Source organism: Mauremys mutica, chromosome 10 (genome assembly GCF_020497125.1).
Source record: "Mauremys mutica isolate MM-2020 ecotype Southern chromosome 10, ASM2049712v1, whole genome shotgun sequence".
NCBI lineage: Eukaryota > Metazoa > Chordata > Testudines > Geoemydidae > Mauremys > Mauremys mutica.
This window is the reverse complement of record NC_059081.1, coordinates 75701044-75845222: the sequence shown is the minus strand read 5'-3', so window position 1 is coordinate 75845222 and position 144179 is coordinate 75701044. Positions and strand designations below refer to the sequence as shown.

General features: G+C 44.4%; 3 protein-coding genes, 1 long non-coding RNA gene and 1 other non-coding gene across 10 annotated transcripts in view; 2 read left to right on the top strand and 3 right to left on the bottom strand.

Moving 5' to 3' along the window:
- Positions 1-15684: 15684 nt before the first annotated feature.
- TRNAS-CGA lies at positions 15685-15766 on the bottom strand. Its single transcript has one exon. It is a non-coding gene; the product is annotated as a tRNA-Ser (tRNA).
- Positions 15767-34598: 18832 nt separating this feature from the next.
- Positions 34599-42372, bottom strand: LOC123378279. Its single transcript, XR_006582539.1, has 7 exons — positions 42352-42372; positions 40736-40756; positions 38644-38664; positions 38382-38402; positions 36631-36651; positions 35664-35684; positions 34599-34619 (listed from the first exon to the last, which is right to left on the bottom strand). It is a non-coding gene; the product is annotated as an uncharacterized LOC123378279 (long non-coding RNA).
- A 605-nt stretch (positions 42373-42977) lies between these two features.
- On the top strand, positions 42978-63353 carry LOC123378806 (anterior gradient protein 3-like). Of its 3 annotated transcripts, XM_045032995.1 has the most exons (9): positions 42978-43017; positions 52015-52076; positions 52864-53010; positions 54744-54807; positions 55733-55785; positions 58652-58728; positions 59261-59324; positions 61601-61684; positions 62861-63353. In XM_045032995.1, exons 3-9 carry the CDS (start codon positions 52869-52871, stop codon positions 62908-62910), a joined length of 534 nt encoding a protein of 177 aa, XP_044888930.1. In that variant the 5' UTR covers positions 42978-43017; positions 52015-52076; positions 52864-52868; the 3' UTR covers positions 62911-63353. The 3 variants fall into 3 exon arrangements, with proteins under 3 accessions (XP_044888930.1, XP_044888931.1, XP_044888932.1); XM_045032996.1 differs by lacking the exon at positions 42978-43017 and having other exon boundaries at positions 51986-52076; positions 52841-53010; XM_045032997.1 differs by lacking the exons at positions 42978-43017; positions 52015-52076 and having other exon boundaries at positions 52548-53010.
- A 3848-nt stretch (positions 63354-67201) lies between these two features.
- USP40 (ubiquitin specific peptidase 40) lies at positions 67202-128129 on the bottom strand. 4 transcript variants are annotated; one of them, XM_045032169.1, is made up of 33 exons: positions 128034-128129; positions 126842-127060; positions 125694-125761; positions 124621-124734; positions 123611-123775; positions 122724-122870; positions 116852-116995; positions 115494-115622; positions 114367-114471; positions 113911-114018; positions 110269-110593; positions 109642-109723; positions 107026-107197; positions 106105-106189; positions 103967-104037; positions 102481-102800; positions 99644-99770; positions 98338-98395; positions 97510-97563; positions 95420-95508; positions 92647-92733; positions 90601-90637; positions 85891-85955; positions 84959-85033; positions 84029-84146; positions 79592-79708; positions 78961-79055; positions 77612-77730; positions 77086-77151; positions 76603-76813; positions 73798-73893; positions 73259-73353; positions 67202-70410 (listed from the first exon to the last, which is right to left on the bottom strand). In XM_045032169.1, exons 2-33 carry the CDS (start codon positions 127038-127040, stop codon positions 70302-70304), a joined length of 3852 nt encoding a protein of 1283 aa, XP_044888104.1. In that variant the 5' UTR covers positions 127041-127060; positions 128034-128129; the 3' UTR covers positions 67202-70301. The 4 variants fall into 4 exon arrangements, with proteins under 4 accessions (XP_044888104.1, XP_044888105.1, XP_044888106.1 ...); XM_045032170.1 differs by lacking the exon at positions 79592-79708; XM_045032171.1 differs by lacking the exons at positions 115494-115622; positions 116852-116995; positions 122724-122870; ... (3 more) ...; positions 126842-127060; positions 128034-128129 and having other exon boundaries at positions 114362-114471.
- Positions 128130-133905: 5776 nt separating this feature from the next.
- The window catches only part of LOC123378363 (UDP-glucuronosyltransferase 1-6-like), a 113954-nt gene continuing 103680 nt past the window's right edge, over positions 133906-144179 (top strand). Inside the window, exon 1 of the mRNA XM_045032036.1 lies at positions 133906-134811. Within this exon, the coding sequence (XP_044887971.1) occupies positions 133951-134811 (861 nt within the window). The 5' untranslated portion in view covers positions 133906-133950. The remainder of the gene's footprint in view (positions 134812-144179) is intronic.

The following is a 144179-nucleotide window of genomic DNA, read 5'->3' as shown; positions in this document are numbered from 1 at the left end:
GTCCCTTTTGTCTGGCTGGTTTGGTTTGCCTTAGAGGTGGAAAAACCCCAGCCTAGGGCTGTGACTGCCCTGTTTAAGCAATTGGTCCTGATTTGGCACTCTCAGTTGGGTCCCGCCAGAACCGCTCCGTCACAGTGGCGTAGTCGTGCTTGGATCCACAGAACCAGGTCAGTTAAGCTTTGGGTCAGAACCCCACGCTATCCAAAATTTAAATTTGGGTTTGAGAGTTTGGTTGGTTAAAGATCAGTGACCATGAGACAGAAAGCATCGGGAAAAGCAAGGAAACTGCAAGCCTTGAGAGACAGCCTGCAGTTTGAATATGAGCAAAAACTGGCAGAAATTCGAATGGAAGAGAAGCAAGTCTTGGTCCAGCTGGAGAAAGAGGCGGCCGAGAGAAAGAAAGAGGCTGCTAAGAGAGAAGAAAAAGCCCGTGAGAGGCGTCTGGAGCTGCTGGCTGCTGAGGAGGAGACTCACAAGATGCAACAGGAGACTCACAAGATGCAACAAGAAACTGCTAGACTCCAGCTCCAAGTCAAAAAAGCAATGGAAGAACGGCAGAGACTGTATCCTCTGGAAAATTCAGTTTATAACTGTGTTAATATGTGGTATTACTCTGGGCAGTTTTCTGTGTTTAACCCGTTTTGCTATGGCTATGGAGAGGGGGATTCTAATCTGGTGGGAAATAGCTGTTTGTCTGTGCAAGAAAGCAGTGTGTCTGTAAATGAAGTTTCTAAATGTCTGTCTGATGTCTCAGAAGGAAGTCTGAAATTAGATCGAGAGCAGAAAGATCTCATTGGTGAGGAAAATGTTTCTCAGGAGCAGATTAAAGTAAATGGTCAGGTGGAAGCCCTAACTGAGGAAGGAGAAGGTAGATTTGTGATGGGTGATGGATTGTTGGCTAGTGCAGCTTGTAAAAGTGAACCTGAAATGGGTAACTGTGATTTGCTGGAAGTAGCTCAGTGTAGTGAAAAAAGCAGCAGATTATCTGTTGGGAGTGGCAATGTGCCTGGCAGGGAAAGTTTGGAGGAGCCTAGGCAGCCTTGTGAGCTGATGGCTTTGTCTAGTCAGCAGTTTGGGAAGACAGGGATAGTGGAAAATGAGTGTCCATATCCCTTACCCGTTTCCTGTGTGGAGAAATGTGACAGTAAAGGAAATGTGCCTGTGTCCAGGGGTATTGACTTGCCTATGGAGGAAGCTACCCCAGTCTCCAAGCAGTTGTCTGTGAACAGCCCTGTGTGCTGGGACAAGGGAAATGAGATCCCACGCTGTGTGCCTGGTGAAGGAGAATGTGTCTCTGGCTCTTCTGTGTCTGTGGAGCAGACAGAAGGTGCCTTTCAGCCTGTGATGGTTGAGGGTGATTCAGTTGTCTCGGAGTTGGTTGTAAATACAGCTAAAGCCCAGGAGGGGAATGGTCCTAAGTTTGTGTCTGCTGGGGAGAATGGCACTGTAACTAGGTTGCATCCAGTTAGTGTCTTAGCAAGATCCCAAAGACCAGACTATTCTGGTGCTTGTAGTTTGCCAGTTGCTAATGTGTGGTTGGAAAAGGGTGTAGCAACTCTGTCTGATCAGGGTGATACCCTAGCCAGGGCACAAGGGGAGCAAAAAGGTGATTTAATTGTGTTACCTACTGACGGTTTGACAATTTGTAGCAAGAAGGAAAAGATTCCTGAACTTGTTCCAGGCCAGGGAAAGGAAATTGTTTCTAACCTGTTATCGAGAGAGTCTATAAGTTTGCCTGAAAGGGGATTGTGTAGAGATCTGCCTGATGGGCCTGAGGTGATTCTGAATGCAAGTAAGACCCAGAAAGAATCTGTGGTGGCTCAGGAAAGTGTTCCTTTAGAGCAAGCCCTGGGTGAAGCAGGAAAGGGCAGAATTTCTGTGAGGGGTGAAATGCTGCCCAGAAAAACTCCTGGGGAAAGGAATCCTCATGGTAGCCTGTGCAAGCAGTTTACTGCAACTGAAGGGTGTAAAAGTGATTTAATCAAGGAAGTTTCAGTTCCTAACAGCCAGAAATTTTCTGTGAATGGATCCACTGACTTTCCTTTTGAGAGCTCCAGTGTGGGCAGCTTTGAAAAGGTCTCAGGTGGAGTAGAAGTTGTTAATAAAGTTGAACAGCCCTATAACCACGAGGCTGTGTGTGGCCAGCTTGTTGGAAAGACCATGGTGTTGGGACAGGAATGTCTCCATGCTGATTCTGTGAGGGAGCAGTCTGTGCTTCAGGATCTGAGGACAGATTCAGTTACTGGTGTTTCAGAGCAGAACAGTTTTATGGCTGAACGCTTAAGGATGCAGGGTAGAGCAAGCCAGCTCTCACCCTCAGACTATTTGGATTTGTGTGATATCTCTGTAAAACAAAGTCCAGCCTTGGAATGGGTAGCAGCTGAAAATCTAAAAGCTAGTGTCTGTGTTGATGCGAATTAGGCTTTGGCTACACTTGCACTTCAAAGCGCTGCCGCGGCAGCGCTTTGAAGCGCTAAGTGTAGTCAAAGCGCCAGCGCTGGGAGAAAGCTCTCCCAGCGCTGTCCGTACTCCACCTCCCTGTGGGGAATAACGTACAGCGCTGGGAGCCGCGCTCCCAGAGCTGGGGCTTTGACTACACTGGCGCTTTGCAGCGCCGCAATTTGCAGCGCTGGAGAGGGTGTGTTTTCACACCCTGCTGCAGCGCTGCAAATTTGTAAGTGTAGCCAAGGCCTTACTTGGCTGGCAGGGAGAAGAAAGACTTGCTAATAGCTGTTAGCAAAGAGAGCCCACCCCATCAGCCCGTAAATCCTGTTAAGCAAGAGAAATCAGGGTTTAATCCTGAAGAACAAGAAGGAAAGAGAAGACTGGATTTTCCAAAGGGAAGCCACAGGTTAACCCTAAAGTGCCCAAACCCCAATGGTATTGAGCCAAGGGTGTGGCATGACAAACATGATTGTAAATGGACACTTGCAATGCATTTGTTGTTATTGCTAATGCTAATTTTTGTAACTAATGTGTTGCTATTGCCAAGAACTGTAAAAATGTACAATGTGCCTAATCTTTTGGAAAATCCCTTGAACATGTTAAAAGGAATACATGAAAACACACTTTATGTTACAGGGCCTTGCAATACTGATGTTTCACAGTTAATGCCTGTAAACAGTATTGGAACTTTTCACAGGGGAAAATACATTCCAGACCTGATGTGCTGTATGAAAGGGAAAACTGAGGCACACGACCATATTGCTTTCCTGGCTAAATGCCAAGATTCCTGTACTATGAACAACATCAATATCTACATGGGTTTAAGGTTAATTGGGTTCCAAACATTGGCCAGAGCTGGTATGGATAAAGTAGCTGTTTTCTTTAGCTCGTGGCAAGGTCCCATGAAACATACAGGAACCATGCTGCAAAAGCTAACCAAGTTATACCTTGAGTTTGTAAAGAGATTCATTCATGTTACTGAACATGACTTTGATAAACCATTTCTGTTATTCACTGGGACGGCCTCTAGCCCAACACTAGCTGTAGTGAGACAGACCCAAGGAAAGGGGGCTCTTGGGATGCAGTCAGCGATGTTTTGTCATCCCTTCCTGCATCAATTTTGCGTTGGGGGTGTGACGTTTTTTATATAAATTGGGACCATATAGAACATGGGTTGCAACCAAGGTCCTGCAGTGGCACCAAATCTTAGATAAAGGGGGTCATCTAAGGTGTCTAAGACCAGATTATGGGTTGCTGGTTATAATTATGCTGTCTGTATGTCTGTATCATTTTTAGTTGAAGTTATGTATATTGGCTCTATACTGTCTGTATTTCAAGTTGGTGATGTGATTCTGGGTGATATCCCAGACAAGCTGGTGTTAGCTCTGCTTAGCCTGCTTGATGGCCCATTAAGGACCATCAGCTACACAATTGACCCATGGAGAGAAGGCAAACACGCCTTGTGACTCAGCAAGGTCTGCAGAGACTTGTCCATGTGACTGCTGACTCCATTTTGCTGTGATTTTCCACAGTGAGAACAAAGAGATTCTTACACCTGGAAAAGCCTATATAAGGCTCATGCTTCATCTCCATCTTGTCTTCAATCCTGCTTCTTACCTCTGGAGGGACTTTGCTGCAAGCTGAAGCTCTACACAAGGGACTGAATGACCCATCCCAGCGGGGGATGTTCTCCAGAGACTTGATTTGAACCTGCAGTTTATGCCATCGCTGCTGCAAGCCTGAACTAAGAACTTTGCCATTATTGTATGTAATCGATTCCATTTAACCAATTCTACCTCTCATCTCTACCCAGGGCCGGCTCCAGGCACCAGCCTACCAAGCAGGTGCTTGGGGCGGCGCCTTGGGAGGGGGCGGCGATCTCGGCGGGGGTTAGGGCCGCCGGCCGCGCCGCTCGGGGGGGTGGGGGGACCGGAGACTGGGGCAGGCCGCGCCGTTCGGGGGGGTGCGGGGGCTCGGGCGGCGGGCTGCGCCGCTTGGGGGGAGGGGGGCTCGGGCCGGGCCGATCGGCAGGGGGCCGGGGGCTAGGCCCGCGCTACGAGCCGCTCGGGGGGCCGGGGGTTAGGGCCGCGCGGGTGGGGGGGGGGGGCTAAGGCCGCTCGGGGGCTCGGGCCGGGCCGGGCCGCTCGGGAGGGGGGCGGGGGCTAGGGCGGCGCTTTGCGCCGCTCGGGGGGGACGGGGGCTCGGGCCGCGCTGCGCCGCTCGGGGGGTGGGGGCTCGGGCCGCGGGCCGCGCTGCTGGGGGGGGCTCGGGCCGCGGGCCGGGGCTTGGGGGGGGGCTAGGGCGGTGCTGCGCCGCTCAGGGGGCGGGGGCTGGGGGCCGCGGGCCGCGCCCCTGGGGGGGGCGGGGGCTCGGGCTGCACTCCGCGCCGCTGGGGGGCGGCGCTCTTCTTTTCTGCCTGGTGCGGCAGAAATCCTACCTTTTTCCCTTTGTAAATAAACCTTTAGATTTTAGATTCTAAAGGACTGGCAACAGCGTGATTTGTGGGTAAGATCTGATGTGTATATTGACCTGGGTCTGGGGCTTGGTCCTTTGGGATCGAGAGAACCTTTTCCTTTTATTGGGGTGTTGGTTTTCATAACCATTTATCCCCAGGACGAGTGCACTGGTGGTGATACTGGGAGACTGGAGTGTCTAAGGAAATTGCTTGTGTGACTTGTGGTTAGCCAGTGGGGTGAGACCAAAGTCCTTTTTGTCTGGCTGGTTTGGTTTGCCTTAGAGGTGGAAAAACCCCAGCCTAGGGCTGTGACTGCCCTGTTTAAGCAATTGGTCCTGATTTGGCACTCTCAGTTGGGTCCCGCCAGTACTGCATCGTCACACCGCTCCGTCACACAAGTACAGTCCCATAGTTGTCCTGCAGGACGTCCCTGTAGAGGGCTCTCTGAGCGGGGTCCAGCAGAGCCCCCTGCCCCATGGGGAAATACACAGCCACCTCCTCGAAGCTCACTGGCCCCTGAAATAACAGGTGCCCCCCCACTCAGTGCCTGGTGCTTCCGCCACAGCCCCACCATTCATGGGGGAAGCAGCACAGTAGGACGGGTCTGGGAGGGCCAGAGGAGCAGAATCCCACCCCACCCTGGCCAGGAGGCTGCAGGGAACAGAGAGAAGGGGAGAGCTCCTTGTCCCTCCCAGCAGGCGGAGGAGGGCAGGGTCTTCCCATTTCCCACCCACCTGCTAGGCACAGGCTGAGGTGGGAGGCAAAGCTCAGTGCAGGGAACAGGGACAGGAATCCCAGCACCTCCCCTTTGTATTTCATCGCAGTCTCTGCCTGGGGGGTTCAGGCTCCAGTGCTCTGCTCTGTTTTCCCAGCCCCGCCCAAGGGGGTGTTTCCAGCTTCAGAAATGGGGGGGATGTTCACACACTCCCAATGGGTCTGTTCAAAACCAGGCCCTAGGCTGAGCATGTCCCAGCAGGTTTATCAGTCTCTGTCCCCCCCACCTCACCCTGAGTGTTTCCTGACCCTCCCCCTCAACAACAACCCTCCCCAGCAGCTCCCCCCACATCCCCTACCTCAGCTGGATCCACCACAGCCATTTCCCTGGCCCGGCCCCTGGGAAGATGGGACGCTCTGGAGAAAAACGGGGTTGTTATTCTGCAGCCTGTCAGGGTGAGAAGGAAAATTCGGGAGGTTTCTGAATTAGTGTTAGTCCATTTCACACCCCGACCCCCCAGGCTCTGTCCCTCTAGACTCTGCCATGCTGGGAGAAGCCTCAGTGACGCTATTACAACACAGACCCGACCTCTCCCACCGGGACGAAACCCACCAGACGCTATTACACTCTCTGTGATGGAGCAAGGCCGGATGGCTACAGGAAAGTATTGAGGAGCAGGTATGTTAGCTCCAGGCTAAGCAAATCCCTAGTACCATGGGAACCAAAATGGAAGTTGCTCCAGGCTAATCAAGGCACCTGGGGCCAATTAAGAACTTTCTAGAAGGCACCGGAGAGAGCTACATTGATTGGAGCACCTGCAGCCAATCAGAACAGGCTAATCAAGGCACCTGGGACCAATTAAGAACTTTCTAGAAGGTACCGGAGAGAGCTACATTGATTGGAGCACCTGCAGCCAATCAGGACAGGCTAATCAAGGCACCTGGTATAAAAAGGGGAGCTCACTCCAGTCTAGGGGGGAGGAGCCAGAGGAAAGAAGTGTGCATGAGGAGCTGGGAGCAAGAGACACAAGGAACTAGGAACTGAGAGGGGGTACTACTGGAGGATTGAGGAAAACACCATACAATCTAGCAGTATCAGACACCAGGAGGATCCTGTGGTGAGGATAAAGAAGGTGTTTGAAGGAGGCTATGGGGAAGTAGCCCAGGGAGCTGTAGCGGTCAAGCAGTGGTTAGAAGTAGCACTATAGAGACTGCTGCAATTCACAGGGCCCTGGGCTGGAACCCGGAGTAGAGGGCGGGCCCGGGTTCCCCCCTAGCCCCGCTACTCCTAATCAGACATAGGAGGAGTTGATCCAGACTATGGGTTTCATCGAAGGGGAAAACCACTGAGGGGAAGAAATCCGCCAATAAGCGCAGGACCTACTAGAGGAGAGGAGGAACTTTGCCACATCTCCCAGGAACAGAGTTTCTGAGCCAAACGCCAGAAAAGAGCAGAATCAAAGGAGCCACTTTGGGGGATCCCCCGACACTGTCCCCCCAGCAGCACATTTCCCCAGCAGTGCTGGCACCAGGCAGAGGCAGGACCTGGCTTTTCCTCTCCCTGCCCCTCCCCTCTCCCAGGCAAGTCAGTCTGCCCCCGGGGCGGGGGGGGGGATGGCGCTGCAGGGAATGGAGCTGGGCAAGGCTGGGTGCCCGGCACCTCCCTCCCCACTGATTGCTCCAGCTGCCCCTTCCAGGCTCCCCCTCTCCCTCCTGCATGAAGAGCCGCTCACTGTCCTGCAGTCCCGTGGGCGTGTCCTCCCCAGTAGCTACAGCCACTGCTAATGGGGGGGGGGAGCCTGGGGGCGCTGGGGCAGCAGCTCTGGGCCGCGCAGACACTCAGGGGCAGAGCAGGAGCCATTGCTGCAGAGTCACTTTCCAGCCTGGCCCCAGCACTTGTTGAACTGGAGCGAGACTCTAGGCCAGGGGTGAGCCAATTTTTGATGGCCCCTTGCCGCCACTCTGGGGTTCCCGCTGCTGGCCCCTGCCGCAGCCCCACTCAGCACCCGCTGCTGGCCTGGGGGAAGGAACCTCAGGCTGGCAGGGGGCTGAGACCCCAGCTGGCAGGAGCCGGCGGCTGAAACCCCAGAGCGGGGGCGAGCTGAACCCATCTCTGCCAGAACGGTTGAGAGACGCATAAGTGAGATGGCAGAAAACATTAAGGAAAAGCAGACGACTGCATTGAAAGACACAGCAGTGTTTAGTGTGGCAGTTGATGAGAGCGTGGATATAAACGACGCTCCACGTTTGGCAGTTGTGCTTCCTTTGAAATCCAAGAGGAACTTTGTTGCCTAAAACCTCTGTGTGGCACAACAAAGGGGGAAGATATACTGGAAAGTTTTGAAAGAACGAGGAGTTGACATCAGAAAAATATTTTGTGTGACAACAGATGGTGCCCCTGCCATGGTCGGAAAACAGAAGGGATTTGTAAAGTTACTTGAAGATCAAATTGGCCGTCGGACAGTCAAATTTCACTGTATCATCCATCAAGAAAACTGTGTGCTAAAATTTCTAATTCAGAACTTAATAATGTGACAAATACAGTGGTGCGAATTGTGAATTTCTTGTTGCTCGATCTGCTTTGACTCACAGACAATTTCAAGCACTGCTAGAAGAGATGGACAGTGCTTATAACAAAGTCCCACTTCCCAGCAACATTCGGTGGCTAAGTCGTGGCAAGGTTTTGGTGGGCTGTGTAAACTGTTTTGATGCAATCAAGGCCTTTTTGTCGGAAAAAGAACAAAACTACCCCGAACTGGATGACAAATGGTTGTGTAAGCTCATGTTTCTAACTGATATCACCGCTCACCTAAACGAAGCCAACCTCTGTCTCCAGGGTGCAGGGCAAACAATTCTGGATCTTTATGAAGCCTGGAAAGCATTTGTTGTGAAACTAGCAGTTTTTTCCAGGGATATTCAAACTTCTACTTTCCGCTACTTCCAACTCATAAAAGAGCTATTGACACGTTGCACTGTCAGTGTCAATGAGATTGGAAAGTACATGCAAGAATTGGAATCAGAATTTTCTGACCGATTTCAAGATTTCCAGCGATTTGGCCCAATGCTTTCTTTTCTAATTAAATCTGAAAAGTTCAACGAAAGCGACTTGGATTTGTCTGTATTTCAGTGGATGGGTGTTGAAGATTTCAAAATGCAGCTCATTCAGTTAAAAAGCTCAGAATTGTGGACATCAAAGTTTGTGGATCTGGGGAGTGCACTTGAAGCTACCGAGAGAGATGACGGGGCCTCTATTCTGACCTGCTGGACGTCACGGCCTGTGAAATTTAACTGTTTGAAGAAAATTGCGTTTGCAATGCTTTCAGCATTTGGATCCACGTACCTGTGTGAACAGGTATTTTCACACATGAAATCTGTCCTCTGGCCCCCTCAGAGCCGGTTAACAAGTGATCACTCAGAAGCCTGTGCGCAGCTTAAAGTATCCAAATCCGTGCCAGACATTGGAAAACTCAGCAAGGAAAAGCAAGGGCAAGGGTCACACTAAACTAATAAGAGCTGCATTTTAATTTAATTTTAAATAAAGCTTCTGAAACATTTTGAAAACCTTGTTTACTTTACATATAACAGTAGTTTGGTTCTATATTACAGACTTACAGAGAGACCTTCTAAAACGTTAACATGTATTACCGGCACGCGAAGCCTTGAATTCGAGTGTAGACATGAAGACTCAGCACACCACTGCTGAAAGGTTGCCGACCCCTGTCCTAGGCAGTGAGGCAGCTCCTGGCAGCTGGGGTGAAACTCACCCACCCCAGCTACGGAGTAAAAGAACTAAGGCCTGGATCCACAAAGGAACCTCACAGCACCAAACTTTTAGGCAGCTAAAAGTCACTAGAATCCAGAAAGCCTGAGTTAGGCACCCAGGCTCCTGTACAATCAATGGGAAGAAGGAGGTGCCTGAAAGTAGGACCCACAAAACCCAGCATGCTGGGCATCTCCACCCCAATGGGAAATGCTGATGAGGGGTGTGTCCTGAGCCCCACCCCTCTCTAGAGCTTAGGCACCCAGGTCTGGCTTGGAGAGAGGGACCTTGGTCTGCTTGGGAGCCCCTCACCTGGAGTTAGATGCTTAGGCCATTTGGTACAAAACAATCCACCAGAGCAGGAAGCGGTCACGGTGCTGCTGGCTCTCTTACAGGATTTAAAGTATTTGACCAGGATGTGGGAGACCAGGGTTCAAATCCCCCTTTGCCACCCCCACTCTCCCCCCCCCCACAAAAAAAATTCTGGTAAACTGCATAGCTCCCTCTTTAGCACCACACAGGCAGTGGCCAGGGAGGGGCTCCTGCCTGTGCAGTTTTTCCCCCCATCTCCGGCCTTACCTGGTTCCAGTCTGGCCCTGCCACGGGGGTGGGCCTGATATTGCCACCAGGGCCATCCCTAGTGGGGTGCGGCCCAGGTCCTATCCCACCGTCCCCCCAGGTCCTGCCTCCTTCTGCCCATGCCCCACCCCTGAGCGATGCCAGGAGTCCGCAGAGCAGGGCTGGTAGTGCTGCCGCTGTCCTGGGCTGCGCCACCATGGTCCTCTGCTGGGGCCTGGAGCCGGCAGCAGCGTTGCCACACACCATCCTGTGACGTTATTGATATAAATTGGGACCATATAGAACATGGGTTGCAACCAAGGTCCTGTAGTGGCACCAAATCTTAGGTAAAAGGGGTAATATAAGGTGTCTAAGACTAGGTTATGGGTTATGATTATGCTGTCTGTATGTCTGTATCATTTTTAGTTGAAGTTATAAATGTTGGCTCTATGCTGTCTGTATTTCAAGTTGGTGAGGTGCTTCTGGGTGATATCCCAGACAAGCTGGTGTTAGCTCTGCTTAGCCTGGTTGATGGCCCATTAAGGACCATCAGCTACACAATTGACCCATGGAGAGAAGGCAGACACACCTTATGACTCAGCGAAGTATGCAGGGACTGGCCCATGTGACTCCAGACTCCATTTTGCTGTAATTTTCCACAGTAAGGACAAAGAGGTTCTTACACCTGGAAAAGCCTATATAAGGCCAGCGATGAGCTGCTAAAATCTTAACAACCGGTTCTCTATAAAGTTCTGATTTAAGGGATGTGCCAGAGCATGTATTTTTTTTACCAATAGGGTTACCATATGTCCGTATTTTCCCGGGAGGAATTTTTAAATTTTAAAAATTCCGCCCAGACAGCGATTTAAGAACCGAAAAGCCTGACATGTCCAGGAAAATACTGATGTATGTTAACCCGACCTAAAGTTCTTTTTTAAAAAGATGGGCCTGAACTAGCAGTGAGCTCCTTTTCACATGTGTGGGTCCCCGCCACTCCCTTGGGGTTGCTAGGGTGACCAGATGTCCCTATTTTATAGGGACAGTCTCAATTTTTGGATCTTTTTCTTATATGGGCTCCTATTACTCCTCACCCTCTGTCCCGACTTTTCACACTTGCTGTCTGGTCACCCTAGGGTGTGCACATGTGCGGGTCCCAGCTGCTCCCTGCCCCCCTCATTAAAGCAGGTGTGCAGGGTTACTGCCCTGGGAACTGCAGGGCACCAGTGGGCATGGGGCTGGCTGCAGGCAGGGGCGTGGGGCTGGGCTAGCTGGAGGCAGGGAGTGTGACACGGGCTGGCTGCAACAGGGGCTGGCTGTGGGCAGGTGATGCAGACAGGGGCTAGCAGGGGGGGCTGTGGGCGGCTGCAGGCAGAGGGGGCTGTGGGCAGGGGGGGGCGGGGCGGGAGACACAGACACTCACACACGGGGGGACCGGCTGGGAGCAGCCCCCCCTCCCCCCCCCCGGGGACTCACCCACCAGGCAGCAGCAGCAGCAGGAGCCCCAGGGCCAGAGGTCCGAGGAGCAGCAGCAGCAACCGGGTCAGGAGGCAGCTCACATGGCTCCCGCAGCCCAGCACAGCGCCCCCCGGCGGCCGGGAGGAGGAATTACACCCTTCTCAGCCAGAGCCCATCAAAGCTTCCCTCGCAGGGAAGCCAGTTAACAAGCGGTTCTAAAACCGCTTCTAAATTTAACAGCCGGTTCGTGCGAACCGGTGCGAACCGGCTCCAGCTCACCCCCAATAAGGCTGATGCATCATCTCCATCTTGTCTTCAATCCTGCTTCTTACCTCTGGAGGGACTTTGCTACAACCTGAAGCTCTGCACAAAGGACTGAATGACCCATCCCAGCGGGGGATGTTCCAGAGACTTGATTTGAACCTGCAGTTTACGCTATCGCTGCTGCAAGCATGAACTAAGAACTTTGCCATTGCTGTATGTAATTGATTCCATTTAACCAATTCTAGCTCTCGTCTCTACCTTTTTCCCTTTACAAATAAACCTTTAGATTTTAGATTCTAAAGGATTGGCAACAGTGTGATTTGTGGGTAAGATCTGATGTGTATATTGACCTGGGTCTGGGGCTTGGTCCTTTGGGATCGAGAGAACCTTTTTCTTTTATTGGGGTGTTGGTTTTCATAACCATTCATCCCCAGGACGAGTGCACTGGTGGTGATCCTGGGAGACTGGAGTGTCTAAGGAAATTGCTCATGTGACTTGTGGTTAGCCAGTGGGGTGAGACCAAAGTCCTCTTTGTCTGGCTGGTTTGGTTTGGTTTGCCTTAGAGGTGGAAAAACCCCAGCCTAGGGCTGTGACTGCCCTGTTTCAGCAATTGGTCCTGATTTGGCACTCTCAGTTGAGTCCCGCCAGAACCGCCTCGTCACACATCCATGTGCAGAATGAATTTTGTAACGTGCACCAATATACAGGTGATATGTCACACCTCACCTCCATATTGGTGCGCACAACACAATTCATTCCGCACACAGACAACAAATTAGAGGAAACACTACTCCTGACTTTCAATCTACCTGTCACATCTTGAATTTCATACATTGACTGATCAGAATAAAGTGCTCTCAAGTGAGCTACAGACCAACATTGGATTGGTTGTGACTTCTTTGCCTGATCTGAAAACAGACCAAAAGGACCTGAGTCTCCTCACTGTCGATAGCCCCCTGCTCGGCCAATCAGCACTGAGACTCTGAGGGGCGGGAGGCTGAGGGGTCTCACCAGATGTGCCAAAGGACGGCCCAGGTCACCATCAGAGGAGATCACTCTCAGATCCAGCCCCACCTCTTGGTGAGGACCTCCCGCAATGAGAGCAACCCCCTCCCCTGCCCGCACTCCACACACCCCTCCTTGGTAGAGGGAGGGAAGCAGGGGAAAGGGGGAAAAGAAGCAGGAGAAGAGGCGAAAGGAGGGAGGAAAGAGGAAAAGGGAAACCAAAAAGGACAAACCCCAATGTCCCCAGGGATTCCAACCATCAAATCCTAGGTAGGAAATCAAATTCTGGCACCTGAAGCCAGTGTTTCCTGGGCCTAGAATGCTGCCTGCGCCAGGTGGATCAGACTGAACAGGTTCCAAACCTCTCTCAGCCTCTTACCTTGTCAAAGGGAAGTTTGTTTTCGGCACAGTCAGTGGCAGGAAAGGAGAAAACTCCACAGAGGTTCCTCTTCATGCTCACAGCTGTGAATCCTAATTCTCTCTCAGCCCCCGAGGAGAGACCTCATGAAGGAGACTTGCAGCAGCAAAGACAGGGGCGGGTCTCAGAGACTGGCCTGGCCCTGCACCTCGGTCCTGCCCGGCTGATGTCGGGGTCTCTCTGTGAGGTCACCCCCTCCCCACCACCTTTGCCCAATAGGCCGAGTTCCTGCAAAAGGCCTTTGTGATGTCACTGCCACACCCACCCCTCCCCTCAAAGCTGATGTCCTGCCCCTGGCCAGCCTCGTTGGGTGTTTGACTTGTTTCCCCTGGATCACCGCATTCAATGACTGTTCAGTCTGTGGATGGAGCCGCTACACAATAAAACATCAGTTTTTCATAAATTAGTAGCCTTAAGGCCAGAAGGGACCATTAGAGCATCTAATCTGACTCCCTGCATATCCCAGCCCATCTGTGTATCACAATAGCTTCTTTTTGACTAAAGCACCTTCCCAAAGGCCTCTAGTCTTCATTGGAAGACATCAAGAGATGCAGAATCCATCACTTCTCTTGGCAGCTTGTTCCAGTGATGAATCACCCTCCCTCTTACAAATCTCTGCCTTGTTCCAATGAGAATTTTTCTGATTTCTGCTTCCAGCCATTGGTTCTTGTTATGCCTTTCTTTGCAAGACTAAAGAGCCCTTTAAATACTTGGTGTTTTCTCTCGCGAAGGCACTTGCACACTGCAATCAGCTCTCCTCTAAACAGATTGAGCTTTTCAATGCCTCCTTATAAGACATCTTCTCCATCCCTCAAATATGGCTCTTTTCTGCACCCTCTCCAGTTTTTAAAACGTTATTTTTGAAATGTGGACACCAGAACGGGATGCAGTGTTCCAGTATCAGTCTCACTACAGCTGAATCACTTCCCTTTCCAGCCTCTGTTTATCTAGCCATGGATGGTGTCACTGCCTCCCAGGACTTGTGCAGTCTCTCAGCCCCGTACAGTCCTTGGAAAGAACCCCCTTCAGTGTGACAGCCCTTCTTGGAGAGTCACTCTCTCTCGAGGATCAGAGGGGTAGCCGTGTTAGTCTGGTTCTGTAGAAGCAGCAAAGAATCCTGTGGCACCTTATAGACTAACAGACGTTTTGCAGCATGAGCTTTCGTGGGTGAATACCCACTTCTTCAGATGCAAGAAGGGTAAAGGCCCCTCTGCCTCCGTGAAAGGCACTTCTCTGAGACCTGAGCATGCCTGTCTGCCATGGGCCCCTCAGGGAGTCCCCTCCCTCTGGACCCTGGGGCCTCTACTCCCAGAGGAAGAATGCAACCCCGATCTCTAGACTGCAGTGATGCTCAGCCAGTGTAAGAGAGGGGTTTATTGAGCATCTGAACATAGCACAGGAAACTCTCAGGGCCTCAGGACTAACCTCCCTCTGCACAGTCCAGTTAGGTCTCTCCTGCATCCATGTGGGCTCTGGCTGTTTTCTCTCCCCAGTCCAGACGCCCCCTCTTTCCAGCCAAGCATCCGATCTCATCTTCCCACAAGCCTCTGTCCTTTGTCTTCTGTCCCAGAGAAACTGGCTGCCTGGGTCTCCTCTCTCTCTTTAGCGCGAGGGGCAGGGGAGAGCTGAGATTTCAGGCTGCTGTGTTATGGCGGGATTGCTGCTATTATTTGACAGAACCTGAGAATTCAGTGGCACAAACAGGGGAACGGGGCAGAGATACAGCGTCAGGGAGTGAACTGGAGAAAATACAGGAAGGATTTCTAGCAAGGGTGACGTGTAACTAACCAGAATGAAGAATATTCTCTGCCCCCCTCGTCTAACTCTGGGCCTGACGCTCTCCCGTGCTGAGGCCCCTCGCCCTGTCTCTGGCCGTGTCTGGGGGCTTCATGCCCCGGTAGAGCCCCGAAGGTAAAGGTGTGATGTAGCCTCAGCCCCAACAAGACTCAGGCCCATGTCACTTTCATCCTGGGTTTCAGATGAGTGACCCCTAGAAGTTGGGGGGCCACCGGTGCCTAGACCATGGCCCGGCCACAGAGGCCCCGCCCCTGCTCATCCTCTTCCCCCGAGGCCCCGCCCACTTGCTGTTCACTGCCCTCCGCCCCCTCCCCCAGACCTCCTACCTGCCCCTCACTCTTCCCCCAAGACGCCACTCACCTGCTGCTTTCTCCTCTCTGCCCCTTTCCCCTAAGGGGGGCTACCAGGGGGCCCTGGGGCCCATCACCCATCACTGTTTCCTGCCTTAGGTGAGCGGGGGGTGGGGAGGGTCCTTGGGGAAGGAGGCGGAGCAGGGGCAGGAAGAGGCAGAGAGAGGGAGGGGGCTCGGGGGAAAAGGCCCAGCGGGGGTGGGGCGCAGGCCTTGGGGGAAGAGGCGGAGGGGGGATGGGAGGAGGCAGAGCAGGCCATCGGGTTAAGAGGCAGAGCGGAAAGGGGTGCAGGCTGGGCCCCCACTTCTCTGGAGCTTCGCTTCCAGCACTCGAAAGATGACAATGGGCCCACGGAGGGGTGACTCGCTCCACATCCCCAGTGTTCCCCCCTGCATGGGCGGCCGTTTGGGGGAGGCTCAGCCACCCCGGCCTCTTAGACGGGCTGTGGCTAAAACACTGGCCTTGCTGTGAGCAGGATTTGAACCTGCGCAGGGAAACCCTCTTGGATTTCGAGTTCAACACCTTAGCCACTCGGCCATCACAGCTGTGAGCAAAGCAGGCCCCTAAGGCCAGAGAAACGCCCAGGCCTGACGTCATCTGAACTGCAGAATTCAAACAGCAAACCTGGCTCCCAAAGCACCAGGGGGAATTTGGGGCTCTCGTTCCTTCGCCGTGTGGTTAAGCACCAAACCAGCACCCGCCTGTGGGGTCTGTCATTGTTCCTCTCCACACTGTAACGATCGAGACAGGGAGAGGTCAGACAGTGAGGTAGAATCCAGCTCTGCCCCCCACCAGCTCCCGGCTCTATCCGCCAATGGACTGACTTTCTCGCTGGATTAAACTGTTTGTATTGGACTCTTTTCTCTATGTATAATCAGGACTAAGCCACGACTGGACTGTCCGACAGGAGAATGGGCCATGGCTCCCTTCCCCTGGACCCTGGATTTCTCACCACTTCAGAGAAACTTGTTAGTGGAAAAATGAATCACATTCAAATTACTACAGATTATGAACCGTTTGCTGTTGCCTTGGCACATGGCCCCACCCAGCCTTTTCCCCTGAGTCAGGAATGATAATTTATTGGTTCACTCTGATTTGTTTCAGTTTTATGTTAGCATCTATTGCCACTAATTGGTCGGAGCCCGTCACTTCCGGAAGTCCGAAACGTTTCCCCCCTAGCTCCCTTCTCGGTACCTTTGATTTTCCTCAGTCTCCTTCAGAGCACTGGCTTTCTTGGCACCAATAACCAAGACTGATTTCCAGATCAGGAGACGTGTCCTCCAGCTGCTGGAACTTCCCTGTTTCACACCTAGAAAGAAACAGGTTTTTCCCCATTAATCATTATCATATTTTATTGTCGTATTTTACTCTGAATTTCTTGCCCGTGTGAAATGCTGAATTGAGGGACTGGAGAATGAGTCTCTGTGTATCCAGCCACAGAATAGCTGCAGCCCCAGCAATGGCTGTGCAAGCTTCCCCGAGGTGTCCCGTCAATGTGCTTCACACCGATTTACCGAGACCAGCTCTGGGGACAGGATGAGTTCGGTCCCGTGGGCAATTCACTCCTCGGCCTCCATGCTTTGATGATCAATAGATTCCAGTGTTCCTGCTGGTCATTGCTCTGTGGCCATCTGCCCACCTGCCACTGGACTGAGATCAGCTCCCCTCACACCAGCTCATTCCTCACCTGTCTGTGAATGGTCACCACGTCATACAGACGTTTGTTCACTCCTGCCGGGGGCAGAAGAGAACCCAGTGCCCTGGAGGTGACAGGCCCATACTGTGTCCCCAGTCAGGGCCATTGTCGCTGCCCTGAGGTGGTGGCTGCTCTGGGGAGCTCACGCTGGCACCGGTGCAGTGGCCCCGCCGTTAGCTCTTGAGTGTAGCCGCTGAGACTCCCCACCCCCAGCAAGAGCCGTAGCCATGTTGGCAGGAGAAGCTCTCCCAGCACCATAGCCCTGCCCACACCGGCGCTTGGGTCAGTGTAACTGTGTCGCTCGGGGGGTGGCTCATTCACACCCCTGAGCGACATACGTTCTACCGACACAAAGGGGCGTAGACGCAGCCTGAGCAGAGAAGCGATTTAGAAAACAGATTTAGTTTTGTAGGAAATGCAGAAACCCGGGTTTGTAATAAACCAAAGGAGATTCCGACCCAGGTGTCACCTTCACCACTTTGCAGTTGTGCCCTGGGACAGTTGTGTTGTCTCAGCCTGTGGCCAGACTAATGGCGTGTGCAGGGGGAGGAGCTACACCCCATCTATGGGGCTTCTGACATCCTAGAGGGGAGAAAGGAGAAAAGACGCTCAGTCCCCCGTGCCACTCACACAGGGGGCGGGAACTTCTGTGGTCATTTAAACAGGCTCAAGGGCCCCGAAAGAGTGAAAGGTGTTAACGTGCCCCTGTCACCGTCCAACACTGAACGGGTGAAACAAGGCTTGCGGTTTGGTAGAGAGAGACTTCAGCCCGCTTAGTCCCATGGCAAACACACCTCTCACATCCCTGCTAGTGTGTTACTGAGACACAGAGAGAAAAAGAGACAGAGTTAAAGCAATGGAAATGTAAAGTAGTCAGTAAGGCTTGTCGTTAACAGCATCCCCTGTGCCCTTTCTCTTTAGCTGGGAGAGTTTTTAGAAGGAAAGTTCCTTATGTGACAGTCTCTTGGATGGTTTTGAAGAAGGTAACAGCTGTCCTGGGGAAATCAGAGAGATCAGCTGAGATGGGCTGGAGCTGTCATTGTTGTGGTGTCTCTTGTTAAAGTCCAATCCCATTTCCTAGGTGGCAAGATAAGGCAAACACACACAAACGGGGAAAGAAGAGAACAGCAAAGATAGAAGATGTAGCTTCTGGCTCTGGCTCTGCTGTTGACTTTGTCTTGCGGCTTCACTGTCATTAGCAGTAGGCAGAGGAGCAAAAGCCATCTCTCACTGTGCCTTAGTGGGTCACAACTGAGAATACCAAATTCAGGCCAAAGTGCTGAGAAATGGGGCAGACATACCCCCAAAATGGTGATTTTGCTCCCATAAGATAAATCAAACCAGCAACAAAAGTTAACTTCTGTTTCACCACACTGGCTAACGAGAAGTCAGAAAAGCAGCCTCCTTAGTCATTCCAGGCTTTATATCGCCACCAAAACCACTGAAATTACTGATGAGTGGTTATTGGAACCCAATTTCCTCAACCGAAAGGGTTCTTCTGATCTTAAAGGACCAGCCACATACCCAGGTCAATAATATACAACTCAGATCTGAGCCCAGTAATCATGCTGTTGCCAGCCCATTAGTATCTAAAATATAAAGGTTTATTTCTGGAAAGGAAGGAAGGTGAGAGTTAAAATTGGTTGAAGGAATCAAATACATACAAGAATTGCAAAGTTCTTGAATCACGCGTGTAGCAGTGATGGAATAAACTGTTGGCTTTTTAAGTGTCTGGTTGCTTCTGAATCATTGGAAGGTCCTCAGTCCTTTGGTTAGAACGCTCCCATTAGTATCAGGTCATCATCAAGAGGTCTGAGCAGGAAAGAGGCCAAATGGAGATGTGTCCTGGGCCTTTTATAGCTTGTGGATGGAACCCCCCATTGTTTCAAACAAAGCCCTCAGTGGAGAGAGTGGAAAATGACAGGTAACAAGATGGTGTTTAGAGTCACATGGGCAAGTCCCACGTCCATGCCTGATTTCGCTTAGTCACAGCAGAAGCCATGACCTAGACTCCAGATGGAACGTTCCCAGGCAAGTCCATTGAGAGCAGATAGGGGTGTGACCTTATCTAATTGAACTATGACCATATAGACCATTATTGCAACCACTGTCATATACTTGCAACAAATCTTGTACAAAGATGGTGAAGTGAGGTGTCTATGAAAAGGTTGTCATTTGCTGGTTATGCTTATGCTGTGTGTATCATTCTTGTATTTGAAGTTATGAATATTGGCTCTGTACTTGTATTTCACTGTTTGCTTCTGAGTTGTATCAGTGAAGCATTTGGCCAGCTTATTGAGAAAGGATTAAGCTTTTCACTTCAGAGGAAAAAAATGCATGAAGACAGGTTTATAAACGAGTAGGTAAAGACACAAACCAAACCAACACCGACTGTGACACCCCCCACCCGCCCAAGAAATAGAAACACAAACACTAAATGCTGAGAACCTGCACTGATGGGTTCAGCGTGCAGCTTCCCCCTGGGTTTATATCTGGTGCCTCCCTCCTCTCCCTCCCCTCTGCACAACGTCAGGTTCCTCCTCGCTCACCCTCCGAGGAGCAGCCCCAGCAGGGGAGGGGGGAGAGAGGCAGTTTCTGCAGCCCTCACAGCAGGTCCCAGCAGGGGGAGAGGAGCTGCCAGGGCATCTCTGCTGGGTCCCAGGCACTCAGGGCAGAGGAGCAGCTCCCCAGGCTGGCGTTGTAAATCAGAGACCAGGTGCTCTCATCTCTGTGACCCTTTTCCTCTCCAGACCATAGGCGCCAACTTCCCCCAGTGCCGGTGGGTGCTCGCGCCCCCGGGCCCCACCCCGACTTCACCCTTTCCCCACCCTCACCCCAACCCCATTTCAACCCCTTCCCCAATTCTCAGCCCCTCCCTGCCCCTATTGGACCCCTTCTCCAAATCCCCGTCCCAGCCCCACCCCTTCCCCGAGCGTGCTGCCTTCCCCCTCCTGCCCCCTCCCTCCTGGCCGAGCGAAACAGGTGCAAGTGCTGGGAGCTGGGGGGGAAGCGGGCACGCGGTGCGCTCAGGGGAGGAGGCGGAGCGGAGGTGGAGGTGAGCTGGGGGGGGCCGGGGAGCTGCCCAATTTTTCGGAGCACCCACGGAGTCGGCACCTATGCTCCAGCCTCTGCCATCTGAGCTACAGCCAGCTGGGGAACAGGGGGCTGCAGCCTCTGTAACCAAATGCCAATGTACAAAGGTGGGTCCCATTGCCCAGGCTGAGAACTGCAGTGACGTCTCTGCTCAGGGTCAGGCGCCCAGGACAGAGGCAGCTCCCTGGGATCCAGGCCTGTCCCAGCCAGACCAGGGCTGCTGGGGAGTGTGAGAAATTGTCCCAGCCTCCCCCAGGGCTGAGCTCTGCCCCTAACGCTCTGATTCTCTCTGTCCCCGGTGACTGTGACTCTGGATCCAGACACGGCTCATCCCCAGCTCACCCTGTCTGAGGATCGGAAACATGTGAGATGGGGACACGCCCGGCAGGATCTGCCCGACAACTCTGAGCGATTTGACACTGAGCTCTGTGTGCTGGGCTGTGAGGGATTCACCCTGGGGAGACATTCCTGGGGGATGGAGGTGGGGGATGGGGAACGCTGGGCTGTGGGGGTGGACAGAGAGTCTGTGAGGGGGAAAGGCTGGATCAGTCATAACCCTGAGGCGGGGCAGGTTTGTAGAAATTTTGGTGGTGCCCAGAACCCGTTCCGCCCATGTCATAAATAAACAGATCAGGGTTAAGGTCTCTTTTCCCTGGAAAGGGTTAACAAGCTCAGTAACCTGAGAAACACCTGACCAGAGGACCAATCAAGGGACAGGGGAATTTCAAATCTCTGTGGAGGGAAGCCTTTGTCTGTGTTCCCGGTTTTGCTCAGAGAACTCTTTTTGGATCTAAGAGAGGACAGTCATGTCTCCAAGTTCTCCTGGAGTAGTTTCTACTAATTAATAGTGAGTATTAATTAGAAAGGCGAATTAATCTTATGATTTGATCTCTATATTTGCAATTGTGTGTTTGCCAAAGGAAATGCTTTATTCCTGTTTGCTGATATTGCTTTTACTGAGAAACGGGGAGGGGGATTCTCTCCAGAGATTGATAAGGTTATCCCCTATGAGTGTCCAGCTTAGGCTCATAGAGATTCTGTATTTTCTTTTTGTTCTCTTAATAAATTCTTTTCTTTTCTTTGGACTTGATTAATTCCTTCTCTTGTGGAAATTCAGGGGAAGGGGAGGGGGGAAGAGACAGTCCTCCTGGGTTTGATTCAAGCAGTTTGAATCAGGTATCTCTTTCCAGGACTAGGGAAGGGGAGGGGGGAAGTGAGTCCCTCTTTGTGTTGAGTCAAGGATTTGACTCAGTGTATATCTCTCCGGAGCAGGCTGGAGAGAAGGAAGAGGGGGAGGAGGGGAACTGGCTGTTTCTCTCTCTCTCTGGTGAGATTCAAGGGGTTTGAATCTGGGTTCCCCAGGGGAAGCTTGGGGGACAGGCAGTGTGTCAGACACTTTAACCTGACTGGTGGCAGCGAAGGAGACCTACCCTAGGATTTTAGGGTGGGGGAATACATGCTGGTCCTCACTTTGAAACCTCCCAGTTTCAAGTGAGGGTGTAGACCATGACAGCCCAAACTCTGCCAACGGCTCTGGGAGGGAGTTTGGGTGAGGGAGGAGGTCTGGGGTGCAGGCCCTAGGTTGGGGCAGGGGAATGGGGTGCAGGCTCTGTGAGGGAGTTTGGGGATGGAAGGAGTGCAGAGGGACGGGGTGCAGGGGTGAGGACTGTGGCTGAAGGTGAGGGGTTTGGCGTGTGGGAGGGGCTCAGGGTGAGGGCTCTGGCTGGGGCTGGGAGGGGCTCAGGGCTGGGGGAGAGGGGCAGCGTGCGGGGGGAGGAGGGCTCTGGTTGGGACCGGACATGAAGGGTTTGTGGTGGGTGCGGTGGGGGGTGAAAGCTCTGGCTGGGGGGGGGGCTCTGGGGTGGGGCAAGGCTGGGGATGATTTTGGGGGGCAGGATGTTGCTCTGGGGCAGGGGCCAGAGAGGACGACTCCCCTCGGCCCTTTCCCTGCCGGCAGCAGCAAGCTCTGGGGGAGGAGCCCCCCTTTCCTGCTCCCCCCAGCAGCACACTCACCCCCACCACTGTCGCTGCTTGTGCTCCTAGGGCCACGGGTGGCAAGTTTGTAGAAATGTTGGTGGTGCCCAGAACCCGCACCCCAACTCCACCCCCACAAACTGTGCCCCCACCTGCCTAAGGCTCTGGGAGGGGGTTTGGGGCGGGGAGGTCTGGGGTGCAGATCCTGGGCTGGGGATTAGGGTGCAGGAGGGGTGCAGGGTGCAGGCTTTGGGCTGGGGCAGGGGGTGGGTGTAGGGTGCAGGCTTTGGGATGGAGTTTGGGGTTGGGAAGGGTGTGACGGAGCGATTCTAGCGGGACCCAACTGAGAGTGCCAAATCAGGACAAATCGCTCAAACAGGGCAGTTACAGCCCTAGGCCGGGGTTTTTCCACCTCTAAGGCAAACCAAACCAGCCAGACAAAAAGGACTTTGGTCTCACCCCACTGGCTAACCACAAGTCACACAAGCAATTTCCTTAGACACTCCAGTCTCCCAGCATCACCACCAGTGCACTCGTCCTGGGGATGAATGGTTATGAAAACCAACACCCCAATAAAAGAAAAAGGTTCTCTCGATCCCAAAGGACCAAGCCCCAGACCCAGGTCAATATACACATCAGATCTTACCCACAAATCACGCTGTTGCCAATCCTTTAGAATCTAAAATCTAAAGGTTTATTTACAAAGGGAAAAAGGTAGAGATGAGAGGTAGAATTGGTTAAATGGAATCAATTACATGCAGTAATGGCAAAGTTCTTAGTTCAGGCTTGCAGCAGTGCTGGAGTAAACTGCAGGTTCAGATTAAGTCTCTGGAATACATCCCCCACTGGGATGGGTCGTTCAGTCCCTTGTGTAAAGCTTCAGTTTGTAGCAAAGTCCCTCCAGAGGTCAGAAGCAGGATTGAAGACAAGATGGAGATGATGCATCAGCCTTATATAGACTTTTCCAGGTGTAAGAATCCCTTTGTCCTCACGGTGGAAACTTACAGCAAAAATGGAGTTTGCAGTCACATGGACAAGTTTCTGCATACTTTGCTGAGTCACAAGGCGTGTCTGCCTTCTCTCCATGGGTCAATTGTGTAGCTGATGGCCCTTGATGGGCCATCAAGCCAGCTATGCAGGGCTGACATCAGCTTGTCTGGGACACTTCCCAGAGGCAGAGCAAAATACAGACAGTACAGAGCCAATACTTATAACTTCAACTACAAAATGATACACAGACATACAGACAGCATAATCATAACCAGCAACCCCTAACCTGGTCTTAGACACCTTAGATGATCCCCTTTACCTAAGGTTTGGTGCCACTACAGGACCTTGGTTGCAACCCATGTTCTATATGGTCCCCATTTATATCAATAACGTCACACCCCCAACGCAAAATTGATGCAGGAAGGGATGACAAAACATCGCTGACTGCATCCCAAGAGCCCCCTTTCCTTGGGTCTGTCTCACTGCAGCTAGTGTTGGGCTAGAGGCCGTACCAGTGTATAACCGAAATGGTTTATCAAAGTCATGTTCAATAACATGAATGAATCTCTTTACAAACTCAAGGTATAACTTGGTTAGCTTTTGCAGCATGGTTCCTGTATGTTTCATGTGATCTTGCCAAGAGCTAAAGAAAACAGCTACTTTATCCATACCAGCAATGTTTTGAACCCAATTAACATTAAACCAATGTAGATATTGATGTTGTTCATAGTACAGGACTCTTGGCATTTAGCCATGAAAGCAATATGGTAGTGTGCCTCAGTTTCCCCTTTCATACAGCACATCAGGTCTGGAATGTATTTTCCCCTGTGAAAAGTTCCAACACTGTTTACAGGCATTAACTGTGAAACATCAGTATAACAAGGCCCTTTAACATAAAGTGTGTTTTCATGTATTTCTTTCAACATGTTTAAGGGACTTTCCAAAAGATTAGGCACATTGTACATTGTTACAGTTCTTGGCAATAGCAACACATTAGTTACAAAATTTAGCATTAGCAATAACAACAAATTCATTGCAAGTGTCCATTTGCAATTATGTTTGTCATGCCCCACCCTTGGCTCAATGCCATTGGAGTTTGGGCCTTTTAGGGTTAACCTGTGGCTTCCCTTTGCAAAATTCAGTCTTCTCTTTCCTTCTTGTCCTGCAGGATTAAACCCTGACTTCTCTTGCTTAACAGAATTCACTGGCTGATGGGGTGGGCCCTCTGTGCTAACAGCTATTAGCAATTCTTTCTTTTCCCTGCCAGCCAAGTAATTCGCATTAACACAGACACTAGCTTTTAACTTCTTAGCTGCTATGGATTCCAGGGCTGGACTTTGTCTTACAGAGATACCACACAAATCCAAAGAGTCTGAGGGTGAGAGCTGGCTTGCTCTCCCCTGCCTCCTCAAGCATTCAGCCATAAAACTGTTCTGCTTTGAAACACCAGTAACTGAATCTATCCTCAGATCCTGAAGCACAGACTGCTCACTTACCGATTCAGCATGGAGACATTCCTGTCCCAACACCATGGTCTCCCCAACAAGCTGGCCACACACAGCCTCGTGGTTATAGGGCTGCTTAACTTCCTTAACAGCTTCTACTCCACCTGAGACCTTTTCAAAGCTGCCCACACTGGATCTCTCAAAAGGAAAGTCAGTGGATCCATTCACAACAGAAAATTTCTGGCTGTTAGGAACTGAAACTTTCTTGATTAAATCACTTTTACACCCTTCAGTTGCAGTAAACTGCTTGCACAGGCTACCATGAGGATTCCTTTCCCCAGGAGCTTCTCTAAGCAGCAATTCACCCCTCTCAGAAATTCTGCCCTTCCCCTCTCCACCTAGGGCTTGCTCTACAGGAACACTTCCCTGAGCAACCACAGATGCTTTCTGGGTCTCACTTACATTTAGAATTACTTCAGGCCCAACAGGCGGATTTCTACACAATCCCCTTTTAGGCCCACCTACAGACTTTCTAGATAACAGGTCAAAAGCAGTCTCCTTCCCTTGGCCATGAACAAGTTTAGGAATCTTTTCCTTCTTGCTACAAGTTGTCAAACCATCAGTAGGTAACACCATTAAATCACCTTCATGCTCTCCTTGTGCCCTGGCTAGGGTATCACCCTGATCAGACAGAGCTGCTACACCCTTTCCCAACCACACATTAGCAACTGGCAAACTACAAGCACCAGAATTGTCTGTTCTCTGGGATTTTGCTAAGACACTAACTGGATGCAACCTAGTCACAGTGCCATTCTCCCCAGCAGACACAAACTCAGGACCATTCCCTTCCTGGGCTTTAGCTGTATTTACAACCAACTTCGAGACAACTGAATCACCCTCAACCATCCCAGGCTGAAAGGCACCTTCTGTCTCCTCCACAGACACAGAAGAGCCGGAGACACATTCCCCTTCACCAGAAACACAGCTTGGGATCTCATTTCCCTTGTCCCAGCACACAGGGCTGTTCACAGACAACTGCTTGGAGACCGAGGTAGCTTCCTTCATAGGCAAGTCAATACCCCTGACAGAGACAGGCACATTTCCTTCACTGTCACATTTCTCCACACAGGAAACAGGTAAGGGATAGGGACACTCATCTTCCACTATCCCTCCCTTCCCAAACTGCTGATTAGACAAAGCCATCAGCTCAAAAGGCTGCCTAGGCTCCTCCAAACTTTCCCTGCCAGGCACATTGCCCCTCCCAACAGATAAGCTGCTGCTCTTTTCACTACACTGAGCTACTTTTAGCAAATCACAGTTACCCATTTCAGGTTTACTTCTACAAGCTGCACTAGCCAACTATTCATTACCCATTACAAATTTACCCTCTCCTTCCTCAGTTAGGGCTTTAACCTGACCATCTACTTTAATCTGTTCCTGAGAAACATTTTCCTCACCAATGAGATCTTTCTGCTCTTGATCTAACCCCAGATTAACTTCTGAGACATCAGACAGACATTCAGAAACTTCATTCCCAGACAAACTGCTTTTTTGCACAGACAAACCTTTGCAGCAACCCACCTCAGGCAAATCATTGCTCACAATAGACACAGGTTTAAGATTATTCCTCTCCTGTGACTGGCTACCTGGATTGAACAAAGCTTTAACATTTTCCCCAATTAAAAGATCTTTAGGCAATAACTTCCTGACGCCAGCTATCACTTCATGCTGAGCCCCATTCCACTCAAGGTGGATTCTGGCTAAAGGCACACGGACAGTAAACTCACAGAGGATCACAACATTCACACTCTGATTTGGTAAATAATCTTCCTCTTTGATCAGATCTGCTTTCACAAGAGTGATGTTAGAAGCCATAATTTGCCCTAAACAGCTTTTACCATTGACTTTTACACACTCTATGAATTTTCCATTACCATTCCCATCCATAGCACTGGCACAATTTATGGGGCCACCCCCTACTGAACACACAGTAACAGCATTGACATAAAAGGTGGCATTGTTGGGGTACATTTGGTTACCCCCAGACAACTGCTCAGAGTTATACAACATACCAACATTGTTACAAACTGGACTTTCAAGAGGATACAGTCTCTGCTGTTCTTCCCTTGCTTTTTTGACTTGGAGTTGGAGTCTAGCCGTCTCCTGTTGCATCTGTCGAGTTTTCTCCTCAGCAGCCAGCAGCTCCAGACGCCTCTTACGAGCTTTTTCTTCTCTCTTAGCAACTTCTTTCTTTCTCTCAGCAGCCTCTTTCTCCATTCGAATTTCTGCCAGTTCTTGCTCATAATCAAACTGCAGGCTGTCTCTCAAGGCTCGCAGTTTCCTTGCTTTTCCTGATGCTCTCTGTCTCATGGTCACTGATCTTTAACCAACCAAACTCTCAATCCCAAAGTTAAAATTTGGATAGCGTGGGGTTCTGACCCAAAGCTTAATTGACCTGGTTCTGTGGATCCTGCCGACTACGCCACTGTGACGGAGCGATTCTAGCGGGACCCAACTGAGAGTGCCAAATCAGGACAAATCGCTCAAACAGGGCAGTTACAGCCCTAGGCTGGGGTTTTTCCACCTCTAAGGCAAACCAAACCAGCCAGACAAAAAGGACTTTGGTCTCACCCCACTGGCTAACCACAAGTCACACAAGCAATTTCCTTAGACACTCCAGTCTCCCAGCATCACCACCAGTGCACTCGTCCTGGGGATGAATGGTTATGAAAACCAACACCCCAATAAAAGAAAAAGGTTCTCTCGATCCCAAAGGACCAAGCCCCAGACCCAGGTCAATATACACATCAGATCTTACCCACAAATCACGCTGTTGCCAATCCTTTAGAATCTAAAATCTAAAGGTTTATTTACAAAGGGAAAAAGGTAGAGATGAGAGGTAGAATTGGTTAAATGGAATCAATTACATACAGTAATGGCAAAGTTCTTAGTTCAGGCTTGCAGCAGTGCTGGAGTAAACTGCAGGTTCAGATTAAGTCTCTGGAATACATCCCCCACTGGGATGGGTCGTTCAGTCCCTTGTGTAAAGCTTCAGTTTGTAGCAAAGTCCCTCTAGAGGTCAGAAGCAGGATTGAAGACAAGATGGAGATGATGCATCAGCCTTATATAGACTTTTCCAGGTGTAAGAATCCCTTTGTCCTCACGGTGGAAACTTACAGCAAAAATGGAGTTTGCAGTCACATGGACAAGTTTCTGCATACTTTGCTGAGTCACAAGGCGTGTCTGCCTTCTCTCCATGGGTCAATTGTGTAGCTGATGGCCCTTGATGGGCCATCAAGCCAGCTATGCAGGGCTGACATCAGCTTGTCTGGGACACTTCCCAGAGGCAGAGCAAAATACAGACAGTACAGAGCCAATACTTATAACTTCAACTACAAAATGATACACAGACATACAGACAGCATAATCATAACCAGCAACCCCTAACCTGGTCTTAGACACCTTAGATGACCCCCTTTACCTAAGGTTTGGTGCCACTACAGGACCTTGGTTGCAACCCATGTTCTATATGGTCCCCATTTATATCAATAACGTCACAAAGGGGTGTGTGAGAAGGGGGAGGGGGTGCACCTTCTGGGGAGAGAGTTTGAGGATAGGAGGGAGTACAGGGGTGAGGGCTGTAGGGCTGAGGATGAGGGATTCATGATGCAGGAGGGGGCTCAGGGCTGGGGCAGAGGATTAGGGTGCAGGGGGGATGAGGGCTCTGGCTGGGGCAGAGGGTCTTTATGCAAATAAAGCATATAAAAGTGTTTCCTTGTTTATTTCCCTTTCATTTTCCAGGTGTGATTTTTGAAGATAGTCATGGAATTTTTTTTCTCCTGAACTGGTTGTGTCACTGAACTCTAATGAGGATATGCATGTATGTCACTCTGGGTTTGTCTACACTGCAATGTAAGCCCAAGGTTTTTGGGTCTGGAGTCAGCTGGCCCATGTTGGAGAACCCTGGGCTTGAGCATCTATACTGGTTCTTAACCCTACATTAAAACATTTCTAACCTAGGCTCAAATCTGGGGCTCTGGTGTCCACACTGCAGCATGTAGACCTGAGTCCAACCAACCCTAGCCCAGATTCCCCAACACCAGCCTGAAATGTGGCCGCTGTGGCCCTTTGAGCATGTTACAGTGTAGCAAAACTTTTCTGCCCACCCTTCTTGTTACAGGAAGTTTGAACAGCCCGCCAACACAGTGCCGAGGAGTGATTTTGGTCTGTGTGTGCCAAGCTACCAGAGCCAGCAACATGGAGAAGGCACCTTTTGAAGAAATCCTCTCGCTTGCACTTTCACTCCTGCATCAGAAAAAGGACAGAGCTTCCTGGAAGTGCTGGTGAACATTTGAGAGGACTTTTCTGCCCCACCAAAGGTACCTGATGGACTGTATGATGGAGCAGGAGGAGAAGGAGGACCCTGGCATGGCAGACTCACACTGGCCTATGCTGCTCAGTAGAACTGGCAGAGCTGCTGGTATTCCCTAGGTAGACTGGCACAGGGCCACAAGCACAGACTGGTGAGATCCCATCAGCCTGCAGACCTGGGATGCCCAGCACACAGTCTGGAGCTCATGCAGGAAAAAAAGGTACTGCTCCTTTAAAAAACAAACAGTTTGAAAGAAAGAGAGAGAAAAGAAAATACCAAGCAGAAAGAACAGCCTTTCAAATACAGGCTATATTTACAGTCAGGCAATGTGAGAATTCCAACCAATTCAATGATAGTGTAATAATCAGAACACAGAGAAGAGAGTGTCCAAAGTCTGCAAGAATAATTTAAGGCCTCAAACTAGTTTTTTTCATGAACAAAGGGACTGAGTTAAGAAAACACAATCACTTCCCATAATATTGAACAGTTTTATTCCTTCTCTCTCTACTTTCCTTACCCCCTTTCCCTGTCTTTCACCCTCCATTTCCTTCCAGCATCTCCCTCCCCAGTAAAGCCTCACGTTCCCTTTCCAGTCTTCAGCTTCTCCTCTCCCTACCATAGGCACCACCTTCTACTGGCGCCAGTGGGTGCTCAACCCCCCTCGGCCCCGGCCCCACCCCAACTCCACCCCTGCCCCGAGTCCAACTCCTTCCCCAAATCTCCGCCCCCGCCCCGCCCCTGCCTCCTCCCCCCTCCCTCCCAGAGCTTGCTACAGCTGTGTGGCGGCGGGAAGCACTGGGAGGTAGGCGGAGGAGTGGGGACGCGGCGTGCTCAGGGCAGGAGGAGGAGGTGAGTTGGGCGGGGGGTGAAGGGAGCTTGGCTTCCGGTGGGTGCAGAGCACCCGCTAATTTTTCCCTGTGGGTGCTCAAGCCCTGCGGCACCCACAGAGTCGGTGCCTATGCTCCCTACAACCCCCCATGACATCTTCTCTGTCTCCCCAATCCCCCTCTCTAGAACCACAGCAGTGTGTTTTAAACCATCTGAGCTGTCCCCAGGACAACAACTAGTTCAGTCCATTTCTGGTCCACAACCAGAGTGAACCCCAGTGGGATATTGCTACCTCCCCATCTCCAGGCCTCAGGGGCAGACTCTGAGCAGGACTCCAATCCCCACCCAGAAGAAGGGAAGGATTGTCTCCCCAGTGAAAGATGCTGACATGAAAGTAAAGATCAGGGTCTCATTACCAGTATCATAAAATGCCACCCACTCCGCTTCATAGTCCAGATAAACCCCAATCTTCCTAGGTCTCTCACTCAGGGGCATGGAAGTTTCTGGGGAGGTGAGAGCCCGGTACTAATCCCCACACCACTCTACAGCCCAGATCCCCTGCTCAGGGTTAAATCTGATCCCTCCCTTCCTCCTCATAGACTCTCTGGCAACACCCACAGCCCAAAACCCTCCATCTCCCACCCACCTCCACCTCCCAGTAATGTCTCCCTGAGCTGAACCTCTCATAGCCCAGCAAACAGAAAGAATGGAGTCAAGTATCAGAGGGGTAGCCGTGTTAGTCTGGTTCTGTAGAAAACAGAGGGGTAGCCGTGTTAGTCTGGTTCTGTAGAAAACAGAAAGAATGGAATCGCTCAGGATTGTCCGGCACCTCCTGCCGTGCAATTCCACGCCTCACGCTTTTCCGATCCTCAGACACGATGAGCTGGGCATTTGCTGTGTTTGGATCCAGGGTCACATTCACTGCAGTGGAAAGAGAGAATCATGATGCTAAAGGCAGAGCCAGAGGTGCAGGAATGAGGGACTGGCCCTCCCACTCCCCACGGGCCTTGCCCCCTGCTCCTTCTCCTCCCCCAAAGGCCCAGAAGCTGGAGCCTGACCGGGGAACCTGTGCAGCTGTGGGGAGCCGTGGGGTGGGGTGCGGGGCGAGAGCAGCCCCTGGCCCATGTCCCTGCCCCCCAGATGACCCCCCATCCAGGGCTGATGGAGGGTCTGTGGCTCTCCACAGCAGCTGCCCAGGTGTCTCTTACCATGGCCTGGTTGCAGCTCTTGGATTTAGACTGTTCTCAGTGGTAGAAAATGACAGAACAAGGAGTAATGGTCTCAAGTTGCAGAGGGGGAGGTTTAGGCTGGATATTAGGAAAAACTTTTTCACTAGTAGGGTGGTGAAGCACTGGAATGGGTTACCTAGGGAGGTAGTGGAATCTCCTTCCTTAGAGGTTTTTAAGGTCAGGCTTGACAAAGCCCTGGCTGGGATGATTTAGTTGGGTTTGGTCCTGCTTTGAGCAGGGGGTTGGACTAGATGACCTCCTGAGGTCCCTTCCAACCCTGAGATTCTATGATTCTATTCTATGATTCTTTGGCCCCTGAGGCCCTGTCCCCAGGCCAGGCTGGAAGCTGGATCTGGGTCAGGGTAAGAGCCATGCGGGCAGACGTGGGGAGCTGCAGACCCTCCACCTGCCCTGGTGGGGACCCAGGGGATGAGGACATGGGCCAGGGGTAGGGTGACCAGATGTCCTGATTTTATAGCGACAGTCTCGATTTTGGGGTCTTTTTCTTATACAGGCTCCTATTACCCCCACCCCCGTCCCAATTTTTCACATTTGCTGTCTGGTCACCCTAGCCAGGGGCTGCGCTCAACCCTCCTTCTGGAGCCGGCCCAGATCCCATCATACCATCCCCTCCATAAACTTATTAAGCTTAGCCTTGAAGCCAGATATGTCTTTTGCCCCCACTACTGCCCTTGGAAGGCTGTTCCAGAACTTCACTCCTCTGATGGTTAGAAACCTTCATCTAATTTCAAGTCTAAACTTCCTAGTGTCCAGTTTATATCCATTTGTTCTTGTGTCCACATTGGTACTAAGCTTAAATAATTCTTCTCCCTCCCTGATATTTATCCCTCTGATCTATTTATAAAGAGCAATCATATCTCCCCTCAGCAGAGTGCAGGACAGAGTCACAAACCCGAGCAGGAACAGGTCAGTAACACAAGCGAAAGGTCATCTGAGCCAGGTCTGAGATGCAGAATCTTTCCTCTCCTGCAGATGCCTCTCCCCAGAGAGGGGATCAGAGACTCAGGAACGCTGGGGAGCCCCAGCAGATTTTATTCCCATTTCTTTTTCATGAACAGAACCCCTGCTGTGCTCCTCCTTCCTAATATTTAAAGTCAGGTCACACCATAGCATGGTTTGATATACCCTAATTTCAGTTCCATGGGGAATAATGAAGGCCAGGTAGAAAGGGCTACCGGCCAAGAGGCCATCTCTCTAGAGTGAGGTGAGCCACCAGGAAAGGGCGTTAGGACAGTCTGAAGAAGCAGAGAGAGATTTTAGCACAAACAGTGGTTAAAGTGGAATAAAACACAATGGGTCGCTCTCACAACTAGAGTTGGTGACATTGTTAGGCCAAAACTTTTGTTGGTGAAAAATGCAGATTCAACAACACAAACATTTTCCAAATCCATGTCAATTTTGCCAAATTATTTGTTTAAGACAAATAAAAATATTCAAAAAAATCAGAATATTTTGTTTTGACTTTTTAAAAATGAAATATTTTGATTTTTTTTGGTTGGGAACAATTTTTCATTTCAAAATTTCCCTTAATTTTATTTTTAAAAAAGCAAAAAAAAGTTTATAATGCTCAAAATAAAACATTTTGTTTAAATCATTTTTTTAACTTTCTAAAAATTTTCATTTCTGGTCTGACCCAAAACAAATTTGTCTTCATTTTTTTTGAAATTGCCAATGAACTGAAATATCCATTTTTCACCCAGGTCTCCTCACGACATTATGTAAGGAGGAAGGAGAAGATCATCTTCTGTTTTCAGCAGAGGAGAGGAAACTGCTATAGAATCAAACTTTAACAAAAACTGACAAAGTAGTCTTTTCCTCTGAAGACAAAACTCCCAGTGTAGCCTGATCACTAGGATAGCTGACAATAAAAATTCCTATCAAATCGTACATCAGGAATAAGGAGGTCTGTGTGGGGAAGGGGATGTGTTCACTGCTTAAATTTGTGCCAGGGCATGCCAGCATTGCGCCCCGGCATCTCTAGGCTTGGCAGTTTGTAGACCTGGTACCTCTGGGCTTGCTTCATCAATTATGAATGTAGGAAAAACGCTTGAGCCCCGGAACCTCTTTCATTACACATTAAGCACTGGATGTATATAAGAGCAGACCCATAGAGCAGCAGGTGAAACCGGTGTGGGAAGTTTTGTGCATCTTTGGCTTCTTCTCCCAGAACTGTGCAAATAACTGATTTTTAGGTTTACACCAAAAATAAATAAAAAATAATAATTTGGGGTCAACCAAAAATCTTAAAATGTGTTTGTTTTAGGTTGAATGGCGTGTATTGTTTGACCCAGTATCCTGTTTTCTGACAACTCCAGGTGCCCCAGAGGGAATGAACAGAACGGGCAATCGTCAAGTGACCCATCCTCTGTCACCCATTCCCAGCTTCTGGCAAAAAAGAAACTAAGTGATTTGCCCAATGTCACAGAGGAGAAGGGATCTGAACTGAAGCCTTCAGAATTCTAGGCTAACACGCTAGCCACTGGGCTGTCCTTCCCCTATGAATGTGCACAGAACAACATCAGGACAGCATCCCATTCAAGTACTACCTGAGCATGTATTATCCAGAAAAATATTAATTCACTTCTCTCCATGTTCCCAAAGGAAGATTCCCCAGCAATACAGCTCATTTGAGGAACTACCTTCACCATTCAAATTTCAGCCAGAGAAACTATTGCATTATTTCCTATTTGTGTTTTGTGTTGTTTTAAACTATTTCTACAAAGAAAGGGAGCAAGGATCTCTCCAGAAAGTGAAATTTGGACATTAGCTAAATACAAACTTTACTTACTTGGACAAACTAGGACTTTTCTCCATTCTGAAACCAAGCAACTAAAATGAAGGTGAGCACTCATGTGAATAAGTTCATTGTTAAGATGAATCTGATTAATAAAAAAGGATCCATTACAGAAAAAGGGAGGGGGAGGGAAACGCTTACTGTTGAGATGAGTTCCTGTCTGCATCCTGAAAAACTTGCCCATACCGGTATTGCCCTGGCCTCTTCTTTTGTCATTCAGTGTTGAACGCATTCTAAACCAATATGCATTTCCTCACCTTTTGGGGGCGAAGCCAGACTTTAAGGCACCTGCTCCCCTACATGGTGTTAACTTCGCTTGTGCCAATCAGAAACGAACACAAACAGGTTTTGGGCCCCGTCCCCTATGACACTTCTATGATGTCATAGTGGGTACTTTATGGCCTGCCTGCCATGTGCAGGCAGGGAGAGGAGAAAGAAAAACGAATCCTGTGTATACCCGTGTATCCTGTGTATACCCGTGTATCCTGTGTATTCCCGTAACCGAGCCTGATCACCTCGAAGCGGTTCTCTCAGCTCACGTGTTTCAAACAGAGCTTCTACGTTTGCCGGTCGTTATGCGTTGGTTTGTATTTGTAAGTATCAGTTATTACTAAATGCTGCATCTTTGTTTATAAATATTGTTTGTTAGTAGATATTTTAGTCACTGTGTGTTTTAAGTTTCATTAACTCTATTAGCTAATCATCCACTGCTCCCTTACCCCTTGTAATTATCCCCAATAAAACTTTTAAATTGATTAAGTTTAGTGTGTGTGTGTGTCTGCAGTTTGCATCGTAACCCACACTCTCCTTGCATCCCTTACCAATATACTCTGTTGCCACGTGCAGCCTGGTAAATAACAGGCCTGCATTTTCTTTCGCCCCTGCGAGTCCGTGGCAATCTACACAGAAAAAGGGAGGGGGAGGGAAACGCTTACCAAGTTCTCTTTGAAGTCCACCTAAATAATAATAATAGTAATAATAATTAAAAAATCAGAAATAAAGATGTTATGGAAGAGCTTTTCTCCCAAGATTAAATTAAGCCCAACCCCTTCATCAAAACCATCTCATGCCAAGACTTTTTAATCAGTCTTGGGGAATGATTCCCTTCCAAACCATGGATAAGGCACCTCTGAAATCTTCCAGTATCAATTATTCTAGCCCTAGGTGGGGTTAAAGGCCACATCCTATACACAACCACTACACAGGGTGGGACGGGGTTGTAGGCAGTGAATTTATGTAATGTGATGATCACTGTAGACAAACTCCTTACCAACAGATAGTCTTGTATTTTTATCTTACTGTTAAATTGTTGTCTCGTATGTTACTATATTGTTGTATCTGATCTGGGACCCTAGTACAAAGTCAAGCCCTGCGTGTGTGTCTTGGAGTTGTTATTCGCAGCGTTTCAGTACATTTCTGTGATTCCACAGGAAGTACTACAATACCCCAGACTAGAGCTTGTCAAAACTCAGACCGTCTGTCACACAGTTTCATTAGGTGGCTGAGAATGTGGACCAGCATATCTATTCAATACTCTCAGTTTTAATCACTATCTCACAATCTTTCTTGGTGACAAATCATTTGTTGTGTGTTCAGGGGCGGCTCTAGGATTTGCGCCGCCCCAAGCAGGGTGGCACGCCGCGGGGGGCGCTCTGGCGGTCGCCGGTCCCGCGGCTCCCGTGGACCTCCTGCAGATGTGCCTGCAGAGGGTCCACTGGTCCCGTGGCTCTGGTGGGCCTCCCGCAGGTATGCCTGCGGATGCTCGACTGGAGCCGTGGGACCAGCACACCTTCCGCGGGCACGTCTGCGGGAGGTCCTCCGGAGCCGCCTGCCGCCCTCCCCGCGGGACGTCGTCCCAAGCGCGCGCTTGGCGCGCTGGGGTCTGGAGCCGGCCCTGTGTGTGTTTGAATTCAGCCTGCAGTTCCTGTCTGGGGAGAACAGTAGATGGACAATGTCATGAGAAGATGCAATCCACACAGAAATGAGAAAATATAACTTACTAATTTTTTCATTCAGTTCACCTTAAATAAAAAGAAAGGGAAAAGGCAATTAAAAATTCTCTTAGCATATATGGAAATGTATAGATCACTTTTCATTATAGTCATTCAGCTCACGTACATGGGCCTTGATTTATTTCAGTGGAAGTAATCACATACTTAAAGTTAACCATTTGCAAGTGTGATGGCCGCCATCTTGGCTGATTCACCAGGGATTTAAGTGGGGACTTCCAGAGCTAAAAAAAAAGACCAAATTGCTGTAGATTTAGCAAGGGTCTGTAGCAGACTCATATTGTATGTAGAGCAGCATGCAGGCAGGCCTGTAACACATTCACCAGTGGGTTGTAAAGAGTGATGCTCGTACGCAATGTTAAGCATGCGAGTACTCCCATTGACTTCAGCAAGACCATCTGTGTGCTGAAAATGAAGCATAAGTTTAAGAATGTGTCGGCTCAGGGCTCCAATATAATTTTTTTAAGATTTGCAGTTTTGCAGCGCAAGGTGTCTTTAGGTCTGATTATTAATTGTTAGAGCTGGTGAGAAAATAGTCTGTGTTTGGGGGGGGAGGGCATGTGACAATTTGGTTGACATTTTCCCTGCCCCTTTTTGGTCATTGGAAATAAAAATGATGATGATGAAAAATCAAAATTCAGAATACTTTGATTACTGTTCCTCCCAGCCCATCACCCTTTGATTGCACTGGGAGTGGCATGTGTGCAAGGAATGAAAGGACAGACCGTAACATTATTATCAAAGTCTGTTTTTATTCTGACATACCATTTTATAGACAACGATTTGTTACAAACACCCCAATCCTGCAAATGACTGAGCTGCTGTGCCGTCTGAATAGCGGCCAAAGTTCGTGCATTTGATTTTCAAATTGACATTATTCCTTTAATTAAAAACAACAGCAATTTAACTGTGTACAACTTCAACGGAGAGGTTAGATTGGGATAGAAATTGAACTTACTAATATTTTCAAGATGTGCCCCTAAAATAAAGCAAACAGAAATAAATACAAACTATTTAAGAGTTTTTTCAATGAACAAAGATTTATATTCTCCATTTTATATTGTCTAGATAATCGTTAATTACATTTCTGTCCATATTGTGGATTTTCTGGCTACAAGTGAAAATAAAAATTCAAAGGTTTACAGGTTTGAACTGTTTCTAGAAGTGGGGCCCTGTTCTGCTTCTGGGAGTCTGAGGTGTGCAGAGATTGCAAGAGTAGGCCCTAGAATGGTAACCACTAACACCACTTGAACAGTTAATATTCATTCGGGTCTATAACTCAGTCTTTAGCCTTTCTACTTTCCTTATCCTTAATATGGATTGGTTTAACTTTCTTCTAAACTGGGACATCTCTCCATTATACCCTTTCCCCTTCTTCTGGCTCCAGTGTTGCCTCTCTCTCTTCCAAGTTGTAGCCACTTCTGCTACCACTGACAACAGCCGAGCTCCATCCTCTTTGGAACCCTGCTTCAGGTACTTGAAGGCTGCTATCAAATCCCACCTCACTCTTCTCTTCTGCAGACTAAACAAGCCCAGTTCCCTCAGCATCTCCTCATAGATCATGTGCCCCAGCCCTCGATCATTTTTGTTGCCCTCCGCTGGACTCTCTCCAATTTGTCCACATCCTTTCTATAGTGGGTCAGGGCAAAACTGGACACAGTACTCCAAATAACAATATCATAGCATCTGGAGGCTAATGCTGATATGGCTGAGGTAGGGGAGACATTTGTCATGCAATCTAGAGCCTTCATGTCATGTGAGTGGTTCAAAAGAGCCAGGAAGCAGCTGACGTCTTCCCCAGCACAGGCAAGTCTCTAGCAGGATTTGAACTAGCATGGCCAGCTTCTGCACAATCACTCTGCAGCCCACCGCAATGGGACCATGCAACAAATAAGGAGTGGGTGTGGCTAGAAAGCAGTGCCTGCTGGTAACCTCTGGCTGGTGGACAAGATTTATATTAGCTGCAGCCAGGTGGTATGGATTAGAATAGCCCATAGGCTGCTGTAATCTAAAGCTGGGTGAATAACATGTTTTTCTGATCTCAGCAATTCCAAATAATTGGCGGGGAGTGGTGCATTTCAGGTTGAACCAGAAAGATTTTTTACTGAGTTACTCTCAGTGAATAAAAAGCTCAGTAAAAAATTAGTTCCAGCTTGACCAAAATATTTTGTCTGACCTGAAATGAAATGTCTTGTTCTGATTTCAAGCATCTTCTTAAAAAAATAAAGGCATTTTCAAAACAAAAAGTCACTTTGAATCAAAAACTCAATGTTTCATTTTGAAAATGTGAAAACAAAACGTTTCAATTTCTTCAGATTTTTTACACCCAAACAATTTGGAAAATTCAAAACATTTTAATGTCACTGAATTTCCTTCCCCCCCCCCCCAAAATAAAATTGGTTGAAAAATTCCACCCCTCTACTCTACTCTACTCTTCAGTAAGACTGGGGTCTGTGTAGAACTGGCCAGGGAGCCATTACTGACTTCTCTGCCCAGGTGCTGCTGCAACTCTCAGTCAGCATTCTGAGTCAGTACCCCTGACTTCTAGTCACTTAAACATTTTCTCACATTGCTTCTTTACATCAAATGCAATTCACTGTATGTCTAATCTAAAGCTGCAGGAGTTTTGAGGGTAGAAAAATAAAATGATGTTATAATGGAAAGTAACACCCTCCAAAAAAAGTTTCGACTGGGGGAAATATAACTTACTAATTTCTTCATGGAGTTCACCTAAAAAGAGAGAGAAAGAAATCCACATAAATAATTAGACGCTTGTAATATTTTATCCGAGTGCATCCAGATTTAGGCCTGATCCTGCAAGCACTTATTCGTGTGTAGTAGTCCCACTGAATTGCGTAAAGTTACATATTGGCTTAAGTCTTTGCAATATCTGGGTTCAATTGTTATTACATGGGATTTTTCTTTACTGCCTAAAACTTAGATGTTTCATTAGAAGAAAAATAGAACTTACTGATATTGTCAAGGTGTTTCCCTAAAATAAAACAAAAACAAATACAAATTATATCATTCATTTAATATTTTCATTTAAATTATTTAAGAACTTTAAGTGAATAAAAATTTCAAGGATTTTTTTTTCATTTTTAAATTAATTCCCAGTATCAAGATCATCAGTACTAACATTTTCTTTCGTGTTGCATTACCCTTATGGATTCACTACACATACAGATCAATCCTTTCAAAGGTTGACAGCTCTGAATTATTTGTAGGATTCAGGCCAATCCTGCTTCACAGACCCTAATCTCCTCTTGGCTTCACTGGTAATCGAGAGTGCAAAGACAGCAGGATCAAATCCTAAAATGCGAATAGTTTGTTGATATGACTTGAGCCTCCAATATTTATTTGCTTTTCTAGCTAGGGAGGGTGTGAAATCTCCATTACTGGAGGTTTTTAAGAACAAGTCAGACAAACACTGTCAGGGACGGTCTAGGTATGCTTCACCTACATGTACCAAGGCAGGATGGGGGGAAATGGCAGGACTAGAAGACCTCTTGAGGTCCCTTCCAGTTCTGCATTTCTACAATTCTCTGGGTCTTTATCAGTGCTGTTGCTTTTACTATAAAGATTGATGGCAGTATTTTCCTAGCTCTGTTCCCACTGAAGTTAGTGGGAGTTTCACCACTGACTTCAGTAAGAGCAAATTTAGGCCAGTCCCAGGTGCTTTTGATAATGCCAATCTAATAGGTTTAGACTGTCCCTTGTATGCCACAACTCAATTACGTTATGGCCCAATTCAGGAAAGCACTTACATAAGAACATAAGAACGGCCGTACTGGGTCAGACCAAAGGTCCATCTAGCCCAGTATCCTGTCTACCGACAGTGGCCAATGCCAGGTGTCCCAGAGGGAGTGGAACCTAACAGGTAATGATCAAGTGATCTCTCTCCTGCCATCCATCTCCACCCTCTGACGAACAGAGGCTAGGGACACCATTCCTTACCTATCCTGGCTAATAGCCATTAATGGACTTAACCTCTATGAATTTATCCAGTTCTCTCTTACACCCTGTTATAGTCCTAGCCTCCTCAGGTAAGGAGTTCCACAGGTTGACTGTGCGCTGCGTGAAGAAGAACTTCCTTTTATTTGTTTTAAACCTGCTGCCTATTAATTTCATTTGGTGAACCCTAGTTCTTGTATTATAGGAATAAGTAAATAACTTTTCCTTATCCACTTTCTCCACATCACTCATGATTTTATATAACTCTATCATATCCCCCCTTAGTCTCCTCTTTTCCAAGCTGAAGAGTCCTAGCCTCTTTAATCTTTCCTCATATGGGACCCTCGCCAAACCCCTAATCATTTTAGTTGCCCTTTTCTGAACCTTTTCTAGCGCTAGAATATCTTTTTTGAGATGAGGTGACCACATCTGTACACAGTATTCGAGATGTGGGCGTACCATGGATTTATATAAGGGCAATAATATATTCTCAGTCCTATTCTCTATCCCCTTTTTAATGATTCCTAACATCCTGTTTGCTTTTTTGACCACCTCCGCACACTGCGTGGACATCCTCAGAGAACTATCCACGATGACTCCAAGATCTTTTTCCTGACTCGTTGTAGCTAAATTAGCCCCCATCATATTGTATGTATAGTTGGGGTTATTTTTTCCAATGTGCATTACTTTACATTTATCCACATTAAATTTCATTTGCCACTTTGTTGCCCAATCACTTAGTTTTGTGAGATCTTTTGGAAGTTCTTCACAGTCTGCTTTGGTCTTAACTGTCTTGAGCAGTTTAGTAAGCTTAAACACACTTAAGCATGTGTTTCAAGACTAAAGTTAAACACTTGCTTAGGTGCTATGCTGAATTGGGGCCTCGGCCTATAATCACTTGGATGCTACAGCGAACAATAAAACAGCATCAAAGTTTCTGTTGGAAACTTTATTTCTGTTCCCTTTCATGTTTCTTCCATTGCCTTTTGGTGACCTTAGTGCATAGTGAACCTTGGGGAGGGAGGGGGACTGCGCTGGAGAACAGAGTTAAAATCCTTAATGTGAGATGACTATTTACAGAAGGGAAAATGAGGAAAAAGCTAACTTACCCATTTCTGCCTGCAATCTCCCTACGGAAAGAAGAAAAAGCAAAACAGATACAAATAGCTATAATGCCCTGCTCCTGTCCAGGTGCCTACAGATACAGTTTTCATTATAAGCAAAAAATTATTCACGTGTATTATTGTATGTTTCCCCTAAGGTTACATGTCAGAAATGTGTTAGATATGCCCAATTTTGCAAATCTTTATGCACAGGAAGAGGATTATTCACATGTGTAATACTGTGTAGGGTCGGGCTCTTAAAATTATTTTAAAAGCATTACTCACTTGTTACTGAATTTTTTTCCATTTTTTTGTGCATTCCAAACTCCTAACAACTACTCTGGGAGTTATACATGTGGAAAGAATGAAAAACTAGACCTTAAAATCACTAATACTTTACTAACAATTTGAGGATATGGCTTGTTTTTCTATTTTTCTTGTTAACAGAATAAGAGCTGTTTGCAGCTGTGTAACTCAGTGAATTGTTGACTTTTCTGATCAGCGGCCAAACTGACCATTGCGCCCCCCCCCCCCACCCAACGTTTGTTGTTTCAGTTTGTTTTTTCCTTCACAAAATGAGGAATGAAAAAAACAAAACAGTTTGGTTGAACAAACTGTTTTGAATATCAATTTGAATTGCTATTTTGAAACAAAATATCAATTCAGATTGACACTTTTGAAATGAAACATTGATTTGAATTCACATTTTTTAAACAAACCATTTTACCATTTCTGAATTCTTAAGTGTTTTCCACTGAAATTATTCAGTGAATTCAGCCCAAATTTGCAAATAGTTTCAGGGCCCTGAAAAACATATTTCAGTGAATTTACACTCCCCCCTCAAAAAAAGAAAAGAAAAGAAAAGAAACCCCCCACCCCAGCCCAGCTGTACACCTTATGCCGAAGATTACAACTTGGGCAACACATTCTAGCATTTTTATAACAATAATTAATAATGATGTGGCTGAGGCAGAAGACTAGCAGAAAATCCACTCTGGGGGCCCCTTTGATGTCTAGACTAAAAAGCAATTGGATCTCCCAAGCTGCAGGCTTCCCTGGTGTGATGGAGTCCCTAGCAGGCCCGGACCTGGTGTACTCAACTTCTCAACATTGTGCTAGGTGCTGTGATCCGAGCTTGGATTTTCCAGGTTTGAAGGGACCCAAGTTTCATTGACATTCAGTGGCAAGTGAGTGCCTAACTGCCTTAGGTGCTTTTGAAAATCCCAGACTTTAAATGTATTCACAGATCCTGGGGTGTCCTGTCATATCCCTACAGGTGAATTAAGCCTACACAGCTCACTAGGGCTTTGTCTACACTACGCAGCTTTTAGCGACATGACTGTCGGCAAAGCCCTGTCGCTAAAAGTTGGGCAGCGTAGCTGCTGTTTGGTAGCTCTTTGGCTGACAAAATATTTCCACTCCCAATGAGCAGCGTTCGCTCTCTCCTGCCAACAATGTGCTGTTCACACTGGCACTTGTTGTGGCAAAACGTTTGTCTTTCGGGGGGGAAAGAGGGTTAACACCTCTGAACGACAACAGTTTTGTTGTTCAGTCGCCAGAGTAGACACAGCCTAGCATGCAACTCCACACAAACCATTGCATCAGAGGAAGTCATAACTTACTAATTTCTTCTTGGAGTTCACCTTGAAAACAAAGGGAAAGAACTAGATAAGTAAATGAAAGCCTATCCCGAGCTTTGTTTCATTGCATATGGCTCTCAAGCTCAGCGTTCATAAGCCCTCTAATTGATTACTTTGACCCCAATGCCTAACAGGCAGATTACTGTAACCCCGCTGAGCGCCACGACTTCAACGGGACAACACCTTGAGAAGGAAGCTCAGTGTGTGCCTAAGTCTCTGTAGCCTGGGCACCGGAATTACTGTTGATGTCCAGGGGACAATGCACAGCAGTGCAGATCGGTGTCTGCAGGGTCAGGGCCTCTGGTCATATTTTCTTTGTAGAACAGGAAGAGCAGATCTACAGAGGGGTGAGCTGGAGCCGGTTCGCACTGGTTCACACGAACCGGTTGTTAAATTTAGAAGCGGTTTTAGAACCGCTTGTTAAGTGGCTTCCCTGCGAGGGAAGCTTTGATGGGCTCTGGCTGGGAACGGTGTAATTCCTCCTCCCGGCCGCCAGGGAGCGCCATGCTGCGCTGCGGGAGGCATGTGAGCTGCCTCCTGGCCCTGTTGCTGCTGCTGCTCCTCGGACCTCTGGCCCTGGGGCTCCTGCTGCTGCTGCTGCCTGGTGGGTGCCCGGCTGCCTCCTGCTGCTCGGGCTGCTCCCCCTGTGTGAGTGTCTGCACCCCTCCCCCGCTCCCCCTGCCTGCACCCACCTGCCGCAGCCAGGCCCTGTCACCCTGCCCCCTGCCTGCAGCCCCTGCCCTGCCACCCCCCCATTGCACCCCCTGCCTGCACCCCCTGCCCTGCCACCCCCCATTGCACCCCCTGCCTGCCCCCCCTGCCCTGCCACCCTGCCATTGCACCCCCTGCCTGCACCCCCATTGCACCCCCTGCCTGCCCCCCCTGCCTCCCACCCCCCATTGCACCCCCTGCCTGCACCCCCTGCCCTGCCACCCCCCCATTGCACCCCCTGCCTGCAGCCCCTGCCCTGCCACCCCCCATAGCACCCCCTGCCCTGCCACCCCCCCTTGCACCCCCTGCCTGCACCCCCTGCCCTGCCACCCCCTGCCTGCACCCCCTGCCCTGCCACCCCTGCATTGCACCCCCTGCCTGCAACCCCCTGCCTGCACCCCCTGCCCTGCCACCCCCCCATTGCACCCCCTGCCTGCACCCCCTGCCCTGCCACCCCCCCATTGCACCCCCTCCCTGCACCTCCTGCCCTGCCACCCCCGCCTTGCACCCCCTGTCGGCACCTCCGGCCCTGCCACCCCTCATTGACCCCCCGCCTTGCCACCCCCGCATTGCACCCCCTGCCTGCACCCCCTGCCCTGCCACCCCCATTGCACCCTCTGCCTGCACCTCCTGCCCTGCCACCCCCATTGCCCCCCCGGCCGGCACCCCCCCCGTTGCCACCCCCATTGCACCCCCTGCCTGCACCCCCTGCCCTGCCACCCCCGCATTGCTCCCCCTGCCTGCACCCCCTGCCCCGCCACCCCCCATTGCACCCCCTGCCTGCACCCCCTGCCCTGCCACCCCCATTGCACCCCCTGCCCAGCCACCCCCGCATTGCACCCCCTGCCTGCACCCCCCTGCCTGCACCCCTCTGCCGCAGCCAGGGCCTGTCACCCTTCCCCCTGCCTGCACCCCCTGCCCTGCCACCCGTGCATTGCACCCCCTGCCTGCACCCCCTGCCCTGCCACCCCCGCATTGCACCCCCTGCCTGCACCCCCTGCCCTGCCACCCCCGCATTGCACCCCCTGCCTGCAGCCAGCCCCTGCCCACAGCCCCTGCCACCCCTCTGCCCCCTGCCCGCAGCCCCTGTCCACAGCCAGCCCCTGCCCACAGCCCCTGCCACCCCCCCCGACCCCTGCCACAGCCCCTTTCCCCGCCACAGCCTGTCTGCACCACCTGCCCACAGCCAGCCCGTCTGCACCACTTGCCCACAGCCAGCTCCTGTTGCAGCCAGCCCATGTCACACTCCCTGCCTCCAGCTAGCCCTGCCCCACGCCCCTGTCTGCAGCCAGCCCCATGTCCACTGGTGCCCTGCAGTTCTCAGGGCACTAACCCTGCACACCTGCTTCAAGGAGGTGGGGCAGGGAGCAGCTGGGACCCACACATGTGCACACTCTAAGGTGACCAGACAGCAAGTGTGAAAAATTGGGACGGGGTGAGGAGTAATAGGAGCCTATATAAGAAAAAGACCCAAAAATTGAGACTGTCCCTATAAAATTGGGACATCTGGTTACCCTAGCACACACCCAGGGAGTGGCGGGGACCCACACACGTGAAAAGGAGCTCATTTCTAGTTCAGGCCCATCTTTTTAAAAAAGAACTTAGGTCAGGTTAACATACATCCGTATTTTCCCAGAGATGTCAGGCATTTAGATTCTTAAATCACTGTCTGGGTGGTAAATTTTAAAAATTCCTCCCGGGAGAATACGGACGTATGGTAACCCTATTGGTACAATAAATACATACTGTGGCACATCCCTTAAATCAGAACTTTTTATAGAGAACCGGTTGTTAAGATTTTAGCAGCTCATCACTGGATCTACACCACAGGCGCCTGTTGGCATAGCTAGGTCAGCCAGGAGCGGGGGAGACGGAGGCGCCGACTTCCCAAATTCCCTGGGTTGCTGGACCCCTGCTCTGCCCCAGGCTCCCCCCCCTGCCCCAAATCCCCACTCCTGCCCTGCCTCGTCCCACCCCCACCCCACCCCACCCCATCTCTTCCCACCCCATTCTGCCCCCTCCCCCGCCTCTTCCTGTCTCTGCTCCACTCCCCCCACCCCAGCACCTCCTGCATGCCACTGAACAGCTGATTGCAGCACGTGGGAGGCACTGGGGGGAAGGGGAGGAGCTGACTGGCAGAGCTGCCGGTGGGTGCTGAGCACCCACTGGTTTTTTCCACGGGTGCTCCAGCCCCGGAGCACCCATGGAGTTGGCAGCTGTGTCGGGAGGTGGGGGCGGTAAGTGACTCCTACATTTGGGGAGGCTAAGCCTGAGCACTGGAAGCTCCCTACAAGTGGGAGGGGCCACCGGTGCACAGTACACTGTGGGGTTTCAGAAAACCCTACAGTGTGGAATTTTAAAAGCTTACATTAAAAATCATTTGCCTTTGAAACAACCACACAATGCCAGGCAAGTCAAAATCAAGAGAAGTAACCAGAAAACTTAGAACTAGGAAAGAATTGTCATGTGCTAGGGAACAGGCTTTCTTGGAACATTCTTTTGAAATTTCCACTCCTTATATTCAATATTTTAAAAATAATTATTAGTCTTCAAGGGCCAAAATCTTCCCATAGAACATGGATGCACACAACTATTTTAAAGAAGCCTTACTGAGGGTTGAGGAACAAATCATCCCAATGTGCAGAAATAGTAGCAAATATGGCAGGCGACCAGCTTGGCTTACCAGAGAAATCTTCAGTGAGCTTAAACACAAAAAAGAAGCTTACAAGAAGTGGAAACTTGGACAGATGACTAGGGAGGAGTATAAAAATATTGCTCGAGCATGCAGGGGTGTAATCAGGAAGGTCAAAGCACAGTTGGAGTGCAGCTAGCAAGGGACATGAAAGGTAACAAGAAGGGTTTCTACACATATATTAACGGCAAGAAGAAGGTAGGGGAAAGTCTGGGACCCTTACTGAATGGGGGAGGCAGCCTAGTGACAAATGATGTGAAAAGCTGAAGTACTCAATACTTTTTTTGCCTCGGTCTTCACAGACAAGGTCAGCTCCCAGATTTCTACACTGGGCAGCACAGTATGAGGAGGAGGTGAGCAGCCCTCAGTGGTGACAGAACAGGTTAAGGACTATTTAGAAAAGCTGGACGTGCACAAGTCCATGGGGCTGGATGCAATGCATCCAAGGGTGCTGAGAGAGTTGGCTGATGTGATTGCAGAGCTATTGGCCATTATCTTTGAAACTCATGGCAATCAGGGGAGATCCCAGACAACTGGAAAAAGGAAAATATAGTGCCCATCTTTTAAAAAGGGAGGAAGGAGAATCTGGGGAACTACATCTCAATCCCCACAAAAATCATGGAGCAGGTCCTCAAGGAATCCATTTTGAAGCACTTGGAGGAGAGGAAAGTGATCAGGAACAGTCAACTTGGATTCACCAAGGGCAAGTCATGCCTGACCAACCTGATTGCCTTCTATGATGAGATAACTGGCTCTGTGGAAATGGGGAAAGCAGTGGATGTGATATACCTTGATTTTAGCAAAGCTTTTGGTACGGTCTCCCACAGTATTCTTGCCAGCAAGTTAAAGAAGTATGGATTGGATGAATGGACTATAAGGTGGATAGAAAGCTGGCTAGATCATCAGGCTCAATGGGTAGTGATCAACGGCTCGATGTCTAGTTGGCAGCCAGTATCAAGCGGAGTGCCCCAGGGGTCTATCCTGGGGCCAGTTTTGTTCAACATCTTCATTAATGATCTGGATGATAGGATGGATGGCACCCTCAGCAAGTTCGCAGATGACACTAAAATGCGGGGAGAGGTAGATATGCTGGAGGATAGGTATAGGGTCCAGAGTGACCTAGACAAATTGGAGGATTGGGCCAAAAGAAACCTGATGAGGTTCAACAAGGACAAGTGCAGAGTCCTGTACTTAGGACAGAAAAATCGCATGCACTGCTACAGGCTGGGGGCCAACTGGCTAAGCAGCAGAAAAGGACCTGGGGATTACTATGGACAAGAATCCGGATATGAGTCAGCAGTGTGCCCTTGTTGCCAAGAAGGCCTGCGGCATATTGGGCTGCATTAGTAGGAGCTTTGCCAGCAGATCAAGGGAAGTGATTATTCACCTCTGCTCAGCACTGGTTAGGCCACATCTGGAGTATTGCGTCCAGTTTTGGGCCCCCCATTACAGAAAGGATGTGGACAAATTGGAGGGAGTCCAGCAGAGGGCAGCAAAACTGATTAGGGGGCTGAGGCACATGAGGAGAGGCTGAGGGAACTGGATTTATGTAATCTGCAGAAGAGAAGAGTGAGGGGGGATTTGATAGCAGCCTTCAACTACCTGAAGGGGGGTTCCAAAGAGGATGGAGCTCTGTTGTTCTCAGTGGTGGCAGCTGACAGAACAAGGAGCAATGGTCTCAAGTTGCAGTGGGGGAGGTTTAGGTTGGATATTAGGAAAAACTATTTCACTAGGAGGATGGCGAAGCACTGGAATGGGTTACCTAGGGATGCGGTGGAATCTCCGTCCTTAGAGGTTTTTAAGGCCCAGCTCGACAAAGCCCTGGCTGGGATGATTTAGTTGGAGTTGGTCCTGCTTTGAGCAGGGGGTTGGACTAGATGACCTCCTGAGGTCTCGTCCAACCCTAATCTTCTATGATTCTATGAAGTGCTACTCAGTGTGGAACTTGGACTTTAGTCAGTTATTTTAAACAACATATATTATGGCTCTGCGGACACACAATGTATTTGTTTAGCAGATCCTGCCCGAGGCTTTGCTTTATCAAACTTTCTGTCGTTGAGAGGCCAGACCCTAAATGCTTATTTTTGTTTAAGCTTTTAATTTCAAAGACAGTTTAAGGTTTCCAGGGAGAAAAATTCTATATTTCCAGTCTTCTCTACCAGTTAATTAAGGCTGCTTCTCTCCACTGCCCCTAGTCTTGAAAGCCCAGCCTGAGCCACAGTGTCCACACTGCTATTGTTAGTGTGCTAGCTCGAGCCCCGCTGGCTTGAATCTGTGTACCTGGATTTGGAGGCTCGCACCCAGCTGCAGTGTAGAAATAGCCATAAATACTAGTGGCTGTTCTGCTCCAATTTGAGCACCTCAAATGAAGTGCCCAGCAGCCTGGATGAAAACAATAAGCTGTCAAGGGCCGAGCACATTTGAAAATCTGACCCATGTGGATTAGGATAAAACACATTGCAGCAAGACAGCTAGAAAGAATCAGTGATTTAGTTGTAAGCATTTCAGTGAATGGATGCTACAAGCAGTTGTAAGTACAGTTTAAAACTAGCTTTTGTATTTAAAGAAGGGACCAGATTCAATGGAGCTGCATACACCAGCTGAGGATCTGGCCCACAAAGCTTAATTAGCATCATCAGAAGTGACCTTCCATATCTATCATGAGACCTATACAGGACTTAGAGATTTATCCACGCTGCTTTGATGCTATTTTGTTTATTTTTTGGCTACTAGCAGTTCCTGTAGGATTTCAGCTCCACAATGGCCCCATTTCTCAGCTGCTGCACCCAGCAATGATCTGGCTAGTGAAACGTGTCCCAGAACCACAACTGCTTCTTTGGCTTATTCCACTTGTAGGCAAAGCTGATTTTTCCCTCCTCTTCTCCCTCAAGCGTGATAAAAAACAAAGCTATTGTCTCTGTTTTGCTCTAGGTGGAAACCAAGAAAGAGACTGAAGTGCCTGTATGGGTTGTTTTTCAGATATGAAAACTCCTAATTAGTCACCCTGCAAACACACCTTAAAATACTATGGTAGCAAATACACTGTGTTCAGAGATAATGCTTAGAAGTGTACGGCTATTCGGTTTCCAGGATAAACACTTCCTGGTCCTTTTGATCACTTACATTCAATTTCTGTGCCAAACATTTAAAAGCATTTCATTTCTCTTTTATGTTTATCTGCTCAAGCTATTGATTAGAGGGACCAGTCTGATTTCCAGTACAAATCTAGCTGGCTTATCTGTGTTTGGTTGCTCTGAATAAGACCCAAATTATGATAACCGGCCTTCATATTGTAACAGGTATACACCATTGAATGTTAATAGAAAATCTTGTTTGTTTTATTCTATTGAATCAAATAAAATGGACTTTGTAACTAATGGGTATAGATGAAACAAACCTGCTTGCACAATCAGGAGAAGTGGTTCCCAATGTGTCTAGTCAAGGAACATGTTACAACAAGCCTCCAGCTATTGCCATTCTCTGAATCTGTTCTCTCTCCATTGAGAGACAAGGTGGGCAAGGTAATATCTTTTATTGGACCAACTTCTCTTGGTGGAAGAGACAGGCTTTTGAGTTTACACAGAGCTCTTCATCAGTTCTGGGAAATGTACTCAGAGTGACACAGCTACAGGGCCAGGGCAACCATTTAGCCAACCTAGGCGGTCGCTAGAATTTGTGGGGGCGGCATTTTCTTCAGCAGCGACCACGGCGGCCGGATCTTCGGCCACCCCGGTCGCCACCAGCATTTAGGCGGAGGGAGCTGGGGCAGGGGAGCGCGGGGAGGGTCGCCTGCAGCAAGTAAGGGGAGGGGTGCGACACGCAGGGGAAGTCCCCGCCCCAGCTCACGCCTGCTCTGCCTCCGCCCCGAGCACGCTGTCGCTACTTCACTTCTCCTGCCTCCCAGGCTTGTAGTGCCAATCAGCTTAGGCGCCGCAAGCCTGGGAGGCGGGAGAAGTGAAGCAGCCACGGCGTGCTCGGGGAGGAGGCGGGGCAGGGGTGAGCTGCCGCGGAGGGGGCGCCTCAGGGCGGAGGGGAGGAGCTGCCACAGGGGGGCCGCCTCAGAGCGGGGGCTCAGGGACGGGGGAGGGCGCAAAGTGGAAGTTTCGCCTAGGGCATGAAACATCCTTGCACCGACCCTGCACAGCTAAATACAAGGTGGAAAAGATTGTTAAGCATAAGGAGCTAACACATGTTGCAAGAGACCATTCAAGCTGACGTAAGCAGTTAATGCCTCTGCAGTCACAGGACAAAGGAGGGTTAGTGGGTTACAGATTGTTGTAATGAACCATAAATCCGGTGTCTTTACTAAGTTGATTATTTTTAGTGTCCTGCCAAGTTATAAATTCAAGTTCCTTGGCTCATCTTTTGAAGATGTTGTGCAGGTTTCCTTTGAGGAATGAGGATTAAAAAGTCAGATATGGAGTGATCGCTTTGTGAAAAGTGTTCACCCATGGGTAGTATAGTGTTTTTGTCTTTCATCATTTTTCTGTGTGAGTTCATTCGAGAGCATAGTGACTGTCTGGTTTCACCCACGTAATTGTTATTGGGGCGTTTAGTGCACTGGATGAGGTACACCACATGCCTTTTGAAACCATGAATGGTCTCTTGCAACATGTGTTAACTCTTTATGCTTTACAATCTGTCCCACCTTGTGTTTAGCTGTGACACTCTGAGTACCATCTCTAGACCTGAAGAGCTCTGTGTAGCTCAAAAGCATGTCTCTTTCACCAACAGAATTTGGTTCAATAAAAGATATTCCTTCACCCACCTTCCCATACCCTGGGACCAACACGGCTACAACAACACTGCAAACTCTCTCTCTTGAGGTGAAGTAGCTGAAATTGGACACAATAATCTACCTAAGAGTTGGCATTTGCTCTAGTGTAATTCAATTCTTTGGATTGTTTATTCCATTTTTACCATTCATCTTCTGGCTCAACTCCTCCAAGATGTTTAAAAATCCAGTGGGAATTTCACCTTCATTTTTCCTAATTGTTTTAAAGAACAAGGCTATAATCCCCTGTGGGGGGTTGGAAGACTCCCTTGGCCATGGTTTATGACAGGCATGGCCAAACTGCAGCTTGTGAGCAACATGTGGCTCTTTTACAGTTAAAATGTGCCTTGCGGACCCCCCCGCTTCTCTCCCACCAGACTGGGCCTGCAAGTGGGGGGAGAAGCTCGGGGCTTCTGCCCTGCAGCAGGGTGGTGGGATTAGGGTTTTCTGCCCTGCAGGACAGGTCTGTGTCTTGCAGCTCTCAAACTTCTGAAGATTAAAGTATGCGGTTCAGAGGGTCAGTAAGTTTAGCCACCCCTCGTTTATGACGTTACAGAGCCCCCGGTTTGTATTGTAACACTAATCTTCATGCTACCACCTAGATTATCCCATTTATTTACTGCTCTTCCCCAGGATCAGCTCTTGTATTAGACTGCTGTTTTCTATGGCTTCAACATGGTTCAGTTCACAACAGGATTTTGCCCTTTACATTGTGGTCGTTTATCTTCCTTACTATTTAATCTCTTCTAAAGCACCTTAACCTAAAGCCTTTTGTAAACGCAAGTACATTGTGGGCATGGACAGCTGGTCTAATGGGTTACACTGGATGTCAAAAGTGAGGCCAGATGCTTTCCACGCACTATCCTTACAATCTACAGTAGTTGTGAGAGTTTACTGACACAGCCAACCAGGCTGATGCAGGGAGTTAGCCATTCTACTGTAATTCAGTCCTGCGTAGCTGAAGCTATAGTAATATGCAAAAATGAAAAAAGAATTGATTACATTGTCAGGCCCCTTTGAGATGCTGCAGAATGCTAACAAACAATATCCATTGAAAAAATTCTTCAAGTGGTTTTGAACAGAAATGACACTAACTCTTTTGAAGAATTTAAGAAACAAAAAAAAATTACATATATGATTTCCTCTTAATAAACTTTTCATATGCATTTAGACCAAAATCTTAGACCAGCTCGTGGCTTAGAGACACTTAGTCCATGCTTAGGGAAGCATATATGATAGAAGAAGGTGTGTCCAGTATAAACACTATAGTGAATACTTTCATTAATCCCTATCCCATGATTAAAACCAAGCACACAGGCTGTGTCGATTAAAAGAAAGCTATTATAGGAAGGTTGTTCTGCACTTTGCCAGGATCAGGATATCCTGGAATTTCAGTTGACATTCATCCTCACTAACTAAGCAAATACAGGGGTATAAATAACTGTTAGCTTACTTATTCCTACCATAGATGAGTAACTGGAAGAGGTGCATTTTCACAGTCTGCTCAGAGACCTCAGCCTAAGGTTCCAGGTGAGAAAATCATTCTAAGAAAATGCATTTTTATAGGACTGTCTTTTTCCTGAAAAGGATACGCATTTCCTTTCCAAGATGTACGCTTGCTCCTTGCTGCAGTTCCTACAGCTCTCATTGTTATTCTGTAGGTTAAAAACTGTAACAAAGAAATTAAAATAAGTAAAAATCTGTAAAAAAATTATTTCAAGAGCTGTAAAGGATTGTTGCTGGTGTATTTGACATCACACACTGATCCATGAAGCAATGTCAAACCAACATTGTCAAACATAGCTGATTCATTTTTGGCTACAAGCATATAAATATAAAGTCTCATCTTCAGAGCTGCCGAGCAACCCCAGCTCCCACTGAAGCACACCTTTGAAAATCAAGCTACTTTGATTAAAGGGGATTTGGAAACCTATTTTTAGGCAATTAGGTTGAAAACTTTTGACCTCAGAGTTAAAGAAAAAATTCAGAGGTGCAGTTGTAATAAGATACATAGAAATGTTTGTCAATGCAGGAAAGCTCCTCTACTTTTCTTGAGGAGCGGATCACTAAAGTCCAAGATCCAGTGGCTCAGTATAGATGGAGACCCAAGATCCTGTTGGGTTATTCATAATCATTTGCTCCAACAATAAGCAGACAAGGTGCTTTGACCAGAAACAATGCTTCCTGAGTAACTTCTGCTGAAGTGAGGTGTCCATGAGACATGGCTTATAGGCATTTCACAGTTGTATCGTCTTATGCGGAAGCTGTCTAAAGATTTTCTCTCTTAACTCTAGACACGTCTGAATTTACTTTCCAGAAAACATGCACTCCTTTCAGTTACTGTGTTCTCTCCTCCTCTGCAATGCCCTGGTGGTAGCTGCCCAGAGAAAACTACAGAAGGATCCTGAGCAGGAGGAGGAGGAGAACGTCACGCGGATAAGGATGCCTCAAACTCTCTCCCGAGGTGAGATGGTGAAGTCTCTGAGCAAAGCATTTATCTGTATTAGCATTTCCATGTGAGGCCCATCCACATAACTTCTGGGCATCTTACCTTCGCAAAAATAATGTATAAACATGAATAGCACCCATGCACCCTGGTAGTCAAATGACTTCTGTTGCTTCCCAATAGTTACAGTCAGTGGCTGGGAGACCTTCCCTCACTGCCATTCAGAAATATAGTCCCAAGCCATTACTTAAAGAGGTGCACTTTGATTGGGCCCTGAAGGCCAGTAAATCCTGCCTCTGGCGCTCGGGGAGGTTGGGACATCTTCCACAGCTTTCAGCTTGTACGGGACTACAATGCTTCCAGACCCAAATTTGGATGGGCTGTGAAGGGGAGGAAGCGGAGTCTGAAGTTGCTCACCCTGTCCCAAGTTGCTGGCTGCCATTCAGCTACTTAGAGGTTAAGCAAAGTGTAAGCAGGAAGCAGCCGCAAACGTAGCCTTCTGCCAGCAGATTCAGCTGTGCCATCCCCTCCTACCCATCTTGGCAGGCAGATGTCCGCAGCTATGGCTCCTGATTGCAGCCAGCTCCATTCTTCCTTCGGAGCTGCTCCTCTGCCAAGAGTCAGGGCAGCATCTTTCCTTCCTAGGGGCCAGGCACAAGGCCAGGGACCAGGAGGAGGAGGAGAGCAATATTTGTAGAATGAAAATCATGAGTTTTAGTTCCAGCCCCCAACTGTTTATGGGTTTGATCCTCAGCTGTCCTAAACTGATGTAGCTCTATTGACTCCAGGTGGGCTAACTTGTTTTGCATTAGCTGTGGGTCTGGGCCTACATATAGAATGTGGAAAATCCCAAGTTTTGAAAAGAATTGTGTAGATTTTTGATAACCTGCTTCTGTTGTTAGATTTCCTTAAATGTTCTTCAAAGTTGGGTGTGTATCTAATCACTAAAGCACAACTGTCCTGTAAAATGTAGATGTTTGGAATATTGAAATAATGTATATATGGGTAATTGTCATATAATTGATCATAGGAATATACCTGATTAGTCTTATCAAGAAAATGAGTAAATCTAGTAAGACTACAAAGGTCCCAGTCTTCACATAGACACACATAGAGGGGGGAAAAGGATTATTACAAAAAGGGAGACAAGGATGAGATTGGAAGGCATTTATGAATTGTGGCAACTCTTGTTCCAATGCCCATTGTATGCTAAGTAAATGAGTTAATTATTGTAGTGTGGATAAAGATAGACCATAGAAGAAAAAGTTGTATGGAATGGGGCCATCCTCCATGAAAGGAGGTGTTTTAAATGAAGGGATAATGGGTAGTTTAGTGCTTGTGAAAAGGGGGTACAGATTCCTGGGGGGTATCATCTAGTAGAACAAAAGCATGTGTGTTACTGAACCGTGTGAGTGGCTGCATCTGTAGTAGAGTGCAATAATGTGACATTCCTATCCTGTAGTCTACCAGGTGTCTAGTGGAAATTGTTCAATACTTTGCAGGTGAGACATGGATTGGGCAGAGCTTAAATGCATTTTATGTGGTTCCAATTTTTTTCCCAAACTTCCTCCCCCAGAGATATTCCAAGTTCTTCATTCCCTTTTGTCCTGGATAAAAGGAGTGATGAGTAGTAGACAACATTTAACCTTTGGCAACATTGGTCAGCAAAGTCTGGACATCCACCTGCTCCAGAGATCAACTGTGCCATTTGTACACAAATGAAATTAATCAATCTATCTTCTTCTCTATAGGATGGGGTGATGAAATTGAATGGGTTCAGACATATGAAGAAGCTTTAACTAGATCAAGAAACAGGTAATCTTTAGTTATTCTTATTTTGCTGCATCATAAAAGGATTTTCATAGGGACATTGGTGGTAATTCTACAAGAAGCTATTGTTTAAATAGGCAAAATGTGCTAATATGATGCTAAAACCATGGACTATGATTGTGTTATGCTTGATTTGTATTCCAGCAGTGAGCGAGGCCCTACTCAGATCTGATACTTCATTGAAGCTAGGCACTGTACCAATATACTGTAAAAAGCAACCCCTGCCACAATGGCTTTGAAAAAACTAAAGCTCATGAACATTCTAGGAACTACAGTTCCACTTACGTCATTTGACACCCTGACAGAGACTCATCTTCGTTTTCCTTGTACAAGCCTGATTTTCCAAGATGACAAGTGCCTTTCAATCCTGTTGATTTAAAGAGCAGCTGAATAGAACTTTGGTGGGAGGTGACCGCCCAGGAGATGAGCAGCTTGTAGGATTGGGTCCACAGTATTTATCAGATTAATTTCGAATGCAGTTGCTGCTGTAACTGAAAGCTTTCACACTTCAAAAGTCTTGGACTTCTATATTATAAAATCAATCAGATTCAAGAGAGTTATAGAAATGTAGTTTCATCAAACTTCATTTGCGTGTTACGGTTTCACTAGAATCTTTGTACATGATCCTTTCTTTGTATATCACCATCTCCATATGATCAAATAGCCATAGGCTTGGAATATGAAGGGACATTCCACTTATAACAGCTAAACAATGCAGAAGACCATAGTATGGGAAGTATACTTGGAAGATCCACTGACAAACTAATCAAGCTCTTCTCATAGTTCCTGGATGTGGATTTTAGCAGCATCAGAACCCCATTGCAGTTATAACCCGGTAACAACATAGTTGCTTATATGTTAGTGTTTTCTAAAAATGACCTGACATGCCACCTTTTTCATGTCCTTTTAGCAAGAAACCTCTGATGGTCATCCACCACTTAGAAGAATGCCCTTATAGCCAAGGTGAGAAAAAAGGAAACCCTTCTAAATCAAACTGAACCCCTTCTAAGACCTCCTGAATCATGCTCCAAAACAGGAGCAATAAAGCATGCTTGGGTTATAGATAAGAGTGTGGAATAAAAGGTCCATAACATCTTTTTGCATAGCAGCCTGCTTTAGGTCAAAACTTCAGTGGCTGAGGCACTGTCTATGGAGGGTAAACCTGTTTGCTTTTTGGATCAGTGTCCAAAATAGCCTTGGCACCTAGACTTCCTCGGAGGACACTGACAAGGGACATGAAGTCATTGCATCTTCCTTCACCCAGACCCAGCCAGGGTAAAGCTCAATTTATATTAATCGGGGGTTATAATTTTATCAGAAAGAGGGCTCAGATATTCTGTTATTCTTTTATAGTTATGTAGTATATACAAAATTACAAAACAGTATGTGATCATGTCATTAAAGACTGCATCAGCAGACATATGGGACAAGGGGGCAAAAATATTAATTTGAGCATTTTCTAACTTTGGAGTGCTTGACGTTGCAACCTTGATGTTGTTAGTTGGCTTGAGTGTTTGCGTGTTCTTCCCTGGGCTTTCCCAGCTCTGCACAGATAGCTGGTCCAGCAGAGCTCTGGGCTTCACAATTCACTTCACAATGAAGTTTGAAAAAAATAAGTACAAAATAGGGTCAGAATGGCAAGTGTCACGCAACCTTAATTACGGGCATCGCTAGCTGTGCCACTGCTAATTATTTTTATTATTTATAAAGGGACCTTCATGCTTATGGTATTCTGAAAATGGGATGAGTTAGATACTGGTAAAGAAGTGACTTGCCAATGGCATGCAGCAGCCATTCTCTGATCAACGTGGTCTAAAACATCTAGAACAAAGGTTCTCAAACTGTGGTCAGTGGACCACCAGGGTTCCACAGGCTCCATTCAGGTGCTCTGCGGATAGTTCCCTCTAAGGTGCGCACCTGGACAGCTGCACACGGGAGAATGAAGGGCCATCCACCTAATTAGTGGAGTTGCGCAGGCGTGGCTCCACTAATTAGGTGCCTGGAACCTGGAGAAGATGCACATGTAAGGTGAGGTGGTGGCTTTGGGGGGAATAGCGGGTAGATAGGAGGGGGCAGTGGGGTGAGAAGAGGGGGTGGGGAATTTGGGATGTGCAGGGCTACAGCGGCCAGAGAAAGAGGTGACTTTCCCCAGCTTCAGGGCTGCGGCTGCTGGGGAGATACGGCCCTCCTTCCCAGCCTCAGCCCTGTGGCTGCTGTGGCAGGGAGAGACACCCCCCCTTCCTAGCCCCAGCTCAGGGACTGCGGCAGCGGGGGAGAGAGGGAGAGACCCCCCCCCCCGCCCCAGCCCCAGCTCGGGGGCTGCCACAGCGGGAGACAGATCCATCACATCTGAAAGGTAAAACTACTGATACGAAAATATAAGTTGTGTGCTTTTATTTGTAGAACAAAAAAAGTTAACGTTTTTTTTTAATATATGGCGCTTTTGTATAGCGCTTTTATCTAACAGTTAGCTAACGGTACAAACAACATTTGGAAAGATCATTAAGTGGTCTGCCGAGACCTTCAGCAATTTTCAAGTGGTCCGCAGAAAAAAAAAGTTTGAGAATCACTGATCTAGAATAACTTTAGATAAGACTTCTCTCCAAATGTAACATCTCATCTCCAGGATGGCATCTCTTAGAAGGGCAGTGACTTCTAATTGCTCTATAATGCCACCACGAGGCCTGAGATCTCAGTCTGGTGTGGCATTTTAAGACAGGATCTTCAAGCCTTCAAGAGCATATGCCACCATCTATATCACGGGTGGGAAAACTTTTCGGCCTGAGGGCTGCATCGGGTTTTGGAAATTGTATGGAGGGCCGGTTAGGGGAGGCTTTGCCTCCTCAAACAGCCAGGTGTGGCCCAGCCTTCCCCATCCGCCCCCCCTCCCCGCTTCTTGCCCCCTGATGCCCCCCCCAGGACTCCTGTGACGGCCCGCCCGGGACTCCCGCCCCCTAATGACCACCCTGAACTCCCCTGCTCTCTATCCAATCCTCCCCTGCTCCCTGCCCCCTTACCATGCTGCCTGGAGCACCAGGGGCTGGCGGTGCTACAGCTGCACCGCCTGGCTGGAGCCAGCCATGCCACCACGCAGCACAGAGCACTGGGTCATGCCAGGCTGTGCAGCCCTGCCGCCCCAGGAGCTCGCAGCCCCGTCGCCCAGAGCATTGCGCTGGCGGCACAGTGAGCTGAGGCTGCAGGGGAGGGGCCAGGCAGGAGGGTCCTGCGGCCTGGATGTGGCCCGCAGGCCATAGTTTGCCCACCTCTGATCTATATTTATAAGCCAGTCAATCATTCCAAGAGGGAATATTGGTACCTTTCCATTACCTAGGAAGAGTCTTTTTTGCCAAAGAAAAGCTGATAAGATATACTGCGCTATTAACTTTTCATCCCACTGTAGGTCATTCAGAACAAATTGAGGATCGCATGTAAATTCTGACCTCAGTATTTCCTGCAACATTTTAAGTACTTGTTATTATAGTGGTTTTAGTTCTATGCAGCATAAAACATGCACACCTGCATGATTCCTGTTCTGTCTTGTAATGCCAACGACTATTGGAGGAAGTCAAGTTAGATTTATGATTGAGTCCCACAAAGGGAATGAACTATTTTACATTACATCAAGCAGCAACGAGCTTCACAGGCAAACAACAGATTTTTCTACTGCTTAGTTTATTAGACCTGAATTATCCAAGCCTTATCTAACATGTGCATGTGATAGTCTGAAGATGTTAACCATAAATTTATGGTTTTAGGAACACGATAAGCTGATATGAAACAGTGAGCTGCAGATCAAATTCCCCACCTAAATTATTATTATTTTTTTTAGCTTTAAAGAAAGCTTTTGTTTCCAGCCCAGAGATCCAAAAGATGGCTCAAGAGGATTTTATTATGCTTAATCTGGTGGTAAGATCATAATTTAAAAGTCATAATTATCAAAATATATGATGGGAAGCAGAATAAAGAGTCTTAATAGCAAATCAGAAATTGACTTCTTTGGGGTTTTTTATTAATTCTTTTATTTTCATTCAAATATCTGGTTTCCAAGCTGCTGGAAACCCACAACAGGGTTTGCTAAAAATTCTGTTTTTTAGGAGGAGGAAGAGACAGAGACATTACTACGCTCAAATCCAGATATATTTATGTAATCCAGTCTCAAATAATTTTCTTGGGACCTCTATCGGCAGGCCACGGTCAGTAACAGGATACTGAATTGAGTGGGACGTTGTTCTGATCCAACACAGCAAGCCCTACATAACTAACTATTGGTGCTGTGTTAGATGCAGGGGGAGGAGAGCGACTCCATAGCACCACCCCACCAATTGTACTTGAAGCAAAATAAAGACTGATTAGTTTGTTCCAGTTCTAGTGCTTTGACTGATGTGACAGCTGTTCTGATAACGACCCATCACAAAAACGTTATTTAACTTTCTTTCAGCATTCGAGCACAGATGACAACATGGCCCCCGATGGCCACTATGTCCCTAGGATCCTCTTTGTTGGTGAGCTTCCTATTTCTTTGTGATAATCAAAGAACAGTTGCCTTGTGTGATGTGTAGCACAGATTCCTTGCTTGGGCAGCAGGGTTTGTTTTTTAAAGCTGCAGGACATTATGACCAAGCTTTTCAAAAGTGGCTAGTGATTTTTCTTGCCTAACCTGAGATATTTTAAAGAGATTTGCTTTTCAGAGATTGGCTGCTCAGCACTATCTGAAAACTGGGCTCCTTTAAGGTGTAAAGTCGAGCACCAATCAGTAGTCACCTTATTTAAATGTGGGCCACCATGGGCCAAATCCTCAGTTGGTATAAATCAGTGTAGCGCCACTGACACCAACATACCAATTTATACTAATCAAGGAGCTAGTCCTGTATATACACACACGATACAGACCCAACATGCCATCAGCTGTAGTGTGTGAAAATAGGTAAGAATTAGATTCTCTGCCTATATCTGAATATTTATTAAGGATTCATTGGGCTTCCCAGGGGCAGGGTCTAGCTCAGGGGTGGGCAAACTTTTTGGCCTGAAGGCCACATCAGGTTTTGGAAATTGCGTGGAGGCCGGTTAGGGGAGCCTGTGCCTCCTCAAACAGCCAGGTGTGGCCCAGCCCTCCCCCCATCAATCCCCCCCATTTCCTACCCCCCTGATGGCCCCCCCGGGACTCCTGCCCCATCCAACCCCCCCAATGACCCCCCCAGGATCCTGGCCACATCCACCCCCCACTCCCTGTTCCCTGATGGCCCCCCCGGGACCACCACCCCAACTGCCCCCCGCTGCCCCATCCAACCCCTCCTCTCCTTCCTGACTGCCCCATCCAACCACCCCTTCTCCCTGTCCCCTGACCACCCCCAGAACCCCTGCCCCTGACTGCCCCACCCAACCCTTCCTCTCCTTCCTGACTGCCCCCCGGGACCCCTGCCCCTATTCAACCCCATCCTATGAATGCCCCGACCCCTATCCACACCCCCACTCCCTGACTACCACCCCAAACTCCTCTGCCCCCTGCTCCCTACCCCCTTACCGCGCTGCCTGGAGCACCGGTGGCTGGCGGCACTACAGCCGCACCGCCTGGCTGGAGCCGGGCTGCGCTGCCGTCACTGCTGCACAGCTCAGAGCACCGGGTCAGGCCGGGCTCTGCCGCTGCGCTGCCCCAGGAGCTCGCAGCCCCACGGCCCAGAGCATTGCGCCGGCAGCGGAGCGAGCGAGCTGAGGCTGTGGGGGAGGGGGAACAGCAGGGGAGGGGCCAGGAGCTCAGGGGCCAGGCAGGAGGGTCCTGTGGGCCAGATGTGGCCCATGGGTTGTAGTTTGGCCCCCTCTGGTCTAGCCTCATAAGCAATAGTTCCAGGGGAAACCCAATGTAAGATTGTTGGGCATGAACGGGACAAAGACTGACCCTTTCTAATGGCCACACCTACTTGGCGCCATTACCAATTTCAGAAGGGCAGTTCAGATGCATCTAACCAGCCTATTGAACGTTCAAGAGCCACTCTAAGGCAGATACTGAGCTCTGAGATCCACAGGGCTGTGGATGCGGCTACCAGGGGCTTTACTTGCAGCCACAGCTTCCTGGGCTGTGACGGGAGGGGAGGTAGGGCAAAATACAGCCCCTCCCCCTCGCTCCTGGATGTACCACCCTGGTGTTGGTTGCTGGGGCCAGCAGCAGGGTTGGGCCCTGCCCCCCTGTGGAGTCACCTGGAGCACAAGGTTGTAGGAGCAGGCAGCCAGTGAGTTCCCCACCTTCCCTGGCTTTGGGTTTCAGCCCTTAGGTGGCAGGGCAGCAAGCTCTGGCTGGAAGGCTTCAGGCTCCAGCCCCACACTGCCTCCCCGCAACCCTCCATCCAGGGCTTAATTTGTCCCCAGGCTTGCCAGGGCTAATTAAGTCTGCTGTGAAAGGTGATACATGTATGGTTTGTTAATATCACTTTTCACAACAGACTTACTAGCTAGCAATACATAAATGACAATCATTTGGACATCAATGTGTGCATATTTTTTTGGTTTTCCTAAAGCTAATTAAGTATTTTAGGAAAAAGTGTGAGAGCGGTCACCAACAAGCGTTGGTGGTCGCAGACTGAGACCACCAAAATTTTTGTCCTGAAAACCCCTGGCATAAACACAGTGTCAGAGTGCTATGCTAATGAACACCATTTTTAAAGGCTTGAATCTCTCCCCACCCCTCCCCTCCCCCCATCCCCACTCCCACCCTCCAAAATTAAGCAGCACTGCTCCTTCCGAAAGACCTCCATTGCTAACATTTTGGACTTTTCCCCTCCTAAAGATCCCTCTATGACAGTTCGAGCCGATCTGACAGGAAAGTATAAGAACAGAATGTATGCATATGAACCAGAAGATATTTCAAACTGTGAGTGAAATAAGCAACATTTTACATAAAACAGTGTTAGTTTCATCTCAAGCTTATAACAAGACATGGTATTTATAAAGAAATAAGGATTTGAAAGTTTAATTTTTGAAAAGGGACCGATTTTAGTGGAACATCCTCTCAAACAGCTTGTTTTTGAAATGTTACATTTGCTTTGTTCATTAGAGCTCAATGGAAATAAGTGCCTTTGAGTATTGCTGGAAAGTTGAGCTTTTTATTTCTGACAACTTCCCTGACAATATCTGAACTTCTCAAAACTTCCTCAGGAAGCTGGTTGTAGAGGTGTGATAGACTGTGTGGGCCACGGCAGCTGACCTGCTTGCATTCAAGGTTTTTGCAAACTTCAGTATTAGTTTGAAATTGACTCAGTTTGAAATTTCCATCAGTTAAGTCAGTGAAGTGGATAACGATTCCCACTTGCAATATTACCAATCATGAGTGTTAATATAATGAGACTCCCCCTTAAAAAAGCCACAAGGTCTTTAAAGCTGTATTTTGGGTTCTCTCTCTCTGCCTTCTGGTTTTAGAACCTTTACGGTACCTGGCAGATCATTTTCAAGCTTTTCTCTGAAACCATGAGGGCTAGAAACTTATTTTGTAAAATTAAAGGTGAGATTGTCACAGTCACATGACTCAAGGAGCTGGGACTTTAAGAAAAAAACCAAACATTTTAAAACCTCTGATTAAAAAATCACAAGCATTGGCAACAGTGCACTTGTGCAGGTCAGTAATATGTTAACTGAATTGCTCTGTTTCAAGGTTACAAACTCTGTTACTGAAATACTGATTAAAACAGAAGTATGTGTTGCTCTAAATGTGAGTTCACACTAAATCCATAGTTAAAATACAGTCCCATCAGAAAAAGTAAAAAATCTACAACCAGTTTACAAATTGGTGTTTTCAAATATTTTCTGCAAAAAAAAATCCCTATGCAAAAAAGCTTTGCTAAGATACAGTTATGGTTGTGAACAGTTATCAATTTAAAAATTGCTGGAAATATGTAATTATTTAAAAAAACATTTAAAAAAGTCAAGAGATTCAAAGCATAGTATAGTTTTATTTCCCACATAATTTAGCTATATGGTCTGTACTGTACATTAACAAATGCACACAGCATCACCATATCAGTGCTTTCAGTAACTCAAGTGTTTTCTACAGTGATTGAAAACATGAGACGAGCAAAGACACTTCTCCATACAGAACTATGAACAATGGGCCTGACCAGATCTACACATGCCAGGGAAGTGGACGGACTGTACAGCAAAAGGGCTCGACAACCCTGATAGTGCAGAAAACATGAAAATATAAATCTGGAAGTTTAGTGGCATTAGTGCATTTTCAAAATGTTCTGTACATGGTGGCTGAGGGATTAGACTAGAATACATTCAGTCTTCTCTGAAATAACTCTATGCCAAAGTCATACTTATGTGAACCCTGTGTGCTATATGGGGAACATCTTAACAGTCCACTTCTTTCTTGTAAGTAACTGTTTATTTAGGAAGTTAGCAGGTTTACAAATCACTAGACAAGCATCAGGATTCTGTTTTTACTCATGTTTACAAGCTAATGTCTTTCAAACTTAATATTTAAAAAAGTGTCAAATGCAATGTTTTTGGGGGGCCAGTTTACTTTAATTATTGAATAAATGGTAACAACTATCTAAGTATCCATTTCTGCTCTGTATTTTGCAGGGTATATATTTCCATAATTTTTTCTCAAACAAACCTATATTTTAACCATTTATCTCTAATTATGGGCTATTGGTTTTTTCTTCCCATGACAAGCTGCTAACAAATCTTGCAAATTCTTCACTTCTTTGCACGTGACCATTTCTGCTAGAAAGGCCCAAGAGAAGATTAACCAGTGTTTTCTTTGGTAATAAACATCCAACAGTCTAATAGTTAGCTATGAATCACACCCCAGTACTCTGAGTGGACACATCCACCATGTGAGTCTTTTATAAGCTGTTAGTCTGCTTTACCTTTTTCCTGTCATCTTGTTTAAGTCCTCGACACAGAAGGCAGCCATGGTTAAATATACTCACAGTCATGTAGCAAAAATTAAGATGTGTAATTCTAAACAGATTAAAATGCACACAAGGGCAAGCTGTATACATTTTCCAAATTTTGTACTTACCCCTTACCTACTAGCCTACTGGGTGACCTTGGGCAAAATCACTTGCTGTGCCTTCGTTTCTCCCTCCATTAAATGGCAATAATGATGCTGACCTCCTCTGTAAAGTGCTTTGAGATCTACTGATGAAAAGCACGAGGTAAGAGCAAGGTATCACATTACATTGTGAATTGCCACCATGACTAATGTAGGGCTCAGAAACGTTACCTGTTTTTAAAAACACAAAGTCTTTACTATCATTCAAAGAACATAAAAGCATCTTCAATTTATTTTCTTCCAGTCCAATTTTTTTAACCCTTTACATGGTTATTTGTTTGATATAAGCATGGCTACACTCAGAAAAGTGACTTGGAATAAGTGTGTAGTGCCATGCCTGTGATTCCCATCGAAATTGCTCCATTCATAACGATTTAATTGAACTGCCAGTCCTGCAACCTGAGTTTAGGATCTGAAAATCAGAGATTATTTTTGGGTCACACATGACCAAGTTCTGATTGCTGAAACTTTAATGACTTTATTCATCATCCCGGAGGCAGAATAGATTCCAAATGTCTCAAACCATCACAGTAATGTTTACATGATCACTTTTCAGACCAAACCCACACTTGTGCTTAAGGAGAAAAACAGAACCTGATCCTGCGATAAGCATGAGAGGAAAACACAAGGCCTATGAAATCTCTTTAGAAATTAAACTTTTTCCCCCCCTTTTTTTGGCATTAAGAACCTTCTCTAAATTACATTAGCATTCCTAGGGAGCTGTGGGATGAGAATAAAGAACTAGGTTTATTCAAGTATTTTTTACAGCATCCACACAAACAGAGATGGTGCCCCTGTGCTGGAGAGTTGACAATCTACATTTAGATGCGACGTGATGAGTGAGTGTAAACTTCTAAGGAAGGTCAACATTTCAGCAGCACAATCATATGGTAACTTGCTGGCTTAGACTAGCCACATTTAGGTTTTTTTTTTTTTTTTTTTTTACTAAATGCATTTAACACACTTGGTTACACCCTGTGACCACTGACACATCCTTTGGGTATCACGGAGGATGTGAATTAAGGAGGGATTGGAAGACAAAAGGGTGGAGGCTGTGTGGGCCATGCATGGCTGCTAATGGGGGAAAACCACCTGGAGACAGTTGCAGAAGGGGACATCAAAGATGGCATAATTGCTGGAGGGGGCGGGGGGGGTCCAAAGCAATACTCAGATTATAGGTTGAATACAAAGATGGAGGTGGAGTTATAGAGGGCAAAGAGAAGATGTTACCTCCATGCAGCGGAGGATTCAAAGAGGTGGATAACAGTCAGATTGATGGGTAAGGAAGAGGATTTCAGCTGGAAGGAAGACAGGAAATGATCAGGGCATGGATGTCACATCTAGCTGCAGTTATAGAAAGGAAGGGTTGGAACTTCACAACAGCTGGGAGAAAGAATGGCCAAGATTTGGCTACTGTAGCAGAATAAAAGCAGACAGAAAATGGTTAATCAGTGGAATAACCAATGTTCACTTATTTCAAACAAACTTCTTTCTCTGTCAGTGATGAAGCAAGCATGATGGCTGGAGGCCAATTTTTATTCTCACTTGATATAAATTCTCCTAGATGATCAGAAAGGGAATTTTAGCAAAGCCAGGTATTTAACCCCTAATGATCACCAAAATCAGGTTTTTTGAGGGGGTCAGTTAAAACTTACAACAAGAGCTATATGGTGTAAAGGTTTATAGATTTGCTAGTGATGAGAGCATGAGATTGTCTTCCCAGCAACTCTTCCTTTCTGAGATGTTCAGAACTCCTTAAGAAAGGCACACAGAAAAAGATGGAACTCCTCTTGGGTAGAGCTCTGTTTGTGGGTGGAGCTCGTGAGTACCACTACTTTTTTCTGCACTGGATCCACAGATTAAGTAACATGAAATTAAAGTTACCTAATCCCTGGGTCAAATGCAGGGGGAAAAAAAAGTAGTGGTTTGCATAAGCTCCACCCACAAACAAAGCTTCACCCAAGAGATACCAGAACAAGATACCACTTTGTGTGCTGCAAATCTTCATACGAATCATTATCATTATTCCTTTTCTTTCATGTGTATTCTGATGGTGGATTGCCATCCTTCTTTCTTGCCTGCTTTGATCAGAGGGAAAGTGAATGTTATCCCGTTAGTGTTCTGGTTCAGCATCAACTTTCCACTGGAGATAAATGGGAGCAGTTTACATCTCTGAGCTTCTTTATGGTTGTCTGCAGACTCAGGACAGACATCATTACGTTAAAGAATCTTCAGATTGTGAACTGTGTATTTCATAGAATCTCAGGGTTGGAAGGGACCTCAGGAAGTCATCTAGTCCAACCCCCTGCTCAAAGCAGGACCAAACCCAACTAAATCATCCCAGCCAGAGCTTTGTCAAGCCTGACCTTAAAAAACAATTTGCTACAATAAAGACTGGAATAAATTTTAATTGAAAGCCTAGAGGCTCGGGGCGGGGGAGAGTTTGCAGGAGGGGAGTATTATGATGGCAGCCTCCAAAAATTACTGGCTCACCAAGCCCACTGGAAGCCAAACCCATTCAATCCTTGTTCTAAAATCCATTCACACCCCCTATTCAGGACTTCATTGCCACATTGTCTATAGTGTCAAGAAGTTTCTTCTGAATCAAGCCCGAATTTGTTCTCTCAATGTTGCCACACATTTGTCCCTGTGCTACCCTAGTTCCTTCTCCCCTCTTGGAGTTTACCTCCTTCAGATATGTGTAGAATCTAATGTCTTTTTAGTCATTACTTAGAAATAATTAAAGCTCAGAAAGCTAGTTATTTAACAAGCGAGTTCCACCAGCTCCCTAATCACTTAGGCAAACTGTAGGAAGTTATAAGAAAAACCAACATTTTTCCCATAATGAGGTGTCCAGAGCTGAACACAATACTCCAGAAGCAGTCTCGCCAGGGCTGCACTGAGATCAGGCAGATAAAAGATTAAAAAACTGATTCTTTAAAAAGCCTTTTTTTTTTTTTAAATTGTTCAAGGGTTCACTGACCTCTAGAAGGTTTGGGATATTTCTTTTGAGAGAGAGAGAATGAACAGATTAACATAAATATACCAGGGAAATTAGATTTATGGGGTCATAAGTTAGCAGTCTCTTTTGAAGATGGGGAAAATCTAACAGTTTCAGTTACCAGTACACACAAAGCTTCAATCATTCAATGGAATGTGCCTAGGAATACTCAGTGGAGAGAAGCCAATGGAGCTCCACCCAGATCTGCCAGTGTGGAGCAGACTGTTCTACTAGGAAGTAAGTCTGTTTGAAAATTGGGATGAATATAAAATAGCCAGGCCTAGATACTATACATCTCAGAGCATTAAGAAAACTAGCAAAATCAATAGTTCTTTTCACAGGATCTCACCTCCTGTTCAGCCAAGGTATTTATTTTACTTGTTGAAAATACATTAAAATAGGAGCTCAGTGTTTCAGACATTTTGGATAGCCATTCATTTATTCCTTCTCCATGTTCATTAGTTAGTAACCAATCTAAACTGTATGATAGTTACAAAGACAGCATGAGTGAAACATTTGTTATATACATATATAAACAATTCTTTATTCAGTTTCTGAAGCAGACTTGGATAATAAAGAGGAAAGCTTCTCCTCACATTGGAACATAACTGTGACAAATTGTGGAATCATGAAAACTCAAATTTTAAAAAGGTATTTTTCCCTTTAACAAAAATCCTCATTGTGGACTGATCCTCCATGGACTTTTCTTAAAGTCTTTCAAGCCAACATTTAAAACAATAACTCAATATTGGTTCAGTGCAGTCACTGCTACACTGCACTTCAATAAAGGCACATACTACAATACTCACTTAAGTACTTAATCTATATCTAAATTTCTCTGAGCTTCATGTCTTTGAAAAGTATACTTATTAAAGGAAGATGGAAAGAGAAGGGATAGCAGAACTTTCCAACATAGAAACAGAATAATAATAAAAAAAAGTCAGCAAATTAAATGTAATGCAATGAAATAGCTTGCAAGCACACAAATTCTTTCCTTATTTACCAAATTTGAATCTTGGTACTCATTATGTGAAGTGTCTTCTGACAAATGTGCGGCTTAACAAAATGTATGGAAAATGGAAAAAGGCTGTGCAAAACAAGGTCAGTTTGAGGGAGAGACACCTTTGCTGGCCTCTGTCAAGTTTTACAAGAGAATTCTTCCATAAATACAGCATTACATAATTCAACTGCACTTGGCTCAAATAAAGAGTAGAACCAAATAACTAGAGATTAAAATATCCCCTTACCTCCCGACTAAAGCCCCAATTCAAGAAAGGACCTAAGCACCTACTTAACTTGAAGCACATATGCAGCCGCAGTGAATTAGGACTGTTCACATGCTGAAAGTCAAACATATGCTGAAATGTTTTGCTGAATCAGATCCTGAAGGCGGGGGACTCAGTCACTCTGAAGCTCTGTCCAAAACAGTAGAATTCTGCTCACCTTAATAGCAGGGTCTTCCCACTTTTTTCCCAAAGTTTTAATAGTCACCATAATGAAGTCTTCTACTACTAAGACTACTATACTTACAAAATAAACAATACAAGATTTAGTAACGTACTCTAAATCAATACAGGTACTGTATCCAGTCACTTTGGCAGCAGCAATTTAATTATAATGAAAACATTTCACTTTCTTTTTCAGAAATTGTGTTTGAACACTTCCTTTTAACCGTTTACAGGGGTTTTTCCAGCCATGACTGCAAGGTTTTGTAGTGTATCTGATCAGATAATTAGTTTTCCCAGCCTTATAACAGAGAAAGGCAAACTTGAAGTATGTGATGAACACTTAATTGTAGTTCAGTTAAGGATATGTGGTTATTTTAAATTTATATATATCCCATTCTCATCCTATAATCTAATACATGTTTAAAAAGTACAGTTTATTACAAACGAGATATGCTCCAGTGTTTGGTTAATTCAATGTATTAACACCAATACTCTTTCTGAAGAAACCACTGAACCTGACTGCAAATGAAATTATGATCCATGTACTATAAGGGAACATATAAAAAAAAGAGTTTAGTAATTGTAAGCACTGAAAAATATTTTACAGAAAGATACTGAGAATTAAATTATTAATTGTAATGATCCCAGTTACCACACACATTGGTAGAAAGATATAGTCTCATCATTGAGCAAGAACTAGTCTTACAATAATACAGTAAATGTTTTATTTACCATAATCCATAACAGCCTTGGACAGCACAGTGTTTAGCTGGTATTAGAACCAACCCTGTATTCTGTTTCAGTTATACATACCCCTTTTATTATTGGGGATGTACAACCAGCTGTACAACACCCAAAGGAGAAACATTTTTCTGTTTTTTTTTCTTTTAACCTATTGAGGGCTATCAAGTCAGTCAAGCAAAATTACAAAGGTCCATTTAATTTGATTACCTTAAAATAAACATAACCTTTTCCTGAGTAAAAACAAAAGTTCACTATTCCATCAAACGCTCTCCTTCTCTCCTAAACTTTTTAATAACTTAGTGTATAATAAAAAAGGAACAGGCATCTAGAGAAGAAAAACAGCACAGTGACAATATATTTCTAATTTACAGACACCGCTCTCCAGACCTTTTTAGACTTTGAACACATTTGCTCCTTACTTTGGCCAGTTTAGTGTATTTGTTCCGGAGATTAAGGAAATGCTGAAATCAGTTTCTGCTCATGTTCCTGATTAACAGAGAGAGCTTCATTATATGGCGAGGAGTAGAGTTTGGACTTGCTGCACAATGGAAAGATTTAACATAACAGAGGAGGCAAGTACTGAAATGTCACATACACTGTTTAGATAAGTCACCTCTACAGGGCTCAGATGGAAAACTATTAGTTTGCTGTTGGGCTGCAAACAGTTTGCTGTTGGGCTGGAATTACTAGTGCTGCAGAAAAAAAATATATCGACAAAATGGCTGCAGAGAGAGAGAGAGGGGGGAGCATGAACCCAATTTTGATTTAAACTATTATAAAACTCAGATTTATCAACCAGGCATGTAAACAAAACCTAACATCTAATAATTTCAGAAGTCAAAAGAGTCAAACAATTCCTTTTAGAAGTTACATGCCTGCATGAAAAAAAGCTTTGTAGTAATGGTATAGGATAGCAATGTCAGATAAAAATACATATATGATTATTACAAAATAGTCACTGAAAGATTATGTACTATAGTAATCCATTTTCTCATTGATAAAGTGCATTTATCTAGCCTGAGAGTAAGTTCCACATTGATAAAGGAATGCTAAAGCACTTCACCAGTATAGATTACAGGAAATCCAGAGCTGTCCTGAATCCTATAGCCAGTTGTCTCAGCAGAGAGTCAGGAGGACATTTCTGAGAAGACCATCCCTCTGCCGGTCCAGTTGAGGTACTCCATTCTAATTCAGTACATCATTGGCAAGGGTCACTCAGCAAGTCACCTGTCCAATGCTATCTGAAGATTCCCACATTGATGGAAAGAGCCACTTCTGGTTTACGATGCTTAGTAGCCACCTTTCCCTCAGACAAAACATCGTTCTGTAAACGCTGCGCTTGTCGGCTATAAGAAAACCAGACAATGATATTTCACTACAGCTTAATGCTAAGATCAGTGTACTTCTAGGAAGCTGTAAATCAATTTGGAACCTGATTATTACTTTGGCAAAGATGACATTGCGCTTCCACACTTGCTAATTGTGTATTTAAGCATGCCCCAGGTGACCAAAGGGCTGATTTTCCACTGCTCTGTATCTTGGGAGGTCAACGTATAACATGCTACAAAATCAGAATGGTCACACAAAATGCAAGCTAGGGGAGAAGGGAAGGTTACTTACATGTAACTGGAGATTCGTCAAGCTGTGTGGTCCCTATCTGTATTCCACTGAGGGTAATGCACATGTGCCATGCACCCGGAACTGGATCTTTTCACAGTGGTAGTGTCTGTTGTTCTGTGTACGCACCCCTGCAATGCCTCGTGATTTCGCCCGAGGCGATAAAGGACAGGGTAGACCGGCCACATCTTTCATTCCTTCTCCACCTACCATATCCACAGCAGAGGGGGAGGAGGATGGATTGGAATACAGATAGGGGCCACACATCTTGAATAACCTTCAGTTACAGGTAAGAAACCTCCCCTTCAAGTGATGGCTCCTATTGTATTCCACTGAGGGTGATTAACAAGCAGTACCTAGTTTCAAGGAGGGTCCCAGGAAGACTGGTCTCTGTGAAGTGGAAGACCGCTGCACCGAACAAGGTGTCCATCGCAGAATCATGCACTAGAGCATGAGAAGAAAAGGTGTGTACCGAACTCCACCTGGTTGCCTACATAGGTCCGCAAGGGGTACATCATGAAGCGCGACTGTAGATGATGCCTGTGCTCTTCTGGAATGGGCCCAGATCCACCTGGTGGGGACCATCCTGATAGTTGATTGCAGAGTGTAATGCATCCTGAGACCCACTTCAAGGTTCTCTGGATGGAGATGGCCTGCCCTTTAGTTCTCTCTGCTCCAGCAACAAACAGTCTGGGAGACTTCCAGAATGGTTTTGTCCTTTGTTGGTAAAAGGCCAGGGCCTTACGGACATTGAGGGAATGAAGCCGCCATTCCTCTGAGGTGTGCGGTTTGGGAAAGTGGGTAGGTGTAAGGGTTGGTTGACGTGGAAGCGGGAAACCACTTTTGGCAGAAACCTGGGATGTAGGTGCATAAGGAGACCTTGTCTTTATAGAATGTGGGTCTGACACACAGTGCGTGCAGGTTGCAGAATGTCCTCATTGATCAGTAGGGCCACTCTGGACAGTATCGAAGAATGCAAAATGTCTAATAGGTAGCACGGCTTGTTCTGCATCTCTTCCCATGGTATTTTGAGGGCATGAGCTATCCTATGTAGCAGGCTCTTGAAATTGATGGTAGCTGTCTGGGGGAGAGAAGGAGATTGATAACAGTCTCATCCAGCAATACTGAGGATATTGGATACGGAGATGGGCTCCTTTTAGGAGGTGAGAGTACTGGGGCAGAGAGTGCATCTCTCCCATTGTCAACAGTTCATGAGGCCCGGGAGTGGTTGCGAGTCTCCCTGGAGTCAACAGCACCTGATCGATGGACGGAACCAAGGCCAGTAATGCATCCGACAAAGTGAGTATTCACCCACGAAAGCTCACGCTCCAATACGTCTGTTAGTCTATAAGGTGCCACAGGACTCTTTGCTGCAAGGCCAGTAAGATTCACTGGTTCCGAGACAGGCATTCACTGGACGCCGGTGGAGTTGGTGCCTGGGTGTGCTGGTCCATAACCAGGACTGGCGGATCTGACAAGCAATGCAGGCTTTTGTCACTCTTGTGTGTCTTAGAGCATGGTACCCCTCCTTGGCCAGAGCTCATGGACAGCAGGGCACCTTTGTTAGCCCTGGGCGAAGAGCTACTGCCATGTTTATGCATGTGCTTCTGTGACTCATGGCTAGGCTCTGGTGTGGGTGCATAGCACTGGTACCGGGGGAGCCGGTCTGGGGTTCCACAGCAGGAGGTGTATTCTTGGAGTGTTCAGGGCGATGTATGGGGGGGTGTTCCCCAGCTAGGGTCTGACTGTGGCCCCATAGTGACCTCCAGGAGGTACTTCTTAAAGTGGAGGGCTCTGCCTTCCCTTGTATGGGCAGAGAAGGAGAGAGATGCTATACCTGGACATAGTGTGGGCTTCCCCCAAGCACTAAAGACAGCACTGGTTTTCGGTGTTGAGGGAGAACAAACAAGGGCAAGAATCCTGGCCTATCTGTCATGCTCCAGTACCCAGAGCAGGTTGCTGGAGGCAGGGGATTTTTGGCGGGAAACCAAGGTGATGTCCAGAGTCTGGAGACTTGCAGGACTTTCAAAAAACAAGAAAACTACAACAAAATCCTGAATAAAGAAAGAATAGAAACAGTGTTGGGGGGTTTTTCGAGAAAAGTTTGGAAAATGTGTCACCAAGAATGAGAAGACAGTTGAAGCTCCGACTTGGACCATGCGGTGGGGAAAAGTAACTAAAGATGCACTCAGTTCACCCTGCCTTTTATCGCTTCGGACAAATCCACGGGGCAATGCAGGGGCGCATGCACGGACTAACAGACACTACTACTTTGAAAAGCTCTGGGCACATGCCCATTACCCTCAGTGGAATACAATAGGGACCATCACTCGAAGAAGAACTGAGACCCACAAGTTGAATGGGTTCATGGTGCAGAAATAGTATTAAAAACAAGAAGGTTTTGAATTACTTTTATTCAATGCACCTCCTTTGGTACTGTCAGGACTGAAGACTGTTACTGGGCGTTGACTATCTTTAGTTACATCTTCTGCCTCAAAGTATCACAGCACTAAAAATCTGTGAAACCTGGTAAACCCCTTTGCATATCTGAGAACACAAAAATACTGTAATAAATACCTTTTCTTTTTTTCCATTGCAAGCTGCCTCTGTGTCTCCTTTCCAATATCATCTCTCACAGTACTGAAGTCCTTACCCTCCTCAAGTAGAAGATTCTGTTGCCAGAAAGTATTGAGTGCATTAGTTTATTGTTTTTAGTTCTCATAATATATTACATCAGCCTCTTAGCAGTTTAATACATTTGGCTGCACATATTTTTAAAACTTAAAATCTTTGCACCAAACCACTTGGATTACTGAATCTGAAATAATACAGAGTGGTGGGATCCCCACAGTATCCGCAGCACTCTTCCATTAGGCTGGTAAAGAGCATCGGGAGAGGCAGCAACAGGAACAGTGCCCTGTCCCCACTCTCACGCAAAGTGATGACAGATGTTTATACGCAATCACTGTCATACCCATGCAAAGGAATACAGAAGAATGAGGCAGAAATCAGGACACAGCGGATATTATTACTGTTGAAACTACGTGCTTGTTCACGGATACGACTGGCTGTTAAATCCCAGCTATTTTCACAACTGTGTTAATTCTTAAGTTTACCTTTACACCGATAATGTCTCCATCTTTCAGGTGAAAGGGTGCTGACTGCAAACTCTCCTGTTTTTTCTTCCGTTTCCTCTTCGAAATTTGCTGGGTCTGAATAAAGCCAAAGTATTAAAGTGTTCACATGTCCTAAGCCTAGAGATTTCAGAGACTCTTAAACTGATTTTTGTTGGTTTCACCTTCTAAGGTATAAAACTCCTGTGAGCAGCTGCTCTTCAGCAACTGAAGAGTCTTATTTATTCTTAGAATTGTATATGCACCTATGTCAACCAGTTTTCCTCCACGTAGGCCCCTTACCCTCATTCACCATGAGGTTTCCCACTAATCCTTCCTCTCCTCCATACACATACTTTAAATCTCCCACATCCCTCTGACAAAGGAGGTCTAGATTATACTGCATTTATAATCAATTAACTATGGTCCTTAATCAGAGGATCTGCTTACTTCAGCAGAACTCTCAGTGTTATTTCCATAAACTCATTCCGGCACCTATGGGATTAGAAAAAACCCAAAAAGAAAAAACAAAAAAGCACACACAAAAATCTAAACCTGCATTTATGGTACATAATCACATACTAAAATGGTTTCTGGTTTTATATTTATCTCTGGCCTGCAACCTTAGCAAGCTTTTCAATCTACATAAGCAATTTCTAAAGTACAGTAAAAGAAGCTGAGTGGAGCATTTCATCATGTGATCAATGCCACTTCCATCCACCCCAGAGGGCTTTTACCTCATTAACATTGCAGAACTTTCAAGTTCTACTGCAGGGGGGCCATTTCAGATTGTGGGGGCGGGGGGAGGAGGGGAGACCAACTGTGATTCCAGGAGCTACTTAGACACTTGAAAACTCTAGGTTTTTGACAGATAACTTAGCAGTTAGCTGACAGGAGCACTGTATCTATTTCCTATCTAAAAGAAAGAAAATTAAATAATCATTAGACCCACTCAGCTCTAATACTAACATGTTCTGACATCTTCTGGCAAGTCACTTAAGGGAAACTGGTTAGGTTTAAAATTTTAATGTATATTCTTATTTTGTTACTAACTCTGCAGAGAGCGACTGACCCCACGAGGACTCCTGGGTTCTATCTCAGCTCTGGGAGGGGAGTGGGGTCTACTGGTTTACAGCAGGGGGCATATGTAAGGTTATATACAAGAACATCAGAATGGCCATACTGGGTCAGACCAAAGATCCATCTAACTCAGTATCCTGTCTTCCCACAGCGGTCAATACCAGGTACTACAGAGGGAATGAACGAACAGAACAAGCAATCATTGAGTGATCCATCCCCTGTCGCCCACTCCCAGATTCTGGCAAACAGAGGCTAGGGACACCATCCCTGCCCACTCTGGCTAATAGCCATTGATGGACCTTTCCTTCATAAATGCATCTAGTTCTTATTGGAACACTGTTATAGTTTTGGCCTTCACAACATCCCTGGCAACAAATTCCACAGTTTGACTGTGAAGGAATACTTCCTTTTCTTTCTGTTAAATCTCCTGCCTATTAATTTCATAGGGTGACCCCAGTTCTCGTGTTATGTGAAGGGGTAAATAACATTAATTTCCCCACACCAGTCATGATTTTATAGACTTCTATCATATCCCCCCTTAATCATCTCCTTTCCAAGCTGAAAAGTCTCAGTCTTATTAATCTCTCCTCATATGGAAGCCATTCCATACCCCTAATCATTTCTGTTGCCCATATCTGTACCTTTTCCAATTCCAATATATCTTTTTTGAGATGGAGTGACCAAATCTGCCTACAGTATTCAATATGTGGATGTACCATGGATTTATATAGAAGCAACGTGGTATTTTCTGCCTTATTATCTATCCCTTTCCTAATGATTCCCTACTTTGTTTGTTTTTATTGCCATTGCACATTGAGCAGATGTTTTCAGAGAACTATCCACAATGACTCCAAGATCTCTTTCTCAAGCAGCTAATTTAGACCCCATCATTTGTATGTATAAGTTGGGATTATGTTTTCCAATGTGCATTACTTTGCATTTGTTAACATGAATTTCATTTTCATTGGGTTGCCCAGTTACAAAGGGATGTCACAAAACTGGGTAACTCTTTGCAGTCAGCTTTGGACTTGAGTAACTATCTTGAGTAATTTTGTATCATCTGCAAATTTTGCCACCTCACTGTTTACCCCCTTTTCCAGATCATTTATGAATGTGTCGAACAGTACTGGTCCCTGGAGGACACCACTGTTTACTTCTCTCCATTTCATCATTTATTCATTCCTACCCTTTGTTTCCTATCTTTTAACTGGAGTGCCTGGCAATGCTTTCAGGATCATCTAACAATCCTTAATTTAATTTAATGACCAGCCTTTTGTTATCTTAATCACCCTGCCTCTGTTTATAGACAAACTTCCCGCCCCAAAAGTGGAAACTGTGAGCAGCACAGAACTCATAATATATATTACACTCAAGCTGTGTTGCAGTTCAGAGCTCTGTCTGGGGTTAGGGCATGCGCTGTGAGCAGACCTCAGGTATGAAATGGGGTGGGGGCTCCTTAATGGCGCCCCAGTTCTACTGGCTTAGGATGCAACTGAACTCTCACTGTCCTTCCACTGACTTCAGTAAGAGTTGGATCAGGCCCTTAAAGAATAACCAGCACCATTCACTTCCAAATCCACCTGATGGATAACACTGAATGAAACGTGTGTTCAAATGTATTTAAACTTTCCTACTTTACTTTTTTATTAACAGTCTCTGCACAAAGTAAAATCATTGGCATCTGTCATTCCAGTCCCAAATTAGTTCCTCTGCCATTTCAGATCTTACCCAGCTGGAGATTGTCATCCACTCAAACTTCTCTGGGAAGTATTTTGCAATTTCGATTTTCTCCACAGGGAGAGAATAGTGAGCAGCAAGTCTATGCCTCAGTGCCCATGCTGTGCATTCTTTGGAGATATCCCACACCAAATCCACAGAGTGGTAGTAATCCCTCTCCCCGGGTATGCCCATCTGCACCCGAAGCAGCAAGTCACTGGGGCTGTGATCAGAAAAAAAATAAAATAAGGGGTAACAAAGTTCTTGTGAATCAAGCTTCCAGGAGCCACACACATTCCTGATCAATTCTTCTCCTTCTAAGGAATAGTTCTGCTGGGAAATAAGAAGTAAAATAATCTGGGTTTGAAATAAAGTATCCTAGAACAAAGCACTGGCTGGAACCTTGACAGAAAGTTTTAAGTTAAGAACTGCTAGATTAAATCTCATCTAGTAATGTACGTCAATGAAATACTAATAGGTATTTGTAGTACTTACCCCAGATTCTCTTCCTTCTGTAAAGGCTCTATACAGATTTCTGTTCTGCCTCCCAGTTTATATTCACTAATAAAGAAAGATAGATGAGTTTTATTAAGATTACACCTTGGTTTTGTTTTTTTAATATTTAAAAATCATGTGTTATAATTTGACAAGTTACAGTTTAAAGTGCTGGAAAAACTATCTTATGTTGAGTTGGAAAACTAAAGTCATAGCCTGTTTGAAAGCAACAAGAGAAAAAAAATCCAGTAAGGTGCATACTGCATTTCAAAACTTCTTTAAAAAAAATAAAGTTAGCATAACCAATAAACTTAGCCTGATTAAAAAAATAAAAACAAAAACATGATATTCCAGATGAAAAACATCTAATTTATAACAGTTACTCAACTCACAACATTGAAATTACCAGGAATGGGTTTTCTGTTAATATTGACTGAACTGGTATATTTCTCCACCAATCCATCTCACAATCCAGTCATGTAGCGTTGCAACAGACTGAAGGTTGAGTGTTCAATTAGAAACCTACTTGAGTTGTTGCTGGTTGTTTCGTAAAAGCTTGCCTGGGCGCTTACTTTCCAATGTCCAGGCTCTGAGAAACTCAGGTGATGGGACACTGAGCTCCTGGAAGAATGGCAAGGTCATGGCCTGAAAAAAAACCAAACATCTCTTCAATAATTGTAGTTGCCAGTCTAGTTGCAAAGATGTAGTAATGCCACACAATGTAACCCATCTGACTGATCCTCTGCAGTATTTAAGCAATTATAAATATAGAGAATGACTTTACACAGATCTACTGCTCTATTGTCCACTTAACTACTGTCCGGTGAGGACTACAAGCGGTGGATTTCCTTTTCAGCCCCAAAACAAATCTGAGCGAACTCCCTCCCCAACATTCCTCAGTTTAACAAACAGTTTCTGAGATTCTTTGAAAACACTTACAGACTCTTGTTTATATTTTGGTTTTAAAAGTGAATGAGATGAAACATGATCATTCCAGCCAGGTGCCGAGTAAGCTTTCCCTACTCTTTTGCTGAAGGTATATCAAATGCACACTGCTGTTTTCATTCTGAGTTGGTTTCTTTGATATGCATAAAGGATGTAAATGTTCAACATGGCCTTTCATATTAGTTGGCCACAAAAAAAGAAGTGTTTGGCTGAAACCAAGCTGTTCCAGTCTAACCTAAAAGTGACATGTAATGTGGAGCATAGTTAAGAAGATAGTAACCCATGCAGTGAAAATGGAACAACCAATTGGGTGAATAATGTGCCCTTTGCAGTGGAATTTATAAAAATCAATTCAGTTAGATACGTTTCTTGTCTAAAAGCTTGCTACAATTGCTAAGGCATCAGGAATAATTACTAAAATGTATCTTAGATTCCACCCAACAGGGCCAAATCCACATCTTACAAAATGACATAACCAGGTCTTCTTAGCACCAAAAGCATTTATTGAATCATTAAATTAAACATATGAAACAAAAAAAATAATACAGGAACAATGTAGAAATGGAAAGTGGTTCTTTTGATAGTGTTTGTAGAGGTGTGTGTTTCTCTTACTTATCACTTTTACAATAACAAGACAAAAGTAGGCCTGCAAACCATAAAAGGTAAAGTTTCAGATGAAGTGCAGCATGACTCTAGCAGCTGGGAACATGTGAAAGGTAGAATGGCAATTGCAGGAAACAGATACTAGGAAAATGTCTGAGCTACATGCTCATATTGCCTGTTGGTACTTACCACTGAACATGGCATATAAGCAAATGCCATATCAGAACATACTGGAGATGAGGGGAAAAGGAAATAAAAAATATATATTAATATAGCTCACTTATGGAATCACAGTAGCATGGTGACATATAAAGGATAATATCTAACCTGAATTTTCAAATCCTCCAGAAAAGCTTCTCCAGAGATTTCCACATCGCCTGCATAACAAAGCCTGATGTCTGACTGGACATATGCTGGGGAATCTTTAAAGAGATCAGTAGATACAGTTAAAGAAAACTGACATTATATAACCACATGTATTGATCTACACTGGGGTGGGCAAACTTTTTGGCCTGAGGGCCACATCGGGGTTGTGAAACTGTATGGAGGGCCGGTTAGGGAAGGCTGTGCCTCCCCAAAGAGCCTGGCCCCCACCCCCTATCTGCCCCCTCCCATTTCCAGCCCCCGACTGCCCCCCTCAGAACCTCCAACCCATCCAATCTCCCCTGCTCCTTGTCCCCCTACCACACCCCTCCCCCAGGACCCCACTCCCTATCCAACTCCCCCTGCTTCCTATCCCCTGACTGCCCTCCGACCCCTATCCACACCCCCGCTCCCTGACAGGCCCCTTGGGACTCTCACCTATCCAACCCCCCCTGTTCCCAGTCCCCTGACCAATCCCCCCCGTTCCTTCCCCCCTTCCCCCAAGAACCTTCACTCCATCAAACTGCCCCCTGCTCCCTGTCCCCTGAGTACCCCCCAGGACTCCCTACCCCTTATCCAATCCCCGCTTCCTTACCATGCCGCTCAAAGCAGCAGGAGCTCGCAGCCCCGCCGCCTGGCCGGAGCCAGCCACGCCACCACGCTGTCTGACAGGAGCAGTGGGCCAGAGCGCTGGCAGCGCAGCAAACTGAGGCTGCAGGGGAGGGAGGACAGCAGGGGAGGGGCTGGGGGCTAGCCTCCCCGGCCGGGAGCTCAGGGGCCGGGCAGGATGGTCCGGCAGGCCGGATGTGGCCCGTGGGCCGTAGTTTGCCCACCTCTGTTCTATACAATACCTTGCTAAAAATCCTAACAGTTAATGAACAGTCAATACAGTGTTCAAGAAATGTAAGATTTCACTTTCATTTGTTTAATTAACCATCCTCTCGCTAACATTATTATATAATTTGATAAAACCTCTAATCCTTTAGATGCAAAACTGGAAAGAATTCAACCTGTCTTAATACTGCAAATTTCAGCTTATGACTGATTACTGTCAACCACAAATGAAGAAATTCTTAAAATCCCAAAGGCAATATTGAACCAATTACACTGCTACCTCGATATAACGCCACCCAACACAACACAAATTTGGATATAATGCGGTAAAGCAGTGCTCTGGGAGTGGGGGGGAGGAGAGGGCTGCACACTCCGGTGAATCAAAGCAAGTTCAATATAACATGGTTTCACCTATAACGTGGTAAGATTTTTTGGCTCCCAAGGACAGTGTTATATTGAGGTAGAGGTGTACCTCAAAATGAGTAGTGTGTCAGATTTGCCAACTAATAACTTCTTGATTAGAAAGAACGTATGTGCTTACTAAGTAGATCAGAAACCAAGGCAGAGTGTAAAATAACATGATTTTCTCCTCTGCCAATAGATGTTAAAATGGTGTTCAACACCACAGGTACCAGGAATTTGACAAGGTAGCCCCAATGAAAGCGATTATCTGAACAGCATTCCAAGACGTTTGGTACAGCTCTACATCTTACATAGCAAGAGTGGGAGATACTAATTAGTGAACAGTTATGCTAATTTGGAAGTGGGTAACAAAGTAACAAGAAAAGATAGATAATGCCGAGTTCTTCTGTAATGCAACAGAAATCTGTACTGAAGAGGAGGGTTTTTTTCTTCGCTTGGCAGCAGCAGGAGGTGAAAAGTACCTTAATTGGTTTTGTTTGATTTTATAAATTTTAAAAGAGCAAACATTTCTAGAAGAAAGCAATGTATGCATCACCCTTAGCAGCTATGCCTTATTTACTCACCCATCATTTTACAGCTTATGAAAAGTTACATATCTACACTATCCCACAGTTCAGATTACAGAGGTGTGAACAGCAACAAGCACTGAAGTGCTGTGCTGTAACTAACCAGTGTGGATGCTGTGGGTGCAAATTATAAGGTTCCTAGTTCGCATTAATGTAATTCTCTTCAAATAGGACTACATTAATGTAATGTAACATTCACATGGAGGACTTACAGCCCAGCATGTTGCTGCACACTGCTATTCACACCCCCGTAATCCAAACTGTGGGGCAGTGTACACAGCCTAAGGATTGTGGTTAGATGTTCAGCTGCATGTGTGTGTTTTTTTTGTGTGCTGCCCCAGCTGTGCGCAAACAGCCGTCACAGCAGAACTGGAGCGATCCATCCAATAACCACAAGATCCGTTGAGCTACGAAGGCACCCAGCCAGGTTTATTGTCAACAAAGCACGGTAATCGCACCTGGCAGACTCTAGGAGGATACTAAGACATGTATGCCCGTGACAATGGACGCAGCTCAGTGAATGGCAGGACTTTCCATTCCCCCCTCGGCTGGACAAAGATACTCCCTCTGAAATACATTTTTATACCCTAATACAAACAAGGTAGTAGTGTCTCTGACATAGTTAGTTACGGCACTCTGCTGTGGCTAATTATTACCCATCACCTTATCATAGAATCACAGGGTTGGAAGGGACCTCAGGAGGTCATCTAGTCCAACCCCCTGCTCAAAGCAGGACCAAACCCAACTAAATCATCCCAGCCAGGGCTTTGTCAAGCCTGACCTTAAAAACCTCTAAGGAAGGAGATTCCACCACCTCCCTAGGTAACCCATTCCAGTGCTTCACCACCCTACTAGTGAAAAAGTTTTTCCTAATGTCCAACCTAAACCTCCCCCTCTGCAACTTGAGACCATTACTCCTTGTTCTGTCATCTTCTACCACTGAGAACAGTCTAGATCCATCCTCTTTGGAACCCCCTTTCAGGTAGTTGAAAGCAGCTATCAAATCCCCCCTCATTCTTCTCTTCTGCAGGCTAAAAAGACGGTTACTCACCGTAGTAACTGGTGTTCTTCGAGATGTGTTGCTCCTATCCATTCCAATGTAGGTGTGCGCGCCGCGCGTGCACGGTTCTTCGGAACATTTTTACCCTAGCAACTCCGGTGGGCCGGCTGGGCGCCCCCTGGAGTGGCGCCGCTATGGCGCTGGATATATACCCCAGCCGGCCCGCCCGCTCCTCAGTTCCTTCTTTCCGCCCGTGACGGCTAGTAGGAACAGTGGAGTGCTCCCATTACCTCCACAGCCCTAGCGTTCTCAATAGTTTAGTGTATATAGTTGTTAATAGTTTGTTAAGTTTCTTGTTAAAATTGTATAGTTAGTTGTATAGTATAGTAGTTAGGGAATTAGAGGGGTTAGCCCTCTTCTTCCGCCCCGGTGCAGGCTTATGCCCGGAGCACCGGGATTCAAGCCCTGCGTGGCTTGCCAGCAGTGCAGGGTGCCGAGACGTGTCGGCACCGGAGCGGCTCGGTGCTGCCGGTGCGCTGCTCACGGAGGCCGGCTTCGGCGCCGACGGAGCTGGTGCCGGAGGTTGGAGAGCCGACTCCATAAGGAGTTGTTTTAAACGAGAGTCCCGCTCCTTCCTCGTACGAGGCTTGAAAGCCACACAAATGGGGCACTTATCTGACCTGTGTGACTCTCCGAGGCAGCGTAGGCAAGAGTCGTGCGGGTCACTCACCGGCATGGGCCGCTGGCAAGCCACGCAGGGCTTGAATCCCGGTGCTCCGGGCATAAGCTCGCACCGGGGCGGAAGAAGAGGGCTAACCCCTCTAATTCCCTAACTACTATACTATACAACTAACTATACAATTTTAACAAGAAACTTAACAAACTATTAACAACTATATACACTAAACTATTGAGAACGCTAGGGCTGTGGAGGTAATGGGAGCACTCCACTGTTCCTACTAGCCGTCACGGGCGGAAAGAAGGAACTGAGGAGCGGGCGGGCCGGCTGGGGTATATATCCAGCGCCATAGCGGCGCCACTCCAGGGGGCGCCCAGCCGGCCCACCGGAGTTGCTAGGGTAAAAATGTTCCGAAGAACCGTGCACGCGCGGCGCGTACACCTACATTGGAATGCATAGGAGCAATCACTCGAAGAACAATCTCAGTTCCCTCAGCCTCTCCTCGTAAGTCATGTGCTCCAGCCCCCTAATCATTTTTGTTGCCCTCTGCTGGACTCTCTCCAATTTATCCACATCCTTCTTGTAGTGTGGGGCCCAAAACTGGACACAGTACTCCAAATGAGGCCTCACCAGTGCTGAATAGAGGGGAATGATCACATCCCTCGATCTGCTGGAAATGCCCCTACTTATACAACTCAAAATGCCATTAGCTTTCTTGGCAACAAGGGCACACTGTTGACTCATATTCAGCTTTTTGTCCACCGTAACCCCTAGGTCCCTTTCTGCAGAACTGCTGCCCAGCCATTCGGTCCCTAGTCTGTAGCAGTGCATGGGATTCTTCCGTCCTAAGTGCAGGACTCTGCACTTGTCCTTGTTGAACCTCATCATATTTCTTTTGGCCCAATCCTCTAATTTGTCTAGGTTCCTCTGTATCCTATCCCTACCCTCCAGCGTATCAACCACTCCTCCCAGTTTAGTGTCATCTGCAAACTTGCTAAGGGTGCAGTCCACACCATCCTCCAGATCGTTAATGAAGATATTGAACAAAACCGGCCTTGTACATATTGGTTCAATTAAACCATTTTTATTACATACTGTCATCCTGACCTTATCTTTTAGGAGGGGTCAGTGCATTCCTGTTATTCTTGGGAAATGTTTATGTACCATCCTTAATATTGGAATGTTCTGGTACCACTTAATATCAGAATGTGTTTCCGTAAGAACTTTGTGCTTAGCACTTCTTAGGAAAGTGTATTTTTGCATTATTAGCCCTGTTCTTGCCAGATTCTGTGAAGAGGTCCTGTCTCATACCGAGCCTCTGATACAAGGGCTTATGTCTTAGGCTCTCTTCCTACTACAAGGATCAGAAGAAGATTGTACAACCCATAAAACATCAGGCCCTTCAAGAAGATATTCTACAAATATTGTTGCCTAATTGGTAAATATGGGCTGGCCATTTGGTTTCGCAAAAGGCAACTCTCTGCTCAAGAAGTTCTTGGAAACCTTTATTTCTGAACACCTACAACTCACCTCCTGCTGGAGATACTCGCAATGCCCCCATCATGCAGTTCACTTGATTCTGCATGCTCTCTTGCTGTTCAAAGTGTATCAAAGGCTTGTACCACCAGATGGGCACCTTCAGGAATCCCTGTACAGTGAATGAAATATACTTGATTACTCACTTTCTGTACTATTACAAGTAAGTTAAGTTTGATTTTTGCATCAACAGAGAAGAAGAGTATTAATCTGCAATGTTAATTTTCCACCTTCGTTTTTTTTCTAATCTTGTTTTGTGTAAAGGACTCCTGCGTGGGCCTCAGATTCCTGATTGTTCTACCTGTATAGGGCCCACGGAGAGGGTTAGGTGACAAAACTTGTTACAGCATAATGATGTCACCCATACTCAGAGTCTTGTAGAAACTGAGACATGGTAAAGAACTAGCTGACTGAGGCTTAATTAACATAAGACCTAAGTGACATTGCTAGTTTGGGGAAAAGCATCAGGCTGTATGACAAAGATTACATCTGCCCCTCTGACAGGGGTGTTTGTCCACCTTAGGTGACACTGCTTCACATTATGGGGCTCTGTTAGATTCCCAACTGCTCTTAGATGATCCGGAAGTGGAAATGACCAGGATGACTCTCTCTGTCCACATCTGATCAGGAGGTTGCAACCATTTTTTTCTGAGGCAGACATATCATCACACACTTCTTTGTCACTTCACTTCAAGCCTATTGCAATGTGCTCTAAACATTTTAAAACCATTTGCGAACAACCTGATACAAAATGTGGTGGCCTGCTAAGTAGCGTCTCTCACCATGCACACTTTACTGTACAGATATCTAGACTGGCTGCCTGTTGGTTACCAGGTGGAGTTTCAGGCTTTGTTTTTGACGTATAAAGTTCTAAATGGCTTAGAATCTGCCAAACTGTAGCATGACACAAAGTGACAATGTTACCTTGGGCGGCAGTTTCCCTTCAGTTATGACCAAAGTATCTCCACTGCAGACATTAAGCTCCTTCAGTCTGGCACCCTGCGGGAGCAGAAAGCATACTGTATTTTGTTAAGTGAATGAGTTTTTTCACTTGTAAAAAGTATTCTGGGTGTGCAGGCCTTAAAGCCACAGGGGCTTGTTTTTCCAAACAAGAGCATTTTATGCAAAAAAAAATAATCAAACTTTACTCACTTTCTGTACTATTAGCCAGGATGGGTAAGGAATGGTGTCCCTAGCCTCTGTTTGTCAGAGGGTGGAGACTGATGGCAGGAGAGAGATCACTTGATCATTACCTGTTAGGTTCACTCTCTCTGCGGTACCTGGCATTGGCCACTGTCGGTAGACAGGATACTGGGCTGGATGGACCTTTGCTCTAACCCAGTATGGCCATACTTATGTTCTTAAACTTCATCTGGCTGTTGATTACTTGATGGAGACTCAACAACTGTTCAGATGCACTAGACGGAGCAGGAATTTGGAGTATCGTGTTGTGTCACCACCTGACCAAATGTCGACACCAATGTACAAGTCTTCCCTTTATATGGGTCTGTGTTGCAAGTATAATAGATGCCCTATTGCTCTCTGGTTCCCATTTCCTCTGAAGCTCCCTAAGTTATCAATAAATAATAATACCTAGCATTTATCAGTAGGTCTCAAAGCTCCTAACACACCAAATCCTAGGCTTCAGGAAACAATTTTATGGAAAATCTTTAACGGTAGCCACAGCAAATCACTACAAGGCAAATACTTTGTGTGTTACATATTCTGTGTGTGTGTACATTCTCACTCTTGCCAAATCACCAACAACATAAAATAGGATGTGGCCTGCAATATACCACAGACCCAGGAGCCCTTAACATATTTGCTTTTTAATGTAAAACATAGGGTTCTCTTACTTCCTCACTTAATGCTTCTCCAGCTTCATAGCACCAATCGATTCTTCTCAAATGCCAGTTGTCACCTGCAAAAAGCAGAACACTGCGAACATTCAGAAAAATATCACTATTACAAAAGAATATGTGAACGCACTCTTCCCAAGAGTAAGTAATTCATACATTTCTCAACTTTGACAAATGTTAGAGATTAAATGGATGCCATATTTGAGAATTAAAACGAGTTATAAATATCACACATGCTCAACTCCCTAAAACAACTGGTTGTTTTGCAACCACATTTTCCTATTTTATAAATGTTTCTCTCTCTCACTCTCTCTCTCTTCCCCTAACCCAGGGATGCGCAACCTGAGCCTGAGAAGGAGCCAGAATTTACCAAGGTACATTGCTAAAGAGCCACAGTATTATGTAATGATTATATACATTATGTGTGTATACACACACACACACACACACACAATTTGATAACGTATATTTATTATGCATTTGTAAGGTATAGTTAACAATAACAACAACTTGTCAACGTTTTACTTAGTAGGACTTCTGGCAATCTTTGCTTTCAACAGTTCCCTTGACGTTTGGTTTGTGTTCAGTTGTGCTCACGAGCAGCAGTTATCTTACTGATCAGCACTTGGATTTCACATATTTGAGCATTGAGAAAACAGACTCACAAAGATAGGTCGAGGCAAACATCGAGATTAATTTTAGGGCCCCACCTCTGATGTTGGGGTATTTATCCTTTGGTACAGATTTCCAGAAAGTAAGGATCCCCTCTGTCTTCAGAACAGATTTCAATCTGTCATCTTCCAAAAGTTCTATTATTTCCATCTGGGATGTTGCTTCGTCAGTGACTAAAGGGGGCTTCAGACAATTGGCTTCAGCACTAAAAGGGTCAATCAGAAATCTGATTTGAGGTCTTTTCTGCTGCAAATCTTGGAATCTTTCCTCAAAACTGTCCTTAAGATCTTTAATCATGCTCGCATATCTAGTTGTGCTCCGTTTTAGGGGTTCTGCTGCATCTTCTTTTGATCTGTCTGGAAGTTGTGACATTGAGGGAAAGTACGTCAGCTCTCCCTCAAGCATTTGTCTGTGAAACACCTGCAGTTTGTTCATGAACGCAAATACACTTTGCACTAGATCAGACAGCAACCAGAATTTTCCTTGTAAGTCCATGTTAAGTTTATCCAAATGCAGCAGCATGTCTGCAAGAAATGCCAAGTCTAGAACCCACCCAGCATCTGTAAAGTCAGGATGTATTCTTTGCTTCTCCTCCATAAACAATTTTACTGGTTCCAGGAGCTCAAAAACAAAAAAAACAAACAAAAAAAACCACGGGAAATAACGTTGCCTCTCGAGAGCCACCGAATTGCACAGTGAAATGGCAAATCAGCATGGAAGTTGTCTTCATCCAGTTCTTCGATTAGATTTTGAAATTGTTTGTGATTGAGTGCATTTGAGTGAATGAAATTCATAATCTGCAAGACTGGTTTCATGACGTGATCAAATTTGAGATTTTTAGATACCAGTTGCTCCCGATGAATAATATAGTGAAATGTCCAAAATTCGGGAAAGCTCTTGTCAGATTTACAAATCCCCGCTAATCCATTCACAGATTCCCCACATGGATGGAGCCCTGTCTGTTGCAATAGCAGTGAGCTTCTGTAAAGGGAACCTCAATGCCCCCTTTAGATCTCTTCCACAAGTTCTGTCCTTTAATGGCACGATATCCAGGAGTTCTTCCATTATAACACAGTCGTCAGGCACAGTGCGGACAAATACCGATAACTGAGGTTTATCCTGTACATTGCATGACTCATCCAAAGCGATGCTCAAATACTCACACCGCTGAAGTTGCAACTGCAGTTGCAATGCAATGTCACTGTTTAGGTCGGCAATTCTGCGTTCTATTGTGTAGCATGAAAGCTGCAGGCCAGAAATTTTTTTCTGTAGATTCTCATTCTCCAGTGACAGGATTGAAATCACATCAGTGAGGCACGTTTTTATAAACTTGTCTTCAGAGTAAGGCTTTTTTGCATGGGCTATGTACCTGGCCACATAATAGGAGGCTAACGTTACAGTCTGCGATCAGTTGGCAAATCTGGTGAAGAACTGGGCTTCTACATCTGTTTGTTTTTTCAAAGTTTTCAGTTTTAAAGTGCGGAGTTCAGAACCTTGTGGGAATTCTTGATCCACATGTGCATGGCTAGAAGTGAAATAATGCTGCAAGTTGGCAGATTTGAACTGAAAGACACACATCTGGCAAAGACGACACATGGCCTTACCATTACATTCAACAAAAAAGTACTTATTCTCCACCTCCTATTGGAAGCCTCGATTTTCATCTGTGTATTTTCTTTTCCATTTGAACTTGCCTTCCATTGTTAGATGGTGTAAGAAAAATTTTGATTAAACATTTCCCCACCAGCTAGTAGTCACTGTGTACTTTATTGAAGGAGACACAGGCTCCAGCCAGGGGTTGCTGGACACCTCGCTCTGCCACAGGCCCACCTTTGACTCCATCCCTTTCACCAAGTCCCCATCCCCACCCTGCCCCACCCTGCCCCACCTCTTCCTGCCCCATTCCAGTGGGCTGTGTCCTTGCTCCTCCCCACCTCCCTTCCAGAGCCTCCTGGCGCAAAACACGGGCAGCAGGCAAGGGGACGGAGGAAGAGGCAAGGGAGGAGAGGCTGTGCAGCGGGTCCCTTGCTCCTCCCTCCCTCAGCGCCTCCCGCCTCGCGGCGCTGCGGTGGCTCTGGGGAGGTGGGGGAGGAGTGAGGACACAGCACTCAGCCCCTCCCCCCCCCCCCGAGCTGCCTCAACGCCGCAAAACAGCTGATCATGGCGGAAGGTGCTGGGGGAGGGAGGGGGGCTGGGCACTGCGTCCTCGCTCCTCCCCATCCCTCCCAGAGCTGCAATGCCCTGAAACAGCCGATCATGGTAGGCAGGAGGGGCAGGCGCTGATGGGGGGGGGGGGGGGGCGCGCGGGCAGGCAGGAGGTGCTGAGGGGGATGAGGACTGATAGGGCTGCCAGTGGTTGCTGAGCACCCACCATTTTTTCCCCAGAGTTGACTTCTGGCAGGAACCACAGATTTTCTTTTGAAGAGCTGCATGCGGCTCTGGAGCCACCAGTTGGCCACCCCTGCCCTAACCAGAGGAAACTAATAAGATATAGAGGGGAAGTGAATTGTCAGCTTCAAAAAATGCTGACAAATACAAAGAAAACAAAATGAAAAAAATTGAGAAAAATTAATTTTCAGTTATAAAAAGGTTAAGCGTTACTTGTAGGCATATTTTCAAAACAGATATACGATTTAAGTTGATGATAGCCTCTTAAAAATGAACACAACTGTTGCTGTAAGAAAAGGGTATTTTTACTACCTCCAAAATTTCAGGGCTGATTTGCACTAGTTCTGGGATTATAATATGTTAATTACTGCCATAGAAAGAGCAGAGTGAATACAAAGCATTTTGGAAGAGCAGTTATGTTTGTTCTTGAATTTTTCCTCTGAGGAAAGCATTATAAAAATGTTATATATATATTTGCATTTTAAGGTCTAAAATTTGACCTTCCTAAACTAAAATCCCTAAATCCAGGCAGAATTATCTTCTTAAAGTACAGGAAAAAAGCATGTCCAACAGTCTTTTTAGTGGGGAAAAAAAGTATCCAAGTGATCTGAAACACAAATTTTATTAGAAAGAGAGCACCTAGTTCCACATGAAGTTCAAATTAAGGCCTAATTCAGCTTTTCAGGGTTGGTGATATAAAATAAGAACACGTAAGGAGCACAGTACTATTGCTTTCATGGCAGGGAAATCTATACACCTCTACCCCGATATAACGCGACCTGATATAACAAAGTAAAGTAGCAGGGGGGCAGGGCTGTGCGCTCCAGTGGATCAAAGCAAGTTCGATATAACGTGGTTTCACCTATAATGTGGTAAGATTTTTTGGCTCCAGAGGACAGTTTTATATCGGGGTAGAGGTATACTTACAGAAATTAATGAGGTTAATGTTTTTCAAACATGAATTTACCTACTGGGTGGTGCACACACATACAGAGAAGTTTTAGTTTTTAGCTTGGCTGCTAAACAAGTATCCTAATACTAGTAAATGAATGTAGATGAAAATGTTTTTTGAACATGAACTTTCCTATTATCTGACTTGTTTAAATTTGCAACCTTTACACTAACATAGAATGTTGTATTTAATACTTATTAATTTCAGTGATCAAGATAGAGGAAACGATGGCATGCTCCTTTTTCTCTTATTTCAACCAGCAGCAATGAGAAATGCTGTACTGACAAAACCACCAATATAGACAGTCAATCACTGAATAGCTTCTGCATGCTCATTTCATTTAGCACCTTTAATAATGGAATGGTCCAAAGCACATGCTCACATTAATTTCACTTTTACAGCTTTGCTTTGGTAAAGTGATTTAAAGATCTCTTTTTATTTATTGTGATCACTGAAGTCAAGGGTGAGTTTTTGCCCAATTTAGACTGGCAAAGTACAAAGCATGAACTTTATTGGGCTGAGATTCCAGACCTTCATTCATTTTCTCCAGGTTCAATAAATCCTCTCTCTTTCACTGCATCTCACAATAACGCAAATGAGCTTAATTTAAACAATTACTTTTTAAGCTTGTAGGGTGTGCAAAAGGAATCTGGAAAACACTGAACACATTAGACAAACTATCTTGTACAACTAACCTGGTAACCCAGATTTCTCCAGCATTAAGTTTAGACACTGAAAGAAAAGAAAAATACATGGTGATATTTAATCCCAGTACATAATTTGAAAAATAATTTCATTTACAAAACTAGATTTTCCAATGTGTAACCAAGTCACAGTCTGGTTCCTGATCTGCTACTATCTTAATGAATAGAACTGCACTCAAACCCTTACTTGATGCTTGTTGGAAAGCCACATCTGAGCCCTTAGAACAGAGGTGGGCAAACTATGGCCCACGAACCACATCCCGCCCGTGGGACCATCCTGCCTGGCCCTTGAGCTCCTGGCTGGGGAGACTAGCTCGCTGTGCCGTCAGCACTCTGAGTGGCGGGGCTGTGAGCTCCTGCCGGGCAGCATGGCTGGAAGAGCCGCCGGTGTAGTCTATTAAATTGCTCCTCGTAGGAATGTGCTACTTATGGTGTACTACTTACGGCTGCCAGTCCCGGTGCTCTGATTGGCATGGTAAGGGGGCGGGGAGTGGGGAGATTGGATAAGGGGCAGGCGGTCCCGGGGGGCAGTCAGGGGACAGGGAGTGGTTGGATAGGCATGGGAGTCCCAGGGGGGCTGTCAGGGGTGAGGGTGTGGCTAGGGGTCAGAGCAGTCAGGGGACAGGGAGCGAGGGGGTTGGATAAGGGGCAGGGAACCAGAGGGGTGTTTGGGAGGGGGCGGGGATCCAGGGGCATGGTTGGGGTGGGGGATCCTGGAAGGGGGCAGTCAGGGGACAAGGAGCAGGGGGTTGGATGGGTCGGGGTTCTGAGGGGGGCAGTCAGAGAGCGGGAAGTGGGAGGGGGCGGATAGGCTGTTTGGGGAGGCACAGCCTTCCCTACCTGGCCCTCCATACAGTTTCAGAACCCCAATGTGGCCCTCAGGCCAAAAAGTTTGCTCACCCCTGCCTTAGAATATAAAATTGTTTTCATGTATAAATGTATGAATATACAATTTTAATATTCTAAAGGAAGCAGCTTTCACAGCCTGTCAGAAAATAGACTTGTGCTATCAATTTATCACTTCTATAATAGGACTTCTGTTGTGTAGGAGTTTGACACAACTTCCTCCCACAGGTTTCCTTTACTAAAATAAAGCCAGAATCTTAAAAAAGCCCAACTCCCTCTGATTACTTTTAGTCTAACTATGTGCGTGGTAGATACTACGAGTTTATGCTAGTTGCAGGGCATCTGCTATTAGGGCAGGCAGATATTTCTTATATTTGCATTAATTTGTGGGAGAAAACGTCTTGACTTCTATACACCCATGGGATGGAGGTTAAAAACTATATATAAAGTAGAAGCAGCAAAGAATCCTGTGGCACCTTATAGACTAACAGACGTTTTGCAGCATGAGCTTTCGTGGGTGAATACCCACTTCTTCGGATGCACGAAAGCTCATGCTGCAAAACGTCTGTTAGTCTATAAGGTGCCACAGGATTCTTTGCTGCTTCTACAGAACCAGACTAACACGGCTACCCCTCTGATACTTGATATATATAAAGTGTCTTCCAAAAGATTCTGAACCCACATAATATGTGTCCTTATGTTCAGCACCAACACATTGCCTTAAAAGTCCACAGGACCAGCATATGCGTGTTATAAAGACACAATGACTCCAAAACACAGACCTCCCTTCAGTTTTCAAAAAGACTAATTCTACAACAAAACTGCAGATCCAACCACTTACACCCCACTTAATCGTGATCAGCCCTGTCATAGTGCCATATGACTAATAAAGTGACACTACTTGTAAAGATGATCACATGACCAGGTCTAAGTCAGCTGGATTCTGATCAGTCCACAGGCAGACTCCTCTCCCCACCATCTTTAGGGAACTCAAGACATTTCTTTCCCTTTTCGTACTTCTGAAGTTTTCCCCAATAAATCAATTTCCTCAGGGCATCAGCTGTAACATGGATGCTATTTTGAAGCAATACACAGTAGCAAGCAAGAAGTACCCAGGTGCAGAGGAGCTGGCATTGGAGTGCTAAAATATCCATGCAAAATGAAAGATTTCTGTAGAACTCCTGTAATTACCTCTCTCACAGATGCAGTCTCTTCCACTACTATCTCCATCTCTGGGGCTCCCTGCAGATCACTCCCAACAACAAAATACAAGAAGAGCTAAGAAAAGGATAGCATGTCAAATTAAAGCTCAGGGATCATGCAGCATGATTTTATATATACACATATAATAGATTTACTTGATTTTTAATTCTAGAATAAAGCTAAAACAGACTACTTCAGATGCAGTACAAATATGCGGGAGTCCATCATAATTACTTATCTAAACTCGCAGAAGATATAGATAAGAATGAAAACAGGGTTAAGTTTTCTTTGTATTCACTGCATGTGCATGTTGGTTAATTACGGCAGGATGGTCTCTCTAAAGCCTGGTCTACACTACGCGTTTAAACCGGTTTTAGGAGCGTAAAACCGATTTAACGCCACACCCGTCCACACTAAGAGGCCCTTTATATCGGTATAAAGGGCTCTTTAAACCGGTTTCTGTACTCCTCCCTAACGAGAGGAGTAGCGCTAATATCGGTATTACCATATCGGATTGGGGTTAGTGTGGCCGCAGATCGACGGTATTGGTCTCCGGGCGGTATCCCACAGTGCACCACTGACCGCTCTGGACAGCAATCTGAACTCGGATGCAGTGGCCAGGTAGACAGGAAAAGCCCCGCGAACTTTTGAATATTTCCTGTTTGCCCAGCGTGGAGCTCCGATCAGCACGGGTGGTGATGCAGTTAAAAATCAAAAGAAAGAAAGAGCTCCCGCATGGACGATGCGGACGTGATCGCTGTAAGGGCAGGCAAATCTGTTCTATCAGCGCTCAAAATCATTTTTTAAATATCTCCAGACAGATGCCATAGCAGGGACTCAGCGCACTGCTGCGTGACAAGCGTAACGGAAAGGCAAAGAATCAAATGGACGCTCATGGACTGGAGGACTCAAGCTATCCCACAGTTCCTGCAGTCTCTGAAAAGCATTTGCATTCTTGGCTGAGCTCCAAATGCTTCTAGGGTCAAAAACAGTGTCCGCGGTGGGTCAGGGCATAGCTAGGCAATTTACGCACCCCCCCACCCACCCCCAGAAGTGAAAGGGAAAACAATCCTCTCTTGACTCTTTTACATGTCACCCTATCTTTACTGAATGCTGCAGATAGACGCGATGGTGCAGCACTCAACACCAACATCCTTGCTCCCCCCACGCTATGGATGGCTGATGGTACAAAACGACTGGTAGCCGTCCTCATCATCAGCCTATTGGCACATGGGGCAGTGCAAAAGGACTGGTAACCATGCTGACTAGCATCAGTAAGGTCAATCAAGGGTGCCTGGCCCTAATTTTTCCTGGTAGATGGTACAATATGGCTGATAACCATCGTCATCATAGCAACAGGGGGCTGAGCTCCATCAGCCCCCACCCTTCATGTGTAAAGAAAAGATTCAATTGCCCCTGAACTAGCAGAGGGATGCTGGGCTCCTCTCCTACACACTCCTTACTGTCCTGTCTGGACTATCATAGCAGCTGGAGGCTGCCTTCCACTCATATCTCACTAACAAGTCACTGTGTCTTATTCCTGCATTCTTTATTACTTCATCACACAAGTGGGGGGACAATGCTACGGTAGCCCAGGAAGGCTGAGGGAAGAACGGAATCAACAGGTGGGGTTGTTGCAGGAGCACCCCCTGTGAATAGAATACAGCTCATAATTTCTGCAGGATCTGACACAGAGCAGCTGTGCTCTCTGGTTCTCTGATACAGTGGTTCTCTAGTACACTTGCCCATATTCTAGGCAGGACTGATTCTATTTTTAGATACCAAAAAGGAGGGATTGACTCAGGGAGTCATTCCCAATTTTGGCTTTTGCGCCCCTGGCTAAGAGCAGCCAGGGGCACTTATGACAGCAGCAAATGGCACAGTGCAAAAGGACTGGTAGCCACGATCATCTTATTACCAATTTATGGTATGGTAGATGGTACAATATGGCTGATAACCATCTCTGCTATCATGCAAAAGCAAAAGCATGCTGCTGTGTAGCGCTGCTGAATCGCCTCTGTGAGCGGCATCTATTACACATACGGTGACAGTCACAAAAGGCAAAACAGGCTCAATGATTGCCATGATATGGCATCTGCCAGGGCAATCCAGGGAAAAAAGCCGCGAAATGCTTGTCTGCCGTTGCTTTCCCAGAGGAAGGAGTGACTGACGACATTTACCCAGAACCACCCGCGACAATGATTTTTGCCCCATCAGGCACTGGGATCTCAACCCGGAAGTTCCAAGGGGCGGGGGAGGCTGCGGGAACTATGGGATAGCTACGGAATAGCTACCCACAGTGCAACGCTCCAGAAATCGACACTAGCCTCGAACCGTGGACGCACACCACCGATTTAATGTGTTTAGTGTGGCCGCGCGCACTCGATTTAATAAAATCTGTTTTACAAAACCGGTTTATGCAAATTCGGAATAGTCCCGTAGTGTAGACGTACCCTAACAAAACAAACAGCACTGAAATCCTCTTCTGGCAAAACATACAATAGTCCAGGTTCATCTTACAGTTAAAAATGAAATAAGGTGCTGAGTCTAATAAATTACAATGTTCCTGCTACCCCTAAGTCTCCAAAGTGAGTAAGCCCATTAGCATATTTCGTAAGAGGAATGAGCATTTCTCCTATACTGCAATTAATTCTACAAAGTGTTATGACAAGAAAATACAAATCAGGAATATTGGAAAATGTAAACATGATCAAAGCTCTTTTGTGCCAAGTCCTCTTTTTGTGTATCCCTACTCTTTTACCTGAGTGGAAGTTGGAGCTTTTCCATGACACAGTCCCAACAGGCTTCCCATCTTTAGCTCTGCTTCTTTGACAGTATAATCCTCAGGCACTTTAAAGAGGAGAAAAACATGGAGAAAACAATAAAAGTTTGCTTCCAAAAAATATTAGTGCTACCAGTGTGGTCAGTAAAGTGATGATGCAAACACTTAACTGTTAATATATTTATTCATGCTTAGTTATCTGATCCATTCTAAAATCCTGCTATTGTGTATCAACTTTAATTATTTAACAATTGTGACAACGTTCCTCCTCTACCTTGGTGGGTCCTGCGCTTATTGGCTGATTTGCTCGCCTCACAGATTCACCATGTGGGTTGGGAAACAGCCCAGAGACCTTCCCCTCTGGTAGAAGGCCACAGTCCAGGTCAATTCCTCCTGTGTCTGATCAGGAGTTGGGAGGTTTGGGGAGAACCCGGGCCTGCCCACTACTCCGGGTTCCAACCCAGGGCCCTGTGGACTACAGCTGTCTAGAGTGCCTCCTGGTACAGCTGCGCGACAGCTACAACTCCCTGGGCTACTTCCCCATGGCCTCCTCCCAACACCTTCTTTATCCTCACCACAGGACCTTCCTCCTGGTGCCTCATAATGCTTGTACTCTTCAGTCTTCCAGCAATATGTCTTCTCACTCTCAGCTCCTCATGCCTCTTGCTCCCAGCTCCTCGCATGCATGCCACAAACTGAAGTGAGGTCCTGATTAGCTAGCCTGTCCTGATTCTAGCAGTTTCTTAATTGGCTCCAGGTGTCTTAATTATCCTGCCAGTCTTAATTGGTTCTAGCAGGTTCCTGATTACTCTAGTGCAGCCCCTGCTCTGGTCACTCAGGGAACAGAAAACTACTCACCCAGTGACCAGTATATTTGCCCTCTACCAGACTCCTGTACCCCACTGGTCTGGGTCTGTCACACAATATTAACATTTATTTTGTAATGTTTATAGGAATAGATGTTGTAAATCCACAAAGAGGGATTCTACTTTTCCTGAAACAGTTAGCAAGCAGCCTTAAAAATGAAAGGAGCAATGGGCTCATTTTTAGCAAGATTCAAATTACTCTATTTTCTTTATACATTTATTTACATGGCTTACTTACTGAATACTAATATTTCTTTTCATCTACATACAGTATATTGTATTGGGTAGCTGTTCACCTTTTGTGCATTTCTGCAGTGATCCAGCACCCAGTTCCTAATTAATACATGATTGGTAATAAAGTATTTAATATTAGTGAATTTAGATGCAAGTAATAAAAAAAGACAATTAAATGGTTTATTTGTCTGATAGTGGAATGCTAATAGACAAGTATTACTATTGGAAAAAGTCTCCTGTTTTGATTAAGTATAGAAACACCATGAAATGCTGATTCATCACTTTAATGTGATATTAGACTTGTATATACGAGTTGGGTGAAATTGTTACAATGAATAGTTTATTTGGTCAACCTGAAACTATTTGGCAAACACAATAAGAATTCATGAATAGATTCGACATTACTGAAAAACTGAAATATTTCAGTAATAGAAGAACAAAACAGTTTCATTTCAACATCACCAAAATATTTCGAGTTTTTGGGCTGGAGTCACAAAGCAGCCTGAGGCAGCAGCGGTGGCAAGACCACAGCCCTCCTTTTAGCTTTTAGCCTCGTGGCAAGGGTCCAATTCTGTCTCTTCTTGACAGGGAGAAGTGATTTGAACATTGGTGTCCCACACTGCAGGCGTATGCCCATGTCCTATGGGGGTATTCTAGGGTGGGTCTCTGTCCATCTCTTCTCTCAAGTTGCTCCAGTTTGTACCAACAATTAGTCAGAGAAGAAACTGGAACTTGGGTCTCCCATGTCTCAAGGGAGCGGCGAAGCCATCACGCTACAGAACAACTCTTACTTTCTCCCTGGCCCAATGACTAGTCATTATAATTATGAATGACTATGAACTGCCACTATGAATGACAGTGAATCCATTATTCACCCAGCTATTCTTGTATGTTCTATTAAATGAGGAAAAAAAAGCAACTATGCATTTTCTCCTTAATTTTATTTTAAAGATTACTAGAGTGGCTTACCTGGACAGAGAAGCTTCCCATTTCTGTTAATGGGTCTGAGACAGCTATCATCCACTACAATGGAGGAAAAAGAAGGACAAGATGGACTAAATAGATTTAAATCAAATTAAATTTGGCTCAGCTGTTTGGAGTGATAGAGGACTGAAAATTAACAAACTAACAGGTTTAGCTAATTAGAGGCATCACATAGTTGAAAAATTGTCGTCCCCAAGGTGCAACACCAAAATCACAACTTGGTAGCACTTCCCAGAGGTCCAGAAAACACTGCTAGCCTTGTCTCCTCGGCTGGACGTTACTTTCCCTTTATAAAGTCAGCCACCCTAGCAATAGTGGCTTGAATATTGCGGTTGGCCAAAGTTTCCAACTTAGGACACACATTTTTAAAAATGCATTGAAATAAGTCTTATAGGGAGGGATAGAAAGTATCAGTCTTACAGGAAGGCAATTTACCGGTCTCAGAATTGCTTTCACGTGCAATATGTTTGGTTTGGTTTTTAAAACAAGATGACAAAGTTATTTGACCTGCAAAAATGGCTTCTAGGAAAAGTAGTGGGTGGATATAAATAAGGTACTCCTAGAATATGTATTTTTTCAACTGCAGTCAGTGTGGTACATTGCAGTATTTTTAGCCAGGAAGATTTGTCATTTTATTCACAACTAGAGGAGTCTCAAATCCCTTATATCCTGCAGCAGAAAAAAATTATTAAAAGTCTTAGTAAAGATTAACTCCCATGTCTCAAGTAATCTCCCTTTTGTAAACTATAAAAGCCATCCAGCAAACTGCAATAACCATATTACCAACTAAATAATTATTGAACAGTTATTTACCTAGCTCCTCCCCTAATTGCAGCTCCTGTATTGCTTTAATTTTGATATCTGACATCACCTAAGAGAGAAATATTAGTGACTATGTAATATAATGGACTATGCAAAAACAGAATGCAAGCTGTGTGTATATATATGGCATTCAAGCACTAAGAAAGACTATTACTCTTCATTTAAAGTGCATTAATTTCTCTTTCATTTTGCTGTAGCATTTTGCAAATCTGAGAAAAGATCTCCTTAATATATTACCAATTTTCATGGTCACATTTTGGGATTTTTAAAACCATCAGCGCTCCCTCCCGCCCCCCCCCCCCCAAAAAAAGGCAAATACAGTATCATCAGACTACAGAGCAAAAGAATATGCACCAAAAAGGAACGAGAAACTGATGCACTATGCTGCACATAATGTTTAATATTCTTTCTATAGAATTAAACAACAATGGGAGAAAGAGCAAGAGAAGCCTCAGAGGATTTATATTTTATGACAAGTTTAGGAAAGTGAAGTTGTATTTAATGTAGAAGGAGATTAAGAAGACAACTTAGGTGTATAAATAACATGGGTGATGAAATCAGATAAAAAGGTTTGAGGAGATGGGAATAAGATTCAGAAGATAGAAGAGTTTGAGATTTTGTACATGAAAAGAAGCAATAAAGGATGCAGACGTGAATATGTTAAAAAAAGAGGAATTACACAGAAACCAAAATCTAAGTTGAATAATTAAAATAGCTTTAGATGAAATGCACAAATTCCTTCTGTTCTTTGACTGTTAAAATCTTGCCAAAAACACAATAAAACACACAGTCCACCATTTTTCCCCATCGTACCCTTGTAACAAGGAGAACTATTTTCTTCATAAAGAGATATTTAAAGTTCTGTTCTCCAGCACAGTCTCATGCAACACATAGTTTTCATGATGGCCCCATAGAAAAGCTGTTGCAGACGTTTACTACAGTCTACCTCAGTGAATTTCAGTCTTCTTTAGGTTGTGATGTAATTTAAAAAGTTTCTTCAAAGCAGAGGTGCATGTGCTTGTCTCAATGACACAAACAATGTAGCTTATTTTGGCTCTTGTGGGTGGCAACACCAAGCCTGCCACCCATACCTCTTTGCTGACATAAGCTACTGTACTTAACTGAAAATTCCCAAGATGAAATCCTGGTCTCACCGAAGTCAATGGGAATTTTGCCATTGATTTCAATAGGGCCAGGATTTTACCCTCTATGATTAGCTCAACTGAACTGAAGAAGTTGTGCAGAGTAAGAGAAGAATTCTGTTATATCCCTGAACAGTTGTAACTCCTTTACTTACTGTTTCAACGGTTGCAGTAATTTTAACTTGCTTCTCTTCAGCTTCCAAGCGGCAGAAATTTTTAACTTGTAGCCAGCTGATATCATGCATAAAAGCAGTCAAATTGCCACTTGCCACGTTCACCAAGCTGCAAACAAGATATACTTAGAGCACAGATTTATGTACTATATGTAAGCAAAGAATACAGGGAAAATGTACATTACCTATGCTGAGGAAGACTGCTAAATGCCACAGTGTCTTATTGTTTATATATGAACTAGGTCTTATTACTACTGCTTATAACATGGTGACACCCAAAGGCCCCAGTCAGTATCAGGGTCCTTCTGTATTGTTAAAACAGAAATAGTTATAGGGTAAATTTTTCAAAAATGCCTTAGGGACTTAAGGAGCCTAAATTTCAATTTTCAAAAGGTATGTCTACACTACAAAATTATGTTAACCTAAATTACAACAACGTGCAGCCACCGCAGTAATTAAATCGCTGTTGCATGTCCACACCATGCTACTCATGTCAGTGGTGCATGTCCTAACCAGGAGCACTTGCACCGATTTAACTGGCATTGTGGGATGGATTCTGAAAGGCAACAACAGTCAATATAAATCAACGCAGTGTCTACACTGACACTGCGTCAACCTAACTAAATCAATGCTGATTTTACGCCTCTCGGGGGGGTGGAGTTATTAAGTTGATGTAGTGGACAAGTTACATTGGCAGGAGTGACATTTTAGTGTAGTCGCTTACAGAGTTAGGTAGATGTAAACTGCCGTACGTCGACCTAACTCTGCAGTGTAGACCAAGGCTAAGTCTCATCAAAAGCCAATGTTATTTTAAAAAATGGGACTTCAGCCCAGAAACTCCTGTCTACACTAGAAAGTTAGGTCAACCTAGCTATGTCGCTTACAGGTATGAAAAATTCACATGCCTGAGAAATGTAGTTAAGCCAACCTAAGCTCCAGTGTAGACTGTTCGGGAAGAACACTTTCCATCGCTGTAGTACACGTTTATGCTACAGCGGCACAGGTGCAACAGCACCGTTTCTAATGTAAACATACCCTGCGTCAGTCATTCGGAAAATTTTACCCATAGCCCCTGCACTAAAAAGCTACTTCGATCTCCAGAGGCCAGGTTTCTATTTTTTTTTTTTATACACAAAGGCAATTAATTTGGTGGGCTTAAGGCAACATGATCTTACTAGACAGCAATCATACAATTTTTCCACAATCAGAACTTCTTGCTCAGCAAAATGGCAAGTGTTGGAATATCAATAGCATTCCATCTAAGAGGAATGATTAATGAACCAATCTGCTGGTGGAAATGTACTCTGCTCCTGACAGAACTTTTGTTAGATCTTGCCATTTGTTTTTATTCTTGTGGTTTAAGGCACTGGCGTAGGTCTCAGGATATCTGTGTTCAATTCCTGGGTCTCTCCAAAGACTTCCTATATGACCATGGGCAAAGTCACTATTCACTTCAGCTCCCCGTCTGTATGATGAGGAGAATATTCTGTTTTCCAACCCTTTGCCAGTCTTGTTTATTAAGATTTAAGTTCTTCAGGGCAAAGACTGTCTCGTATTCTTCCACACAGTGTCCAACACAAAAGGGCAGGCCCCTAGGCACTACCATAACATTGACAATAATGAGTACAATACAGCCGGTATTACACACACACACACACACACACACACACATTGTAATTAACCCAGTAAATATTTGAAACTGAGGGGTATATTACTATGTATATACTAAATGCAAGTTTGGACACATGCATTAGGATTAATTGCACTTCCCTCCTAAGAGGAAAACCATTTTGTGCTTACAACTGAATTTTTACTTTTTGCCCTTTAATAAGTGCTAGTCAAGTAGTAGTGTTTCACAGCAAATCACCAGGCGTCACTACTCATAACTGTTCTAGTTATGGGCGCGAAGCAGTTTCCATTGCAACCTTGTTCTCACATCTCCATAACTAACACTAGTTTGGTTGATGTTTTCTATACCTGGTCTTTGACCAAAATGTGAAATTTGTTTGCTTGACAAAACTCTGTACAGTTTAAGTGATGTATTTTGTGGGGAAATATGCTTTTCTGCATTGTAAAAATATTCTAATCATGCTGAAATTTAAGTCTTGGCATGAATATAGTCCCCAATGAAGAACCTGTTGCTTCACTTTTTATATTTAAAATGTTTTAAAACTTTAATGTAACCGATAAGTCAAAATTTACATCAAGAGCTCTTGCAGTTGAAAGTTTCCTTAGGTTAACTAATTGCATTTTCATGCACAGAGCCTTCCATTTAAGTGCACATTTGGCTGTTTCAGAGAATTGAAAAGATCAACTGGCAAATCCAACACAGCTGTATGCTGCCCAGGACAACTGTTACAATTCTCCTCTCCCACCACCACATACAAGCCCCTTAAAGATATCCTATGAAGTTAAATGCAAATTAATCTCCCATTCCTGATGTTGCATTAAGTACTTAACACCATGAAATTCCAGAAACATTAACTCAGCCATGCTACATACATAAAGAGCTTCTTATTGCTCTTTACCTTGTTAAAATGTAAACCTCTGTTCTTCACATACACCATAAATGCACAAAGGATGTTCAGCAGGGCAAAGTTAATGTTGCTCTAGCAATCATAACTTTTTGGAATTTCCCCGACTTCTAAGTGCTTCATTTCACAACCCTGAGATCATCGCATTAGTGGTGGTGGCAAAATGACTAACAAGAATAGCAACGAGAACATGTAACAATGTAATTCTAGTCAAAGGAATTCTGCTTGGTCTCCTAACTTTGAAACATGTGCTTAATAGGAAAGAAACACAATTATGACATTTACCTTTGGTCATGGCTATCTAAAACTAATATTGAGCTTCCATCTGTCAGGCCAACAATTCTGACTGTCTTCTTCATATCCTCTTCAGGAACGACTTTCCAATTCTCCACCTCTTTGTCAGATCCCGAACTGTTCATTAAGATGATTCCTCCTGGCGATGCTAAGGCTTTCCACAGGGTGCTCAGTTCTGCACTGCATGGAACAACATGCTGGGATTCGATGAAATGCTGACCTTTCCCTCCTTCATTATAGCCCGCCAACCGAAGAACATTTAGAAGCACGGGTTCATGGTCAAGACCTGGTAACACCTCCATACCACCAACCTGTAGGAAGCGTGTAATATCTGCAGATGAAGGGTAATCAACAATAGCAAGAGGCCTACGAAGTGCTGATGGTTCTAGTTGCTCAGTCATTCAGGACAAGGAAGTCTTGCTTTTTTCCCCCTCCTCATTAGAATTAAGCCTCCCCTGACTGAATTCCACCTGAACAGCTTGCTAAAGAATATCAGAGGTGTCAAGAAGGGATATAATGTTGGGAGCCCAGGGATTGCTGTAACTCTGCATCCATTCTGAAAATACTGGTGGTAAAGGAAAAAAAAATTGGGACAAAAATGGAGCCATTTAATGTTTTAGCACAGAAATCCAGAGAATATCTGCAGCAATATTACCTGCATCTGACCACTAACACACTGAATCTAAGCTTCAGTCAGATGAATAATCATTGTCAATCCTCATTGATTTACCCCTTCAAGATATTTATGAACTATACACTTTTATTCAATACAAAATTATATACAAAGAAGACCAAAGCAGCCCAAAAAATTAAAGTAATTTGAAAATAAAGTTGGGCTATTCTGAAGTTTAGCAAAGAAACAAAAATAAATGTGCATGTCAAGAACAAAAGCTGAGACTGTTAACATTACATTTGCTTTAATTAGTTATTGGATAAATCCTTACAATACAGAGACCTTTAAGTTCAAAAGAAGAGAACGATCCAAAGAGAGTGTGCTGTGTTCAGTGAATTATTCTTTTATATATGGTGCCAATCACTGATGCAGATTTAGCTGTCTGCTGGATGTTGTGCAGCCGAGCAAATTTTTGTTATTGCATCATAAACTGACCTAACAGACAGCAAATTTAAGAATCTGCTTTAGTTTAATTGGTATGGAATTAAAAAAAAATACACATCTATATAGTAATCATCTGGGAATCTGATTGACAATTACACACTGTATGTGGTACAGTCTGTTTACAACTCCATATCCTACCAGGAAAATAATGTACCTTGAGGTATATGAAGGGTATAGTCACAAACAGCATAGAGAGAGCCATCTGTGAAGGAGGCTGGAGCAGCATCACTGATGCCAAATATCACTTGCACGCCTCAAGAAAGTATTATAAGGGATTTAAAATGACCAGAAACTTTTTTGAAGATTAAAAATCAGATCCTCAGGAATTGTAGAATATGATTTATTTTCTTGTTGTCTTACCTCCTTGCCATTCCACACAAAGACATCTGCCCCATCTGCAAGTCCAATGTCACCCAATGTCATCTCATCTCCTGAAAAGATCAAATCATCAAGATTTTCGCAACAGGTAACCCATCTCAGCTGGCAAACTGGACACAGAATAGATTTCATTAATATTTGGATGTTCTATCTAAATGTAAAGTTGCTATGAAGAACAGATACAGAAGCCCAGAGCCCAGTTGTGTAAAGTGATCCATGCCCATATGCCTCTGAGGAGTCCCACTAAGTCAACAGGACTACTGGTAGACATAAGGGTCCACCTAGGCAAATCCTTTTGCAGGACTATGACATTAAACTCTATTTGACAAATCTGTCAATAACTTCCTACATGAGATTTAAAAGTACATTTTATATTTAATTTATAATGCTAAATGCTGAAGCAGTCATGTACTGTATCCATACAGCCAGTATTTAACGTCGATGTGCTTAATTTTTGCATGCAACTAGTTTCATCTTCTTACCATAATACAGATTAAATGGCAATTACTTTAACTCTACAAGGATTACATTAAAATTTGCAAGAACACTTAATGACAGTTTTTTGTTTAGCTTCTGTTTCTGACATTTATGCTATACAAATTACTTGACTATTTCTGGAAAAAAACTAATTTTCTGAGGCAGACAGACCAAGGCCTATCATAAGAACACAAGAATGGCCACACTGGGTCATACCAAACGTCCATTTAGCCCAGTATCCTGTCTTCCAACAGTGGCCAATGCCAGGTGCCCCAGAAGGAAAGAACAAAACAGGTCATCATCAAGTGATCCATCCCCTGTGGATATTCCCAGCTTCTGGCAAATAGAGGCTGGTAACACCATCCCTGCCCATCCTGGCTAATAGCCACTGATAGACCTAGGCTTCAGGAATTTATTTAGTTTTCTTGAATCCTATTATATTCTTGGCCTTCACAACATTCTCTGGCAAAGAGTTCCACAGGTTGACTGTGCACTGTGTGAAGAAATACTTCCTTTTGTTTGTTTTTACCCTGCTGCCTATTAATTTCATTTGATGACCCCTAGTTCTTGTGTTATGAGGAGTAAATAACACTTCCTTATTTACTTTCTCCACACCAGTCATGATATGATAGAGGCCTATAAATCATATCCTCTTAGTCATCTCTTTTCCAAGCTGAAAAGTCCCAGTCTTATTAATCTTTCCTCATATGGAAGCTGTTCCATACCCCAAATAACTTTTGTTGCCCTTCTCTATATCTTTTCCAATTCCAATATATCTTTTTTGAGATGGGGTGACCACATATGCACGCAGTGTTCAGGTTGTGGGCATATCATGGATTTATATCCAATTAAAAACTGAAGCAATAGATATTGTATTTCACTCAACTCAGATTTTTAAAAAAATCTGTCCTAATATCCAGAATGATAAAGCCATATTAAGTTATAAGTGTCAAGACTAATGAAAGTCAAATTGATATCTTAACTGAGCTGTGTATTGTGATTATATATATATATATATATATATATATATATATATATAAAAACTTTCCCCTTCAAGTTTTCACTTCCACTAAGAAATTCAGTTTAAAATGTCCAGTCCACTCGTTTGCTACTATCCTGCCTCTGAGATCCTCTACTTTTTAACTATTAGATAAATGCTAATAAGACATCATAAACATTCAAACGGATATCACAGTAAAATCTTACATGTCTGCAAATCTGATTAATTCTCAGAGACTTACACTTTCATCCTGCTTCCCACCAAAGGTTTCACAGAAGAGCCACTGTAAGGATCATAAAACTTTATTCTGTTTTAATATTATATTATTTATTATGTGTATTATCATAGGTCCTAGGAGTCTGAGTCATGGACCAGGTCCCCCATCGTAGGCACTGAACAAACACAGATTAAAAAACAGCCTCTGTCCCACACAGCTTCCAGCTAAGTTAAGTTTGCCATAAATAAGATCAAGACTGAAGAGACTGCAGTGGATTTGCAAATAGGTCAAACTGAACACTGAAGTTAATAAAATGTAGTAATCTATTTCTCCAATAAATTAATAAATGGAACATCTTCAAAATGCCCTAAACAAAGTATAGCGCATGCAAATAAACAATGAAGCCTTGTTTTATGCAGATCTTACCATCAAGTGTTTGGTAAAGATGAAGTCCTGCTGGTAGAGACTTTGCAGTACTGAGAATCATGTCTCCTTCCCAAAATTCCAACAGCTAATGGGTATAAATAAAACAACCAATTGTGAAAAAAAGCAAAAGTTGTAACCCCTCAGCAAAGTTTCAAACTGGTTGTAAAGGGTGAAATCCTGGCCCCCAAAATGAAGTTGAACAGAGTTTTGCTAATGACTTCAGTGAGGACAGGGTTTCATGAATTATATTTATATTCTCTCTGTAAAGCAGATAAGCAGTATGCTAGAGCACTTTTTAGTTTTTCACTCAAATATTTTTAGCCAACTGTCATAAATGATTACCTAGCCAATAAAGTGTAGATCAAGCACTTGTGCCAAAGTTTGAAAATATTTTGTCTTTGTTTGCACTCTACAATGAGAAATAAAAAGCGACTTGAGTTCTAAAACAAAGCTATTTCTAACTCCTGTGCTATCTGTCAAACTGAACCTGACCACTCTCTGGGAATTGTGATGTTTCTTTGGTGTACTGGGGGAAAAAAAAGTTAGATTTTACAGTTTGATAGTTTCAAAAAAATTCTAGGACTTCATTTCAGTATATGCTAACTCTAATTGCTGGTATTTTCTTGACTCTTTTTCCAGTCCAGGTCAGCAAGCTCCCTCCTAGTATGTAGTTGAAACAGCAATACCCAGATTGCAGACACAAAGTGTACAAGTCTGTATGTCAACTTGAAGGTATATTTTCATTACAACGTGAAGGGCTTGTTTCATCATTTCTGTGGCTTCAGACAGAAAAATATCAAATACTACAGAAAATTTCTTCTTGTCATACAGAGCACAGTCATGTCCACAATTTTAAAATTGTCTTTGTAACTCAGGTAAAGATAAAATGTTTGGGTTAACACTCTTTAAAAAAGTAAATACCTGAAATATCGATTGTCGCAGATCTCCTAGGGTTTTTCTTTTATCAATAGTCAGATCCAGCACACTTTCTTTCCAAGAAAGCGATGGGTGTAGGGCCCCATTGTAAAGTTTATACTGAGAGCCCAAATGGAGGCGCAAATCAATATTATTGTCTGCAGAGTCAGAATCCATCCTGTTTAAAAAAAACAAAACAAAACAAAACAAACTACACATCATAAATACGTATCAATACCAATAGGCTAAAATGAAAGGTGATTTACTGCTGACTGTTCTAGAGTTGCCTCTGTACGTTTACGGGATTGGCACACTGTGGTGCTGAGCTCACAGATTAGCTTTATATCAGCACCAGAGCCACATAACAAAATTCATTGAGCACATGTGTAGGAAAAATTAGAGGGAACATTGCTTGTGAGGTATTATTTGAAAACTCAACCTGCTGAATATTATTATCCTGTTGAAATGTGTGCAACACTGCACATGAAATTATGATTTTACTATATGTTTGTTACTGAAATATGCTGTAATTCTGGGCAACACCCTCAGACCATCTTCACAACGCGAAAAGCATGCCAGCTTCATGCTAAAAGGCCATTATCTGATTAATCGGAGATTCACCAGCAGGAAAGTTGTAAACAAGAAATTTACAACTCTCCTGATGGTTGGCAGCTCACATATACCATGGAACTGCCTGACCCCATGACCCAGCAAAGACTTTTCCATTACAGAGGGTCAGCGTATAAAAAGGAGAGACAGTGACTGCCTCATCATCTCTCCTTCCCCCTCTCTACTCACAGCAGCAAGATCACTTGAAAGACAATAGGAGCATCACTGAACTGTGGGGAGTAGTCCTAGCTGGAAGGCTTTCCAGTTAGTATGGACTGCTGAGAGTTTTGGGGTGAGAGAAACCTTTTTGCTTTCAAATCTTATTTAGCTTGGTAAAGTTTAGGAATTAGCTTGCATGTTTATCTTTTTATTTCTTTCGTAACCAACTATAAACTTATATGCCTTATCACTTAAAACATATCTTTCTCTAGTTAATAAACTTCTTTAGTGTTTCTTCCAAACCAGGTTGTTTGATTGAAGTGTTTGGAAAGCCTCTGCTTGAGACAACAAGGCTGGCTGTGCATTTTCGTTACCCTTTGCTGGAATGACAAACTAATTTATAAGCTTGTACAGTCCAGTGGGATACTGAACAGTACAAGACTTGCATTTCTGGAGGGTCAAGGCTGGGTCTGAGGTCACCCTGCAAAAGTACTTGGCCAGTAGAAGCTAGAGCAGGAGTTGGCAAACTCGGGCATGCAGCTCGCCAGGGTAAGCACCCTGGCGGGCCGGGCCAGTTTGTTTATCTGCTGCATCAGCAGGTTCGGCGGACCGCAGCTCCCACTAGCTGTGGTTTGCAGTCCCAGGCCAATGGGGGCGGCAGAAAGTGCCGAGGGATGTGCTGGCTGTGGCTTCCTGCCTCCCGCATTGGCCTGGAACGGCCGGTGGGAGCTGCGGTCCGCCGCACCTGCCAACGTGCTTACCCTGGCGAGCCGCATGCCAGAGGTTGCTGACCCCTGAGCTAGAGTATGACCTGGATGCTTGGCTGCTGGCGTCAGAACAGTGAGCTGCAGCACCTCAGCATTTAAGGCACCCAAAGTTTACAGGACAGGCGATGACAAAACTCCTTACTGATCTGGGTTGAATCTCAAAGTGTCAAAGGCCCTCAAAGAAACAAATTATCTATGCATTGTGCAGTGCAGAATAAAGAAGCCCTCCAAAAAATGCTAAAATATTTGTTAAATAGTGCTGATTTCTTCCAGGCCCTTCAAAGATCCATTTGTAATATAATTAATTTGTTTTATGGAAGATTAGGGTTATCTTAGTTTTTCTACCCAACTTGCAAATCAATACTCTAACACAACTGCACAATGGAAACAAATATGCAGAAGCTGCTCAGAGCCCCAAGATCTACAGCTAAGACCAAAAAGGCACATCAGCCCTGATTTCTGCTACTTGCATCCACTTTTAATCTGCAAGATACCAAATAAGGCAAAACAAGGTTTTTATAAAAAATAAAATTCATCCCGTGCAAAGGGGCCACACAAAGCCTATACATCACTTCAGGCTTCATTTGGAGTACTTTGGGTTTAAAGACGGCAGAGAGTGAATTCCAATAGCACAGTTTAAGTAAAAGTTTCTGTTCTGCTACACACCTGCTATTTTATTGTAGGATGGTTCCTTTCTCTCCCCATATCTCTATAAAGATAGCGCTAAGAAAATTCCTTCCATTCTATCCCAGGAGCTACATTAATTTACTTAAGTCTAGCACAATTTTTCATTTTTTTTTAAGTGAACTTGTTCTACAATTATATTAGTCTGACTGAGAAAGTAGGCCAGTAAAGGAATGTAACAGGGAGGTAGAGGAGAAGGCAGCGGACTAGAGTCAGGAATCCTCAATTCTAATTCCTGGATTCACCAATGACCTGCAATGTGACCTTGGGTTAGTCATTTTGTCTACATGACTCAGTGTTTCTCATCTGCAAAATTAGGATAATAATACTTTCCTTCCTTTGTAAAGCACTTTGAGATCTACAAATGAAAAAGTATGATGATGATGATGATGATATTACATACCTTCTCTTCCGCAGTTCAATGTTCGCAGCATCCATTTCATTCAAGAGATGGCCAGGAACCCGATATCTTGGATTTGCTTGTGCTGTGACCAAAGCAAACTGGTTAGTTTGGATTTAGTTGTGTAAAGCCATACTGACATGCTTAGAAGTGGCTCAAGGCCAGGCCTCCCGATATGGTAATCTTTTAAAGTCTTTAATGAAGAATGTGGTGGCTTCTTTTATAATACAGCCTTAAGTTACAGGTAGATACAACATGCAAATTTTGTTTCTGTTTATATTCCTATTAAGTGTTACTTAATGATATACTAGGCATAACTGTTACAGTATAAAAACTGTTGCTTGTATTTTCATTATAATAGTGAGTTAATTTGTCAGTTTGTGGAAGAGGCTGGAAAATCTTGGCATCTGGAGACCATTAGCTGCCTAATTTATCACTACCATTCACACCACCCCATTACATCTCCTGCTAACTCTTTCCTCCATTATGTAGTGGGAGGATTTTTCTATTCCTTCTAAACAGAAAATATATATAAGAACTCCACTGCTGGGTTGTTGGGGTTTTTTTTGTTTGTTTGAAGTAAAAATAATTTTGTGGTGGTAAGAAGAGTATGGTGAGTATTTTTTGTACCTTCAGATGGTCTTTTCAACTGGGATTTTCGATAAAACAGCATGTAGGCACTCTCTTTACCCTGAAATTGTTTCTCAATATCCTTCTCCTTAATGGGCTGGACTTTTGTATCATTCAAGTCAAACCAATGGGAACCAGAGGCGCTGTCCTTTAGCACTGTACATAGACTTTCTGAAGTCCACTGGACATCACTGTTCTGAGAAGGGCTTTGCAGAACTTGTCCTTGGCAATCTGACCCAAACTGGAGCTGATGGTACATCTCCTTTAGACTAACCTTATTATCATCAGGACTAAGTCGAAATATCTGAGAATGATTCTGCAAATACTAAAAAGGAAGAAAAACAAAGAAAAACAGTAGTGTCATAATGAAGGAAAACATCTATTAAATGTGCAAAGCTGCATTTGCCACCTCCAAGCCTTCTTTGCATGGCTTGACCTCCCTGAAGTAACAACCACTTTTAGGTATCTCCAAAAAATCTGTTTCTGCCATGCTTCCTATAGTGATTCAGCTTGATTTGTATAGAACACCCCTTTTGTTGCTCCCCTCTCCCTCATGAGTCAATCCTTAGGCTGCAACCGCCTCAGGGCAGGAACCTTCCCTTCTTGTCTGTAAAGTGCCAGCCGCACTGTAAGCACTACCACGAACAAAGAAAAAAATACAGCATCAAGAGTGAGATCAGATTAAAGTCACGAATTTTAAAGTTACTGGCCTAAATTCATTTGGTACTCAACTTAACACCATATAAGGACCCCAGTTTTCCAAAAGTGCTTTGCTCCTGCTTTCTGAAGAAGAATGTAGAAAGTGTCCCTCACCTAAACAGAATACAGCTTGGTCCATTAGCACACTGTAGCTTTCACAGAATTTGAACCCTGGTCTCTCCCAGCTTTTGCCATAACCCCACTTACCTGACACTCCCCCCAAAAAGTCTACAATGAGAACTACAGGGGAAAAAAAACCTTCAGTAAATTAAAGTGAAATAATAAAGATAGGTTAGGGACTGACAGCCCAAACAGGCTCCCAAAGTGAATACAGAAAACTAAGAACAGCTACTTGGCAAACAGACATAGTAAACACCTTTGATAAAGCAGACCTGCACATAAGTGACCAAAGGACGGGGTTGTTTCCTAAACTCCCAGAGTTATCCTATTTAGTTTTTATTTACTGTATGTCAATTTGTTTTCTTCTTGTATATGCTTCTCAGCAAGTCTCCAAAATAAAACCCGTGTTGCAAGATTTTTGTTGAACTAATATCATTCTTTAATTCAAGAGACCAAGTTCCAGTGGCCTACCTCTGCAGATGAACAGGACAAATAAGTAACATGGCACGGAGTTAACAAACAGCACTGATATCAAGCCCAGCAAACAGACAAATTCAAGTGGAATGTTGGGTGAGGAGTAGGGCAGCAGCGGGGATAAGAAAGATGATAAACCAGAACAAGGATTTTCCATGGATGAAAATTAATACTTTATACCACTGTACCATACCAATCAGAGCTTACGGACTTCAAATTGGTCATTCGTCCATAAGACTAGTGGTTTTGGCACAGATCAGGGCCTTTATATTTCAGAAGCATCCAGAGGTCCCAATCTTGATTGTGCCAGTGAAGTACAAATACACATAAAGACGCTCCCTACCCCAGACAGCTTACAATCTAAGCACTGTATATAGTAAATCCAAACCTCAGATAAGGTAATTTCTGATCACTAACAAAAGCACATTCTTGAAGTATCAAATGAGTTGATTTCAGTGTATGTTCATATAGTCTCATTCAAATAAGCACACACACACACGCACACACACTAATCAGAACATGCCAGACAGATCTGTTCACTGAATGTACTGACATCACGAAAACCCACACATGTGCATGCACATTATAGTTGTTGATAACAGACATTCAATCATGACAGAAGATATTGTGTATGTTCAGTATGCTTTTTTGCTCATAGGTTATTTCTCAGTTTACTTTCAATCTCAGCAAAGCAGCTACTCCTCTAAGACAGCTCTGTTTGAATTTCACAATTTAAACTATTTTTGAATTATTCAAAATGTGAAAATAGTTTTGCATTTCAGTGAAGCTTTCTTGGGAGTGCTCAGGATTGTAAGTCACATTGTTACCTGATAGCTCAGAGAGAGAGAGAAAGAAACTTCTAGTGCTAAACTGGGTGTCAGCTCCCTGTCACTCTAATCTGTTAGCCATCAAAACAATCTCATCAGAAGCTCTGCCAACCTTTACTTTGCCTTGCAGATTAACTTTAGGTGCACCCCAATCCTTGAGCCCCTTTGAACAGCATTCCCCTGTAGTATCCAACTCCTGACACCGGACACTCTCAGAAATTACCAAGTTCGCTGTCTCCAAAGAGACAGCGTACATACCAGCCTGTTTAGTTCAGCTAAGGAGTCGCACTCTATAATAAAACCAACAATAAGTGTATTAAGAACAGAGGTTCATGAATTCAAGTGACTGTTCAGTAAAAATAATAAAAACAAAAGATAATATGCTTCTACAAGACTAGAACTTAGCTCTAGCAAGTTAATCTTATCTAAAGCAGTTTCTCACCTGAAACCTTTTCTACAGAACTTGCTAGTTTTCAGTCTTAACCTGGATCCAGATTTTTCATGAACCACCCCCTCCACCAGGGGTGTTCCTCATTGAAATGGATAACAAAATGTCTTTTTTGCTTCTCCTTATATTTCCCCAAAATTCATAGTTTTGATGCCAGAAACAAGACAACTTCCCTATGGTTTTAGTTTCTGGCGTCTTCCCATGTTGATTTCACATCCCCACGCTGGTCAACCTGACTTTTCCTGTTGGACTTTCTCAAATGCAGCTTCCTTTGTGTTTAATTTACAATAGAGACAGCGTAGATAGGTGATTTCACACCCCTTTGTCTGGCAAATAGCTGCTCATCAACCCTGCCAAGAACACCGATTCTAAACATATTTTCAGTACATGCACACGACTTCTTAAATAACATGCATACATATATCTGGCAATACTTATGACCAGCATGATATAAGCTTTAATTTGATACCTCACACAACATCCTTTATAAATACTATGACAGCAAAGTGGTAGGTGTAGTGAATTTGTCTGGTCTGACAAGAGTTACACAGAGTGATGACCCACCAACGGGCCTGTGTGTCTCAACTCTTAAGAAGAAGAATTCAAAAGGTTAAAAATGAGTTCAAACTCAAAATTCAAATGCAGCAGTTTCCTTTACTATTGCAATGCAATTCTTGAGCTGGCAAGCTTGAGAATTTAACCAAAGTGATAATTTTTTAGATGTGTTCAAAACTACCAATGAGTAGGATTCAGAATAAGAGTTTCATTACAATCATGACTACTGAGTTGCTAATTCAAGTGTACTGTATTTTTTAAATCATTAATATTTCTATATGTAGACACTTCTAAATACATTGCTATATGCATTTTCATTCATAAATTAGACTTACATTACAGACTGTCTGCTGGGAAAGGAGAGCCATTGTTTCTACTACTGTTCTTAACGTTTGAAATTTTAGACGAACACAAGTTTAAAACATTTTCTTAAACTGAAAATTGTGAAGTGATTTGTTAGTAATAGGTTTAGCTAAAATTTAACTAATGTACCTATTAGAGTTTTACTGTTTTTGTTACCTTTCGTATTGGTCCATATTGTTTCCTGTATTTTTTGTTCCAGGACATTCCTTTTTTCTCCAATAGTTTCTGCCCTAACTGATCCACAGGAATTTGTTTGGATTCTTCCTAAAGGAACACAGTTAACAGACTTTGAAATGATGAAGTGGTGGGCAAAACGTCAAAACACACCAACCAAGAAGTATGCAACAAACAGGAATGGTAATAAACGAATGGGTTTTGCTAACCTTTGCAATAGCTTGGGTAAATTACTTAAGGCTACTAATGGATTGGCCAAACAAGTATTCAGAGAGATCCAGTGGATGACTACTTTTATATTAAAAATCAACTTCATACTTTCAGTCTCATGCTCCCTGCTGAATTACTAGGCCAAGTTTAGATTCTTTTCACTTACCCCACCCCTCTCCCAGATCAGTAATTAACAGGGAGCAGTAAAGATCTGTTTACATACCATACCTCTGATAAGATCCCTTTCAGGATTGTCAGTGGATTCTCCATTTCTTTGATATTTTCAGTATCTTTCTGAACCTTCTCTTCAGTCATCAGTTTGCGTTCCTCCTCCTGAAAAAGATCATTGATGGGATCCTTACTACAAGGCTATGGAAATAAAGACTAGTAAATACTATTATTTCAAACAGAGATGTGTATTTTTCCTTTTGCTTTCTAGCACAGATTCTTTTATTTTACAGAATTATGGATACCCATGTGTAACTGCAGCAGTTAAATGTGGAGAAAATGTCATTGAAGAAGTCATATCACACCACACACACTTACTCACCAACAGGGTTGGCCACAGAGGCAGGCATCATATTGCTTGGCTGCTCCACTCCCCCCCATCTCCTTTTTTAAAATAAATTTGGATGCTCAGAGGCATCAAATACAGTTTCCACGCTGGATGGCAAAACACTTTGGTATGCAAGGCTGGCCCCATTACTGTTGTCTATAGAAGGCTCCTGATCACTCAGTTACTGCCCCTCCCAATTTCCACCCTTCTCCCACTCTCATGATGCAGCCTGTCAGATGAGATGACCAATATTAGATTCAAAGACTGCCAGTGCTGACAAGGTTCAGTGAACAGAAATTCCATGAGCTTTTACAGTGTAACAAAATAATGTTTGAAGAGGACTATCAAAATCTCTTACTGTATAGGACACTGACTTCTATAGACGCTGAAGTCATTGGAAATTTTTTATATGGGCTGGCCAGCCTCACAGACAAAGCTGAAAGTTTAGCATTCTAAACTTGGTAGGCCCCTTAGAGCCTAAATCCCTCTCTAAATCATATACTGTGACTTAACTCAGCAGGATAGCAAATAGACAACCAAATCTAGTCACAAGGTTTGATAGAGTTTCCAGTCTCTGATTAGAAGAAATCATTCCTTGACTGAATAAAGGGTCTCTTCACACGAAATGAGGTGCATGACAAAGGCCATGAAGGACAGCGTGAGTGAATGCCTCACTAGACTATTTTTGTTGATACAAAGTGTACTTAATGCTTTAATACAGTCTACATTAATACATCTCAAGGAATCGAAACTCGCCAAGCAGGAGAAAAGCCATACAAAATGAGTGTTCTAGACTTACTTGCAATTGCCAATTTCCTAATGCATCAACATCTTTGATATAAACATGGTAGTGTCCTCCATAGCAGCCACCTTTGTGTATAATAACAGAGAAGAGCTCATACATGTACTCCGAATCCTCCAACTGAGTCTAAAACAAGAGGAAATTAATAAACCCTATAAGTCTTTTACACAACTACAAGAAGATTTTACACTATGGACAAAATTTCAGGTGTTTTAGTGGGGAAAAAGAGCAATCAATGCAGTTCTCTGTTATCCACCATTATTCCAGAGTTAGAGATACATTTGAACCAAGCCAAAGATGCATTTAACTACTTTAGAAGTAAAATATTTTCAGTAACAGTGGTCAACATAAAAGTATGTTTTATTCAAATACTGAAACATGCCAACTCTGCTGTCCTTGAAATTACTATTCATACTTAGTGAAGTATAGTTAGCAGCTCCATTAGCTAGTATTGTATTGAATATTTCAATTGAATGCTGTTGAAATCTTTTTGTTTGGAAACAAAAATATTTATCATATAACAAGTTTACACCACTTACTCCTAGGCATAGTTGCAATTTTCTGGAAAGTTACAAGTAAATAGTTTAGGAGGGTGTCTAATTTCACTGGCCCCTCTAAAAGGCTTTGTTAACTCTGGAAACTTTGCAGCGCTTAACAAAAAAAACCCCTCACATGTAGCTTAACTTTTACAAAAATTAAATAAAATCAAAATAATAATATGCTCCTCCACCAAAGCTAATGTTGAAAAATTCTTCCTCAACTGCCAATTTGCAGAACTTTAAAGACCAAAACCATGGTGATTAAGAGACTTTAAAACGTGTCTGCAGTAAGTATATTATTTACATCGTTTAAGGACTAAAGTTAATTACGTAAAGGCTTTGTTTTGTTAACAACTATGTTTTGGTTATATGAATGTCTAATATGACTATTCATCCGTATAGATTTCTAAGAGAATGCATAAACTATAAGGGTATGGCAATATACAACTGAGTTTCTATATAATGCTATTAGATAATCCCAACATAAAAACTAATGTAATGCAACAACTAACTTTCAGGTAATGAGGTTTTTGCCTGGAAATGTTCAATTAAGTTTTATGCTATTATTGATTTTTCCCATTTGTCAGTACTACACATAAAAGCTTTGTGTTCGCACCACAAACGCTAGAGTTTCCAACACTATTAAAAGAGATCTCTTTTGGAAGGACAGATTGCAGACAGAGGAAAAGCCATACAGTTTCTCCTGCAAATAGCCTGTCACCTGACCAAAAAGGGTAAAATGAAATATGGCTCATCCTGGAGATAAATTTCCCACATATTCAGCCAGAGAACAAATTAAGACAAAATTGTTCAAACCTGCTCACAAAAAGGCCTGAGGTTAATCCGGATAGGGAACGTATAGCAGCTTGTTTCCTTGTATCGTTCACACTTCTCAAAGTCAAAGTTAAACCTCAGGAGCGAGACAGTAAGAAAGGGGGGCAACTTACGCAGTTTAGCAGACTGTAAAATGAACAAAAAAGTTTTAAGTATGAGTTTATTACAGGAAAGCAGCGGCATGTCCTCCATTCTAAACAACTCTCTCAGGCTGTCAGAAGAAAAGTTCCCCAAAAGGTTTCAGTAGAAAGCAATCACCCATTATGGATTTCGTAAGAGGATTTCATTCATTAAAGAGAAGATCCCAAAGGTAATGACAGAGGAAAGTAAAAATTCAAGCAAACTATGTAAGGGAGAAGTCTGGATAGCACATCAAAAAGATGTATTTCACCACATTACATATTATGTGAAATGGCTAAGTGTCATAGGACAGATGAACAGTTAGTGACCTAGTTCTAGTATGTGCCAGCACAATCACTAGTCAATTCTTTGACACTTCCAAGAGAGACCCAAGTAAAAAGTAGTAGATGCTATACCATCTTTTATTCAGACCCACTCCTTGACAAGTCATCCAGTACTGCACTAGTCCAAATGTTTCTCCTTCCCTCTGACAGGTTATGAGGTCCATCAGAGAAAAACCTTTGACTCCTTCGGGGAGTTCAGACATACCAGTTTTGAGGGACAGAGCACACAGACAGCCTAAAGAGTTTACAGCCTGCTGAGATGAATGAAAGCAGTTTACCTTCTTTTAGAGGTGAATAATCCTACTCTCTTCCCCACAGAGAAAGAAGTGCAATGCAGGATTTGGGGGTACAATTAACCGCACAGGATGTGAGGAAAGGTTTAAGGAGCTTAAGCTGGGGAGGCACACCTCCTGGACAGCACAGAAGAGTCCTTTAGGGGCTCCCCTGTGCAGTACGCTGGGCAGTGGGGATTCAGGGTCATGGGTGACTGATCCATTGCTACATGGATCCACTGGTTATTTCCCATCTTGTGCCCTCTGCAGACATTTACAGTCAGGTGATGTTAATATAAAATGCCACCAACCATGATCTGATTCCAAGATTCAAGAATGAGGTGATTCTTTGCTTGTCTAGCTCTTGTACAACTGAAGTTACACTGATCTGCAAATTAAGCATACCTGACAAAAATAAAGACACCTTGATTTTTGGCATCAATGTTTGGACAAGATTGCTGGTTTGCACTTGCTGCTTACAGACCAGCTCTCAGCCACCTCTAAATTTCTGTGAAAACGTAAGTATTTCTGCTACAAAAAAAACAATGCTTTCCTATACAGAAAATATTTGAAACTATTACTAAATATATTCAAGCAGATATGAATCTAAGTCAATATTTACCATTGTACATATACACCAGATGCAATATGAACTTCATGTTTATAGTATCTGAACACAACGACATCTGTTAACAAATTCAATTAATACTTAACTTGTAAGTTAGAGGTATTTTGCAAAATACATCTACTGGCATATTACACATACATTTCAAACACAAAATTAACCCATTTCATATGTTCTATATTTTAAAAGTTGAAAGAAGCTTTCATATAGTGTACAAGATGCATTAAACATGTATGGTTCTCACCCTATAAGGGTAGCAAGTCAGCTTTTATAATAGTTAACCTGTCTGCTCAACACAGGGAAACTTGAGATTGTTTTCCCTTTTGCTGATCAGTCCATTTCCTATTTCCCATTTCCTGATTCTGTGCCAACAAATTAAAAATTCTGGACACAATATTTTAAAATTCTGCAAATTTTATTTGACAAAATAGCACTACATAATCATGCCAGTTTCAATTTTGGTAATTTACTTCAAAATACCTGTCAGCAAGTATATCTGTAACAATACAGACACACACAAAAATTCCCCCAGGAGTAGAGAGTTAAAGAAACCCTTATGACAACCCAGTTCCTGCTTCTCTGCCTCCGCACCCCAGGCCCAAACACTCACACCCCCCTATCAGCCAGCTGCGGGTCCCCCCGGCCCAGACACTGACAGACCCTACTTCCTAGAGCCCAGGGATCCAGAGGGAAAAACAGCCTGATGCTGGGTCCCGGGCTTGCACAGAATTTCTTGCGCACCGCTACCTCCGTCCTATAGGGCAGTGTTTCCCAAACTTTTTTGGCCACGGAACAGTTTTTAGCCGATTACAGAACACTTATATTATTTTGTAGTCATTTGGTTTTCAAATAAAAAAATTGCGTTATTTATCCTCAAATATATTTTATAAAACAAAGCAAAAATACAAATTTAAAATAACTTGAACTAACAATTTCTAACTGGAAAGCGCGTATAAAGTAGTACAAAAATCAAGCGCAAGAGTCACAATTAAAAACAGTGTTCTACTTAAAAAAAACCACCTGTTTTTATATATACACAAACACCAAATTAGATTTTTACTAGGAAAATCTATTTTATAAACAGAAATACAGAATTGGATTTAATGGGACTGGTGTTTATGCGTTTTTCTATCACAAATTCGCTTAATATTAGGAATAATGCTGGAAAGTTGAATCCTCGTGTCAGGAGCAGCATCAAGTCTATTTGGGGGAAGGATAGCTCAGTGGTTTGAGCATTAGCTTCTAAACCCAGAGTTGTGAGTTCAATCCTTAAGGGGGACATTTAGGGATCTGGGGCAAAAATCTGTCTAGGGATTGGTCCTGCTTTGAGCAGGGGGTTGTACTAGATGACCTCTTGAGGTCCCTTCCAACCCAGATATTCTATTCCTATATTTGGTTTTTGTTGCAGTATAATATGAAAATCTCGTCTCACACAAATAAGTTGTAGCAAAAGGAAGGAGCACTCAAACTGCACATTTAGCCACATTAGGGTACTCTTCTATTAGGCTGCTCCAAAAATTATTCAGCAGAAGATCCTTAAACTTTTGTTTCAAATCAGAGTCAGAAATTAAGTCAATTAGGCTTTTATAATCGTGCACATTAAAGCCAATTGGTTTGGCTGTAATTAAAAACAGATTTTGAACCCAAGCATTATCATCAGTAGTTGAAGGAAAATATTCTAATAAAGAAGCCTGCAAGTCACGCAAGTGCTGTAAAATGGTGCTGGAAACTTCTTCATGGACTGTAGAATTTATTTCAGTCAGAAATTCATGTATTGTAGGGAAGCAGTCGAAGTTATTCAGTTCTACAGAAGATGCCCAGAATTCTAGTTTCTTTAACAAAGAAATTTTATCCATTGTAGTAAAAATGGTCATATTCTTTCCTTGCAGCGACAGATTAATTTCATTTAATTTTGCAAAAATATCTGCAAGATATGCAAGTCTCATTAGCCCCAGGAATTTGTCAGAGTCATTAAATTTTCATCCTGAATTATCTGAAGTGACGAATACCAGTAGTTCACTACAAACCCAAAAAGCCTCACAAGCACTTTTCCTCTGGATAGCCATCTCACTTCCATATGTAAAAGAAGCATTTTGTGCTGACTACCTATATCCTCGCACAAAATTTTAAATAACCTGGATTGAAGTGGTCAAGATTTGACAAAATTGATACTTTATACTGCTCCATCGAGCACAATTTTCAGATATGCTGGTATTTTTTTAACTGCAAATGCTTGTCTGTGTAGAACACAATGGCTCTTAATGCTTTCTGGTGCCACACTTCTGATTTGCGTTACAACTCTCTTCATCTTCCCAATCATTGCACCATCAGTACACACATCAATACATTTTCCCCAACTAATTTCATGCTTTCTGATAAAATTGTTGATGCAGTTGAATATTTCTTCTCCAGTCATGTTGCTTTGCAGAGATTCACCTTGGATAACTCACTAGTACTAACAGATTTTTCGGCAACAAAAGACTGTGATAGTTCATCCTCACTTTGAAGTGTCACAATATTTTGCTCGCTTATTTCGGCCACAGCTGGAGTACCCGAAGAACTTGCTTTTCGTTTCAAAGTTCCTTCTTTTAGCCACAAATCCATGGTGATTAGGTTTAATAACAATATTTAGAAATACTGATTTTTGTCAAATTTTGTTTGTCACAAGTATTTATATTGTTTCGAGCGAAGCTAGTTTAGTTGTGCTTATCGCACACACGGTAAAGACCCACAGGTTTGAAAGTGTTGCGTGAATATGTTATATTCAACATGGCGTAAAGAGAATGGTGTGTGCATACCGCTGCAGTTCACACAGCCTCGAGCGGAAGTGGTACGACGCCACTAACTGAAACATGCTCGAAAGGGGTAGACGTTAACATGCTTGTGTGCCACATTCAATTGACACCATGATATTCAATACGAGATCTATCAATACCCGGAAAAAGTGTTTTATGTTAAATTATAGTAATTCAAAAAGAGTTGTAAACTATGCTTCAAATATGCCAAATTTAAAATTAAAAAAAAAATTACAGACCCTTTTTTAAAATTACGATTCTTTCACAGAGCACTTATTCACATCGTGCGGAACACAGTCTGGGAAACGCTGCTATAGGGTATGCTGGGAACCCTCCAGTTCCCTCCCCTTCCTGCTGGCCTTGTCTTCTATTTGCGAGAAGGGCTCTGACAGGTCCAGCAGCCCCTAGTGTCAGTCAACATCTTTGCAGCCCATTTCTGTGGGAGGGGAAAAGGAAACTGCACACACATTAATTTCTGCAAAATTCTGCACTGTGCAGTGATGCAGAATACCCCCATATCAGAGGATAGAAATGTTGGCGGCTCAAAGAGGTTCAGCCAATGCATTTACAACTATGTTACTCCCATGGAGGTGCAGACAGCCCCAGCACAGAATCAGGACCAGAAGAAGCATGAAAAGAGAAGAGTGTACTCCAGTTCCAAGATTAGAATAGTGGTCAAAAAGCAGCTGTATGGTTCAGAAGGTATGTCTATACGGGAAAACTTGGAAGTATATAGCAAAGGCATTTAACAACTGGTTTAATCTAATTCTGTAAAAAGTCCTAGGAAACACTCCCATTTGCCAGGGAAATTTTCGTAGCCTTTGAGGAGAGGATTCGTCAAACCCTGCCCAGAGCCATCAGCCTTAACTAGAAACTAGATTCTTTCATAATCTACTTTTAACAAAATTGTTTTCACCAGACAGTTGTGGCCTTCTGATCTACTCCAAGTTGTTTAGCTGCAGCTTGTCCTGTCCATTCTTGCCTCGAACCACAATGGGGATTATTTTGAGGTGAGCGAAGAGATCTGCTCTTCCACACTGACAGACTCATTCAGAAAAACCTTATCATTTGCTAAGCCTGAATGAACACTTGGATGCTAACTCAGACTAAGTATCAGAGGGGTAGCCGTGTTAGTCTGGATCTGTAAAAGCAGCAAAGAGTCCTGTGGCACCTTATAGACTAACAGACGTTTTGGAGCATGAGCTTTCGTGGGTGAATACCCACTTCATCGGATGCATGTCATCCGACGAAGTGGGTATTCACCCACGAAAGCTCATGCTCCAAAACATCTGTTAGGTCATAAGGTGCCACAGGACTCTTTGCAACTCAGACTAAGCTATTATGTGTTGAAGTGGTGCTGTAAATCACTGGAAGATTATTACTGATGTTGAATTGATATTTCGTACTGCTCAAACCTTACTCCATCCGTCCAGGACCTAGTAAGAAATTGCAACAATGTACATGTTAACACAAGACACAACATATTTTACAAATTTTAACTATTTTCATACCAGAGGGGAAAAAAAATGTGAGGTCTTTTCACATGTTCTCCACTTAAGGTGATGGCTACGAGTTCATATGTTAATGAATTTGGCAGAGAATGCCAAAGCCCTCCTTAATGTAAAGTATCAATGCCAATCTTCTCCAAATTCCTGAACTCCTGTCAAACAGGATGCTATGGACAAGGTAACCCATTACCTTTGCTGCTTCAACCAGTTTGTTGCATGCGCCACATCGGTACAAGTTATCATTTTCAAAATATTCCTCTTCCACATACATGTTCCACAGGGCCTCCTCCAAGCCAGATACATCCTTGACTGCCACCGTTAGATCTAAAAAATCCTCCTATACAACAGTACAGTAGAGAACAAAAGCCAATACGTTGTGTAAACGAGGCGAGATTTTGATATTTGGTATACTACAGCACATTTGCATGCAGGCACAATAGCAGATTTGTTAAATATAAAGAAACACACTAATGTAAGTCATGCATCTGAATTAAAGAAATCTCTCTCATCACTTTATTTCAGCAATACTATTATTTGTAGGATTTAAAACAAAAAAACTGTTTATTTCCTCTTTCATAATTTAGTTTTGTAAGAAGTCCTGGTTGTAAAAATCATAGATTAGAAAAAGTAAAAATAGATGGTAAAACATGAATGAAACAAATGGAGTTTCACTGTAGTAACATCATTACTTACATCTCTAATCATATCTACCATTGGCGATACACAGTAACTCAGCTAGAAACTGCCATAGTGCTACTGTTTTCTTCTGATGACTCATGCCCTCACTATAGGTATAGCTTAGAAAATACCAGCCAAGACTCAGTATGAACAAATAAGCCTTGAATATTTTCCATGTGTTTAGACGAAGGCAGAGTCCTAACCCATAAAAGCTGCATAGTTCCAATAAATTGATTATTAGAATGGTCAAAATATTTAATTAACTTGGAATATTTTATGGGGTTAAGCAAGCATTTACACATACAGAAAATTTAACATCTTCAATAAACCGTAACCTGCTTAACAAGTTGCCAACAATCTATGCTATTAAACATATACAAAGCTCTCCTAGGAATTTACCTGTCTCTCACTGACATTCTTGCACTCCTTACAAACAATCTGGTTAACAACAGTCCCATGGTACAACCGATTAATAAGGTCATGGCCAGAAGTCCCCACAAGGGAAGTTTCCAAAGCACTGAACAGAATCCGATTTAACTCTTGTACATCATGTTGTCTCATCTCCTGCAAGACAACATAAGACACATTTAAAAAAAAAAGGGTTTATAAGTGCAGTCTCCTGCTTTTCATATGATGATGACTACAGCATTTTCTAAAAGCAATAATCAAAAGTTACATTAGAGACATAACAAAGGCCTTAAGAGGAAGCAAGATACAACATGAGAGTTGCCTACTACCAAGAGAGGAATACTGTGCTAACTTAAAAGTTTGTTTTTCCCCCCACTTCTTTCCAGTCTTAATTTACTTCCATTATTTCTGCTACAAGCGTACATAACATAGGCCAGGTCATACGCTCTACTCCCACAGAACTCAGTGGGACTATTCCCTTTCATAAAGTAAGTGCCTAATTATTTGAAGGGCTTGGAGCCTTAAGTCATCAGGCAAACAGTATTGCTCCAAAAATGAAAAACTACAGAAATATTTTAAAAATATATTTTATATCTGTAGAAACCCATTTTCTTGTTCTCCATAGGAAATGGTCAATGGAGATATACCTATCTCATAGAACTGGAAGGGACCCTGAAGGGTCATCGAATCCAGCCCCCTGCCTTCACTAGCAGGACCAAGTACTGATTTTGCCCCAGATCCCTAAGTGGCCCCCTCAAGGACTGAACTCACATCCCTGGGTTTAGCAGGCCAATGCTCAAACCACTGAGCTATCCCTCCCCTCATATGTGCTTTCAATGGGGATGCAGACAAAAACAGAATAATATTTGCCAAATTAAAAATATATTTCCCCAACTTGAAAAATTCTAAACAGGTCAAAATATTTCAAGTCTCCAAGAGTCATCCTCTCTCTCTTTTGGAGGAAACTCTTACAAGCTGTGTCCTTAGATACCATACTGTACCTCATTGCTGTTCCATCCAAAGCTCTCAGTGAGGTCTGTTGTAGATGCAGCCTGCTGATCTAAGAGCAAAAGCTGAGCAAATAATCGTTGTAACTGTAATGGAATTACTCGAACCTAAATGTTTTAAAAAAAAGGGTTTCAGGAAGCAACTTCAAAACCAGTACTTTAAATAAAATGAATTAGGATTTAGCACAGAAGTGAGAATAAGCCACCATCAACCCAGGAGCACTTATGTTCTAATTATAACTTGGCCTACTTCACAATTCTATAAATATGGATACATCTTTCGAAAATCTATATAATTGTTCATCCTTAAGTATCTCTGAGAAATTTAAATTCATTATTTCAATGGTGGTAAACTAATATACAGAAAGAAAAATAATTAACTTAAATTTAATCTATCATAATATAAACATTAATTTTCTTTTGTATTTTGCACATTTTAGTACCTCAAAAAAATAAAAATAAAAAATAAAAAAAAAGAACATGGCCTTAGGAGATTTAATTAAATCATAGCTAGGACAGCTACCTATTGTAGCTTTGATTTACAAAGAAAACTCACTTCACCAACAACTTGTTTCTATCACTTTAAACAGAGAATACAGAAACAAAATCTGTGTTCCAAAGCTAGTAAGCATTTTAAAAATAAAAATTAGGCACCATCCTGTAATGTCTTGTGCATAGGTAGACCACTACATCTGCGAGGCTCTAGAAGGATGCAGCAGTCCCACAAACAAGAAAGAAGTCACAGAACTGGAGCCTTAATTAGTAAGAAAAAAAATATGGAACAGTACTGTCGAAGTTTTGGGCCTGCTCTTGCTCCAACTGAAGTCAGAAGGACTTTTGCTATTGGATTCTATGGGAGTAGGATCAAGATCTATAATATTACTGCAAAATAACTGATGCACCGGCTTTCACCAGTGCACAAAATGGAACGCATTGACAAACCAAATTCTTGGCTTCACATAAATTATATTTCCCAGTGTGGTCGAAAATTGTATTCCCTCTTGATCCAAACCCTCATTTTTCCAAATCAACCTACAGCAGAGGATAATAAGAGTAGATTTTAACACCTTTACATCTGGTTTATTGATATTTTCCAGAGAACCAAGTTCTTCAGGGCCTAGGGAAAACAGTGCTTCTGTAATGGAAAAGGAAACATGACTTTAAAATAAAGAAGCTTTACATTCATATGCATCGTATTTTAGTTTATTTGTATGAAAAGTTATCATGCTGTCCTGTTAGCAATCAAAAACATACCAGGAAGTCCTTAAGTATCTTAAGAAGTTTATTCCTGAAAGATATTTTCACTTTTTTTGTACCAATTTATTTTTCCCCCATCTAAATTAAATACCAATATTAAGAAACATACAAATGGCTAGATGTCTTGAAGCATTGCTTCTTCATAAGTTAATGGTTATGTGAAAAGTGAATGAGAGGCAATGGCCAAAGTGAAACTGCATCCTATTTTAAATAAGAAGTTTTAAGCACATTTGTGTCTCTACGATGTGAATTATACATTAAATAGCTAGACGTGATATATGTCTTTTTGCAGAAGTGAGAGATGATAACTTTATGGACCACCTGCTCTTTGTTTTCATCTTGCCTGCTACAGCTTATCTGGAGTGAGCAGTGCTTTTGAAATTGGCTTTACATTAGTAATGTTTTATAAATAACTGACAACAACTGTCAATGCAGAATTTCTAGTAAAATATTGTTAATATGACATGTTGCTGGTAGAGGCAAAAGCAGGGACTTTTGCTCTTTTGGAGAGCTTTCTACAGTTTTGACAGGACTTTCTCTCTGTTCTGATTGGCTATTTACTCCAATCCTACCCTCCCTTCTCTTTTATTCAGCATATCCCTTCTTAAATGAACCCCCACCCCACCCCAAAAAAGGGGGGGAAACGTGGAACAGTGTTTGCTGCCATCACATCTTTCACTCTGCTAGTGCGTTCTACTCCTCCCTCCACCTTGAGTCTGTCTGGTCTATTTAGCTTGACAGCTCTTTGGAGGGAAGGACTGCCTTCTTCTCTGGTTTCAGAGTAGCAGCAGTGTTAGTCTGTATCCGCACAAAGAACAGGCGTACTTGTACTCCTGTCTTCTCTATGTTTGTAGCTGGCACAATGGGGCCTCACTCTTGGTTGGCCCTTCGGCACTACTGTAATAAACATGGTTAATTTTAAAGTTACTTTAGGAAGTCATATTTTAAGATACAGTACCTCTAAATTCTGGCGTGAAATGCAAAGTCTGGAGAAGGGAATTGAGGTAGCAGGTCCCACCCTGATTTTTGATACCACTTAATTTGGTGAACTCCCTTGGAGCGGGAGGCTCGGTATCTTTGGACTTTGATTTCTTCCCTTTTCCACATTGATTATTTGACACAAAGGAAAAGTCCTCTTCAAATAAGTCTCCAAACATTGTGAAGCCACAGTATAGTCCTTCAGAGATCCAACATAAATCACCATTTAGCACAAAAACTACAATATTAATTGGTTATGCAGTACATGCTAATTTAATCTTGAGCATAGTATTTCCAAAGTTCTCAGCCTGGGCCTAACTATGTCACCAATTAAATCACTAATGCCTCCATTCTATCTAGTCATCTATTGTAAATCACAAATATCAATTTTTAGTTATAAATCAAGATAATCTTAAAGTTTTTATTGTTTTTGTACTTTTTAATGTCCACAGATTTCAGTTCCTGGACCTTTTGTAATTTTATTCCAATCTTAGTGACCAAAACCTTGTCTATACACAAACTTGCACCAAAATATCAGCTTTTATTTATACTGTCGCAGTTTAGTTTCAAGTCTGTACACGGACACTTATTTTGGAATAAAAAACACCCTATTTTGATTTTGGTAAAAACCAGGCACGTCTTCCAAAACAAGAGGGTCCATCCACAGACTTGTAACCAAATAAACGGTATCAATCAAAACCAAGTTTCAGACTAGCAGCCGTGTATGCAAGAGTGTGTGTGTGTGTGTGGTGCTTGGAAGTGGGTGTTTAGACAGCGCCAGGACAATGTAATTAGGCTTGGCAGGATGAGATGTTTTGTTGTTGTTACAATTTCGACAGAGAGCATCATTTTAAAGCCCCCTCCCCCATGTGTATCTATTTTGCGCTCACGGTTGCACAAAGTGACGGGTCTGGGCGAGCGCCTTGCCCGGGTTTTGCGGGGCGAGGTGTTCACTCCCAGCTGCAGGGCCGGAGGGGGGGAGGGGGGAGCCCCGCAATCCCCGCGCCGCCGTGCCGGGCAGGTAGGACGCAAACGCCCCGCGGAGAGGGGTCTGGTCCCCGCACCACAGGCCCCCCCGCGACGTGACGGGGAGGCGCATCAGCCCCTCCCCCCCCCGAGCCGCAGCTTCCCCGCCGTGGCCGCTCCGCGGGGGAGTCCCCAAGCCCGCTCACCGCTCACTGCCGGCACGGGGAGCCACGCTTGCGCTGACACCAGCACCGCCGCCAGCTCGCCGCCGCCGCCGCCGCCATGGTTGTTTTGGCTCCGTTGTCAGCCGGCTCCCGCGGGGCCCGATGGGAGTTGGAGTCTTTCCCTGGGCGCCCGCACCGCCGCCTCCCGCAGCCGGACTACAACTCCCACAAGTCACCGGGCCACGCGACGGCCAGAGTCCGCGGCCACCAACCAACCAACGCTGGGCGTCCGCTAGGGACACTGTGGGTGGCACCGCAGCACCCTCGGTAGCGGCATATGACCGGAAGCGGCGGGCGCAAGGCCCTCTGGGAGGTGTAGTTGACTAGGAGTGGTTGCCGCAAGGCCCTCTGGGAGGTGTAGTTTCCTGGGAGTAGTTACCGCATTCCCTGCTGGGAGATGTAGTCTCTCTAGCGAAAGCTGGCTTCTCTCTGAGAATTAATCTCATGAGGAAAAAATTCCAAAAATGTGGTACAAAGACTCCTAAAATGCCACCCCAGCCATCCCGTCTCATCACAGGCGAAGGCTGTCCATAGGCTGTCCCCACACACCAAACCCTTATCAACATTCCCTAAATAAATTCTCATAGGGCCTGGGTCTGTGTCTCCCCCAGCTGTTGAAACTAGTTTGTATCAAACACACGTGTGGCCAAGTCCTGCAGTGTTATCCTGAGTCTTGTGATATTTAGTGATTTTCTTAACAACTCAGTTCCTGGAGTTGGGAGGTTGCAGTAGAATCTCAGCTCCCCCTATTCCCCCCCCCCCCATTCCCCCTTATCTCTCCAAAAAAAGGCAGTGGGAGAATTTTCTAGCACTTGAGGTTGGAGGCAGAGCTTGAAAGTGAGAAGGCAAATAAAATGACACAATGTTTGTTTATTTTTAAATAATGTTTTTTTAATCCAATCTCATGATTTTGGGACACCTGTCTCATAGTTTTTCAGTGCATGGGGTTGGCAATAATGTGCTCTGTGTCGTACAATGTGCTCTGTGCTGTACAAAATGCAGGAATAAAGATGGTCCCTGCTCCAAAGAGGTTATAATGCTGAAGGAGTTTGCAGTGTAAAATCTTCGATTTACTAGCAAAGGCTATTCCAAAACAATCCACAGTGCATGAAAAATACTTTTGTTGAACCAAAATGGGGCTCTCCCTCTGTCATTTTCATACCTTTTTGAGTGTGGATTGAGATGTTATTCCTGCAAGCCTTCAAGCGTCTGTGGCAGAAACTCTGAGCCTGTGTCTTGAAAATGGTCCAGTGGCCTCTTTAAAACTATACTGCAGGGGTCGGCAACCTTTCACAAGTGCTGTGCCGAGTCTTCATTTAATCACTCCAATTTAAGGTTTCGCGAGCCACTAATACATTTTAACATTTTTAGAAGGTCTCTTTCTATAAGTCTATAATATATATCTAAACTACTGTTGTATGCAAAGTAAATAAGGTTTTTTAAATGTTTAAGAAGCTTCATTTAAAATTAAATTAAAATGAAGAGCCCCCGGACCAGTGGCCAGGACCCGGGCAGTGTGAGTGCCACTGAAAATCAGCTCACGTGCCGCCTTCGGCACACGTGCCATAGGTTGTCTACCCCTGCTATACTGCATTGGATCAGGATTAGGGAAAACCTATCTAAAATTATCTCATCCTTCCCAGAGACTAATTTACTGTTGAGGGAGTGAAATAAATTGAAGATCATTAATGGAGCACTGGACCACTTAATGGCAGATAATTTAAAAAAGCAAGCCTGTGGAATGTGTCACCTTCTGCTGTCAGGAGCCACTATCTTTCCTGAGGAGAGCTTGGATGTCATCACTCCTCTTAGGAACAATGGGAGGCAGTGCCCATTCTCAAAGAGGGCTTAGTTAAGGACACTTGCAGCCTCATTTGATTGGGAACAATAGGATAAAACAGCCATATGGAAGTCTCTATAGAAAGACATTATTTATCAACCTCCCCTGAAGGGCAAATTTCAGTTATGAAGGATAACAGCAAAAATTACTATTAACCTTTAAAAAAAATCTTCAACTGCAGCCAATACATGAGATCTCAATGAGCTATAACTAGATAGGAAGTTTGGTGAGCCTGTGTTATTTTTTACTATGATCAACTGAGGCAAAAAACATTGTCTGCTCTCTCCTCCCAACATCAAAACACCTCCCTCAAGCAATGCTGCTCCCATTATTAGACCCCATCCCCTTAAACAATACTGCACAGCAAAACAATTCTCCTTCCCTTAAAATAATGCTTACTCTTCCTATCACCCATGCTGCCCCTACCTATTTGGTCCTCTCCTGCTAGCACAGGGGGCCTGGGCCTCCCAGCTCCTCCACCTACCCTTGGCCCCTGTGTGTCCTACCCTATCCTTAAAATAGCAGCAGCTCAGAGGCTGCTCCAAGCCCCTCCAGGCCCAGCCAGTGGACTCCTTTGCCTGCTGAAAATCTGCCAGTTCCCAAAGCTGTTCCACCTCTCCTATTGTGTTGCAGGAACTGTTGTCCCTGGACTCCTCTACTCAGCACTGCTCAATAGGAAGAAATGACCAAACATCTCAGAGTTCAAGTGAAAACCACAGATCCTGATGTAAGCAGAGTTTGAATGAGCTCTCCTCTGACATCTAGTGGTCAGCTGTGGAAAAGACTTCAGGAGCTGATCTCATTTGCATGGACACACCTACCCTGACTACCAAGGTGCTCAGCATGATAGGATTGCTTGCCCAAATGATCACTTGTTGCTGAGGCTAGATCCAAAAGGTTATTATCCTTGTTGTGTGAACCGAGGGCAGCAGAACTGTACCTGACATACCCTGATGGAAGGACTCACCCTCAACAGAATAGCATTCGCTAGGTACATGGTTTCCAAAGCCCAATAAGTTGAGAGAGGGAGGGGTTCTCTTTAAAAGATACTGTTTGATACCTCCTATTTTCATGATATAATAAAAGGGTTAGTTTAGACTCAATTGGGAGTCTTGTTATATGCTGCAGAGCTGAAATTACTGGTACCTAGGTATAAGTATTAGACCTACCTTGGGATAGTGTCTCTATTGCAAGAGACTGCCCAGTATGCACCAGCTGTGAGGCTCTCCCACTAACAGCTGGAATTGCTGAGAGCTGTGTTAAAGGGGGGGCTCTGAAGATATCTTGGTGAGTAGCTAGCCAGGTGGCTGGTGGAGAGGAATGGCAAGTGACCAGCAGGGTGGCTGGTGGAGAGGTGTGGCAAGTGGCCAGCAGGGCGGCTGGTAGAGAGAGTCAGAGCAGAGCCCTGCAGAGATGCGTGGCAATCAGCCATTGGGGTGACAAGCGAGTGCCAGAGCAGCTCACTCTGGAACATGTAAGGTGCTTCCTGACTCCTCCCCTTCCACACAGGGTGGGAGGTGAACTCTGCGGATGAACCTCTGAACTTTGTCGCTGCACTGGCCAAGGACAGCAACTGTGAGTGGAGTACAGAGAAGGGATGGGCACGTTAAAGGAACTTTTGGGTTTCTGGGGGAAGTATTGCCTCTTAGAGGCACCCAGGGGGTGGTGTGTAATTGTCCCAGGTCATGTGATGGGGGCTTGAGCTGGTTTTGTGTTGTATTATTGAAAAGGAACCCCTAGATACTGAACCTGGCCCTTGTTGCTGCAGGCTTTACCTGGCAGAAGGATTACACCTAGAACTAAGAAGGATGACAGGAAGTCTCACTAAAGCAGGATTAATCCAGTACATTGGAACTGTGGTCACCATAGGGAATGAGGATGTCCCAGTGTGCATGGGGCCATATGGCAGCATCCACAATTCCCAGACATGTTCCCAGTAACTTGGGTGCTATACGATAGCTGGCAAGATCTTCCGTGAATGTACCATGAATGTGAATGTAAGGTGGATAGAAAACTGGCTAGATGGTCGGGCTCAACGGGTAGTGATCAATGGTTCCAAGTCTAGTTGGCAGCCGGTATCAAGTGGAGTGCCCCAAGGGTCGGTGCTGGGGCCGGTTTTATTCAATATCTTCATTAACAATCTGGAGGATGGTGTGGACTGCACCCTTAGCAAGTTTGCAGATGACACTAAACTGGGAGGAGTGGTTGATACGCTGGAGGGTAGGGCTAGGATACAGAGAGACCTAGACAAATTAGAGGATTGGGCCAAAAGAAATATGATGAGGTTCAACAAGGACAAGTGCAGAGTACTGCACTTAGGACGGAAGAATCCCATGCACTGCTACAGACTAGGGACCGAATGGCTGGGCAGCAGTTCTGCAGAAAAGGACCTAGGGGTTACGGTGGACGAAAAGCTGAATATGAGTCAACAGTGTGCCCTTGTTGCCAAGAAGGCTAATGGCATTTTGGGTTGTATAAGTAGGGGCATTTCCAGCAGATCGAGGGATGTGATCATTCCCCTCTACTCAGCACTGGTGAGGCCTCATTTGGAGTACTGTGTCCAGTTTTGGGCCCCACACTACAAGAAGGATGTGGATAAATTGGAGAGAGTCCAGCGGAGGGCAACAAAAATGATTAGGGGGCTGGAGCACATGACTTATGAGGAGAGGCTGAGGGAACTGGGATTGTTTAGTCTGCAGAAGAGAAGAATGAGGGGGGATTTGATAGCTGCTTTCAACTACCTGAAAGGGGGTTCCAAAGAGGATGGATCTAGACTGTTCTCAGTGGTAGAAGATGACAGAACAAGGAGTAATGGTCTCAAGTTGCACAGGGGGAGGTTTAGGCTGGATATTAGGAAAAACTTTTTCACTAGTAGGGTGGTGAAGAACTGGAATGGGTTACCTAGGGAGGTTGTGGAATCTCCTTCCTTAGAGGTTTTTAAGGTCAGGCTTGACAAAGCCCTGGCTGGGATGATTTAGTTGGGGATTGGTCCTGCTTTGAGCAGGGGGATGGACTAGATGACCTCCTGAGGTCCCTTCCAACCCTGAGAGTCTATGATTCTATGATTCTATGATCACAAACATAGTTTGGCCCGGTAATAAGGGAAGAGAACAACCCTATGCATAAAAATGGGTGTAAATCTTCTGTTCAAACTTTTTTGTTGATGAAAAATTGGCATTTAGACTAAATGAAATTTGTGGTGTCTACTTTCCATGGAAAATTTTAATTTTGTCAGAAAACCAAGTGCTCGAAAAGAGACATATTTCACCCAAAACACAAAATATGACAAGTTGGCTTTGTAGCCATAGTGCCTAATGGGAGTTGTAGTTGAGTTTCCTCATGTCCCCATTTTCTCTATGAGTGGGGCTCTCCAGCCAGACTACATCTCTCAAGATGCACTAGCTCCCCTCTCCAAGAGGGAACCCTGATGCATTATGGGAGATGTAGTCTGACCTGAGACCCTGGCCTACAGAGGAGAATGGGTGCACCAAAATTAAAACATCTATGGAGGTACTGAGGCAGTACTCCCTAATTGGAATATTTCTGTTTTGGGACAAAAAACTTGAGTTTTAGATTTTTTTCATAGAAAAGTGTAAATTTTCCACAGAAACAAACCTGTGGAACTCCTTACAAACCTGTGGAACTCCTTACCTGAGGAGGTTATGAAGGCTAGGACTATAACAGGGTTTAAAAGAGAACTGGATAAATTCATGGTGGTTAAGTCCATAAATGGCTATTAGCCAGGATGGGTAAGGAATGGTGTCCCTAGCCTCTGTTTGAACTCTATCTGTAAACACCACCATGAGCACTTTGATGCAAATACCAGAAATGTTTTCAAGCGTATACTTCTGTGATCATTCATAAGATCAATTTAGCCCTCCCTCTAACTGCTTTAAAATCTCCTCTGGCCATCATTATCTGGAAACAAACTAGATCTAATAATCATTAACTACATGATAAGGAGAACGCAGCAGAAGCCAACAGTTATAAATCTTTGTGTTTGCTCCTGAAATTCTTCAAGAAGGAAGGTTTATTCAGGTTTTGAGTTCCAACAGGAAGATGGTGACTGCCCTTCTCCTTCGCTATCAGCATGCTGCATGGATGCTTCTCCTGATGATCGCTGGCTTTTCAGAAGGTGGGAAACTGGTAGTTGTTCCCATGGATGGAAGCCACTGGCTCAGCATGCGTCAAGTAGTGGAAAACCTCAGTCAGAGAGGACATGAAGTGGTTGTTGTTATACCTCAAGTAAGTTGGCAGTTTGGAATAACAGAGAACTGTACAGTGAAAACATATCCAGTACCTTATACAAAGGAAGGTCTAGATGTAAGCTTACAGACATATATTGATGCTCACCTAGCAGGACAACCATTTCCATTTAATGTTCTATCAATATATAACTCTTCAGTAGCAGTTTTCAATCTGCTATTCAGTCACTGTAAGAGTTTATTTAACCACAAGGAACTGATGCAATATCTGAAACAAAGTGACTTTGATGCTCTCCTCACAGATCCCATTTCTCTTTGTGGAGCACTAATTGCTAATTATTTTTCACTCCCATCTGTGTTCTTCATGCGAGGATTACCATGCAATTTACATTACAAATCAAATCAATGTCCAGATCCTCTCTCTTACGTCCCAAGAATTTTTACAATGAACTCAGACTACATGACATTTTCCCAACGATTGAAAAATGTTTTAATTGACTCTGTAGAATTCTTATATTGCAATGGTTTCTATGCACACGGTCTAAGCTTTGCCTCTGATGTTCTGCAAAGAGATGTGACACTGTTGGACCTTCTGAGTTCTGCATCCATTTGGCTGATGAGATACGACTTTGTGTTTGAGTATCCCAGACCAGTGATGCCCAACATGGTCTTTATTGGAGGCATAAACTGCGTTGAGAGAACAGCTCTGCATGAGGTATGGCGTTCTTTTTTACTCTTCACAACAAACATCGACAAATGCAGTGCTTTTAAGTGACATGAATGAAATGTTAGTAAATAGGATATGAACATTTAGTGGCACTGACTGCTTTGGGGGAATTATTTAACTATTCTTTGGCAGAATCTTTCCACCGATTGATATGGAATTCATACTTCTCTTGGCATGGGCACATAACTTCCATTTAAATTGCTAAGATTTCTCCAAGCATATTAAGGAGAAAAAAGACACTGTCTTTCCACAAGCTCTAAAACTAAACTATAGTCCTCAGTACAGTCCTGAAATATAGTTCTGGCTTCATTTGTATCATTTCAGGCTTAAAATTCTTCAGTTTAACAAAAGTTTTTAAAAAAATCTTAGAATCTCTTCTGGTTTTTATTCTGTTCTCAAACACCATAACATTGTTTTGGTCACATGCATGCATCATATGTTTCCCATCATAGAATATCCGTTACTTTTTAGATTACAATGAGAGCCAAATGTCAGTTTGAGTCGGAAGATAATTAGCCTGGAATAGTAGATTTTTAGACATATACAGATGAGCAAAGTTCAATTAAGACTACATTTTTATCCTTTGTGTTTCCTTTATCAGACAATTTTTCTGATGTTTGGTCTGCAGTATTTTTTAAAACCTTGAATAATTTTTGCATGCTACTATGTAACTTGTAGAACAGTAGGTAGAATAGGGCATCTGTTCTCTGACACAAAGCAACAGGAAATTTATTGCATTTCCAGATGCCCTTTAGTGTCTGGTAAAGTTACTGAAATACTTATACAGACAATGTGGGGGAGATAAGCTATCGAGAGACAAGCTATCAAACTTACACAGAGCTTTTCTTGAGGTCTGGGATACAAAGTCTAAATACAAAGTAGAACAGATTGTTTTGCATAAGCACCTTTCCCAAACCAGAAGAAGAGCTCTCGGAAGCTTGTATTTCTCACTAACAGAAGTTGGGCCAATAAAATATATTACTTCACCTACCTTCTGTCTCTAATATTCTCGGATCAACACAGCTACAAAACACTGCATACATGACATACTTTATAATAGTGATGTGATTTGTTACCTTGCATTACAATCTCTTTGGGACCAATGTGTTTCTCTAAAGTTTTCTAACCCTTTTCTTATTTCACATGCAATATTTAGTCACTTAGGACTTGATGAAAAAGACCACTGAAGTCATTGAGACTCTTTCCATTGACTTTAATGGCCTTTGGATCAGACTCATAAGAGATGCAGCATACTGTACTTCTGGTCCTTCACCATCTTAGGGCAGGGTATGGGGATTTTTGAACTTGGGGTTTGCATATTTAGAATGGATATAATTCCTTTTTATTGAGTGACCCAGTCCTGATCTTAGAAAGCCTTCAGCTTTTCTTTGAATGCCTCTCAATATTTTATTTGAATTTGTTTGTTTATTTATTTTTATGAATAAGACCCACGGAGATTAATACAGTCAAAGTGCACATATAAGAAAAGGGAAAATTAAACTCTGACAAGACAAAAGCTAATGTGGTAGAGTCACTATAAATTTACTGGGAGCCACTTAAATCAATCCTAAGAGGCCACATTATAAGGTAGTCACATAAAAATCATGTACAAAAATGAGGAGAAACAGATTGTAAACTTCATCAGTGCATTGTATTCTCTTCACCAATTTAAATATATATATGCTGGCGAGAAGAGTGATCATTACTTTAAATAATAGTAGACACAAATATAGTCAATGACTCTTGAAAAGGCAGAAAAAACATTAAAATATCTTAAAGCAAGAACAAAGGAATAGGAGATAAAACAGGAAAGCTCCTGTTTTGGCAATTTGAGAAGGAAGAAACCCAAAATACAACTAAGGAGCTGTTGGATGAACCTGGGAAATTAATAACAGGTCCACACTGGTCAAATTCCTGCCTCAAGGTCTATGTTTGTAAAATTAAAGTCTGGCTAGAGATAGTCAGCATCTCTGTTGCTACTTCTCACATACCCATGTCAATGAAGAAGTTTCAAAGAAAGACAAGGGCCAGATCCTCAGCTGGGATAAATCAGCATAGCTCCATTGATTTCAATGGATTTGGCCCACATATTAAGATGCATGAATAGACAAATCTTAAAGTACAAGATATATTTTATACTTTGAAAATGATAATGTACCACAGTTCTTGTGGAACAGCTTAGTGTTCAAAGCCAAATTGCAAAATTACTGCAAATACTTACAGTAAAGCTATAAGACACAGAAAGAATAAAGATGACAAGTTCCAGTTCCCTCCCACACATCTTCATTTTGTGCACCACCATAACAGTTTCGTTTTGTTTTGAAATATAAAACTTGTTTTAAAGGATTTTGTCTCACTGTGTGAATTGTTATACTTTAAAAGCAAACTGGAAAACAAATTCTATCGCATGCAACCATAAAGTCTCCCAGCATGGGTCATCAGCTGGGTTTGGATGCTGGATCTTAGGATCTTTCATACAGACCTCCACCACTTGAGCTACAGGAGCAAATATTCTCCTTTATGTGGAGGTGTCACCCAAGGACTTAGCTGCATAACCTACTGACAAAGCCATGTGCTAGAGATTAATAGAATGTTAGAGATCAGGAAACCTGGTTTCTCTTCCTAGCTTTAATGGTGAGAGGTAGGATAGCCAAAGGACATAGATTTGGCACATTCATTTGGCAAGGTAATGTGGCTGAGTAGCTAAGACTTGGATCTACCGTACAAGAGACCTGGGTTTCTTTGCTAGAAGTGCTTTTGTGCAACCTCTCAGTTCTCTTATTTGTAAATGGTATATGTTTGTGTGTGCAGCGAGGTGCTAAGTCTTGACCGCCATCTAGGGCTAGGGTATGAAGCCTTGGTCAGTAAATAAGGCCTATGAAGTGCACAGAAATATGAACAGCAGTCAGAACAACAGAGAGCAGGATTCATGAATTCTGAGCTGTCTGCACAGTGCAGCCCCATGCACTGAAGAGCTTCTTTCTATCCCTGAACAACATTGCCTGCTTTTGCAGTGCAGCAGAAATGGCAGCCTATTCCTGCTGAAATGCAAAATGTTCCTCAAAATCCAGTATGTCCCCCAGGCAGCGCTTCCTAACGACTGGATTAGCATAAGCATGGCCACATGTGCGGGACATTCCAAAATCGCCCCCCCCCATACCAGGGACACTGCAATAGCTCCCCCCATTCCACTATTTCCCCCTATTTAGAACCAGCATGGAGCCTCCTGTTATCACAGACCTGGTTTAAAGAGGCCATTAGGTGTGCCCTTTTCACTTGTACCTATTGCACTGCCTATTTTGTAAACCTCATGTGGTACAAATAGCTTTGCATGATCTTTTCATGTTTGGGTGATAATTTGGTTATAGGTGTGATATATTGAAAACTGTGTTATAATTACAGTCTCTCACTTTAATGTAAGGGGTTTCCTGGTCCTGCTTGCAGGCTAGAGGGCTCTGTAGGAAAGCATGAGATCTGGGTCTTCAATTGTGGGCCTGCAAAGAGCCAGGCTACAGCAAGGTGGGTGAGTTGTGCCTCTCTGCCTTAGGGAGCAACCTGCTTTGTCTCTCTGTTTTTGTTCTTGCATATAAGAGTTCTGGATTCTAAGAAATAAAGTAGTGTTATGTTGCGACCTTCCAGAAATATAAAAACACAAAATACTCTAACTATTCTCCGTGTGTGTGTGTGTGTGTCGGATGACCAGTTAGCAAGAGTGAATAATTGGGACAGCGGGTGGGGTGGGGGAGTAATAGGCATCTATATAAGGAAAAGCCCTGAGTATTGGGATGTCCTTATAAAATCAGGACTCTGGTCATCCTAGTGTCATGAACATAACAATAGGATTATAATTTAATAATTGTTCATGAACTCCAGAGTTCTTCAAATAACGGTTCTTATGAGCCCAGACCTAATACAAACAGAGGATAAAAAATCCAGGGAACTCCCTGAAATGATGCAGGAAGAAAACAGTTTTTCTAGACTCACATAAAACCTTCTGCAGATGCATCATGGGCCTGGGGCTCCATGGACCTGGTACAGCTAGGCAGGGAGCAGGCAGAGCTTGATGAGAGAACATAATTCTCCTTTAAACCTGCAGGGATATTCAGGTACATGATAATGCTGAAGGTATGCATTGTTACACTGCTTCCCACTCTGTGCTGTGAATAGGGTGGCAATGCCACTCACCCAGACGGCCTACCCCTCCATGTGACCCCCTTCCCCACACTGGTGTTGGGAGGATAGTGTGCTCCTCAAAATGGCATCCCCAGTTCACGATACAGGAGAAACCCATGTCTAGTTTAATCGCAGCACTGGACAGGAGACAAATCTTAGACAAGAAGGACTGTCTGGCTTAGAAATGAAGAAGTGACCTGCCTAGCTATGATACCCCTTCCTTGAGGTCTTTTGTAGCAACCATTGGTAAGAAGCTATGTGGGAGCTATGTTGCCAGGTTGGAGGCTGGCCTGAGGAATTGTATACAGAAACGGGCTCCAAGCAAAATGCACACAGAAATCATGTAGATCTCTGGACGCCTCCAAATCTGGAGGGCCATGACTCCTGTTAGATCTGTCGGGCCCAAGTAAGGTGATCTCACAGACAACAGCTCCAGAAATTGACAATCCTAGCATTTCTCAGCCCTTCCATTGTTTCCTGAGTATGGCACAATCCACTTCATTGTTAGCAATACTACATTAATGCTCTCTCTCTTCTTGAAATATAGGGCCAGATCCTCATCTGGGGTACAAGAGTGTAACTCCACTAACTTTAGTGAAACTGTGCTCATTTACCAGCTGAGGATTATTATTCGTTAACTTACATACAGTATGATCTTTCTTTATTGCCTGGTTTCCAAAAGTAATATTATAAAACCCAAACGAAATGTTTCACACGTTCCGCTTTCAGCTAGTTTGCCATAGTTCAAAGTTCTAAGTGCATTTTTGTCTAGAACAGTTGAGTTTAGGACCCGGGATGACCAATATTCTGCATCTACATGGACTTTGCAGAGGTCATCTCACATTCATTAACTTACCTGATGATTAAAGATAAACTCTGGTGGAAATTCATGAACTACTAAAAGTTCAGGAATAGATGAACCTCACTCAGCATGGAGTTATGCAAGCTATGAAACAGATTAGTCCAGATATGGAAAAATTTGGCCCAGTTTGGCCCCTAAAACTCAACTGTTGAAAAGAGAGCACTACCTTCACCTTTGCATTGTGTCTTTACTTGTAGGTAAAGCTGGTGAGGTTTTTTTCCTACACAAAAATGGGGCTTCATGAAACCTATTTTTTTTCCCACAGGGGGTGAAAATATCATTTGACTAAATTATACAATTTTTCAATGGGAAATTTTGAATTTGAAATTTTTGTTTTGATTTTGGAAACCAAAAAATATTTGAAATTTTTCTTTTCTCCTCCTCCCACTTCCCCACGGAATAAATAAAATAAATGATGTCCAGGATTTTTTTCTCTTTTTCAGTTTTTCCTCTCTTACTTTGTTTCCTTTTTCCACTCTACTTTCCAAAACTTCCTCAACGTAGGAAAAGTTATTGATAAAAATGAAATTTTGTTACTCAGTGACTTTTCCAAAGCTGGAAACATTTTGAAGGGTTTAGTGTGGAAAAAAAGTAAAAGTAGACATCGGTCCTTCTATTGCATTGTTTTGGAAAAGACAGGGGGAAGGAAAAAATTTTCAAAACAGTTTTGGTTTTTGAAAACTGAATCCAAATGAAAATTCTGATTCAAAATAAAATTTTCATTTAATTTTTTGCCATTTTCTGAAAAAAAAGGAAAATTTCAAATGAAAATTTGTCTGAATTTTTTTACAGGAAAAACCTGAGTAGTTCTAATTGTAGGCATGCATCTATAACTTGATGCTTTGTATCACACATGAAAATTTGGCCCTCCCAATTTTAATTACATCAGCATATTGTTTTCTCTCCTTTAGCAATTTTATGGCCTTCTGCTGGGAACACCACTGGGCTTACTCATAACAATGTGCCGTCCATTATGTACTAACCTTAAATGCTGCCATTAAGCACAGGTCTTAGTTTAAAAAAAAAATCCTTAGCAATTAAGGTCATGTTGCAAGAGCAGTACAAAATGGTGCAAATATGTGAAGCATATTGCCTGGAAAAAAGTTATCTGTCTAGTTACATACTACAGGCCATCTATCTGAGCATCTTACTTCCCTATATGAATCTTTCCTTCCAATCCCCACTGTGAAGGAGAGAAATATTATTCCCATATTGCAGCTGGGGAACTAAGGCACAGAGAGAGTAAGTGACTTGCCCAACATCACACATAGACTCCAAGAAAGAGCAGGGAACCGAACACTTGTCTCCTGGCCCACGCTGTACTTTAGCCCTGTTTTGAATGTCACCATCTGAGCCACTAGCACTGTCAGCGGTGCTTAGCGTTCTGGAGGGCACTTATCCAGGTGGGAATGGGGGCCTACATAAGACATCCTGTACCCAACGTGCAAGCAGCTGCAGGCAGGGGTGCTGGGACAATTTGTATAGTGGGGGTGCTGAAAGCCATTGAACCAAACTGTAAACCCTGGATATGGTGGAAACCACTTCAAGCCAGGGAGTGCTGTGCTGGCGCCCCCCACAGCACTGTTAGTTCTAGCCCCCCTGGTGCAGGACTATGCCCACGGGAACATATTCTATGAGTAGACTCCATTCAGCGTGTTTGGAGATTTAGGGTCTGAGTCAAAGTCCACTGAAGCCAATGGGTGTCTTTTTAGTGAGCTCAGAAGGCTTTGGATCAGGTCCTTTATGCCAGATCTTGTCCTCTGCTGACCTAACACCTACAGGCATCACCATGGGTAGGGCCTGTCCTTCCCCATAAGGTGAAGTCAGTTCAACTTTGATGAATGTTTACATTAGCTGAACATTAATACAATATTGATTTTCTAGGCAGACCATGAACAAAGTTCACATTATTTTTTCAAGGCAAAGATCATGAAGTTGAACTAAGGAGACCCTTAAAGCTAGCTAACTGGCAGGTCACGCTAGTACATGAACTTGGTTTTTAAACATCTGTAGAATTTCTGTAGTGAACATCTTAAAAATCCGAAGATCCTTCACCAGATGAAACTTCTGGTGGAGTTTGCCTTAGTAAAAATGGAACAAAGGCCTCAGGGTTTGACTCTCTAATAAAAAGATTTGGCTAATACGTCCTTTCTATAATATTAAACACTCTTATCAGTAGCAAAGAATAATCTGGAACATTTGAAAAATATGATAAATAAGAATTTCTGACTTTATAATTAGAAGGAATTCTAATAACTCTGCATAGTTCAGATTCCAGGCAGATTGCTTAGGTCAGGAGTACATACCACGGCAAAACTTTTCCAAAGCCGGCGTAGCCAGAAGTGGCATTTGGGATGACTCCAAAAGGTTTGTAGCCCCTTTGAGTACTCGGGAGTTTCTAACAGGTGAACAGCTCCTCATCTGCGGTAAATTGTCATAGTTCCATGGGAGCTGTGCTATCTTACACCAGCTGAGGATCTGACCCCGTGTTTAAGTCTCCATTCCCCTGACCGCCATGGGTGCTGCACAGGCCCTCAGGGCAGGGCAGATTTAGGGTATTAGGTTCTCTTATGGGCAGTGAGTGAAAGTAAGTTAAAGGACTTACCCGTACGCCAAGGTCCTGGGCAGGGGTGTGGCCTCAACTGGAAGGCGGCTGGGAGCCCTGGGGCAATTTAAAGGGCCTGGGGCTCTGGCTGCCACTACCACAGCAGAACTCCGGGTCCTTTAAATCGCTGACAGAGCCCTGCTGCTGCTATCCCGGGGCTCTGGCAGCTGGGCTCGGGGCTCCAGCGGCAGGGAGCCCCTGGCCCTTTAAATCACCGTCCGAGCCCCGCTGCCTGAGCCTGGAGTAGCAGCGGCAGGGCTCCGGGGGTGATTTAAAGAGCCTGGGGCTCCCCAGGACTCCGGCAGCGGGGCTCAGGAGGCGATTTAAAGGGCCCTGGGCTCCAGCTGTTGCAGGGAGCTCAGGACCCTTTAAATCGCCAGCCTGGGGAAGCCTGTACCAGACCGTACCGGCTTACTTTGACCTCTGCTTGTGGGAGTTTCTAAAGCATCCTGTGGCCCTGACCCCCACAGGGCTGGGCAAACGGGGCCCACGCCCAGGGCACCATAGCCAGGGGGCGCCACAAGGGGCTCAGGCTTCCCCTGGCTCGCTGTGGCCGGACTCGTCTGTTCTCCGGCACCTCCCCCACGCTGGGCCAGTGGGCTTCTCCCTGACCCCCTGGTCCCTCCGGCCGAGGGCTCCGGCTGTGCCCCAGCCCCGGGGAGCCCAGAGCGGCGTGTCTCGCTGCCCGCAGTGGAGTGGAGCCGAGTCCATCCCTGCCTGCGTCCTGCCAGGAGGCGCAAAACTTCCAGGTGAGTGAGGAGTAGAGGGGAGGGAGCCCAGCGGAGCCGACGGGGAGGGAGAACTTAAAGTGACAGTGCACTCACTGTCTCTCAAACTTCCCTAACACACACACACACACACACACACACACACACCCTATCTCTCACAGTCCCACTACAGATTGTGTGTCTCTCTCTCACACACACACAGTTTCTCTCACACACAGACTGGCTCTCACATCCACATATACTCTGCCTCTCACAGTCCCCCAACACAGATTGTCACACACACATAGTCTCACACACCCCAACACAAACGCTGTTACACAGTCCCCCAACACACAGTCTCACACACACACACACACTGGCTCTCTCACACATACACACACTCTGTCACGCACACACACAAACACATATTATTATTGTTGTTATTACTGCTTGGTACTTCCTGTCAAAATGCTCGTGGTGAGTCAGGAGTGGCGAGGGGCTGCAGGAGGGCCATGGGCTCTGGCAAGATGCAGCCCCCATATGACAGCATGTAGCCTGCCTTGAGCTGCAAGCCAAACACCAGGCACCACAAGACACTGCAGCAGCACAGAAGTGTGGCACACACCACATACCAGGCCACCCTTACTTCCACTGACAGTGACCTAGGAATTTGCTACTTGTAGCAGTTACTCATTGTGATGTTATCTGATTAAAACATGACCAGGCAGATCACTGTTGCAACCACTGTTATATATTTGCAACAAATTGTGTAGAAAATGTGGCATGTAAGATGTGGTGTGCTTTAATAAGACATGTAAATGGCAGTGATTCAGTAGGCTTGTTTTTAGAAAGAGAGATCACTAACATCAAGTACAATTCTCATAAAACAAGGAATGACAATTCCTGGCAGCTGCTAATGGAATGTGTGTGAATGAGGAGTACAGTAACTCCTCACTTAACATCCTCCCGGTTAACGTTATTTAGTTGTTATGTCACTGATCTAGTAGAG

Bases quoted from the DNA above. Each gene is read 5' to 3' on its own strand.
- USP40 (XM_045032169.1), bottom strand. From the start codon at position 127,040: ATGTTTGGAGACTTATTTGAAGAGGACTTTTCCTTTGTGTCAAATAAT. The intron at 124,735-125,693 runs GTGTTAAAATCT...TAAAACATTTAG, and splicing joins TCAATAAACCAGATGTAAAG to GTTCGAGTAATTCCATTACA. The intron at 73,354-73,797 runs GTAAACTTAAGA...TTCTGGCAACAG, and splicing joins GAGACATTATCGGTGTAAAG to AATCTTCTACTTGAGGAGGG.
- LOC123378806 (XM_045032995.1), top strand. From the start codon at position 52,869: ATGCACTCCTTTCAGTTACTGTGTTCTCTCCTCCTCTGCAATGCCCTG. The intron at 59,325-61,600 runs GTGAGCTTCCTA...CCCCTCCTAAAG, and splicing joins CCCTAGGATCCTCTTTGTTG to ATCCCTCTATGACAGTTCGA. The intron at 61,685-62,860 runs GTGAGTGAAATA...TGTTTTCTACAG, and splicing joins ACCAGAAGATATTTCAAACT to TGATTGAAAACATGAGACGA.